Here is a 140150-nt window from a genome sequence, read left to right as displayed (position 1 = left end):
AAATCGTTCCAAAAGATATATTTTGGGACGAAATTGTGTTTTTCGTCCCAATATATCTTCTGGGACAGTGATGTTGGGACGAGCTTGGGACGAAATTTTTTCGTCCCAAAAAATCTTTCGGAACGAAATCGATATATTTTGGGACGAAAATTTTCGTCCCAAAATATGTTTTTTGTTGTAGTGTTATAAGGTCTGTAGTTTTAAATCTCGATCAGCACTATTCGTGTGAGAGCTAGCATTCACATTATAAGGCTTTTTGCTAAAAAAATATTATGAGTAATGTTAAATACAGTGATATTTGTATACTCTTTTTGAAAAAAAATAGGTTTATTATTAAAAAGTTAATTTTATTTTTCATATAGATATCATATTTACTCATTTAAAAAAAATTGTACAACATTTACGTATTTTATAACTATAAATATTATTTGATCTCTATATTTAAAGCTTTTTCTCTTCTAGTAGTCATTTTTAATGATAATTTTTTTAAAAATTACAAATGAAAAAAGAATATCCTCTCATTGTCTCTCAAATTAAAAATCATCTATGTTTAAAAAATAATAATAATAATTGAGGCTATCAAATAGTTTGAACTCTAAAATCATAATAGTTATCGTTAATTTTATAAAAAAAACTGTCACAATTATAAAAGAATTTAATAAAATTTAACTAAAACATTAACATAATTTTATATAATCTGTTATATTTATTTTATAATAAAAATAATTTTATAATTTTACATGTGTAATGATCAAAATAAATCGTATTATAAATTTATTTTTATAAAATTATTCTTTAACTAAACATTTCTATTATCAATTACTTTCGCGTTTCAACCACACAAAAACAAAAAACAAAAAGGCGACAGAAACAGGAAGAAAGATTGAGCATGATCACTGCTGTCAGAATTTGTGCCTGTGTCCAAATCCAAAGTAGACACGTGCCGTTTTAACTTTTAATAGTGCAAGAAATGGACCACGCGTTTCCAAAAGACGACAGACACCACACGTAATATCATGGCGCGCGCTCGAGGTATACTGGTGCGATGCATGCATGTTTCCAGTCATCTTCTTTGATTTTTCCTGTTAATTTCTTCCAAGGATTTGTACGTACAGGTCTATTTTAATTATTACTTTATATTTGTACTGTTAATACATGAAATGATTAAAATATCACATATTTTATATTCAATAAATAAATAATATTCATTTTAATAATTAAAATAGAGAAGAGAATCTGAGCTAAAAACTCAACCCTAGCTGATATTCATTCTTTAAGTAATTAGTGTCTGCATGCATATCCAGCTAATTGCAGGAAAGCTACTTTTCCTCTTTATCTAAAGTACTCTAAGGTGCAAAGGAATCATCGAAAACATCTTTCTGGAAAAGTGATCTCCAAGCTCTCAATATTAATATTGATGATTCATAAAGATATATATAAGGGTTTATGACCCTTTTATATATATATATATATCTACGTCTTGATGCATATATATATATATATATATATATATATATATATATAAAGTTTACTAAATTAAATCAGCCACACGTCTCTCTTTATCCTCGATCGCAAGCTTTTCATGGACGGGTCTGTTTCATCCCGTATATATATATATATATGTATGTATGTATGTATGTATGTATGGATATTGTTGTTTCGCTTTCGAAATCTATATATTCAAAGCCATTTATATATACCACTCCTCGTTATTCCAATATTTTCAATCATATATACCGAACATTAAGTACGTCAATGACCTGGATGCAACAACATTTGTCAACATCCTCGATCGATCGTGTCGTTATCGAGCATCTTCTTCGCATTATCTAACAAATAATTAGAGCTTGCATATGATTTAATTTGTCCTTAGTCTTTCTGCTGTATGCATGTGTACTCGTGTGCTAGCTAGCAGCTATATAGCTTGGCTGCGTTTGATCCGTTGGGAACCATGACATGACCTATATAAATATATATATAGATATATATAATATATGTCGGGTACATAGCTCATAATTAAAATATAATATATATACATGTCGGGTACGTAGCTCATAATTAATGCTAGCTAGCTACTGGCCAAACAAATTAAATCGGAAAATATTTTAACCATGAAGTGATTATATAAAAGTAAATTTATAAATTGATGTGATTTGACGTGCTACGTCAGATTGTAAAGTGACTTCTATTATAAAATAGATCTAATAGATTTTATAAAATCATATCAATTTATAAATTTACTTTATATAATTTTTTTGTGTCTCATGTAGCAATTCTCATTTTGGTGCTAGCTAATATATATTAATACTGTTAATTACATCCAAAGATTCTTTGGAACCACCTAGTTTTTCATTACAAAAACTAATTTTAAAGGTGTTGAGTATAAAATATATACCAATTTTAAGAACATTTTGAGATTATTTTTTACCTAATTGTTTTTTGGAAACCATGTATATGTATGGTTAATTAATTATTAATGCTAAACATACATAATAATATTTAGGTCATTTTTTCTAATTAATGAAAACTAAAATGCAATCAATTAGTAGAAAGTGGTTGGGAAAATTCTGAATACCCAAAAAAAACCCATATATATATATATATATATATACACACATTAATATTAGTCTTATAAGAAAAGAAATATAGAAAGTTAAGTACCAGATCATGATCTTCATTTTAATAATATATATATATATATATATTTATGTATATGACTACGTGATCGAGAAAACGAAGATATCAAACAACAAATTAAAACGAGAGAGAGAGATCTAGAGAGAGAGGATTTTTTTTTAATCAGAAAATATACTCCATTTCTTCATAAACAAGACATTACATCTGTAACTTGAGAGATACAGGAAAGTTTTTAGATTACAAGTCAACTACTACATTTTAAATTTTCTAATACACAAAATTTTTTATATGGTCTTAATAATGATTGTAACTTTCTACAGATAAATTGTTGAGAGACATGAACACTATGTTACTATCTAGGCCTTAAATTATCATACGGATGCTTCCATGCATGGATCATATATAATATATGTAGCTTTAATAGTGATCCGTACGTACGTGAGCTATATAAACGTAGCGATCGATGGAGCTTGAGCTAGCTAGCCAATTAGAAATCAAGAGATCATCTCCGTATAATAATTTCTGATCTGCTTCGATCGACTTTTAGAGCTAGCTGACATTAACGACTAACCTTTTTTCAGCCGCTTTATATTTATATTTTCCTGCAGAAAGCCGGCAGTAGTACTCTTTATTGGGTTGATGGAATCTAGCTATACATGTAGATGTCTGGTGAAACAGGTGCATGCTATTCATTGTTGTCTTATATATATAGATGGACAAGATCAATCAAGAACAGTACTACTGCCCTTTCTAGTTTCTACACCTCATCTTCTATCCTTTTATCCAACCCGATCTGATCTACATGCATGATGATGTGGTCGTTGAAATCGAAGTGTAACAAAAGAAAACTATCTAATAATTAAAGAGACTGCTAGAGCTACCGCTGGACTGTCGCTAGTTTAAAAAAAATAAAAAATTTTGTTTTTTTGTATTATTTTTTAATATTTAAAAAAATAAAAAATTCACAAGAATATTAAATACTTTTTTTTATCATTAAAAAAAAAATTAAGAGCTCCCAACGGGATCCCAACGGAGAATTTAGCATTATTCAATAATTAATTGGCTCATGCATCATGTGAATTGCGAATCACAATTATTTTGTCCCATGCCAACAAGAAAATGTACTCATTCATGCATGCTTCTACACAAAAATATGAACTCGTAGAAGATCACTAATGATCAAGTGTTGACAACTCATCATGTCATATGTACGTAGTAGTACTAGACTGGCGTCTGTATCAATATTTCAGAGCAACATCCCATAAATTATAAGAAAAAAGGAAAAATAATTAAATTAAATAAAAAAATATTAGTTATAAATAAATTACACAAAAATAATTTTATAAATTAATATAAAATAACTTCATCAAATTTTTATTATAAAATAATTCTAACAAAATACATAGAATTATATCAATTTGTATAATCATTTTTATATAAACTCTTCCTAATATAAAGGGAGGGAAAGTACGTATATAGGCCAGCCGTCTAGCTCGATCGCGTGGTTGGACCACTGTGTCGAGATATAGATGTGGAGCTATACTAGCCTAGCTCTGATTTACTTAATTAGCAAAATAATTCTAAATGAAAAGAATTTTAAAACGAATTACTATATTTATAAATTTAAATTTTATAAATTAAATTTTATTATTTAAATAAAAAATTTATTTATAATTTTTTAACATATTATCATTATTTTATAATGTAATATTATATAATAAATTTATAAATAAAATATAATAAATAATTTTTAATAATTTAATATCATGTTATAAAATAATAAGAATGATAAGAATCAAGATAGTAAATAAATATACATTTTACCTACTGATTTAAAAATATAAACTATATTTTTATATTAATTCCTTTGAAATTAATAAGCGGGCTCCAATATCAGTACTACATGACTAGCTTTCTGACACGTATTAATTTATATATATTAATGTCACTACCAGAGTCAAATTGCAACGTGGCATGAATATTATGGACAGTACTGTACATGATATTTAATCTTCATTACTTGACCTCACATGACTATAATATTGTAGCTTTTACAATGCTTTTGAACAGACATACATGCAAATTAAGGATGTTCATTGGTTGCAGCTAGCTATAGCTAGCTAGCAGCTAGCATGTTAATGTCACCCCAATACATTATAATAATAATAATGCTGCAATAATATCATTGGATCATTTAAATTTGTAAAAAAAAAAAATATGCAGAAGAAACAAGTACTTTAATGGGGCACCGAAATCTGTCGATATCATGATTTGCAGAACACGCCGACACTTAACGACGTGAGAACGTTAATTAATGTGATCTGAATGTCTTGACTCTTGAATCCCTGATGATCTGGTCGTCTGTTGAAACTTGATCTATGGCTTTTAAATTCTCTGCGTTTATACGTGTACGTACGTACTGCATGCATGTACCCATCAAAGTCAAAAATATAATTCTTGATAATTTAATGAAGAAATTAAAATGATGTTCCTGATTTTAAATTTTATTATTTTGAGTCACACATGACTTATTGATACATCAACTCATTAAATGAAATATGATTCACATAAAGTATGAGAACAATGATGTTTGTTCATTGTAAATTGCATTATCCTTGATCGCACTGCAGATGATAACTCTACCAACTCTCACCACATGACTATCACTACAAAAAATATATATATGTTATTAAAATGACTATTTTTTATTAAAATGAATCTATTCTCACTATAAATAATTATTCTCATCATAAATAATTTGTCATAAATAATCATTTTTCTTGTAATGTATATGGATTATTGTAATTATAAGTAGCTGGTGATCTGATGACATTAATTATGAGACAAATAGAGTTTGTCTTGATTTACGTCTTCTTTTCTAATATATTGGAGGATCGAGGCCGGGAGGTCGAATTCATAATCTCGTTTGGAGATGTGGGTCTTGTGCCATCCGAGGTCACTTGGCGACTCACTTCTTCTTGAAATGACTACATATGATCATGATGTTGTGTCTTATACTTTTGTTGCAAGCCAACCCCATATTGCACCGACCTCAGTTTCCTATTGGACAAGATCATCGGCATTCACCACCAATCCGATTTATTTTGCTACCTAATTTTTCTCATTGATATTATAATATCAATAAAAAAAAATTAAAAAAAAAAAAAACACTTGGGTAATCAGGTCACTCTAATCAAGACATATGGGAGCATTATCCTAAGGTTATCATCAAATAACTCCAAAGCATATACATATATATGATCTATCTCCTTTTTTAATTACCGAAACTTCCTGGCTAGATAGATCAGACAATATATGCTAGCTTCACAAACATTAATTTCTTATCTGCTCTCCAGCATCTATGTACCAATAGAAAGTAAAATGACAAAACAGTTTTCAAATAATATGGTCCATTGTCTTTACCGAATGAGTTTCTATTTGAGGACGTACGTAAGATTTTCATAATCAATGGCTAAACAAAAAGAACGACTTGGTCAATGTCTATCGTAGATCAATTATTACTATTTTCTTAAATAATATTAGATCAGTGAAATCATCATTTGTTCTAAAAGTTAAAACTGATGAAAAGTGATAGATTTGAATTATTTATATTATATTCTTAACAAGATCTTATGATTATGTTCATGACTGAGATCAGAACCTAGACTTGTGCATATTGTAATTAGTTTCTTCCAGAATAATGTTATATATAGTAGTAGAATGTGTAAATGTTGTATAGTCGTTTTGAAAAAGAGTGTAGTTCACTGTTAAAAAATTAAATTTTTTTATGTGAATCTTGTATTTATTCACTTTTTTCAAAGTGATTGTATGGTACTTATGTATTCACAACTGCAACTATCATTTCTATAAATATATATATATATATATATATATATATAGCTAGTAATTTCCCCCGTCAAAATAGCATTGATTGTTATCTACTGCTTACTAACTTTGTTCTCTATATATAAGGACCGGACCCTAACCCTTCTGTTCACATTGATACACTCAAAGTACGTATAAGACACGTACTATTATATCAGTTGTAAAAATTAGGTTTTGCAAGTCCAATAGGAGGAAAGTTCATCACAAAAACATCTAAATTAGAGGAATTTTCTCCAATCCAGTTTATTAAATTGTCATGCATCAATATCTGAGCATGATATGCGAAACAAATGTTTCTTAGTATGATTAATTGTGTTAGATTAACGCATAGACGAGTTTTTATATATGAAAAATGAAAGAATTAACGATATTAGACTAATTATGTATGCTTTCGATCAGTTTCAGCTCTAATGTGTGAAAATATGCATCTCTCATGTGCTCAAAGGAATTATTAACATTGCAAGATAGGAGAGATAGACTTGGCAACAAATTTTGGAGAGTGATCTTTTTTTTTTTTTTTTGTGAATCTATAAAAGTTAATGTAATTTTGTTTTTTGTCAACATATATTCAAGCCCATTATTAAACATGTGTCGAAATCAAAAAAGTAAAACTTATCAGATTCAAGGGTGAAGACCAGACCAATCACAAAATGAAATATTATACTGATGGAGCTTCAAATGTATTACTTTGACTTATAATTTCATATTTGATATAGGGACGTCCCAGAATGTATCAGGTCATAAATATAAGTTTTTCTGATGAATGAAATATAACAGTTTTCCTTAAAAAATATTTTCAAATGAAAAAAAAATTCAGGATACAAGTATCTCAATCAATGCTTTTCAAGAAACTCATTTCTGAAAATTAACTTTCAAAACGTACAATAACATATCGGTTTCAAAGTTACGAGCAATTTGAAAATTAATATGTACAAGTTCTATGATTTAAGTGAACAAAACTCCAAATTCTCACACGAAAGCAACTCAAAATTCCAATAATATCAGGGTTTTTTTACTTAATTTCTATGAGAGATAATATAAAATACACTCGAGTTATTTTATTCTTTTTTGGTTATGTATAGAAAAGTGGATGGAAAATAAACTAAAGAAATTAATGCTTTATTTTTGTCTTTAGCAATTAATATTTGCAATTGATACCAACTTCCTCTTTAAATCTTCCCAACATTTATAGAAGTTTTTAATAAGAAAAACTATATTATCAAGTCGGTGTCAAAAACACTGGTAAAATGTTTATATAACAGTTTGATTTGAAAGATAAATTTTATGAATCAAATCTTATTATTTAAGTGATATAGACGATATGTTATACACGCCGACTTGGAAGTAAAATAGAATAAGTGTGGAAGATATCATATGATATTTACCTGAGGCGAAAGTAAAAATAAAAATAAAAATAAAATAAAATAAAATCATATTATATCCTCGTCTACTTACCATACACAACCTATCCATGCAAGCCCAAGCCCATATCCCGTGGCCCCAAGAGTGGGCTATATATCACATAAGAGTCTTGGAGGGCCTGATGTTCACACGTATTCTAGAATCTAGCCCCTGAGCGCACGATAGACAAAACGTCATAGTTATGCCATCGGAAAAACAGTGAACGGATTCATGAAGCCGGGAAAACAGTGAACGCATAGTCTTGGAGAGTAGGGCCGGGTAAGACCATTTGCCTAAGGCCTCTACTTAAGGCTTCTAAAATTAAAAATGAGATATTTTTAAATTTATTTTTAAAAAAATAAAAATCATTTTATTAAATAAAATTTTCAATAATTTTTATATTTTTTTAACGTGGGCAAGACACCATAATACTAACTTTAATATTTAATATAATGAATTATTTATATTTTAAATAATTGTTTAATATCTTATTAAATTGAGATACAAAATTTACATTGAAGCCTTAATTTATGTTATTCTATTAAATATAAATTAAAAAAAAAAAATTATTTAAAGATTTTAAATAAAATCTCATTTTATTAAACATTTTAAAAATATTTTATATAATAATTTATATTTTATTATATTATAATTACGAATGAGTATTTAAATTTCACCTTTTATGTCCCAATATATTGAGCTGCCCTGGCCCCTGTTGGAGAGTTAAAAGTGGATTCCGAACTCCGACGTCTGTAAGAAACAGAGCTCAAGAAGTGCGAAGGATATGAAGAATGCCACTTGTACTTCAACCTCGTAAGTCTCCTCGTTCCCCCAGCAGCAGCTACCTGTGAACAATTTAACTGTTTTATGCAACAATGTCCAAAACAAAGCATTTCCAAGCAACCCCAAAACCCCAGCTCCAAAACCCTTCAATATTCACTCAATTTCCACTGTTGGTGTCTTTTCAAAATCTAGTATTTGTGAAGCATTTTCTGACTCGGGGAGGTAACCATGCTGCCGTTAATTTGCTCAAGGAATGAGGTTTTCCTATGGCTTTTCAAGGTACCCAATTGCCCCAAACGCTCCACTGTGAAAATAATAGAAGGGAAATGAAGAGTTTGAATTGCAAGAGTTTATGAGCGCCTCATTAGGCGAGTGGGGGATGAATTTGAAGTTGTTTCCCGATAAAACTTTTTTGGTCAGGATATGCATACATCGTTAAGCTTGTGAGTAATGAAGTCGCCGTCATTTGGGCCTGCAATGTGTCTTCGAGCCCAATAATCATTTGTTTTGACTTGAAGGGAACCAATCGAGGCAAAAGTACAAACAAGAACACCCACAAAGGGACAAAAAAAAGACAAAACACAATGGCTAGGGTTTTGATTTTTGCTCATGCGACATTAGTTTTAGTATTCATGGTCAAAGGGATGACTTGATAAGGTTGGGAATTCTGTAGATGGGTTCCCAAGATGCCTATGACACTCATATTGCATAGGGATATAAACAGTATTTTGATAGCAAAATAATTTGAGTAATATTATATGCCATACTCTCATCCTATTATGTAATATGTGGCTCAGTTATCACTATTAAATGATAAAGAAATATATAATAAATAATCAGTTAATAATAATAAATGTGTCACATCATAATTAATAAGATAAAAGTGAGATAGTAATATGACATATAAAATTTTCATTTGGAATAATTCAGTCAAAACCTAAAAGTCCTAATCGTTACATGTGCCCAAAAGTATTAAGAAAATCAACCCCTCTCTATCTCTCATGTGATTATGAACATTTTTATTTTTCTTTTGCTCGACTCCAAAAACAAAACCCACCACCTCCTCCTCGGTAACCAAATCACCCAACTCTCTGAACTTCACCACACTACAGTAATCATGTTGTAAAAATCATAAAATTATGTATGTTCCCAGTTATATATACCAGCTTTGGCTTTAAGCAGATGCTCCAATTAAAACTTTCACTAGAAAGTAACTTTGTCCGGTCAATAGCAAAGTGGTCTCCTCTATAGCATGACCATGGGTCTCTCTTTTCGCTTTCTGGTCTATTTCTCGTCCAAATTTGTCTGGTTTTTCTTTTTAGCATTTTGAAGAGAGAACTCTTGTTCCTTTATTTGAACTGGTCTTGGTGCCATCATTTACGTGAAGAAACTTCTTATTACATAATAAGTAGGTTTTAAAGGCGGATTTTCTGAAAAGTGGGATGTACCATTAGCTGGGGAACTTGAAATAAGATACCAAAATTGAAGAAAAAGAGAGACAAAAACATTTTCCAAATGAGTGGCTCTGCAGCCACACATGGGAGATCTCTTCAATGTTTTTTTTTTAATGTATTTTTAAATATTTTTTTAAAAAAAATACAACATAATTAAAAACACTTATTTAATCATTAAGTTTTTTAAAAAAAAAAAAAAAAAAAATCCTATCAGGATAGAACCGGGATCCTCCATCTGGAAGAGTAGCAATTCTCTAAACTCCTGTTCTTAGTGATTGGTCGAAATGCCAAAAGAAATGGTCATTCGTTAAAAATTTATTGCAAACTCCAAGTTCTTGACTAAACCGGTCGATTAAGCCATACCATCTCACTTTCCAATGTTCTCATCGGCTTCTTTTCCAAGAAAACTAGCTTTTATCCCGTGCAATACATAGAAAGAGAATTAAGAAAATGGAGATTTTCGTATAACTAATAAATATAGAAATTGTTTATAACTTTAATTGGAAATAGCTTCTTGCTAAGAGAATAAATACTCTTACCCAACAGTGGATGCAATATTTCAGGCCAAGAAATCACCATATCAGCCGGATACAGTTTAAAGATGAAGGAAAAAGATGGCACTATAACAACCAAATGTATCTCTGGTTCAGGGTATAAATCTGTGTTTGCGATCGGCTCTGTTTGCAATTTCTCTGAGGACCCAAGGCTGATAAATTAGCAATTTCTCGTCCATTGCATTTGCTTGATGTGTTATGGATGATTTGTAGCCGTTTTTCATCAATTGCATTTGGTTGTTGGTGAAATATGATTGAGTCAGGTGGTCTGAATTAGGCTACAAAGCAAGAAACCATGAGTAGGATTTTTTTTTTTTGGTAACCATGAGTAGGATTTTTTTGGACGTCCAAATGTTTCCTTGCAAGAATCTCAGTGTGCATTTATCTCGAGATTCAACGTATTACATGAATGATGCTGTTGCTGTGCGATAGATGGATACCACTAGTCTATGAAGAATGTGTCCCCGAACTTTAAAAGTTTTAGCAGTTGATCTTCATGATTAGTAATGAAGATCCTAGAACTCTACTGCTTTTCCATTACAGTTTAGATGGTCGTTCTGTACTTGAAAACTCAGAACTGCAGCCCCAAAATTATCAGAAATTCCCATTATACATAGTACAAAGGCTTAAAACCCTGATAACAACAGAATAATTAACATGAGAAACTCGACTAGAAGTCATAAAGATTAGAACAACAAAAAAATCAAAGAACAAAAGGAGGAGAAGTGAAGAGATAAAAACTGAAGTCAGACCCTATCCTTATCAGTTGCCTAGAACCTTTATCTCTAAGCTCCTCAACTTGTCCAAAAAAGACATGGCGTTCCATTTCCCACTGTTCCCCACGTGGTATTCTATCCATCTTTAGATGTTTCTGATGTTCCTATGATATGTCTTTTTTCCTTCCCTTTTCTTCATTTTTCCCCTTCTGCATGATTATACAACAATCCTTCTTTACCCCATAAGGTTCCCGGAAATCTACTAGGCATATTTTGATAAATCCGTATAGCTCCGAATAAAGTAACATGTGGGTGAAACATGAAGTTTTCCTTATCCATTGATCCATTTTCAATCTATTTTGACTAGCGAGACAACAGCAATGAACCTTAAGAATACCCTATGTGAATGAAGCATTAAAAAAATTCCTACTTGAGCACTCTTTAACCAGCCATTCAGTAGCATTTACCACCTAAATCAATTTTTCCAAGCTACTCATTCTGGAGATTCTGACTGCAGACCATAGACCAGAACCTCAAAAGGAATAAAATGCATATACGCAAATAAATAAATAAATTTCCCTATTTACTATTATCACCATTTGCTAATTCTCCTTAAGTTTTATGCTGCTTCAAATATTTTGTTTCAAAGTGAGTAGCAGAAAGAAATTGTTCCCTGACTCTAATGAAGTATAGTTCATACTAGGTGCTCTGAAACTGGTACGGAGTCAGTGAAGCAGAAGAAATGGCTCAAGGAAAGTGAGAGATTCATGTTGAGTATTCGGCCATAGTAAGGTTCGTTCAAAAAAATGAAAAAAAAAAAAAAGAAAGGCGAATCAAAATATTTTACTTCAATGGTTTTAAATGAGAGATTTCAGTCATGGGTCTTCCTGGAAGTTTTCCACTTCCTAATTAGATTTCTCAATAATCGAGTTTAAATTTTTCGAACAAGTGATACTGACATACGACAAATAAGGAATATCTATTCACATGTGCTAGTTGTAGGCTTAGGCTTAGGGTTAGGAGAGTTTGTAAGTGAAGGCTTTAGATTTTGAGATAAAAGAATTAGTCAAAAGGTAGGATTTTAAAGGGCAAAGTGTGGCTGTTTCTAAAAGCAAACAAGTAGCTGGTAATTATCATTACAGAGACATTGTAAGATTGCTAGCATCATCTTTTTTTACATTGTAAGGTTGCTAGCATCATATGGAACATGCTATTTGGCCTTGCTGGGATAGTTTGAATGATGCAGATGCCTTCTCAGGTCGTGGAACTTTTTTTTTTTTTTTTTTTTTTTTTTTTTTTAAATCCGTGAATATCCGGACCAGTTTGGGCACATCTCGACTAATCCCACTGCGTCCTGAAATTAAAGACCAAGTAAAATTTCAGTAGCTTTGAGTAAACTCGAACTATTAACTCTTGGAGAGCAAACTCAAAATCTGACCAACTGAGCTACCCCTCAGGATTCAGGTTGTGGAACTCCTAACATTTTGGAAAAGGCAATTTGGCAACCATCAGTACACATGTTTGTGGACAATGATCTCATCATGCTTACTGCAGTGTCTATGGAGAGAAGAAACAAACGCAGCTTTGATGATTGCGAAAAATTGGTGTTGGAGCTCAAGTCTTTCGTTATTAACACCCTATATTGGATAACGGCCAAAGATGGTGTTGCTTTTCGTATTGCTACTTATTTTCAAGAACTTTTAGCTCTTTTTCCTTTTGCTTGTTAGCTGGATCTCTTGTATATTTCCGGTGCACTGATGTAACACGAATAAAATACTTATGGTACCGCTAAAAGAAATAGAAAAAAAAACAATACTCAACTTGAAACCTGTGAAACGAAGATGCAATTAGCCCTTTAAGTTGAAAAACCGTGGCAAGTGGTCTTCCCAACTCTTTCCTACTTTCTGTGTAGCCACACAATGGTGTAATTCCAGTCTTGGGGTAGCAGCAGAGAGAACTATTGTTCCATTTAGACAATCAATCTTTGCAGACTGACATAAATTGAACTTTCAAGAGTTGTGTTTTGATTTATGGTCTTAGATAAAAAACGACAATAACTGAGAAGAGATAGAGAATTTGAGAACATAATTGAGACAACCATATTAGAGGCATATTATCTATTTGAACATTGTGTCCTTTCTTAAGAGAACATCCTTCTATTTCTACCTTGATGGTATAAGCTGGTGAAAAATGCCACCAACGACCTTATTGGGCAAATAATCATGTTTTTTGCACTGATGTGATGATCTCTTCCTGTGATCAGCAACCGACTTAGATTTTCCAAATGATTAGCAAGATAGCTTAGATCTTTTGCACAAAGAAAGAACATATGTTTTTGCAAATCGTGTATTCTGAAAGAACTTGGAATGCCATATTTTGCCAATTGACCAGTGAGATGCCCTTTTATGTGCTAATCATAACCTGCTTGTGTCATCATCCTGTTTTCGTGAGTCCTTAATCCTTGTTTCTACTTGCCGCATTCGTTAATTCTTTGGAGATGTCTTTATTTCTAATGTTGTTAAGAACAATAACTAACTCGTGAGATCATTTGGTTACCACCAAGAAAAAGCATAGAGCTGCAAGGTAGTTATGTATCTATTCCCTCTAACAATTACTACATCAAAAATACGAGAAACTAGATCTTCAAACTCAAAAAGACAAGCTAAATATGATTTCTGAGTGGATACACACATATCTACGAAGCACACAGCATTAATGATATTTGTTTCAGGCAGTTCTAGATGATGTGAACATCACAACAAACTTAACCAGATTGTATGAACAAAGAGGGAATTATGAAGTAATAAACAAAAGTATTAGTAAGTACCATAAGGCATGAGCCACTGCATGAAGTACCAATTACAAATACAGGAATTCCCCAGTTAGAAACAGTTGTCTATTTCGAATAACAAACTGCCCATTCATTATTCAAAATTCATCACTTTTTTTAAAAATCACAAATTGTTGCGGCAATCAACAACTCTCCCACCTAGAATATCACCTTCCAAATTGTTCCCAACAAACACGAAGCCCAAAAAATTAAAGAAAACTAGCACTAGACAAAAACAGGCTTTCACCAACCTCATTACTCATTCAACTGCTGAAGCTCAGCCTTCAACTGCTCAATCTTCATGCCCATTGATCTCTGCAATGCCGCTCGTTCACTCTCGGGCAACTTCGCCAAAAGCCCATTAAACATGTCCAGCACTTCCTTCACAGCAGCGCGAGCACACTCCGCTTCCTCATCAAAATACACAGTCTCTTTGGACTCCATAGCCATCTCTATCTCCTCTCTAGCTTCAGCAAACTTGAGGTTGATCATGTCCACCTCTTTGTTCTGGTCAAACTCAGCCACGGAGCCACCAGACTGAGCACTGTATTTCATTAACTGGGCTATCGAGTTTGAGAGAGTTGGATGACGGAAATGGTGGAGATTTGATGTGGGTGTAGCGGTAAACTCAGGCCTTCGAAAAGGGACCGAGCCTGAAACGAGTTGGGTTGAAATCATTGCGAGTGAGTTAAGGGAAGATGAAGAACTGGGTATTAGAGATCGTTGAAAAGGGTAACTGGAGAACAATTTACAGAGAGAAATTTGTGCACGGTGATGCATTTTCGTTCTTCCCCAATTCTCTGCAGAACAACGAGAGCAGAGGCGGAAAGTAGAAAGTTCACCGAGGACGTAACCAAGTGGGCCCGGTCTCACTTATGAATACTGAATAGTTCGCCAGTGATGCAAATTTGGGCCTGGATGAGGCCCATATTAGACCCATAAATGTTAACTAGCCCACAAAAGAAAGTGGGTACCAAATTGACCATTAAGCTTATTATTATACCAAAAATTAAAATTAAAAATAAACGCATAAGAAAATCCTAACTCATAAAATATGCTAGGATAAAATTACTCAAGTTCAATATGGTACACGGAAATTACGATTATGTAAAGTATAGTATAATCTGTATGAATAATTATATCTAAAGGTCTTTACATTACATATTATTTATGTAGCATAATTTGATTTGTAAGATAAATTTTAAAATATGAATATTACAAATCAAATTATTTCATGTGAATGATGTATGTTGTAATAGTATACTATTGGCTTTGATTATATATATAAGGGGAGAGAGAGAGAAAAGGTAATAGTGTGACAAATGACTTAACTAACTTTAGAGCAATAGGTATTACTTTGTCTTTTTCTTCTACTTTACAATTACCTAGGCAATTGTACGGGCCTTTTGTTATTGATTAGGGTTGGGCTCCAAGTTTGACGTTGGAACGCCCAAACCCAACCTCTGACTCCGACCAAAGTCGGAGACCAGTTTGGACTTCAACTCCGACTCCAATTGGAGTTGTCCGAGTCGGAATCGAGTGTCGAACCTCTAATCAGAGTTGAATGGAAAAAGAAAAGCAAAAAAGAAAAAAGAAAAGAACAAAAGAAAATCCCAACAATGAACATTTCACAAAAATTATTATAGAACAGCAAATAACAAATATGTTTCGACTTTTTTATAACAGAACAACAACAAAAATTATTTAAAAAAAAAAAAGAAAACAACAACAAATAACAAATAACAAACATTTATGAGAAAATACGGATTTTTTCTAATTTTTTTAATAACAAATAATATAAATTATAACTAATAGTTTCACAAAGGATTTTCACACCTAGGGTTTTGGATTGCAACAAAGGAAGATAAGCATAGAGAGAAAATAAGGACGAAAGAAAGTTGTCGAGTGAGAGGATAAGAGACAAGAATTTATGAGAAAACGAAAGAGAGAGGGAAATGATGGCAAGAGAGAAAAGAGAAAGACTTTCAATTCCGAGAAAAAAAGAGGAGGAGAGAAACAATGTAGGGTTTTGGTCTTGAAGAGATAAATATATAAGAGACAAAAATGACGTCATTTTGACTTTTGAGGGTTTCTAAAAAAATGTTTGCAAAATACACTATCTCGTACACAGAAGGCTCAAATGCAGGTAAGTTAATTGGCAAAATGAGGTGTTATACCATTAGGCCACTCAACTACCTGTTATTTATATTACAATTTTAAATATATTAGTCTAAGTGTCGAAGTTTGGAGTTGGAGTTCAAAGCCGACATGTACTCCACACTCTGACTCCAACTAAGGGAACCCCGACTCCCGATTCCAGTTTTCAAAAACTCCAACTCAATCAAAGCCAAAGTCTTGTCAAATTTCGAGAGGAATCAGAGTGTACAAAGTTTTTGTCCACCCTTATTACTAATAAATATGGTTTGCCAAACTTTAGATGGAAATATAAATTTTTTTAACACTAGCTTTATTTCTTTTATTGTACTAAATGGTTTGCCAAACTTTATATGATTTTACAAGAGCTTTAATTTTGGAATTTATGTAACTCTCATAGCTCTTCCACTACTTGTAAAAAGTATTTCTCTACCATAAGAAAGGGTTATTAATAAAATTGAGAGTACCGTCACTCTTCTTAGGAGAGAAAGAGTAGGAGATGTATCAATTCATACATGAAACAAAACATTTGAACCGAAACGGAAACAAATGAAGTAAAAGTTGCATCACAAAGAGAAGTGGATGTGAAAGATCACCAACACCATACTATTTTCAAGAACCACCAAAACCAAACTACTAAGTCAAAAGTCAGCTAAACTCCAATAAATCTGCACGATCTAACACCCCCATCAAGCCGGCTTGAAGATTACATAAACCCTCTTACTATCTTGAGCATAACCCATTCTCTTGATGCATACTCTTCCAAAGCACATTTCGACCAGGGCCGAACAACCATGACTCTTCTTGCTATGGTTCCAACAATGAGAACCTTGTAACATAGCTCAATGTTAGAGCAACAATCCTGATGCGGCAAGAGCATGTTTAGTGGTGAGCTTTCCATTTGTAAGGAGAACATACTCATGGGAGTGAAATGCCAGCTACAGGAGAAACAGATCTTCTATATTATGTTGATAAGTGAAATGATCAAAATTCTCGATATTTTACACTAATGAATATCATATTTTTCTGGTGTCGTAATTTATGATTTGGGAAAATAGTCCACGTCAAAACTTCTCACCCCTTTACTCACCTGAAAGTAATAGGGATGTAAACACAATGCCGGCTGTAAAACAAAATTATGGAACCTATGTTCTATGTTATCAGGAAGCTTCTTTCTATGCAAATCTGGGTTTGTATTTTGTAACATGATTTAGGAGAGAGAAACTCTCAAAACTTCACATGCATGTCCTCATTTTGTACACACCCTCGCAGCCTTCAGATGGGATGGATTATTACTATACCCCAGATAAACGCATTTGAGTGCATAAATATAAGTGTTGCTATAGCCACAAAAAAGATTACACAAAAGTAATCATACAAATTGACGCAGTTTCATGTTATCTATTAGATCTACTTTACAATAAAATAACTTTACAATCTAACAAACCACATAAAGACATGTCAATTTGTAGAATTACTTTTATGTAATCCATTTGTAGCTAAAGTATTTCTCTAAATACAAAACATGGAAGTTAACAATATTTGTAAAACTCGCATCCCTATCCAGGAAAGCAAAATTAATACACATATCAGAACCTCGTGAGGGTGATGTTAATACCAAAAGAAAGTTCAAGAGCAAAACTTACAAGAATGTTCACAAATGCAATTGCAAAGTTAACCCAAAATTTAACCTCGTTCAACGGGACACGGTTGCTCCTTTCTGATTAGTCCAAGAATTGCGCCCCCTAAACCCAACAACGCTTAGCTTTGTAGTTGTGGTTTGAACAGAACTTGACCTTCTGCTGGCCGTTTGCTTCTTCCCTCCTGAAGATGGTTTTCTTGAGGTACTAGCAGTGGATGATTTTATTGATTTTGAGACCTTAACTGCTGGCTTGGTAGATTTTGCTGGAGCAGATGTCTTTTTACCTTTCAGTACGACCTTATTTTTCTGCTGTGAAACTTTAAGTGATTTAGCATTCATCACCTTGCTCCCAGTTATTCGGGCCCTGGCAACATCCCTTCGAACATTGTCTGTGGTAAGAGACTCCAAGCTCTCATTCTTCCTCATGGCCTCCTCTATTCGGGTGGCCAACAGGAGATCCTTTTTAGCAACCAAACTTGTTACTTTCCCTGTAATAAGAACAAATTGTCTTATGGAAACCAGACTGGGTACTTTTCGCATCCATCCACCAATAGTGGAAACTGGTAATTGTCGCCATTCAAGTATTTTTTTACTTGATAACAGAGGTTTTACAGGACATCTTAAGACAGACTACAATTCAAATATAAATGGTTACAGATAAATATCTATTATAAGCTAGGAAATACTTAGGAAGAAAATGTGATTTCAAACGATAACCTTTATATATATATATATTATATATTCTCTTCTTTCTCCTTTCTTTCCTCCATTTTTTTCTTCTTTATTTTTTTCCCTTTTTTTCAACCTTGAATAAAAAAACTATAAAACTACAAGCAATATAATTAAAAGAGCTTTCTCCCTGTAGTGTTATATCTAGTCCCCACTTAAAACATGGTAGAATTAGATTCTGTACATATTTAAATTGAACACTAGGGTATAGATGCAGCCAGGGTAGATTTTTAGCACTCCTTCCATTTGTCTTTTTACTTTGAAGTTTTGGCCTTGAAAGGACAGAAAAACAAAGCACATCATATCAAAAAATAATTGTTGCACACCTTTTGCACCCATGCGAGCAGTTCTTCCCGTGCGATGAAGGTAATCAATCTAAAAGGTAAAATAAAATTAGGGTTGAAGCAGCAGACTTGAAAAGAAACAATTCAACAATTACCAATAAAGAAGAGAACACCAAAAGAACACCCAAGATACCATAGGAATGGTGCTTACAGAGTTCAAGGGGAAATCAAACATGATAACATGATCTACGTCCAAGTCGAGTCCCCTGGCAGCCAAGTCTGTGCACACCAACGTAGGGCAATCTCCTTCATTACTCTTAAACCTATTGAGGTTTTCAACCCTGGGTTTGGAAGGGGAAAAAAGGTGGGGTAAAGTACAATAAACTGAAACAAATACATCCAAAGAATGAGAATAGAAGAATGACTCAGATTTCAACGGTCATCCAATCATTAATGTGTAATAATGCATGTCCAGATTCAGATTAGCAGGGGAAAAAAAGACACTAGACATCATTAGCCTTTTCCATGCATAGAAATCTCATATGCTTAATCATCTGGACTACAAATTACAATTCTAAGCGTACCATGAATGAAGAGTTCCTTCTTACATATATGCTTAACTTATATTTTCAAGTGACAGTGCGTAGATTATTTAACCAACTTGGAGGTTCAGCAAGAAGTTGTTAACAGATCCACATCCAGACAACCCCAAGGGGTTGGCCCAAGTGGTTAAGGCTTTGATCTTGAGGTCTCACTCCCTTCAAGGTCCAAGGTTCAACACCTCATGGGTGCAAACAATCCTTTGGGGCCACACTCCCTAGTGAAAAGCCAGCGATGATTTAACCAGTTCCGTATAGGGAAACTTCCAAGGGTGCGGTGCACGGGACCGGGGTTTATTCTGCATGGGTGGGTCCAAAGGGCCCTACCTTGGAGAGGTTCCCAGACATCAAAGAAAAAAAAAAAAGATCCCCATCCAGACAAACAAAACAAAAAGAAGAGTGTGTAGCAGAGCTTCTTTCATGCCATTCCTACAATTGCCAAAAATATCACCAAAACATCTGATCTTATTTTCTGGACATGCATATCACATGGATTTGGGGCCAAACAAACCTGGCTCTATTCATCAAACTTAAACTACCAACCAAATTGAAAGTTTGACCTAAATATCAAGCTCAAAATCAAATAATATCACACTTGCAAATATACTACCATACTTAAGTCAATATTAGTGAAAAATAAAACTTCCAACCATATTAAGATAGGTTTGAAACTAGACTTTAAAATCAAGACACGAGAACTTACAGCATCTAAATGAAAGAAATGTAGGACCAAAACATAAGAGGGAAAAAATAAACCCTAAACAAATGATGGCCCCACATGAGGTAGCAGCACTCCTTAGACAGTCACGAGGTAATATAATTATATAAATTAGAATAAAGTTATTAAAAAGTCATAAATATGAAGATAAGATTGTCATTCATTGGAAAATGCTATATATCACCTTTGCTCTGCAGGCACCTCGCCATGATAATTGACTGTGGAAATCTGATTTTCACCCAGAAAGTGATCCACAGCACGGCTAGAATTTAATGTGTTACAGAATACCATCACTCTGTTTCCCTTTGCCAAACTTAGCTCCAGAACCTTCATCACCATATAATGCAAAATTGTTAGTAAACTGCCATTGGAAGATCAAGAGTTATAGGCTTCATGGACTGTATAATAAATTCACAGTGAAAAAGCGGAGGCTATCCCGGCTCCCAAGCCAGCGATTATAGACCAGGACAGCAAAATCAAATGCTAAAAATGTAAGTTTGAATATATGAAACCAACATCTGGTAACATAAGTTTCAGATGGCTCCTGCATCAGTGATATTGGCTGTGATATCCCTCACTGACTGATGAGTGTAAGTGATGTATGAGATTCCACATTATTTGGAAATGAGAAGTTCTTGCCCTTTATGATGACTCCAATGGGGCTCCAATTGTACTATTGACTAATCATTTTAGAGTATGGCCTAAATGTGGCAAGGGCTTTCCTTTGGGGTGTCACAAATGGTATCAAGGCCTATCCCAAGTCCTGGAATGACTTGAGAAGAATTAGGGCTGTACATAAAAGCCGCTCGCCATGTCCAAATTGAATTTCCGGCCCAACCAGACCAGAAATACCCGAACCGTTTCAACACAGTTCGAAATTGGAAATTACCGAATCTCTTCCGGATTTAATCGGTTCAGGTCGGTTATTACCCGATACCCAAACTGCTCTGATATACACGAAACCGTATAATTTTTCCCGAACTACTATGCCCACCTTCTGCATTAATCACCAATGCAATCTCTTGATCATCTTTCCTTTCATTGGCCTCCATTATTATTATTCCAGCTGCTCTTTCCGGCCTGCATGTCATCATCTTCTTAGACCAACCTTTCCCACTAATACTCAACTTCTCTTCTTCCATGTTATATCCTCCAATGTGTATCTGCACCAAAGACAGCTCAACCATGCAAATGATTGCACTGGCTATTTCCCTACATGGCTCTACTGATTTGGTGAATGCTGAGAATTTTCCTCTTGCAAATGCCTTGAATTTTCTAAAGAAAGAACCTGATCTATTATTAGATCTTGTTTGTGCATCTGCTTTCTCCCTTGAGAAATTGTTCTTCATAAAAGGGTTGAGGTGGATCTTAACTGTCTAAGAGAAAACGGAAAAGAAAATAGGTAACTCAAGTCTAATAAAATATTGGGATGTTTGTTTGATGGGAAAGGAAAATGGGGTGACTTTTTTTTTTCTCCATGAAAGCTATCTGAGAAAATGGAAGTGAGTCCTCTATTGACAGTGTTGCAGAGTTTGATTGCAAAAGTAGCCGTCCATGATTTCTTTTCCTTAAAATATTAAAATTTTGATGGGCCAGCTTTGACAGTTGACAGAAATTCTTGGGAAATGGAGTATAGTTCTACCACTTTTTTTAATTTGGCATCAAGACTTGGATTCAAATTTCAGTCTCCCTCGCACTAACTGTAGCTTAGCTGTCATCCTAATTGCACGGTTACCTAGTAGCAATAATATCGTGACAGACCCATCACTGCAATCTTTACCCAAGCTTCAATGTTTTAGGTTTCAACAAGGACTGTTTTTATCTGCTACTCCACACATATATATCACCTTTTCATCTTTATATTTTGTGTCTTGCTCCAAACCTCAGGTTTAGACATGGAAGAAGACTAGAAGTGGTTAAACGGTAGCGATGCATGCTTGCAGGCATATCCTTTTATTTGTTTATCAGTTGTCGGAATTAATATAAAAGCATGGTCTCCAAGCAAAAGAATTGGCAGAGACCAAATCAGTGATGAGGATGGGACTGGCTGGAAAGGCACAGAATCATCGGAGAACATGAAAGAGAAAAAGGCTTCAGAGCTAACCTGGAAATTTTTTGTTTATAAGTAAACGGTAGTATTAATAATGATAGGCATAGCCAAAGTATACAAGATAGTATACAAGAGATAAGACCTATCTAGGTCGCTAACGTCGCAAGAAAATCATGTACATTTAGGCCATTAAAGTCTACAGCTATAGTCCAAAGAAATAAAGTACTGAAGAACAAAGTCTGAAGCTCCTCTAGTGTCCGCTCATTACGCTCTCACCATAGACACCACATAATGCATATAGAGACCATCTTCCAACAGCTTTGATTTGTGGAACACCATCCGGCATCACCTAACTGGCCAATAACTCAACAACTGAAGCAAGCATCACCCAGTTTAACCCTATTCAACTGAATACTTCACACCACAATGCTCTAGCTGACTCACAATGTAACAAGAGATGATTCATTGTCTCACTGGCTTTCTTACATATGCAACACCATTCTGAAATAATTACCCAGCGCTTTCTCAAATTATCAATAGTCAAGATCTTACCCAGGGCTTGTCCAAGTGAAGAATAATGCTTTGGGAGGCGCCTTATTTATCCACAGCCTTCTCCATGGGAAGTGAGAATTTGGAGTACATGTAAGGGACTTATAAAATGAACGAACCGAGAAAGTACCCTTACCCACAAGTTTCCACCACAGCTTATCTTCATGCAATCCATTCGGCTTCAAAGAGTACACTAGACTGAAAAAAGCCTCGAAACTGTCAATTTCTCAATCCTGGGCTGCTCTATTGAAAGTGACATTCCCCAGTACTTGATCCCCTGAACGAACCATGGGGTCCCCCACCACCAAATCTTGATCACAAGCCACTCGGAAAACGGATGGAAAAGCATCCTTTAGTGCCTCCTACCCACACCAGATGTCCCTCCAAAATTTTATACGAGTGCCCTCCCCCACCAAGAATCTAGTATGGTTCGTACCCACGCCTTATATGCTTCCAAATCCCCACACAATAGGACCCACTCCCCTCTCTGATACACCAACCCCCCCATGTACTACCATGTTTACAGTCAACTACTAATTTCCATAGTGCTTCTGGTTCCATAATGTATCTCCAAAGCCATTTCCCGAGAAGTGCCTAGTTAAATGTTCTCAAGTTCTTTATCGCCAACCCTCCTGAAGGAATTGGTCTGCATATTTTATCCCAACTAATTAGATGGATCTTGCATTCATCCCCCATCCCATTCCATAAGAAATCAAGATAAAGTTTTTCAATTCGTACCGCCATGCAAGCTGGAATTGGAAATAAAGAAAAAAAATAAGTTGGTGGGTTAGAAAGGGTACTCTTGATAAGGGTCACACGATCTCCTTTTGACAAATACAGTCTCTTCCACCCTGCCAACCTTAGTTCTATTTTCTCAATAACTGTATTGCAAATAGATAAGGCACGTGAGGCAGCCCCAACGGTAATCCCAAATATGTCATAGGGAGAGAAGCAACCTTACACGCAAGTGTGTTGGCCAATTGACGAGTATTACTGACACTCCCAACTGGTACTAACTCTGATTTATCAAAGTTCACTCTCAGGCCTGGCGTTGCTTCGAAGCATAAAAGAAGCGCATTTAGTGTCCTAAGATGTTCTTGCTCAGCCTTGCAGAAAATTAATGTGTCATATGCAAAAAGTAAAAGAGAAATCAAGATAAGGCCCCTATTCAGATCACCCACTGAAAATCCCGCCATATAACCATTGGAAACCAAAGTCGTTAACATCCTACTCAGAGCCTCCATGATGATAACAAAAAGAAGCGGGGATAAAAGATCTCCCTATCTTAACCCTCAAGAGCTACTGAAGAAACCCTCTGGGCTGCCATTGATCAGAACTGAGAATCTTGCCGTTGATATGCACCACCTAATCCACCTAAAACATTTTTCCCCAAGGCCACTTCTCTTCAATAAATAAAGGAGGAAGTCTTAGTCTACATGATCATATGCCTTTTCCATATCTAACTTACAAATAATCCTGCAATGCAAGATTTTAATCTACTATCCAGGCATTCATTTGCTATTAAGGCAGAATCCAGAATTTGACGACCCCTTACAAAAGCATTTTGTGGCTTTGATATTATCTTACTTATGGTCTCCCCAAACCTATTTGCAAGCACCTTGGAAATGATTTTATAAACCCCGTTTATAGGGCTAATAGGCCTATAGTCCTTTACTTCCGATGCCCCAGCCTTTTTTGGGATTAAGGCAATAAAAGTAGTATTCAGGCTTTTCTAAAATTTCCAAATAAGAAGAATTCCTGGAAAATAAATAACGGGAGAGGAGCTTTTAAGTTCATAGCTAACCTGGAAAATCAGAATCAGTAAATACCCGCTTTTTTCGAAAATATTTTAGGGTCGGAAAATCGGGTAAATGCCTAGTTCAAAATTGTGTTCTCAGAAGTTTGCATATTTGGGTCGGATCAGAAAAGTCTTGATGGAATGACTTGAGAAGGATGTCAGGAGTTTAAGAGGGTAGATTGTGATACCCCATACTGCTCTTCGGTATCATCTAACATATTATATAATCCAAAGTAACCACAAATTTAGCATCTGCATTTGACTATTTCCCAATTTCAGGTATCTTCATTGAAGTGAAGCCATAAAGTACCAAGATGTGATATTTTTATTTAGAGAAGTGATATTTGCAATCTTGGAGTGCACAAGTGCTGTGTAATCCTTTGTAAAAAGTGAGTAAATATGGGACCCACATGAAGGGAAAAAAAATTATTTTTTTATAGTAGATCTCATTCTTTTTCAAAATGATTGCACGGCACTTGCACACTCCACGACTATATCTAGCATTACCCTTTTATTTATTCTTCAGATGAGATCGAAAGATGTAAAACCTGTAAATCCAGGTTCATTAATATCCTTAATAAGAAATATATATGTAGAACTTCTGAAATATAACTAAAGTATGCCTTGATAAGATTAATTACACAGCAGTTCAGACTGGACAAAAAACAATTACACAGCAATACAATGTTATTGCTACTATAAGTTGTCATACTCTACGTTATCAAAAAAATAAATTGTCATACTCATAACTAGTACTGATTGTTGATAAATGCAAGGAATAGGATAAATCAGTGCAGAAATATACCTGTAATAAAGCTTCCATCTTGTTTTCAGAACCTGAAAGTTTGATGAAATCATGGCGAGCAGATGCCACTTTCTTATGCAGCGTTGATGTGCGCAAATGTACAATGCCTTCAAATTCCTCATCAATCAGGTTTTGCACTGCCTGCAAATGTTAAAATTTGAATTTCTTCTTTTTTATAAGTGTTAAAATTTGAACTTCTTTACAGATGAAAATATGAGAAAAGTCCATTAGTAAAGAAAACTGCCAGAATTCAGCAAACTGCAACCGCTTTAGTGCAATACAGAATCAAATATTTTGTTAAATTGAGAAGGCTTTAGGACCATCTCATCATACCCTCAACTAATAGAGGTTTGCTGCTCAAAAAGACTTGTCATATTTATTTTAAACATCAAAGTAGGTTTATTTTTTTTTTTTTGATAGGTAAATAAATTTTATTGATCCACGTAAATAGGCCAAGCCCGAGTACACAGGGAGTATACAAGAAAAAAGCCTAGTTACAAACTAAGTGCTACGGATAGTAGCGGAAAAGTCACTAAGACTCGTTCCATTTAAAACTATAGTAGATGCCCAAAGGAGTAGAGTGTGAAAGAAAAAAGCTCGAAAAGCATCCGGAAAGCGCTCCTTGTTCTCAAAACAGCGGCTATTTCTTTCGGTCCATGTGCACCACATTAAGCACAAAGGTACCATCTTCCATACCGCTGCAATCGGGCGATTCCCTCTTAGCCCTTGCCAGCAAGACAGTAAATCGATCACCCTCTGTGGCATGGCCCAAGCAATGCCAAGCCTCGAGAAAATCTCATACCATAAAACATTTACTGTGTCACAATGAAGGAGAAGGTGGTCCACTGATTCAGCGTTGTGTTTGCACATGAAACACCAATCCATTATGACGAGTCCACGCTTTCTTAGCTGGTCTATGGTTAGGATTTTACCATGAGACGCCACCCACCCAAGTAGGTTTATTTTGTATGCCACGAGAAAACAAAAAGGTTTCGAGAAGCCTCAAAAGCTTTTCGCTGTTTCATTTTCAGTACAATAACAGTGCAAGTCAGCATACCTTTGTCATTGTTGCAGTGACCAAAATTGTTTGGAACCCTTCGGTGTCAGCCTTTGATGCACGATTTTTTAATGGGCCAAGAAACTTTCGAATTTCAGGACCAAAGCCACGATCAAACATGGTGTCAGCCTCATCCAACACCTACTAAAAGATTAACACTACCATTAAGTGTATGCCTTGACACACCAGACTTTGTAGTTTGCAGTTTTCTTACAGTTCTAAGTTCTATGTATTAAAATATACGATATGTGTGTGTGTGCAGCCATCTAAAATAATTGGAAATGAGACAGTTTTGTACATATAACGGCACAATTTTACATAGGACGACACTCACCAAGTACTTGATGTCTCCATACACTATGTTGCCCTCCTCAATATGTTGGAGAACCCTGCCAGGGGTCCCAACTACCATATCAATTGGGTTATTTAATGAATTCTCCTGGGGTTTTAGGCGGCCACCACCGCTTACCATGGTACAACGGAACCGTGCATGATGACCAATTGACTTTGCAACACGAAATACCTATAAAATCAAGCTACCGTTAATTGCAATGCATAAATCCACGTAGCAAAGTTCTATTCAGATCCTGAAGATAGAGCACAGATACCTGCTCAGATAACTCCCTTGTGGGGCATAGCACAACAGCTCGAGGGCGCCTAGGCCTCGTTAGCATACCAAACAATGCCTCATCCCGTCTCAGCAACTATAAAAGCAATAAATGATAAGTATCATTTGCAATAGCAACAACAAAAATGAAACAGTTCAATATCTTTTTTATTTTTTATGAACAGTTAAATATATTTTTCATAAACTCATAGCGATTACTATATCGTGTGGTTCTTTGATATCAGAGAAAGGTATCAACTAGAAAATCTCACAAATTGTTACAGATTGAAAATATTCAATCTACCCGATAGATATAATGGATTTTGCGAGAGATGGATGCTTAGGACACACCTTTTCTTATTACCTAAATAAATAAATAAAATACGGCCATTTTGGGAATTGAACTCGTGTTAACTAAATACATAGTGACAATATTCCATTTTAATGATGTGGATGCAAAACTTTGAAACAATCAGAACACAAATAATAAATCAAACAACAACCCCCATAAGGCCAAACACGATCACAAATCATTAGAGACGATAGTTAAAATAACAAGAAGCAAAAAAACAGAAAAGCAAGCTCAAAGCCCAGAACCGCATTCACGGAGGAACAATTAATTGCACACGAAACTATGTTAAAAAAACATTTAACGTTTAAAACTTTAAATTCAAAACAAAACACAATGACCAAGTACCTGAACAAGGGGCAGCATGTAAGCCAGAGTTTTGCCAGACCCAGTGTGGGAACCCAAAACCACACTCTTCCCTTCAAAGACGGCCGGGATCCCAATAGACTGAATCTCAGTAGGAACCTCAATACCCATCTCCCTCACAGCCCCCATCGCCTCCTCACTCAAACCCAGCTCCTCAAAACTCTCAACCACCCTCTTCCCAGTCTTCTTCTTCTTGGACCCATCCTCATTTTCACTCCCAGCAGCAGTGGCTGATTTTGGATTTCTAGTTTGTGGGGGTTTGGCAGATTCTTTGAGGTGTCTGAGCCTCAGTCTCTCGAGAAGAATTGAGTGCTTCATTTGCTCTGGTTCCGCAAGGCTTGTAGTGGGCGTGGTGGGAGTAATAGTAGTGCATAGGGGCCTAAACCCTACAAAAACCCTGGTGGTTTTGGGAAGTGAGAATCGTTTGGGCGCATAAGAGAGTCGAGAGAGAGCGAAGAGGTTCGAACTTAGAGACAGGGCCAAGAGGGTTCTTGCTGTTCCTCCCATGGCTTCCTGGTTTTCGAGCTTCTGTGCTGTTTTCGTGCGTCCCTGAGGTGATCAAAGTAAATTTATCCCTAACGTCTATGGGCTATGGTTTGATATTTTGGGTTCTGACGAGAGTACGATGAGTTTTAAGAGTAATAATAGAATAACATTTCTCTCGTCTAATTTTAATAATATTTAAATACTATAAATATAAATATTTTTTAATTTTTAATTTTTTCATCTAATAATTATAAATTTTCTAAATTTTTAAATGAAACACAAATTAAAAAAAATTATATTTTTGAAATATCAAAACAAAAATTATATTCTAATAATATTTTGACTTTATAATATTTTTATTCAATTTTTTTCTTTTATTTTTCAAAATTATATAAAACATCTTAATTCAAATTATTTTACTATTATTCACAAATAATTTTATTAATATTCACATATCATCCCATCTCATTTGATTATCCATACAAGCCTAGAGTAATAATAAAGACACTAACGTAGTAATGACATAGATACAAATACATGAACTTGCAAGTTGGTAATCAATATTTGATTGAAATGTTCTTTTAGAAATTAAGGTTACGCTTAGATGTTGAGATAATCTATAAAAAGTAGTGAATAGTTTATGAATAATAATAAACTATTTGTAAATAGTAGCAAAGCAAAATACTTCACTTATCAAATACAACCTAAAACGATTTTGTACAAGGAATTTTATGATTTTTGAATTACAGTACTAAGTCTCGATCTATAATGTCTCTAAAATTTGATTTTCGGTCTGGTCTTAGGGTGTGAATTTTTTGGACTCGACCAAACTTAAACCGACTAAATCACTTACATATAAATTTTTTACATATATAATATATTATTTTATATAGCAGTTATATAAGTTAAGTTAATGGGTTCCATGAAACCACATCAGTTTTTAGATTTATTTTATGTAATCTCTTTGTATCTATAATAGTTATTCTTACGGAAAATAATTTACTTATAGGTCAACATAACACATCAAGTCATATTAGTTTGTGAGTTTACTTTTATGTAATCCTTTTGTAGCTAGAGTATTTTTCATAAGTTAATCATCTAGTTTATTACCATTGACCATATAAAATGTAAAATAATACATGTTATCAATTAACTAATATATCATATAATAAATCATGTGATAATATATTAATATTTTTTTAAGATACCTAAATTGTAAGTAAGCATGAATAATTTATGGACAATTAATTATTTAATATTCATTAACCATGTATAAAATGTTAGAATTTTAATATAGGCCATTACGAATACTTTAAAGAGTTTACTTAATTTTGATTTTACTAATTTAATTAATTTCTTATATTAATTTATCTACTCAAAAAAAATGTTTTTCGCTCATATGAACCAAATCAGACTGACCAGACCGATAACTAACAGTCTAGTCCTATTCTTAAGAGTAATTGATCCGGTCTAGTCTGAAAAATGAGTGAACAGAAATTTTTCAATCCATAACCCCCCCGATCGGACCGATTACACCTTTATCCAAAACAAAGGAAATCATGTGGCAAATACAGAAAAGAATGGAAAGCTGAGATAAGGTTTGAACTCTTGTAAATTGCACAATCCCATCAGATAAGTAAATGACACTTCACTCCATAATCTTGGCAACAAATATATTTGCTATGAAATTTTGCATATGAAGTCTAAACAAGAGATTTATACCATACAGTCAGATTAATAAAATGTTAATTAACATTTTCAAGTTTTGGCTCGAGTCAGCCAGAATTTCACAAAAAGCCTGGGTAAAGAGTGGACCCAATTACTATCCATTGTCCAGAATCAAATGATTGAGAGAAAACTATGACAATTTCAAGACTACCACAACTAAGGACGAAGTAGAAAGGAAAATTGCTGGTTTAGTGGGATCCCCCACCAAATCCTGTTAGTCTGTGACATTCCGCAGTGAATGGCATGATAAAACATAGATACAATGGCATAAATCCAGCTTCACTGCAAGTCTGCAGATCCCTAACAGTCAGAATCCTATAGAAATGTCAACAATCAAGCTAATATATTCAACCTTGCAGAATGCAACAGGACCTACAAATTTACAGTAGAATTTATACCCACTCCACAGATGACACTCAAAAACCCCTCAGAAAATGGGCGCGTGAGAAGGTCCATACAAAAATAATCTCATGACAGCAAATATTGGCTTTGTTCCATTATCCAATATGAGTGAAACTAGTAATGTCAAGATTCTGATCCGGTTGTGTTAAGGGAAATTATAGCCTCTGCTACTTTCTTCTTCAGAGCATCCAGGGACTCAGTGAGATGATATACTTCTGTTTTGTCCACCTCTAGCAACATCGCAGCAATCTGTCCTGCATTATCGTGCTCCAAACGCTCCAAAAAGGGTGATAGCCCTTCACCCAGAATCTGTCATTTTGAACAACATAAGCAAAACAATACAGAAACAGCAGCCAACAGTAAGAAAATTTTAAAGCCTGCACCTTTGCTAATGTCGAGGTCACTAGAATAGTTTGAATTCCTTGGTCATCAGATTTTGATGAATGATATCTTAATGGGGTTATTATCTTTTGAATATCTGGACCGAGGCCAAAACCAAACATGGCATCCACCTCATCTAATACCTACAATAAGATATTCAGCATGATTGAATGAATTAGATTTATGCACAAAGACAAGCTTTGCAAATTTTGACATAAGATTTACATCTGCGATACTGACCAAGTATTTGATTTCATCTAGAACTACAATCCCTTCTTCAATATGTTGAAGAACCTCACCCGGGGTTCCAACTATCATGCCAATTGAGACATTTGACAAATTCTTCTGGGGTGAACCATTCTCCTTCGTAGACTTTAGCTGTGCATAGTTGCTGATAAACTTTGCCATATGAAACACCTGTGAAGTCCATCCAAAGTTAATGATAAGCGTGAGTGATACTTAAGGTTTATAAGTGCAGGAATTCATATGGTATGCTCAAGAAGGAGGGGGAGGGGACCTCATCAGATTGTTCTTCTGTGGCGCATAGCACTACTGCTTGTGGATGCTTGGGCTTTGGACCCCGTCTCATTAGCTACAGAAAATTAGTGGGGTCAATAGCGTGACCTCATATTACCCTTACTGCAAATATAACAATATTGTAACATTGGTGTAATTATGTGACAACTGAACCTTCCCTTAGGACTGACTTGCAGAGATGATTAATTTTTCAATCTAACAGGATGATGGACACATTATAGAAACATACACAACCAATTCGACTAACAAAATTGTTTTCCTAGGGAAGGTAGGTTTTGAAGAGTTAGAAAATGACTGCCCAGTATATATCAGGTTCCAACGAGAACATATAGATGACCCAAGATGCTAGAAATTATATTTTGACGATCTTCACCAGGAATCGTTTTAAGAAAATGAGCAGCAAAACAATTTAAGTAAAAAACTCTATAAGTCAAAGAAAAGTAAATAAATCAACTTTTGCATTTCAATTTCAACTAGCAATAATAGCATGTTCAAAACACAAGCACACAGTCACATGCAACAGGTTGGCAAGAAACTTTTTTGATAAGTTGGTTGGCAAAAAACTGAAAATAGAAACTGAAACAATGATCAGATAAATCTATTTTCTTTTATCAAAAAAAAGAAATTCTAAGAAGCAATTAAACTATATCCACCAAATGAAAGCAAACATCACATTCCAAAATCCTACTAACCCACAAACCAATAACTGGTCCGAGAAAAAATATTGAACCGTCGAAGATAGAAATAACGGAAAGAAAGAGGAAACACAAAATAAATCACCTGAACAAGAGGCAACAGGTAGGCCAAAGTCCTGCCAGAATTAGGCTGAGCACTCATCACCACACTCTTACCTTCGAATACTGCAGGAATCCCAACACACTGAATCTCGGTAGGAACAAAGGCACCCATCTCCTCCACAGCCTCAATCACCTCCTCACTTAAACCCAACTCCCCAAAACTGTTCAACACCTTGGTGGGTCCACCCCCATTCTGCAAACTGTCCTTCTCATAAGCAGGGCTTGATCCAGGTGTTGGTGACGACTGTAGTGGGGGTTTCTTTTGTGGAGTTGTTGAAGAAACTTTGAGCTTTCTCTGTCTAAACTTTTCAAGAAGGATTGGGTCTCTCTTGTTGGATCCCGAATTTGGTGCTTTGTCATTATCAGGATTGGTGGTGGTTGTGGTGGAAAGAGGGCAGAAATCGAAAAGAGCCCAAGTGGGTGATAGTGGCTTTGAGAGTGGGTAGCGTTTGATAATAGGGAGGAAAGAGATAGAGAGGTTGAGAAAGTCTTTGCTTCTCCCTTTCATGTTGGGGTGCCGCCGGTGGTTTCGCTGTTTTCTTCTTTTTTCTGTTCGCGTTTGTTCTTTTGGCCTATGGGCGTTCCGCCTCGGCAATGAACCAAAAGCATCTGAAGTCGGTGTGTGCGTAGTCATACCAACCGATTAATAACTTTAGTACCCTTTTTTTAAAAAAAAAATTAATTAAATTTAATTTTTTAATTAATTTATTTGTTTATTTATATATATATATATATATATATATTTAAAAATGATTCATAAAGTTGTAGTTTTATGTGAATTTTATATTTATTTATTTTTTTAAAATAATTACACACTCACGAATATAATTATTATTTATCTTTTTTTATTATCTTTTTTTCAAGATTATATATATTTTTTATTTAAATAATTTTATTTGAATATTTTTATACAGCGCATCATTTATGTAAAATAATTTAATTTAAAAGATCATTTTTAAAATTTAAATTTAACAAATAAAAATATATAAATAATTTTGAGAAACGCTCTTTATTGAAAATATAACCCGGGCTTAATGTTGGACATGCAAAAAGAAAATGGAAACCACCAGTATCACATAAGAATTCTTTATCGATTTTTTTTTAATTTTTTTTACTTAGTGATCTATTTTTAAATGAATATATAATTTTTTTATTTTTAAAAAACATCTAACTAGTTAAATAAATGGTGAAATAAAAAAGAAAAAGATAAAAAAAATAACTGATCAGTAAAAGATTTCGATAGATCTTCTGTGGACATAGCAACGTTCAAAGAAAATCAGGTGAACCAATTTACCAAACTTCATGTGCTCAAGTTAGATAGGTCTCATTTCCATTGAGAGAGCTAGTCATAGAAATGCATCTAGAGATAGTATGTGTGAGATTGATAGTCCTTATTTATAATTATTATCCATGTTTGCTTATAGGAATAATCTATTTATTATTATTCTTATTATCATTATCTCAATATTTTATGATGTGATATTAAATGATAGGCCAACAAATAAAACATAATAAATAAATTTTAATTATTTAATATCATATCATAAGATGATGATAATTAACATAATTTTACAGTATGAGTTCGAGAGAGGAGGGCGGGAGAAAACCTTGCTGGGAGGAGGGTTGCAAAATACTATATATGAGATTCTACTTTTCAAAACCTAAATGTCTTCTCAAAAATAGGGAGCCGGATGCAGTTTTTTTTAAGCAAAGTCAAGTCTTATCTCATAATATGACATTCTTTTCTCTTTAAGTCAATTATTATAAAATTAAATTTATTTTTAATTAAATTACATGATCGTGTTAATTAATTGATTAAATTTATTTTCTTTTAAATTATATAAAAAGATTATATTCTGAAATTTTTAATCTAATTTCAAATAGCAAAAGATAAAAAATAACTGAATAGTAAATTAATAATAAAAGAGGTATAAAAATATCAATACCCTTTTCTTATTTGACTTTTACCATTTTTGTAATAAAAAAGTACTGCCACATCAACTACAACTCCAAGAATTGAACATCATGAGCCTGTAGCTAGTACATCACTGGGTCTTGACCACATACATGATACATAAATATAGTGTCCTTGAGAGCATAACTAACGATGATGCAAGTTCACTGCAATAAAAATGATCTTTTGTAACAGATTATATGTAACGAGATTGATTATTTGCCAATCAAAATAGCCTCTTTTTAACATAAAATAATCATTTTCATATAAAATAACCTATCATAACTGTGCAGTTTTGTGACAGTGAAGTTATATTTATGATGTTGATTCCAAATCCAGCCTCCAAGTACGAGTATAAAGTCAATGACCATCTATATATTGCTTTTGAGTATTGGAGAGCTGCCTATGGAACTCATCCTTTAACCAAAGGGACTTCATGCATTATCATTTGACCAATCTACCATGTGTGAAGATTGTTATTTTGCATCATATACGCCATGCCAAAGTTCCTGCAACCATAATCCCAATGGCCTTGCTACAATGTTGCATGCATCGGCCTTGGGCAGTTTGAGAATATTACGGGCATAAAGAAAATTATTCTTTTAAGCACAGTAACGTAGTATCTAAGGTATGTGTGAGAATTTAAAATTCATTATAATATGGTTTTGAACTTTAAAATACCTATGAATAAACCAAGGGAACACTTGTGACATTATATTTTTCTCCATCCCAAACATCTTCGTCATGTAATCTATGCATGCAAGTTTGCAACTTGTATTTTGCTTACTTTTATGAGACGTGTTATAGTTACATAAAAATATTGCAAGAATGAATTTATAAATTGACATGATTTCGTATAATAGTTTATATCTAATTTATAATAAAAATAATTTTACAGTCTAACGTATTATATCAAATCACGTCAATTTACAAATTTATTTTTATATTATTTTTTTTCTTAAGTATTATATCAAGTTATATTAGTTTAATTTTACTAATTGAGTATTTAAAAAGAATTATGCTATTTACTAATCTAGTGTGTGACAAACTACTCAGTATACCAACATATTTTTGAGTTCTGCAATTTTGTATATTTCTTTTTACACTTCATCGATTTGAATGGTTAAAATAATGACACAATCAATCACATTAATGAAATGTATAAATAGTATACAAAATGATTGTATATAAAATTTTTATATAAATTATTGCGACAAACTTTCACAACAATAATACTCTTAATTTGTTAATAAAAAAGTTTGCAAATATACTTGTGTTAAAATTTTAAGGCCCGTAATCAATAGATTTCATATTATAATGAGTCAAATTCTTTGTGATGGTTCTTATTTTTTTTTTCTCAATTTTGGACCTTCAAAATGATGGAAGAATATTTCTAATTATTCCCAAATCGATATATAGAGTATTATAATTCATGTAATTTAAATGATAAAAATTTATTTATAAAATTTAAATTTTAAAATTAAATTATGACGTGTAAATACTTTAAATATGTTCTTTGATAATCGAATATTTTTTCAAAAAAATAAAGTTGCCTCATACGAAAAATTAGAACACAGAAACAGAAAAGAATCCAATATTTAAGATATATTTTGTCGATTTGTTCCCTTAACAGCTAAGAACTGTAGACACACGAACTGTAGAATGTATTATTAATCAATTTGTTTTATAAATTATAGACACAAAAATACAAGAAAAGTGGGGCCGCGCCACAACTTGGGGGACAAGTTCAATGGTCGAATTCCACGTCGTCATATCCACGTGTGCATCCTCAAATGCTAAGGAGTTGGAAACGTACCCACTGGATTCATCTCACTCTCTCTCACACTCACGTATAAAATGCCTTCGCCACCTTCGGCCTTCGTCTCTTGCCCCGCCTCTCTCAAACTCAACTCCAACTCCAACTCCAACTCCATATAAAATTAAAAACCAAAAAAAAAGAAAAAAGAAAAAGAGAACTCCTTACAGCATTAGGAGACGGAAACCCTATTTTTTCCTTCCGTAATATATTCGATCAGAAGCCAAATTATTCCCAACAACTACTATCTGTTTTGTTTTGTGTTTCTCCACTGAAAGACTTTCTTTTTTTGTTTCGGAATTTTTTCTGCTATACCAATGGCGGCGGATATTTCGACTCCGTCTACGTCAACCTCTCAGCCGCCTCCGTCCCCTGAGGCTGCTAACGGGGTGCCCGCCAACGTGGCGCTGTACGTGGGGGATCTGGACCCGAGCGTGGACGAGGGGCAACTTTTCGATTTGTTCGGCCAGGTGGCTACTGTCGTGTCCATTAGGGTTTTCAGGGATCATACTCGGGCGTCCTCTCTCGGCTACGCTTATGTCAATTACGCCCACCCTCATGAGGGTACGTACTACGGCGCTGTTTGACCACCCGTTGTCTCTGTTCTCGATTCAATTCTTTTATTTTTAGTCGGACTATTTACATACACATGTGCGTGTGTTTGTGTATGTAGATGCAGACGGTTATACATAGAGAACGTGTATGTGTGCGTGTGTGCACGCGCGCATTGGTATTTGTTGATTACTCTTTTCTGCTGTGTGTGTGTTTGAGTGTATCTTTGCCCGTGCGAGAGACAGTGATTTTCAATTCTCAGGGCCTTTGTTTAAGTATATGGTTTATGTTTTTTTATGTTTTTCAGTTTTTGATATATTTATTGTAAGTATCTGAACAAATGACTTTGAGTTTGATCAATGTTTGTTTTGGTTTTGTATATTTGGAGTATGTGGGGTAAACTCACCTTTTTTTAGTATATTCTACGATTACATTGGTAAGTGTGATTTTTAGGAGGACGTCTTTTGGGTTTCTATTCTAGGAGAGGCATACATACATAGTGGACTCTGCCTAAATTTATGCAGTGATCAATTTTGTGGAACTCATTTTATGTATGTCTCTGTCTCTAACACGTAGAGTTCGAGCAGGAATTTTAAGGGATACAAATGTTTGAATTTTTTTTTTTTTGAAGTACTAGTAATCAATTTGTGTTTGCTTTTTATGGTCAATAAATTGATTAAGATAGGTAAAGGAAATCTTGGCATGTTTGACTTTTATCTCTTCTTTATATTAAAGAGATATTTCAGTAAATATGATGAGACTCTGCACCTCCTTTTAGACATGAGATTGATTATTTCTCTTATTTTTAAGTTGAAACGTGGAAAAGTTTTTACCATGTATTTATTTCTTATTTCGATAATAGATTCTTCACATACAAATCTACTTTTTGGCAAATGGGATATGTGCTTTGTGCGGCCATTTATTTTGAAGGATGTGTTTCTGAGATCTGATGATAGTGGTATTAGATCCATTTGCTTCATAGTTATCATGTGTACTTGTGCCACGGCTATTTACTTATTTCAATAATATTTCATTTTACTTATAAAAAAATAATAGTGCTATTTGCTTCACTTTTTTTTTTTACCTCATTTCAGTCAACTGCCAGCATTCCCCATCTCTTCCACAATTGTGAAACAAACTTAATTGACCGCTGCGTTTGTGAATGAGTTCTAGTGAATTCTCAACGTGATGCAAGGAAAGTATCATGTTTGGTTTATGATGCCTCTGACAGAATATGCATGTCTAGATTCGTATATGTATGTATAATTATGAATGAGTATGCATGAATATATGTAGGTACGAATTATCATTGCCTGTTTGTACTTATTGCAGCTGCTCGTGCTCTGGAAGATTTGAATTATACTCTTATCAACGGGAAACCTATCAGGATTATGTATTCTCATCGAGATTCTACTATTCGAAGAAGTGGATATGCTAATGTTTTCATTAAGAACCTGGACACATCAATAGATAACAAGGCATTGCACGACACCTTTGCTGCCTTTGGGACTGTCCTTTCTTCCAAGGTGGTTGTTGACAACAATGGTCAGTCAAAAGGTCATGGATACGTACAATTTGAAAATGAGGAATCTGCACAAAATGCAATTAAACAATTGAATGGCATGCTGATAAATGATAAAAAAGTCTATGTTGGACTTTTTGTTCGCCGGGAAGAAAGGACTCAAGCAACTGGATTGTCAAAGTTTACTAACGTTTATGTGAAAAATTTGCCTGAAACCGCTACTGATGAAGACCTCAAGAAACTTTTTAGCTCCTATGGTACGATCACCAGTGCAGTTGTTATGACAGACGCAGATGGGAAGTCCAAATGTTTTGGTTTTGTGAACTTCCAGAGCCCAGATGATGCTGCTGTTGCAGTTGAGAAGTTGAATGGGGCCACTGCTTTTGATGACAAGGTTTTATTTGTGGGGAGGGCTCAAAGTAGAGGGGAAAGGGAGGCAGAGTTGAAGGCAAAATTTGAACAGGAAAGAATCAGTAGATACGAAAAATCTCAAGGTGCTAATTTATATCTGAAAAATCTTGATGACTATGTAAATGATGACAAGCTGAAGGAATTATTCTCCGAGTTTGGAACAATAACATCATGCAAGGTATATCTTTAACTTCAAGTGGAGTATTTTGGCCCCTTCTTTCTGTACTGGTCCTTAGTGAGACTTTTCTAAGAGTCAATTATGATAATTGTCTTTTTTAGATAAACAATTATTATAAATGTTTCCTGTGGTAATTTTTGTTGGGCTTTGTTTTTTCCTATGAATCTTTTAGGTCATGGTTGATTCCCAAGGTCACAGCAAGGGATATGGCTTTGTGGCATTTTCCACTCCACAGGAAGCTGCTAAAGCTGTGAGTTATTGATTCTTTTTCTAGGCCATTTGGCAGACCCTGCTTTTGCACCTAGTGCTGACCCTTTTTTCTCTCATGCATGCCTTCTCTTCTTATTTCTTGTTCAGCTGGAAGAAATGAATGGAAGGATGATTGGTCGGAAACCTCTGTATGTTGCTGTGGCCCAGCGTAAAGAAGACAGAAAAGCCCAGCTTCAGGTAATTCTTCTGCATATTTTGATGGTCATATAGGTAACGTAATTCTGTCAGTTTGAAGTGCAGCTGTTGCTTTCTTAATCATGTGGACATTTGATGCCAATGTTTTAACAAGGTTTTAACCAATCTAGTTTAGTTCTACTTCTTGAGTTTGCAGTTAATGCGTTGCAGTCTTTTGTTATTATTATTACACAACTGGCGCTGGACATACTGGAATTGCCGAGGACTAATTTGGAAATTAAATATTAAATCTCTGCTGCATTTCCTTGTGAAAAATAGACATATATAAACGGAAAGAAAAAGAAATGTGTAAGTCATCGACTTCACCTGCAATATAGTAATTTAGTTAGCCTTCTTTTTTTATTCTGTGTGGGTCACAAATAACAAGTTGGTGCTGGATAGCTTTCAGGAGTGAAGATTTTCGGAACCCAGAATTTTTGTCCAATGTGTTTTAGACTAGGACAGACAGATAATTGTAAGATTAAAATTTTGTGTCTTACATTGATAACATTCATGGATTTTTCTTCACACAGCTAAAAAGAATTTCGTTCTCATAACTATCCATAAGTTTACCATTCATTTCTACGTGCTCACAAATATTTTCACTGTATGTCTTCTGTCTGGAAGTCTTGAAACTTAGTAAGTAAATATCTGATTAGAATTTTGCCTCTCAAATGGCTTCTTTCCCGTACACCAAGAAGAATAGGATGGAGGGTAGGTCCATAGGTTAATGACCTTATGGGTGTTTTGTGAATTTGAAGAAGGAACAAAGAGTTTGGCTCTCATTTGTATTATGATGGGTAGTAGTTGGTGTTATTGCTTAAATTCTTATTTTGTCAAATGTGTCTACATTAACGACAATAACATACATATATATATATATATATATATCTCCCTTCTAGGCACATTTTTCTCAAATCCGAGCACATAGTGGGATGGCACAGATGCCTGTAGGAATTGCAGGATTTCATCCTGGGGGGCCTAGATTTTCCCCACAACATTTGTATTTTGGTCAAGGCAATCCTGGTCTGCTACCCCCTCAGCCTTTTGGCTTCCAGCAGCAACTCTTTCATGGAATGCGGCCGGGTATTGCACCAAACTTTATGATGCCATACCACCTTCAACGGCAAGGCCAGCCAGGGCAGCAAATGGGTGTGCGTCGAGTTGGAAACCTTCAACAGGTGCAGCAGCAGCAGGTGATATAACTAACCTTCTTTATTTTGATTACTGCCCATTCTGGCTTTATCGCATTTTATAGTTGTCTATATGATTCCAAGGCCACATTGCTGTAGAGTTGTCATGAACAATTTGTTTTTATTTGAATACCAAAATCTTTCACAGGGGCTTTGAGAATGCAAGATTCTCTGGCTAAAAATATAAAGCAATCTACAACTAGGCACTTGCTTGATAGAAATCAAATGACTAAATTATGAATATTGACTTAAATTATCTTTCATCTCTGATATTCTTCATCCACTTCTCAATTTTAGTTAATGCATCGTAACCCTCACCAAGGCTTTCGATATGTGGGAAGTTCTCGAACTGGCGTGGATGCATCCGTGGTTCCTCAAGGCATTATAGGGCCTGTGATGTCATTGCCTTTTGATGGTTCGGGGAGGCCTGCAACTCCTATCGACATCCAGCGACCTGGGCATGTGCATACTTCAGCACTTCTATCAGCTTTGGCTTCTGCTAGTCCAGAGAATCAGCGAGCGGTATGTTATTTTATCTTTTGATGCAGTGATTATGAGATGATTTCTTAAGTATCTTTGTTTGAGTTGCTGATGGTTAGTTATTGCTTATGATCACTATCAACTTTTCGGTGTCTATATTGTGTAGTGCCCTTGTATTAGGGTTTGCGCTTTTCTTTTGGTTAAGGCCAGAGATTGATTTTAAGCACCCCTGTGCTATCCATAGAGAGATCGATTTTGTCAATCACTTGAAAAGGCCATAATGGTCCAAAATAAAGAGTTGTCGATGAGAACATGGTTACTTGTAAATCAGGGACAACAAATAAGATGTTGAACTAGATTGACCATCATACTTGTAGACTATATTATTTAGTAATCTGTGGAAAGCATGATTGTAGTTAATGTTTCTTGAAATCACAGATGCTGGGTGAACAACTATATCCCCATGTTGAGCAGCTTGAGCCCAACAATGCTGCAAAGGTGACAGGGATGTTGCTGGAGATGGACAAGTCTGAGGTAATCCATCTCCTTGAGTCTCCAGATGCCCTAAAGCAGAAGGTGGCCGAGGCAATGGAAGTCCTCCATAAAGCTGCCTCGGCGTCTGGTGTTGGTGATCAGCTTGGTTCCTTGGCACTGAATGACTGAAGCAAAAGGCTCTTTTTTTCTTTTTTGAGTAAATAAATCTATGTTTGGGAGCCCATGTTTTACAGGGAGGGCTCATGAGGTGTCAATTGTTTGAGGTTTTCTTTGAGATTATTGTTTTTTTTTTTTTTTTTTTTTTTTTGTGGGAGGTCCTGTTACTTATAACACTCCAAATGTAACACTCGGGTAACACCATTGACGTTAAAAAAAATACTGATAAACTTGTCACGTTAACTATAAAAATGAAAAAAAAAAAGAAAAAAAAAGAGAAAAAGATTGACAATCACGCCAATGGTTTTACACGAGTGTTACAAATAATTCCTCTCTTTTTTTTTTTTTTTTGCGAGGTTACATGTTGCAACTTGCAAACATTTTTTTAGGTCCAGAACTTTTTGGGATTTGACAGTATTTTCTTGTTTCTTTAGACTATTATCATCATCATCTCTCTCTCTCTCCTTCCTGCCTTGTCTGCAATTCAGGGTAAATATAAGGTAACAACCATTCACAAAGTGCGTGATTGATCAAGTGTTGAATCGAGATATTCCCTCCAATCGCTTTGAATCGTCCTGCGATGACACCAAAATGGGTCATTGCTAATCTATTCTTCTTCAGTTCTTTTTTCTTTTTCTTTTTTCTTTTTTGGCGATTCTTGTTGGGAGCTATTCGGACACAGAGATGATTCTAAATAAAGGAGAGACGAAATTTAACGTGGTTCGGCAATTACGTACGTCCACAACTGCTGTAATTTCACTATGGAATAATTTTTACAAAAGAAACCTCTCTTGTAAATTCTCTCTGCTCACCCACTCTCTTTCTCTCTTCTTTCTCTTTCACACTCGTCTGCACACACCCACAATTGAGCTCTCTCCTATTTATAGAAAAGAGCAGCCTATAATATTTTTTCAGCGCAGTGATTTATGCAAGAATCTGAAGCGTCACTTGCTGCAGACACTGTGCGTGTCTGCAAGTGGCGCCTAATATGCCAAAGAGAGAAACGGTGGACGACTCACCTGTTTTCTCTTTTTATTTTCTTTTTGTCTCCATCCGCAACAATTCTGATAGTGGGGTGGGTTGATTATTGGAGGAGAATTGTAGGATGTGTGGAAGGTCCTTCAGCGGATTGCTATTGGCTGCTGCTGCTTCACCTAAGAGAAACTTCATCAATCATCAATGAGAGAGAGAGAGAGAGATACCTTCATTGCAGAGCATTGAACTGCAATGAAGATTGTCGACATCGCGGGCATAGATGTTCTCTACGCAAGGCTTTGCTTTTTTTGTATGTGGGAGACGATATTAGGGATTTTGCCGCCAATTTCGGGGATTTGAAATTGTGGGTTTAGGGCCTTAGGCTTCGGGCCTGAGAGAGCTTTTGGAAGCCATCCGCAAGCCACAAAGTCCAAAGCCCACCCAAGCCCAAATACTTGTTTGGAGTTAAATCCATATATATACAATTTTTTTTAGAAATTGGGTAGTGATTTGGGTTTAAGAATCGGGTTCGAGTTAAGGGTGTACGGCTATAAGCAGATCGCGATGCATTTAATTTAATTTTAAAGAAATAATTGTTGCAGTCGTAGTGAATGTATAAATATTATGTAATTAGTTTGAAAAAAATAAATAAGTATATAATTTAGAAAAGAAATTAATTTTTTATAATAAATTCTATTTTTTTAAAATAATTATATAATATTTATGTATTTTATAACTGTATATAATCAAAAGCTTGATAGGCTGATGACATTCAACTCAATTCTTCAAATTGAAAAATTAGTTAGAAACCTCTCACCCCATATAAAAAAATAAAAAATAAAAATAAAAATTCCACGCGTAGCTCAGCTTCCCATTCAAATTCTGACCCAAAATTCAGTACTGATAACTATTTTTTTTTTTTACCATTTTAAAAAAAACTATTATTATTTTTTTAATAAGACATTCATTTATAATAAAATCAATCAATACAAGCTATTCTTATCAATCCACAAAGCTTGAGCAACAAACATACGAGCATCAACCCACCACATATCTAGATTATCAACATTCTAAGCATAACATCATAATCTATGAGCCACCTTTAATTCCCATGCGATGCACATTCTGAATTTCGACTTCACTAAAATAATGCAACAGGCTTTTAGTCTCCTTAATGAGATTACCGTCTGCTGAAAAAGATTCTTGCTCCTCTTGTATTTCTTTAATCATCACCAAGCAAATCACTTTCAATAATAATTTTGGAGAAACCCAAATTGACACAAAGCTGTAAACCCCTTAATAAAGCCAAAAGTTTAATAGTTGCAGGATCGTCTACCTCATTCTCCACCTTACTAGCGGCCATCACCAAGCTTCCTATATCATCTTTAAGCACAAAACCCACACTAACTTTTTGCATATCAACAAACATAGCTCCATCTACATTCAGTTTTAAGAAGCCCACTGGTAGTTGCATCGAGCAGCACATTCTCTTAGCATTCCCTGTTGATTTATGTAAAATATGTAAAATAATTATAATGAGTTAGGTATGTATAAAGTATATAAACTACAAGGAAAATAAATAAATAAATCCAAAGAAGAAAAGGAGTTTCTACCTTTTTGGTCAATGAACCCAACCACAACCAACATTCTACTCCAGTACATATGAAATTAAAGGTCATAACGAGAATTCAACACGATCGAGGGAAGAAGTTTCAGTACAAAGTTAGTAACAATATTATAAGATTAGCCTCCATAACTCTAAACTGCCTATTCCCTCCTAATTAATTACTAAGTAGAGTAAGCCAAAATTTCACCACTGCAGGTTACAAATTGTATGAGCCGGACAGCTTGAGAAGTCACTGTGAGGGATCCATGGCTCTGACTTCAGGGTTTCTTGTGGTCCTTCTCCTAATCTGCTGGATGGACCATGGTTTGGCTCAAGCCAACACGATCCATTACTATGACTTTGTTGTGAGTATCATGATCTCATGCATCTCTCACTCTCTCACTCTCTCTATCGATATCTTCTCTAGCACATAAATGTATGTTGGTATACACTTGACACATGCATGCAGCTGAAGGAGACAAACTTTACAAGGTTGTGCAGCAGCAAGAGCATGTTGGTTGTAAATGAAAGTTTGCCAGGCCCTGTCATTCGGGTAACAAAAGGAGATACTGTTTATGTTAATGTCCATAATCAAGGATCCTATGGTGTTACCATTCATTGGTAAGCTCTCTCTCTCTCTCTCATCCAATTGGACGAGTCTTGTCAGGACGTGCATGTCTTGTAACTTGCGGCAAAAGAGTTCAGGATCGATTTGTAGATATAGCTTAATGAAGGAAGGGCTCTACAGCCACCCGACTCGGGATCCAGACAAGTGTAAATTTTTATATACATATTTTTTTATGAATACTCTTAAATATAAAAAAAAAAATACAACATCAATAAAAATACTTAATTATTAAGTAAAAAACTAAAAAAAACAAGGGAGAAATGCTCGCGACCCATCCTCGAAATTCCTAGCATTTCTCTAATGAAGTCATGTACATGACTTGATTATATAGTTATATTTAATGGAGAAGTCTAGAGAAGAAAAGAGGAAGCTCGATCGGTAGATCATATGCTGCATGCACTGGAGAAGTCTTACGATTGACCCTCAGGTGGCAGGTGGGATCGGCAGGATCCTAAACTCTCTACATTAATAATTAATGTTCTGTTCTAAAAAAAAAGGGAATTAATGAATTAGAGAACTGCTATATATATAAAAGTAAATCTACAAACTGACATGACTCTACGTGATCTGTTAGATCTATTTTATAATAAAAGTAACTTCACATAAAATCACGTCAGTTTGTAAATTCACATAAAATCACGTCAATTTGTAAATTTACTTTTGTATAATTTCTTTATAGTTAAAATATTCTCGATTAATTAATTAGTTGAAAAACAGGCATGGAGTACATCAACCAAGGAATCCATGGTCGGATGGTCCAGAGTACATAACACAATGTCCAATAGAGCCATCAACCAATTTTACTTATGAAATCATAATTTCAGATGAGGAAGGCACCCTTTGGTGGCATGCACATAGTGATTGGACCCGAGCTGGTGTCCATGGTGCTATTGTAGTTTTGCCATCCAACGACACAGGTTTCCCCTTTCCCCAGCCAGATGCTGAAGAAATTGTCGTTCTCGGTAAGTAACCAAATTATGATCTTTTCTTATCACAAATAAAAGATGATTTGCGCATGCGCATGCGCATGGACATGGCCAGACAGAGACATATGTAAAACAGTAAATTCATTGTTCTTCATGTGTCTGTTTGTGCACACATGCTCTCTCTGCTCTCTACATGCAAATGTTGTTTGACAGGATGGATATGATTGCATATTGCAGGATCTTGGTATACGGGTGACGTGAACGAGGAAGTTGCAGAGGACCTCGAAGCTGGGGGAGACACTCCTGGCTCCAATTCTTATATCATCAATGGCCAACCGGGTGATTTCCTCCCTTGCTCTAACCGTACGTGCATGGAAAATTAATACACACTGTCCATGCCTTCTGCTATAATACATAAATGCAGTCATTGTTAATGTTGTGTTGCAGAAAGTACATACAAATGGCAAGTGGATTACGGCAAGACTTATCTGCTTCGCTTGGTGAATGCAGCCATGAGCGCAGAGCTCTATTTTGCTATTGCTCAACACAGCCTCACGGTGGTAGGATTGGATGGATCATACCTGAAACCTGTTGTCACTGATTTTGTGATGATTGCCCCGGGACAAACAATGGACATTTTGGTCAAAGCAAATCAGCCTCTTGGCCGATATTACATTGCTGCTAGACAGTTTGACAGTGTCAGGCCGGATGTCACAGATTATGATCAAACAAATGCCACTGCAATTCTTGAATATTCAGGCAATTACAGTACTTCCTCATCAACACCAATTTTCCCTAGCAGTCTTAAAACATACCAGGACATCAAATCTGCATTGAACTTCACCAACCGTCTTAGTAGTTTAGCAGACCAAGACCATCCCGTTAATATCCCCATAAACATCACTACTAGAATGTATATCACAGTTACGATGAACAATGTTGTCTTTGACTATGAGGGAGTCTCAAAAAGGGCACTTTCTTCTGCCTTAAACAACGTCAGCTGGATTAACCAAGATACAGATGTACTGCTTGCCTACTACAGGTACCTCTTTTTTATATTTGGATCATCTTTGTCATCACTTTTTCTTCCACAAGCCAACGAGGGAAAAACTTCAATGGAAGTGGTTTGTTGGGGGGGGGAAATCAGTAGCTTGTAATATTGTAATCCTACTGCATTAATGTTTACATTGGATGTTAATTACACAAGTCAACGTTCATTCCAGGAACTTGAGTGGGTTTTACACCACAGATTTTCCAGATTTCCCACCTAGTTTTTTCAACTTCACAGCTTTGGATGTACCTGACAATGCCACCGATACCGTCCAAGGAACCAAGGTGAAGATGCTTGATTATAATGAAGAGGTGGAGATAGTGTTTCAGGGCACCAATGTGTTTGATGCATTGGAGGATCATCCAATGCACCTACATGGCTACACCTTTTATGTGGTTGGCTCAGGAGGTGGCAACTTTGATACTGAGACTGACCCAAAATGCTACAATTTGGTTGACCCGCCTAAGATGAATACCGTTTCCTTGCCTAAGAATGGATGGGTTGCTCTTAGATTCAAAGCAAGTAATCCTGGTATGTTTCTTAATTGGTTTTCTCTCACAAAGGTACCTCTTGCAATTTCTTTACAATGTGACCTCAAGGCTACACAAACTTTGTCACTTGATACACTTACTCGAAACGTAAGTTGATTTGATGAAAATACGTAACATGACACAATCTTAAAGGCCAAGTTTTTAATAAAGGGTTTACATGGTATGGAAAGTAAATCATAACTCGATTGTGAATGGATAAATTATTGCAGGAGTATGGCTATGGCACTGTCATTTGGATAGACATCTAAGTTGGGGTATGAACACTGTCTTTATAGTGAGAAATGGTGGCACACCTGAGACAAGTATCCGTGAACCACCTCCTTACTTGCCGCCTTGTAAGGGTTCATCGCCGATTCAGCTCTTAAATTTTGACAAATCGAATGAGAATAAATTAAATATGATCAATTAAGTGGACGTCTCCTAGATATGGAGTATTTGCTTTATGTATCTAAAAGTACCTCGAGTAGATCTAAATAAAAAGATATGAACTGTAACCCATGAGTTTAATGACTTCTCATTACCATCATTGCTACTGAAAATAAGATGTACACCTGGTGAATTTTGTTCTGTATGAGAGGAGTCAATTAAGAACTCGGAAAATGTAACTATGTATGAAAAATAAGGGACTTGTTTCACAGCTTTAAATAGATCACCAAGATTCAACAACAAAGTTCTGCTCAGTCATTTTTTATTTTTGTGCATTCTGATGGGGTTCAAAACCTTCTTGGTTATCAATACTTAGTGTTGCACTGTCTCAGCATGAAGTCCATTATACCTGCTTTCTGCCCTAACATGCACAAACACAACGACAATAATTTATCAATTCAGAGACCAGAAAGGAAAAAATAAAATAAAATAAAATAATACGTTATTCATGTATAAATTCAAAACTTATTGGACAAATGGTGATTTAACTGTTTTAAACCTGATCGGCCTGTCTTATTTGCATGTAGAACTACGACTCAAAAGTCAAACATGTGATTAGACTTGCCTGCTGCCACTACTCAATAAAACAAGGTATGCTGGATCTTGGGGGCTGAGCTGAAACAGCTTCCAAGCAATGTAGACACATGTAGTAATACTAAAATACGGGAGAAAAACATATTAGTAACGAATTCAAAATACATTGAAACACCAGGAACAAATTTATGCCCCATGCTGGTGTTAGGATAGCATGGACGCTCAAAACGATAACATAGAAAAGATGTGCCAAAAGAAAAAACTTCACCCTTTATATCTTAATATGAGCTATATTTTTCTTGTCCACTTGTAAGATTTGTACTGTCATAAGACAAGTGAGTTCTTGTCCATGCTGTTAAAAGCTTTAGTAAAGGAACAATCTGTGATGTTTGTGAAAGCCTAAAACTGAAACATCCATCCATTCACATCCATACGTAGTCAAAAACAAGAATGAGTCTCAGCAAAAGTGCAAGGGAACAAGAATGCACTGGGCAACTGGCAATATAAAAATTCAGCATGTAAAAATTTAGTAAAAACAGAGGTCGGAAGATGCAATGTGGATTTAATAGACTAATATATAGATTCTTAGCCGGTCCGGTAAAATGCTGTATGATATCTATGTCCTTAAAAAGGATACATCAATAATTTGGACTGCAGTTTGTAATAATTAAGGTATATAATACGATCTATGCCATATACTACATAAACCCTTAGATCAGCTTATGTTTTTAAATAAGGGTTTTGATGGGCAATACCACGTCAATAACATGGGATGCGAGAGAAATGAAGGCATGGCATATAATATTTTCCATATAATAACCATGAATGCTGGAAAAATGAATACAATTGTCTAAAAAACAGAGTCATAAACAAAAAAATAGATGTCAAAAACCATTACTTTCAACAAATGCCATGTTGGAGGCATAGAGACGAGCAGTTCTGGAAATATAAATGTAGCACATAAAATAGCACTAGTTAGTTACTGGTTAGAATCCAATCGATGAACATATTATGACCAAAGTACAAGCGAAAAATGTTCTCATATAGATGCATTTTTATATCAGGAAATTCCAAGATTTTACCTTTGCAATTTACATAGCTTAATAGAAAATTTTACATTTTAATGTCAGAAAATCCTCATATTAAGTTGTATGAGGCATTTCGGTCAATAAGGTTCCATTTAGTAGTCATCATAGACAGTATCATAACATTACAAACCTCATCAAATTGCATGTTTCCATAAGTAGAAAAATCAAAGCACGGCTAACATTTGAAATCAGGAGTGAAAAATTACCTGCCAAAAGATATCAATAGAATTATCCAAATGATGGCACTAATCCAATTTGATTCCTTGTAGTAAACCCAAACCTGATATTTAACACGGAAGTATGAATATCTTGATTATTCAAAAAAGAAAACATAATGATGATATTAAAAAGCCAAACATGTAAGACACTTCTCAAGGTAAATCTTCCTTCACATATGGTTACATTTCATCATCTCACTTTAAAAAGACAAACGAAGAAAAGAAGAAAAATATGATTTTAAATTTGAAGAATCTCATCACAAAGCAAAATAGAATAGACCCGATTCATCCTCTTGACATTCTTAATGTCTTAATTTGGCAGTCCAAGTCAGTAAGATAAGCTGAGCAGAGGTCCATGTTCAACCAACAGCAGAAGCAACAAAAAGTACATTTTTGCAAGGGGCTAAAAACACACATGTAAGTTCACTTTGAGCTTATGCATCATTGTTATGGGGATCCTTTTCACCTTTATGGTGCTCTCATGAACACCTGATTGCAACTGTTAAGGATCAAATCTATGCTCAGTTTTAGGAAGCAGAAATTTGAAATACAAGTTCAACTAGAAAGTTTTTCTCTATAAGAATTAACTAGAGGAGTTGAAATCAGGGAACAGGGTTATGAGTCATAGCAATCATAATCAATCACTTGAGCAGCTTAAGATTATTTTACCTTCAGTGAACATTATGAGGATTTTACTATCCTATTTTTCTTTGGATCGTGTTAGAAGAAAGTTTTCAGGAGAATGTTCAACCATCCACAACTGAAGAAGAAAAGAAATTTCTATTCTTGAGACCTCTTTTTGGCCAGATATACCTGGAATACATTAATACTTCAAAAAGCTCATCCGTAGGAGCACCCCATATGCATAGCCTACTGTTTGCTTCCAAAAGAAAAGATAAAGTCCAAACTATACCTTAGAATCCAATATTTCTTTTATTAGGTACTTTCTAGAAACTGACCCAAGTGATGCCCAAATTATCATGGATTTATCCATCTTCAGTTCTTAAAGCTGATTCTAGGACCCCAGCATAAAAATCATAGGATGCCCGCTAGCAAGATGAAAGTTTCCATCCACAGTTACTTTTTGACTTTCTATCTGTTCCTCACAAGTTAATGGTGACATTAGATGCTTGCAAATAGCAACAAAACTGCAAAGATGAAGGCACTAGGGACATACTGATAAAGCCACAACATTGATATAGAAGTCGATAAGTGTTGCTAGCATCCACCTGCAAACATTTATCAAAATCATTTCATTCATATTACAGATAAATGACCTTCACAAACAGAAACTTGAAGAGGGGACATGTTATGTGCTCACTCATGTACAAATAGCAAATGCAAAAGTAGAAAGTAGCTTTAGCAAACAGCGTCTGCCTCCAAGAACAACGTGGTGAGTGACCAGACCCATTTATTTGCCCTGAAATTATCATATCTAGTGCTAGGTGTCGTACCCTACCTTCAACCTTCAAAATGTGCAACAGCAATCTATGCAGTAGGTGAAATACACATTTACTAGTGCATCTTAATATCCAACCGCAAGAAGTGGCTTCAGCTAGTGAAAATGACTAGCATGAATACTACTTAATTTACCACTTTTTTAAAACTGCCAATTTGGAGTTCTGTTAACAAAAGCCCTAGAAGTTTCATACTTATGGAACAACAACAACAAAGACATCATAGCCTGAGAATTGACCAAACAAAAACAAAATAAAAAAAGCAAAATTAAAGGCAAAAATAAAAGTTTTTTATGTGAGGGCCATAACATTACAATAAACAGGTACTTACACATGCCCCAAGGAATGTAAAAACATACAATTCTATCAGGTAAATTTTAACCCAACGGCTTGCTCACCTGTATTTTTTAGGTAACATCACACATTCTCGACATAATGTAAAAAGCATGATACAACACATCAAAGAGTTATCTTCTCTTGACTTTCATACCAAAATTATTTTTTGTGGAATAAACTATTAATGTGGAACTGTTATTCAATGATAATGATGAAAATAGAACTTACGGAGTGAAAAGCTCTTTGCGGAAAGGAGAACCATCAGTCAAGAGAGTATAAAGCAAAGTTCCCGTCATCAAACAACCCAAAGCAACAAAAAGGATTCTTAGAGTCACAACAGAAGAGTGCTTCCTCTTTTGCTCCATGTTAACCCTATGCAATGAGTGTTTTCAAAATAAAGCAAACATTATGAGAGAAGTAGATAGGCAACCCAAAAATAAACGTGTTTACTGAAATATGCAATTACATTTTCTTCATTGAAAAAAAAAATCCAGAAGATTACATTACAGCTATTACTCACAGATTACATATAAAATGTCCTTCCTTTTATAGATAATGAACGTTTATTAGAGAAGAGAACAACTCAAGTAAACGTGGTATTTACAAAAGTATGAACTGAAAACAACAATGTAAATTTCAAAAGAAAAGGAGGTGGGAATACTACCAAAGATAACTGTCCAATCATACAACACTCTCCAATAGTGATTTTCATTCAACCATTGAAAGATTGACAAGGTTATTCCTCTCTCTGCAAACGAAAAAGAGAGGGAAAGGATCCATATAAAAGTAACTATTTTGTCTCTCAAACTTACTTCCCAACTAAAAAGAACATCAACAACCTTCTTTGGCATCACCATTGAACTCCAAATAAAGCGAAGACAAATGACCATAAAACTCTCCTTACTTTTCTCAAAATAAAAAAAGACCATAAAACTCTCACATTAAACAATTGAGCGGCAAATGATATAGTGACTCACTACTTGGTTTAATCACCATTGAACTCCACATAAAATGAAGACCAAAGACCATAAATCTCTCCCATAAGACAATTAAGCAGAAAATGATATGGTGACCCACTACTTGGTTTACACATGTTATGCCTTTCCACCAAAGTAAAATTCCTCTTGATGAGAATTGAGATTATCCACATTAGGATCTTTTCCAGATCAACTTCTCTGGGTACTTTTATATGCCAGATTCTCATCCAAGGAAATCACTATACACCCTCTAAATATCCTAAAAAAGAACGAACATCAAATTCATCACTACAGTTGAACGAGGATAGAAGAATCGAATGTAGGATATTAAAAAGAGTGACTGATTTGAGCACATATCCTAACAACACCTAGGATTACATGGCAGAATCCTTTAGCAATAGAAAGACCATATAAAACTGGCTGCTAAGCATCCCAATACTTGGCCATAAGAAACAAAGCATGGAAATAAATCATTTGGCTCAGCATCTCATAGCACATACCTTTCAAAGTCGATCCCCCTATCATCCTTTCCCGCAAATTTAATAAACTTTAGACCTCCCTCAACTAGCCCTAATGCTTCTTTATTGATTGCACCCACAAGCCTCTTTACCAAATCTGCCATCTACCTTCCCATAAATTCCCATAGCTTGCACCAATTACACTTCTCAAAGATGATCCCTCTCCGCATCATACTGCCACAACCATTTCCCCAACAATATTTGATTAAAGGTACTTAGTTCTCTAATCCCGACCTTCCGATTATAATGGGAGAAAATACAACATTTTCAAATCCAGTTAATGATACTAAAAACTATCTCCGATCCCACCCCAAACTAGAAAAGAAAGTGAAATAACTACTAACTCAAACATAGGCAACAAGCTTAAAACTGATGGTATAACCTACCATTTCTTTGTGGCACTAGTGCGTAGGTACATATACCTGCGGACAAAATATTATATATCTATCTATATTTACACACAAACACACACACACTAATAGTTTAGTATACATACTTGTCTGTATGCCGCAACAGAACATAATACATGGGATCTTGTAAAGATTCTTGAGACGACAACTTGAGAAATTGCATAAGAATGTAGGCACATGTAGTAATGCTGAAAAGCAAAAATAAAGAAAGAAAATTTAACAACCAAATTGCGGAAAAATGAGAGATCATAAAAACTCTATACAATGAATGATCAGCCATCCCATTTGTGCTGACAATGACTTGGATGACACTATAACCGCTGGAATTCCATTACAAGAGTGTAAGTTCCATGAAAATTATATAATTGATGGTCACGAGCTCATTTACAAGTTTGATACTTCAATAATAATGCTGAAGACATGTAAACAACTTAAAACCTTTAAATTTGCAAAAGGACTCAAAGGCTCATTCCCAACTTTCGCCTTAGATAGCAAACCAAGAAATATCAATAAATTTTGAAAGAGAAATAATGAGCCTGAATCTGCAGTTCTCGTTAAAAAAATACCATAAAAATTAAACGAAACACTTCAAAACCACAAAGCGAACAAAATTCTTGCATAAATGAAGCGGTCCAAATAACATGATAATGTAAATTTGAGGCTCAACGTCATTTCTTTGGACTCTTGAAAACAGAATTCATGTCAATAGACCTTCCTGAGATAGGTAGACTCCCCACGGTATATTTTTTCTAAACAAAGAGTAATCTTCATCAGATTTAAACGAAGACAATAAAGATACCTGCCAAAGCATACTAGCAGGATTATCCAGAGTATTGCACAGAGCCAGGTCGATTCCTTGTAGAGAATCCATACCTGATATGGTAGATAAGTGCATTAGTTCAAATAAATTTTTATTCAAGAAGCAAAATTACCTGATTACCTGAGAATTCTAGGTAAGACAATTTCCTTCAACTACAAATAGGAATCTAAGCTATCAGTCAGATTATGCACTCTGCATATTTGGGATTGATGACTAAACTGAGAGGACATAGCAAAAAAACAATAAATGCACGATCCAATCCACTATTTCTGACTTAGAGGTCTCGCCCTCGAATCCTCCACAAACTTCAGTATCTGCAACCATTGGAGGAAAACCCCAGGGTACCAATTCGAAACCAAGAAAACAATTTGCAGCGAGTGATGAACAGAATCAATAAACCAGGAGATGAATTGGCAAATTTAAACCAAGGTGAAACAAGATAAATTGATTAAGCAAAGTTCATATCCACACCATCAGATGTCAGATGTCAGAAGTACAACTAGGATAGCACCAATTTTAATCCTCCTCTACTAAATCAACCATGTGCAATATCCAGAATAAAAAAAAGCAACTGAGAGATATTTCCCAGAAAGCTCTAGACAGGTAACGTTCCATCACTCTTATTAAAATCACTAATGAAATTTGATGGTTTTTACTAATTTTGCTCCCATTAGAAACTTCAACATACTTCTTACCAAACTCAACGATTTTTTCTTTGTTGTAATTCTGTTCAAGCTCTCAGTTGGAACTTCAAGAAAAAATATCTAAAATAAACAGATACTGCGTTTTCAATAAAATATTTTTTAAAGAAAGATGTGGTAAACATACCGCCAAAGTTATAACGTTGATATAGAAGTCGACCAAGGTTGCTGCCATCCACCTGAATTAAATTTCAAAAAATCGTCTCTTTATTTCGTAATTTCTTGCTCCAATACATGATTATGATTTAATACTTATATATATTTCATTAAAGAACTAGTAGCAATGAAGAAAACAGAACAAACTAAATATATTCCATGATGATCTTACACACATGTAAGATGCATACATATGAAAAGCACATATCAATTTTAGTCTTCTCGAGGAAAAATCTATAAATAAAACCTGTTAAACTGGCAGTAGCAAAAGTGACAACTTGAAACTATCGGGAATCCGGCGTATGAAGAGTTGATTAAACAAGAAGATGTTGCTATAATGTTTGGGATTATCTTATAATGAGAAGCCAAGAGCCCAATCTAGAAACCTTAGAGGCCAACCATAGCAAAAACGTTAGCATGAGGGAGGGATCAAAAAGCCAGTGTTCCTTCTCCACTTCACTACGAGTTATGGCCAATATATTGAGATAACGAGAGACACAGAGAGAGAGAGAGTACGGGGTAAGGAGCTCTTTGCGAAAAGGAAGACCATCGACGAAGATGGTGACGATGAGAGTGGCCACCATAGCACAGCACAACACGGCGAAGAGAGTTCTTAGCCCAGTAACCAATAAATTCGCCATTGCTTTTTCCGAAGAGTCGCAGAGCAGAAAAGGAAGCGCGCGCGAGTCGACTCTGAAGTTCGTGGGATGGTTAAATCTCCCCAGTCGCCGTTAAAAAGCATGGACACGAGTGCACCACGTCCCCCATTCATATTACAGGTAAATAATACGATTTTTTTTTAAGTTAGAAAAATAATAACTACAGTTGTGATTTAGAATTATAATTCGGCAAATATCATATAATTATTTTTTTAAAAATAAATAAATTTAAAATTTAAATAAAAAATTAATTTTTTAATAATAAATTTTATTTTTATTGAAATAACTGTACGACGTTTATACTATATATGACATTATTTTTTTTATTAATAGAAATGATATTTGCGTACAAGTAATGTATTTTTTTAAAAAATAAATAAATATAAATTTATATAAAAAAATAAAAATTTTAATAGACTTCATTTTAAAAAAATGATGTTTAATTCTTTCTAAAATGATTTATATTCCTTTTATGCTGATTACTTATTTTTCTTCTCTCTCGATAATCAATGATAAGATAATATGATTACGATAATAGGAGGAATATTGACAACATAAAGCATAAAGTGCATTATTTGAAAATAGAAAAATAATTTATAATCAATGGACATTTTGCATTTCATTCTCGGGAAACTCTAGGGGCTCGATGTGGTGATAAAGTTCGATTTACACCCTCTAACAAATGCCCGACACGTACGGTTTCTAGCAAAGGATGAATAGAAATGCTTGTACGTAATAAATTCACCCGTATGCATCTTCCTCTCAACTCTGTTTCTCCTCTCCTCTGGAAATACAAATTCAAATTCACACATGTCCGGTTTGAAGCTTTTCCTTTCATTCTCCGGTGTTATTAGGGCACCAAAGCCTGACTCAACGTTCAGGCAATATATATATAATTTATATTCTTTCTTTTCAAGGAACTTGCACGATGAGAGCTTGTAAAAGATTAATACAACTTAATATATGCTTTTTATCCATGTAATGTGATTCTTTGCGAGTTTGGTTTGAAAACTCCAGATACAGCTTTTTCTGGGTTTTAAAGAGATGGATGAACTGGTTGCCATACTGCAATGCATCCATCGACTCCTGCTCAGTTATGATTATATATTTTGTCAAATTAATGCATACTCTTACCTTAGGACATGAGCATCCATACCAGTTTTTACCATACAAATCCCACCTTCTCGTGAGACCCAAGTGCCAGAGGTCGGTAAAATTTGCGTCCTGAGAAAAGCTTGCTGCCTTATTTACCCTTCAAGTTTACATGGCTAGTAAAAGCTAGTAATGGTATCATTTCGGGTATTCCATGTTCGTCGAAGTGTCGAACAAGCTCTGCTTCAATGCCAACCACAAAAGGTTGCTATACCGCAAAATTTAGTATGGCAGTTTCATTACCACAAATGGAGCATTCATTTCCTAATCTATGCATAAACAACTCGTGGTGAATCAATCCAAGATAGGTTTCTACAAGACTATCCCTTCCCGAAATGGAAATGATCACATTCGAGCATGAACATGAACTAGCAAGAACTCAGTAAACAGGTTGTATCCAAAAACAAAACAGAAAATAGACGAATCACAAGAACCAATAAATCAGAACACAAAACGATACTAGGTCCGTCAGATTATTTGAGATCTCAGATCAGCACGCACAACCACCACTTTGCTCCGCCTCTGAAGCAACCTCAGGTATACCCTGGAAATATCTGCAATTAAAAATACACAAATGTTTGTCAAAAAAAAAAAGGCCACCCATGCATCTCATAGGCCGCTCCAAAATCTGAATGAATTTATAATATAATACCCATGAGCAGAAAGAAATGCATGACGCATTCGGTTACATCTGTGAGTTGGGATTCACATTTCAAAAAATCTATAAAATGACAAAAATACCATGCTCTATTGCACCATAATACAAACTATGAACTGGTATAAAAGAACAGAGCAGGGACCAAAAACCATTAGCCGTTAGCTAGGTAGAAATTAAATTTATAACACCAAGCCAATCCAAAAAAGATATCAACATTCAGAAAAAACTTACATGTCCTGGTCACGCTCATTGGCTAGTGCGGTCTTGCCAATACTGAAGAATGCAGGATCAACATTATAATCCTCTTTTGCTGATGTCTCAAAGTAAGGGATGTTGCCTTTTGAAGCACACCACTCCTTTGCTTTCTTCTCAGAAACCTGGAGAGATGATAATTATAACAACATGTGGGGAACAAAAAAAACATAGATACCATTGCAACTTCTATCCTTACCACACGACTATTCCCACCATCAACATCAATCTTGTTTCCGAGTAGTATAAATGGAAATGTCCTGGGATTAGCTGGGTTTGCCTGAGGCGACAATGGAAGTGGAAACCATGTCAGCATTTGACAGAAAATATATATCTATATATATATATATCATATTCCTTGGAAAAATCATTGATAGACACAAACTACAAATTATTAAATTGAAAATAATCAACTCAAGTACCAAAACAAATGATAACAGCGGTTAACTTGCAAAAAGAACTAATATTTATTTCCATATGATTGTTAACTTTCATGAATAACTACCAGATGTATGCAGAGTTTCGATGGAGTTAATGCATGTCTTGTCCATGCATAGTTCGGCAAACAGGGATCCAGCATTTGCTTACAGCAGAAGTTGGAAGTCATTACAAGAAAACTAGTCTAAAGTTTATAGAGAGGGCAACATGTAGGGTGGTCATACTTGCCATCTAAAGGAGCATCCAGTGGAGTCCTAATCATGTTCGATAAAAGGGTGGAGAAATGTATGGGTGATTTCACTGTGGCTTGCTCTTTTATCAAGTTAGAAGATGGCATCCAAGGGGCATTTGCTAGAGTTAATGGCCCAATATTGATTCAGAGAGAAGGCCTGTGTGGGAAGAATTGGCGGGACTTCTTTTCTTTTCTTTTCTTTTTAATGTCGGGAAACATTTCCAAGGCAAGACCCTTTGGACCCACCCCTGCAGAATAAACCTTGGTCACGTGCACCGCACCCTCGGAAATTTTCCTATATGGAACTAGTTAAATCATTGGCTTTTCACCAGGGGGTGTGGCCCCAAAGAATTATTTGCACCTATGAGATATTGAACCTTGGACCTTGAAGGGAGTGATACTCCAAGACCAAGATCTTCACCACTTGGGCCAAACCTTGGGGTTGGCGAGACTTCTTAGGTGGTAAGAGTTACCAAGTTGCATAGGGGGTGACTTTAACGTAACTCGCTTCCCAAGCGAAAGGTCAGGTGTGTCCTACATCACTCCCGCCATGAGGGAGTTTTCTGATTTCATTTCAGAACAGGAGCTTATGGATATTCCATTAACTGGAGGTACGTTTACTTGGTCCAACGACTAAGAACTCCCATCTTGATCGAGGATTGATAGGTTTTTGCTAACTCCAGATTGGGAGTTACACTTTCTAGATGTAACTCAATGAAGATTACCCCGTTTATGCTCTGATCACTTCCCCATCATCTTAGAATATGGAGGCATCCAAGGGAGTATAAGGTATTTTAAATTTGAGAATATGTGGCTTAAATCTGACGATTTTGTAAACAAGGTCAGACAATGATGATCTTCTTACAATATCCAAGATTCTCCAAACTTCATAATGAAGTTAAAAGCACTTAAACATGATCTGAAGGAATGGAATGAACAAGTTTTTGGCAATGTGATTTAGCAGAAGCACTCCTTATATGAGCTACAGGGTCTAGAGGGTGAGGATGAGGTAGGAATTCTCTCTGAATATGAGAAAATTCGCAAGAGTTAGGTAGTCATAGAACTTGAAAGAGTAACATTGATGGAGGAGATTTCGTGGAGACAAAAATCAAGGGCGCTATGGCTCAAGGAGGGAGACAAACGTACGGAGTTCTTCCATATGGTGGGTAATTCTCATAGGAGGAACAATGTTATTGATATGCTCATGGTGGAAGGGGCAATTTCCTTAGATCAGCTAGTCATCAAGAACCACATTATGCAATATTACCAACACCTCCTTTCTGAACAACTTAAACAACATACTTGGCAACCGAAAGTGGATGGTATAACTTTTTCAGCATTAGATCAACAATGCACAGGGTGGCTTGAGAGGCCTTTTGAAGAAGACAAAGTGTGAAAAGTAATCTGTGGCGTGGCTAGTCACAACGCCCCAAGCCTTGATGGTTTTACCATTGGCTTCTTCCAAGCTTGTTGGAAAGTGATTAAGGGTGATTTTATGGTCTTTAAGGATTTTCACACTAATGCTAGATTTGGAAAAAGTCTTAATGCTACCTTCTTTAGCACTCAATCCCAAAAAGATGGGGCCCACGAATGTTAGAGGCTATCGCCCCATTAGCCTTGTGAATGGGGTTTACAAGATTCTTTCCAAAGTGCTAGCAATTAGATTGAGTTCGGTGGTAGAAAAGTTAATTTTGAAGCCGCAAAATGCATTTGTCAAAGGTAGACAAATCCAAGATTTGATCTTAATTGCAAATGAAGTTTTAGATGGACGATTCAAATCTAGAGAACTTGGGTTACTTTGCAAATTAGACATGGAGAAAGCCTATGATCGCATCAACTGGAAGTTCTTACTTTATTTACTTGCAAGATATGTCTTTGGGGAGAAATGACAAAAATGGGTAGAATTTGGATCTCTACAGTTCGATTCTCTATCTTAGTGAATGGCTCACTGGTGGGTTTCTTCAACTCCTTCCGTGGTTTGAGACAAAGGGACCCCCTCTCTCCTTTGCTTTTTTTTTTTATTTGTCATGGAAGGTCTTAGTAAAATGATTGTGGGCCTTGTGGAAGGTGGTTACTCTATAGTTTCTCAGTGGGGAATGGTGATTATGGCTCCATTGATATTTCTCACCTGCTACTTGATGACGACACTGTCATCTTTTGTGGTGCACATCCAATCTTTGAGGGCTCTACTTCCTTGTTTTGAAGCTATCTTAGGATTGAGAGTTAATCTCTCAAAGTCTGAATTGGTGCTGGTGGGGGCTGTCCTTAAAGTGGAGAATTTAGCCTCACTCTTGGGATCCAAGGTATCATCTCTTACCTCTAAAGTATCTTGGCTTACCATTGGCTGCATCCTTTAAATCAAAAAGGATTTGGAATGGTGTGGTTGAAAAGGTGGAGCGCACATTGGCTTTTTGGAAGAGATTGTATTTGTCGAAAGGTGGTAGGCTCAGTTTGATTAAAAGTACTCTTTCTAACCTACCTACCTATTTTCTTTCCCTGCTCTCACTCCCCACAAAGGTAGCTAACTGTATTGGGAAGCTAAAACAGGACTTCTTGTGGAGTGGATTGGGGGAAGAGCTATCTAGTTAATTGGTCAACTGTCTGTACTCCAATTTCTGTGGGTGGATAGGGGATTTGTAACTTGACGAAATTCAATTAAGCCTTGTTGGGTAAATGATTGTGGAGGTACCAACATGAAAGGGGGGCCTATGGAAGTTTGTTATAGATCCAGAGTTTAGAGAGGCTTGGGGGGGATGGTACTCGAATTGGGTATGCAGCCCATATGGTGTGGGTTTGTGGAAGTACATTAGGAGACATTGGGAGATCTTCCAAAGACATTAACATATTGTGGTGGACGACGGCTCTCGTGTCAGATTTTGATATGACAAATGGTGTGGTGAAAGAAGTCCTCAAGACACCTTCCCTCCCATTTTTGAGCTTGCACAAGAAAATAATGCAGTGATAGCCAATCTACTGGTCTTTTCCAATGGCTCCCTCAATGGAATGTTGATTTCATTAAGGCAGCCCAAGATTGAGAGTTGGAGACTATCACAGAGTTCTATGCAGCATTATATTCCGTAAGCATGAGAGAGGGTACCGGCAATAAGATGAACTGGAGCCCCTCCAAGAAAGGTAGATTCACTGTCAGATCGTTTTACCAAGTTCTAAAGAGCCCTAGAATGACCATGTTCCCATGAAAGAGTATATGGTAGATGAAAACTCCTTCAAAAGAAGCTTTTCTCGTATGGACAGCATCATTGGACAAGATCCATTGAAAATCATGGATGAGCTTCAAGTTTTCTTTTTTAAATCATTGTTCTTATGGACAGGGGTCCTTGTTTGTAGTGGGCTAAATGTCCATGATTTTCTCCTTTCACTTGTCAACTCTAACTAGGTGCTTCTCAAGTATATTCCTTGTGTACTTGGGTTTTGCGTATTTCTATGAATAAAACTTTTTGATTACCTATTAAAAAATAACTACCGGACGATCGAAGACAATGAGCGCTCATTAGAGGAACTTAGATTACTGTTTGTTAGAACTTTATTTCTATGGGCCATAGCTGTAGATTTTAACAGCCTTGGTTTTCATGATTTTCTTATTTCCATTTCTTCTTCCGAAATAGGTGTTACCTCTTGTACACCATCTTGTGTACTTTGGCTATGCCTATTCTTATTAATACAATCGTTTACTTATTAAAAAAAAATATGAACTTGCATAAATAACTTATATTTCAATTCTAGCTTAACACCGCAAAGCATGTGGTATGTAAAAAGGTGCAATCAAGAGAAGTGAAGAAAATATATCTATGCACATTTCAATGTGTAAAGCAGACATTATGATAAAGCTGCAAATCATTTTTTTTTTTTTTTTTTGGATAAGCAGATAAGCTTCATATCATAGTATCAACAGATCATGCTAATCTGATTCAACCAAGTTAAAGCTCTGTCATCACACCGAACCAGATTAGGCACGAATAACAATACTACATATATCAGTGCACAATATAATATTAAGAAAACATAAATTTTAACAAGAAAAACAAAAACCACATTCACATTGCAGAATTTTAAAAGATGCATCAAATCTGAATTCTTGGATTTTGCCAAGTCCAGTCTCAATTGCATTAAATATAAATCCATTCAGCTTTGGATTCTAGCATACATAATTGGGTTACTGAACTTGAATCCTATCAGATCCAAACTAGGTCCAACCTATCAACAACCTGAATCTCAAGTTGAATGTTTTGCTGAATAAATGCTGAATAAATGGCTTTCTGATCCTTTGGGGTTGAACTTATGAGAGGAAGCAGTCCACTCAATAAATGGATGTCTGAATCTCAAGGACTAATCATAGGATTACCTTTTCAACATACTCTCTTTATATAGATAAGTAATCTCTTTCTCATACAATCCTTATTAAGTGAACGAAAAACTTGAGGTTCTTTGCAATTAATTTCAATTTCTCAAATAATAACTTAACAGTCATAACGGGATGTGAATTTAAATGACAGGCCAAACAGTTTTAAAGGCCGCATTTTTCAGAAATTCAAGAAATTGCATTAGAGAGATACATGGCAAGCTAGCAAATCATTCAAAGCAAAAAGGCCGTAAAGAATCAAGAAACGCCTACAGAACCTGTTTAAGAAACTCCTCGTGCCAGTTGTCAAGAGTATCAAACGATTTCATCACGTTAACATCATAAACTAGAACACAGCAATCTGCCCCTCTATAAAATGCAACTCCAAGACTTTGAAACCGCTCTTGCCCAGCCGTGTCCCAGATCTACCACCGTGTATCCACAATGTATTAGCATGAAAATTTCCTAACATCTCAAAAGAAAAGTATTAAGCTCGTATAGAATGCCCAAATGCCATTACCCACTTGCAGAGTGACGAGCCTGTCATCAATTTGTAGCTCTTTCGTGACAAAGTCGGCACCAATTGTAGCTTTATACTGCTGAGTGAACCTCTTGTGCACATATCTATAAAGTAGTTAACGACCCACAACCACGAACTCGCGTATAATAATCAAAACAATAATAATTTAAAAAAAAAAAGATAGTAATGCTGTATTTTGATCAGAAGCACAGTAAAATATATGGTTCGGCTGCAATGCACTAGATAAAATTTAAAATATTAAACGAAAATTAATCAAATTAGTAACCAAATTGTGAGCGAGAAACGCATCAAGAAAGAGGCACGCAATATAGTTATTAAAAAACAAAAATGGAGAATTATAAAGATCGATGAACATTGTAAAAATTTGTATCAATGTATCAGAAATACGTATCGCACAGATCAACCAATAAACTTGAGAGGATACTGATTCATCAACGACGTCTTGCCAACCCTGAAATCCCAAAATGAAATCATCAGTATCCAGGAAGACATAAATGCACACGTTTGTCATGAGTAGATGTGTATAAAGCCCTAAGGACGTACCCGCTGTCGCCAAGGACGATGACCTTGAGCAAGGTGCGCCTACGCAATGACATGACGGTTCGGATTTGGAGAGAACTTTAGATATATAGATGGAAATATAAAAATCGAGCCTTTTTTAGCTTTGGATTGCTATTCGATTATCTACGTGCACTTTTCGACGAGCTCCTTTTAAAGCGGAAGAAAAAAGGTACCGCCAATTTCGATAGCTTTCGGTCGTGTATTTCTCCGTTCTATAGTCTTTTGTGGAACCCAACCGCTAGCGGCAAAGCGACATAAAAGGGAGGAAGGTTCTCTTTGCCGCGAGAGCTTTTACTCAGACAAACTGGAGAAAGCGTTAAATACTGTAGCATCCAGAGACACAGATGACATTGAAACAGCTATTTTCCAAAATTTATCCAGCTCAAATAGAAAGTGCTATAAATATATATATATATATTGTTTCAATTCCAAATCCTACTTAAATACGGATACTTTTTAATTTTTAATCTTATTATTAAATAATTATTATAATTTTTTCAATCTTACAAATAAAATATAAAAATAATTTAATATTTTAAAATTTTACAATAAAAATTATATTATAATAATATTTTAACTTTATAATATTTTTATTCAATTTTTTATATCTCATTTTTCAAAACTACATAAATATCTTAACTCAAACAATTTTATTACTATTTACAAACTATTTCATTATTATTTACATATATCTCATATATATATAACCAAACGAGACCTGAATAATATGAATATAAAGTTATAAATCTTCAAATTTACACGTCTCATATAGATTATTATGTTGAGTGCTACTTATAAATCGGTATAAAAGATATATTCTCTATAATACTGATGACATGATTTGATAATACTGAGAGAATTCTCTCATTAATCAAATCATGTCATCTCAATAATGTAAATGGTAGGGGCAAAATATTTTCAATTTGGATTAAAAATCACGTTGGTCTGTCTCATTCCATGATGAATGAGAAATTCGATTTGTGGTCCCATATCGGGGTATGGTTTTTTTAGCTCGGACCATACCGAATTGGATTGAATTGTCTACATTTAAGTTTTTTTAAATAATATTATATAATAGATGTATAAGTCAATTATATAATTTTCATGTAATATATCACCATTGACCATTTAAAATGTAAAATAATGTATGCTATCAATTGACTAATATATAATATATGTTATTATATGTAGGTATATACTCTACTATTTACATTTAGTTAAAATAATTACATCATTTTTTTAAGAGATGCTATGGACAATTCTCATTCTTACTTTCATATGGGTTTGTAGAACAAGTTGTGAAACTTGTCTCTCCCTAATAAAGTTAAAAATTTTGTATCGAGGGCTTGTACTAATAGCTTGCCTACTAAGATTAATTTGCTAAAAATGGTTGTAGTGGAAGATGGATGTCACCCATGTATTGTGTTTGTGTCGTGATGTTTATGAAATGTGGAGATCTATATGCCAAATAATTTTGTCATTCTTGGGTCCTGGTCATCAATTTGAAATGGTAGCATGAAAGATTATGGAAACTAATTTGTTTTTGATTTCACTATTTTGTTAATATTGAAAATTGTGAATAATTGTTGTGAGTATGTAAACATTTTTAATGCTATTCAAGTGTCTTTCTATATTTTGAAAAATGAGAAAGTGGTTAAGTAGGTACCACCTCCTCTTGGGAAAGTAAAATTGAATTTTGATAGTGTATCTAGGGCTTAGAATCGGATGGTTCGGACCGGATAAACCAACTGGACCCAGGTTCGGTCCGATCCAATTTTCAAGGGACTAAAGGGGTTCGGTCCGGTCTGAGGTGAAACCGAATGGAAATTAAAAATTTTATTATTATTTATATAATAGTTGTATATAATTAATTATATAATTATATATGGTATAAAAAAATATTAATAGTCTAATATAGACTCTATAGTTATACTTATACTAATATAGTTATACTAAATCACTATAACTAATACTTCAACAATAGCTATAGCGACCTATACTAATAGTCTACTATTAATACTAATATGCTATTATATAATTTATATAGTTATACCAATCACTATAATTAATACTATGTATAGCTATATAGTATATTTATCACTATAATTAATATAATTTAATTATCACTATACTTATATTTAATTCATATATATAAATCATTATAGTTAATACTTATATAGTTATACTAATGCACTAATTCACCATAACTAATATTACTAATATATAACTATATTAATGGTCTAATACTATTATAATTTATATAGTTATACTAATCATAATAAATTAATAACTAAATCACTAGAAATATAACTGTGTATATTTAGTATGAATGTATTATTATATTCTTTAACATATAACTATAATATATAATACTAGTATATATTAATATACTATAAGAGTTATAGTATAAATATAATATATAAATTATAATGTACTAAATCACCATAACAGTATAACTAATACTAAATTACTAATATATAGTTATACTAATAGTCTACTATTATATAGTTATACTAATCACTATAATTAAAACTAATATATAGCTATACAATATACTTATATAGTTGTACTAATACTATTAGTTTATTATATAGTCTAAGACTCAATTCTAATATAGGCTATATAGTTATAACTAATACTAATATTTATATTAATACTAATAATGTAAAATATCGTTATACTAACTAACTGATTCAACATAACTAATATTACTAATATAATATAATCAAATTGAATTACTAATAGTCTAATACTAATACAATTATATAGTATTAGTTATACTAATAATAAATTCATAATAACTAAATAATTATAAATCTATAACTATATATATTTAGTATCACTGTATTTCTATATTCTTTAATGTATAACTATTAATTATAATATATAGTACTAGTATAACCGATCAAAAAATATATATATAGTACTAGTATATATATTAATGTATTAGTAATAAGAGTATTACTATTATTACTATTATTTAATATGGTATTACATACAGTATTTCTATCATTACATATAGTTATTAGTTATAGTATTGGTACATAGTTATTAGTACTAGTATAGTTATTAGTACTAATAGACTAATAGTATTAGTTATTAGTATTACATATATATAGTTATATATATAGTTGTCACTATTACTATTATTACATATATTTATTAGTTATAGTATAGTTATTATTACATATAGTTATTAGTTATAGTATTATTACTAATAGACTAATAGTATTAGCGTATTACTAATATATATAATAGTATACTATATTTATATGTATTAAATATATCACAATATAATTATATAAGTATTAAACAAAATATTTTTGGATAAAAAAAAAAAAGTCAATCATGGACCGAATAGACCGACCAGACCGGACCGGTCTAAGGGAGTTTGGTCCGGTCCAGGGTGGACCGAATAGGTCCGATTCAGTCCACAAAACCTTCCCGGACTGTACCGAACTCACCCCTAGGTGTATCGTTTAGGGATGAAGATAAGGCTATGGTGAGAATTATACTTCAAAATCACACGCGACATGTGTTTCTTTGCCTTAAGCCAAAAGGAATATGGTGTTTTTGAAGTGGATAAAATTGAATATCTCTGACAGTGTTGAGAGGGTTGCAAATGGTTTTTGGTATGGGCTTCCATAGTATTATTATAGAACAGGATTCCTGGACGGTTGTTGAAGATTTTAGAAAAGGGAATGCTTCTTTATCTTCACACGGGCTTCTTGTTTTGAAAATAGTTCGGCTACTCTGCTTGTTCTCAAATTTTGAAATCTCACATGGAAAGACAAGGTAATGATGCTGCCCATATGTTAGCAAATTTTGTTCAAAAGATTGGCATTACTTTACAATGGTGGAATAGTTGTCTCGATTTTATCTATAATCGAGTAGTCATTGATGCTAAAAGTTAATCATGGTGTTGGGTTAGTAGTCTAGCAGTTGATGGTTTGTAAAAGGATTCAGTACTTTGTATCAATGTTTTAAATACTGTACTGGATGTCGTATCGGTCAAGACATTGGAATGAAATATTTCGATACGGGTACCGTTTCGGGATAGTCAATATATAAATTATATTTCAAAATAATAATTTATATATGAATAAATTATACATGAATACATATGTATATATAAATTATAAATAGCCTGATATAAATTGAGATAAAAAAAATGAGATTATAATTTAAAAAAATGAAGAAAAAAAAAAACCTAAAGGCCGAAATACTGGCCGGTACTCAGGCCGGTACTCGGTATTTCAGTCGATACGAAACAGGTACCATACCTGTATCAACCTAGTGACCAGTACAGAATGTACCGGCCGGTACGGTACCAAAAACAATATTTTGTAATATGTACTGAATGCTATTTTCTCTTTTGGAATGAATTAAAGGTCTGTTATAAAAAAATTATAAATAATTATTATTTTAATTAGTTAGTTACATAATTCACGCTAAATAAATCACTTAATTTAATTAATTTTTGTATTTAATTATTTTCTTCAAAAAAAAAAAGAGAAAAAAATATTCTTGAATTGAATTGGGCCGATTGAACCGAAGACTAACGGTTGAATCCAATCTAGAGGGGAAATCAATCTACTCCGACAAAATATATGAATTAAAATTTTCGATTTGTGATCCTCTCAAACTGGACCAATTACACTTTTTAGTAAAGATTGTATTCCATATGAAATAAAGTAATGCTATATATATTTGTGAAATGTATAAATGTCGAGTAATTGTTTTGAAAAATAGTAGAGTTCATAATTAAAAAGTAAATTTTTTTATGTGATTTTATATTAATTTATTTTTTTTAAAGAGATTACGTGACGCTTACATAACTACTACCTTAAATATAATTTTTCTTATAAATATAATTTTTCCTTTCCTTTTATGGTATCTTGGGATTAAAAAAACCTTTAATAATTAACACTAACCCAAAGCTTTCCAAATTTAACGTCCACGGCAGCTTACACAGTGAAGACTAACCAGAGTCTCGACAGTTGACAGTATCTCTTTCCCCAAATTCAGCAATCGAGATTTGACACCGTAAGCATACCTAATACCATCTCTACGTTTAAAATCCGGCCTGTAGGTGTACTTCCTTCGTATTGATATCATTATGGATGTACTTTGTCCGTAGTATACTAGGAATCCTCCTCCTAACAGTGTCTCTGAATCTTACTGGCGCTCCTAACGCTGCCTCCATTGTTCGACACCGCTCAAATCTATGTCTTCCACCGTGGTGCCCTTTTTTCTTCCTTCAAGTTTGAATTTTTGCTCTGTTTGTTTGTTTTGTTTTTTCTTTCTTTCCATCTAGAAAATCTATGCAATTAATTTAAATTTGGAATTCCAGGATAAAACAATGGGCGACAGTAAAGCCTTGGATGATAAATACAATATCGAAGCTGCAGAAGTTCTTGCCAATGAGGCGCAGGTGTTATTCTGATACTTTCAATTCGGTTACTTTCATATTTAGCAAGAATATTTTGTTACTTTCACTTCTTTTTTCTGGTGCTGAATGCTATTCCCATTTCAATTTACATGTTGTACGCGTCTCTCTCTCTAGCATTTGCCCATTACAGAGGCTGCACCGATATACGAGCAACTTCTTACACTTTTTCCAACAGCCGTGAGTTCCTTTAACTATCTTCATTTGTGTAATTATTATCACCTCTTCTCAAGGACTTTGTCAAGGGGACTTATAAAAAAAGGGGGCTTTGTCAAGGGATTGCATTTCTCTTTTAATTTCCTTGTTATGAATTCTTAGAAGAGTGATCTCTCTTGTTGAAATTTGCTTATTGATTTTTACTTCATACGATTATGATGCTGCAATTCTAGGCAGCATGTAATTGAGTCTTACTCTCGACTTAGAGGAACTTCAATCCCATGATCAACATGATTAAATTTGCTGGTATTACTCTGGAGAAATAAGTTATAGAACATTTTCTTGTGCAAGTTGATGGCTACTTCATCCAAAGTCATTTTCAAGTTTTACTTATTTAAATGACAGTACTGCATGATGCCCTTGAAGCCTAATTATCGCTCATCGTGGACAACGCATCTAGTAATTCACATGCTGTAATATATTTGTCAATTAAATGCCTGTTCTATGATTTTTTTAATCTTGTGCATCAAGGCACGCAGCCTGATTAACAAACTTTATCGGTCTAAAGTTTTACCAATACGTTGGAAATGGTATTTATTTAATTTTTGAGAAGTTTGGTGGTATAGACTGCTAAAGTTGTCATACTTGGCTTCGCCTATTTTCAATAAAATTCTTATTTACAGATAAAAAAAAAAAAAAAAAAAGACTGCTAAAGTTGTCTCCCCTTTTTCTTCAGGCAAAATATTGGAAGCAGTATGTTGAGGCACACATGGCTGTAAATAATGATGATGCTACCAAACAGATATTTAGTCGTTGCTTACTAAACTGTCTTCAAATACCTCTTTGGTATGTTTCATGTTTTACATTCATATACTTCTCAAAAAAATGTTCTACATTTATATGGCACCGGTTGATGAATCGTACTTGCATTGATATTGAGTCGAAATTGATAGGTGTCTTTCTTGTATATGTGTACTTGGATTGTGCCTTTTGAGATTTTTAATGAAGTTATTATTACTTATAAAATATTTTTATAGAGTTGAAACTATTGTACTTTTAGTATTAGAAATCATGTGCTGGTCACCACCCCGAATTTCCCAACCTTGAGTGGTTGCTGCTCTGTTTATGAATATCTGCTGCAAATTGGAAACTCCAAAATGCTGTTGAATTGCAATATTGCTTTGTCATTGTTTTAAAGTGTCTTGTAACTGAAGAGCAGCTTGTGGTGTCTTGGAAAGTATGATGCACACGATGAACTTGTACTCGCTTTTCCCTCCTCTACTAATAAAAAAGAAAACACAAAGGAAAGTCCATTATTTGCATTAGATTCTACACATGGTGAAACGGTGAAGTGGGGAGAATTTGTTGCTGGAATTTTAAGCGTACGCAATTCAAGTATTCAATTCTACACAGTTTTTTTCCCTACTTTGGTCTTTGCTTCCACAAGTCAATTTCGCCCTGGGTTTCCTTTGTCAAACATGATTTTTTATATTCGTTTTAATATTGAGAGGTATATAAGAAGATAAATAGATCAAGCTAGAAGAGGATATATCTGTAAAAGACAGGATGAAGTCTCAATGAGTAAAGTAATGATTTTATAATATTGTTTAAAAGTTCATCAAATTGATGTGCTGCCTGGATCTACATCTTCAGGCATGACAATGATGGCGGCTAATCTGGTTGAATGCCGTAGTCTTTTATATCGGTGGCATCAATTCATTCTGTCTGAAGTTAGAATAGTTCTTAGACTCATCTCATCCTTTAAATGTAAACCTTACGAAGGCTGCTTCTTAAAATGAATGAATATTTATGATCAATATACAACATGGCTTTATCTAAGCATAAAGGACCCAATTGTTTTCTTGTCTTATGTGTGAAGAACACTATTTGACTGCTTGAGTTTAAGAGGGCTAATCCTATATATCTATTTAATCAAGAAAAAGAGCTCTTAGAAGTTCCGTTTCAATAAGATAATGATCTTTTGCCTTTCATTATTCTTTTGATTGAAGCTTGTGACCTGCTTTATATGGTTTACCTCTCTTCTTAGCCCATTATATTTTATTATTTCTTATTTAGGAAGGTCATCTCTTATTCAGGCGATATTATTCTTACTTTTGTTTAATTGTGTTGCTTATTGGTTTTGTAGGCGGTGCTACATTCGTTTCATTAAAATGGCCAATGAGTCCAAGGGGTTAGAGGGTCAAGAAGAGACTAGAAAAGCTTTTGATTTTATGCTCAACTATGTTGGTGTGTGCTCTCTCTTAAGCCTTTCAGGATTTCTTTTCCCTGTAATAGCTTCACATTCGTACAGCTATTGTTATTTCAAATTTGAAACAAGTTATTTTCCCAATGGTATTCCAAGTTTCCAAAAGTATAGACCAAATGTTTCACTTAGAAACTTGCCTTATACTGTTGGTATCTTGATCCCAAGTATTGTCATACCATGGCAGTATGTACTTGTGGTTCAAATTCTTTGGCTGTGCAAAACACAGGTAAGAATGTAATTATAGTTCCATAAACCCATTTGAGATTAAAAATATTTGGGAAGGTATTATGTGGATGTTATTAAGGGAGAACTTGTGTGCATGAGCCCCATGTCACAGGTTTGATTCCCCTTGGGATCAAACTACGATTTAAGTGGGAGGTCATGGTGGTGGGTTGTTGTGCTAGTCTCCCTAGGGGTGTGTTTAGCTTCCATGGGTGAGTCCTAAGGGCTTTGCCTTGGGGTGGTTCTCCCGTCATAAAAAAAAGAAAAAATGCTTTGAGATCTGCAGGTTCATGATTAAAGTACACGAGGTGTCTCAACTTTATATGATTACTTTCCACTGTAGATAATTTAGGAAGCTGATTTGCTTTGAGGACTGGGAATTCAATGATTTGAATTTTTTTATTATTATTATTTTTTTTTCTCTTTTTTTGATGGGAATGGTTGTCCTACTTGTTATTTTTTCATTCTTTAAATTGGAGCTGAAGGGATATGAGAGAGAGGAAGTTGACAAGCTATTGGTGGAATTTCTAATCTGCTTATTTGGGGCTGTGATCTGGCAGTAAATGCGACCAGCTCCACTATAGAAAGAAAAAAAAAGGATAGGAAAGAGAGAAAATCTGCTAATGAGTAATAAATACAAGAAAATAAGCTTTCTACATCTCTTGAGAAGGTAGCGAGTATTGACCATGCTAGTTACTTCTTAGACAGCCATAAATAAAAAAAATATGGGTAAACTTTGTGTACAATTAGATTTATATAATTAAGATGGATTCGTCTTCTGGAAAGGCTGGATTGTGTTTCCGTCACTGATTCAGAATGATCTGATTGTGCTTCTATTCGTTGAATCTGTTTCCAGGAGCAGACATAGCATCTGGGCCTATTTGGATGGAGTACATCACCTTCTTAAAGTCGTTGCCAGTATGTGGAACTCACCATTATCTTTTACATTTTATGAGTGCACTGGGTTGAATAGAATGAACGGTAATGCTATTTGCATTTTGTTTTTTATGTTGTCATTTTGCATGTTAAAAGTGAGATGATCATGCAGGCTCTAAGCACTCAGGAAGAGTCACAAAGAATGACTGCTGTCAGGAAAGTGTACCAGAAAGCTATTGTTACTCCTACTCATCACATTGAACAACTTTGGAGGGACTACGAGAACTTTGAAAACTCTGTTAGCCGCCAACTGGTAACTATTTCATTCTGGATTGAAAGTGTAGTCTGAAGTAGTTGGTGTTACATGTACATGTAGTTATTAATATATTGTGCACTTGCGTACTATTTAGTTTAGAGGGCAGTATTTTTCTAGAAACTGGCATCTTCTGACATGGTAATGTGCAGGCAAAAGGACTGTTATCAGAATATCAGCCCAAGTTTAACAGTGCAAGGGCTGTCTACAGGGAGCGGAAGAAATATGTTGATGAAATTGATTGGAATATGCTGGCTGTACCACCGTCTGGCTCTTACAAGGCAAATATCTGCTTCTTGTGCTGCATTTTGTAACTACTGACCCAAAGATAGTTTTTGTAGTTGTTGGTTTCTGTTAGTCAAACAAGCAATAAAGGTGCATGTCTGAACATTGATTTTCAGAAGGAAGCAAGCAACTTGTGACTAAAGTCTCTTACATAGCTTCCTAGCGTGTGATTTTGGCTGGTTTGTGCAAAAAAGTTGGTTGTCTAAGCAAACATACTGCAATGACTGGCCTTGATATTCGAGGGCAAGATGGTTTTGTGATTTGTAGTTTTAAGACCTGGTCATCTTGCCTGTGTAAATTGGTTATGTGGAAACAAATCTTACTTTTAACTTTTGAGTTCCAAAAAATGGCATAAATATACTTTTGATATGGTGTTGTTTGAATGGAAATGAAGGCAATTGCAATATTTGCATTTCATTTTCAGGTTATAAGCTTTTTGACCGAAAACCTTATTTTTTCTATATAGTTATGGAAATCAGTGATTCAAAAATTACCAATTTTTCCATAACCATAAAACTGAAAACATAAGGTGTTACATTGGACAACCGACCACAACATTACTCGCTTTTCCTCCTTTGTATATTTTCTGAATTTTTGTTCTCCTGTCTCACCTTACCTAGGCATTCTCTTTTATATATATACTTCTTGTCTACTTGGGTTGTACCCCTAGTACTTTTTTTTTTTTTTTTATAAAATTCCAGTATCTTTATTTGCCAAAAAACTTAGTAATTTGTGGTGTTCTCACAGGAAGAAGTGCAATGGATGGCATGGAAACGGTTGTTAGCTTTTGAGAAGTAAGAAGCAGGGCAACCGTGTCCCTTTGTTCTAGCAGCATGCATTTATATTCATCTCAGATGTGATTTCATGTTATTGTGTTTGGAACTATTTGCTTATTCTTCTCTACATTGTATCGAAAGGTTAATTTCACTTGGTCTTTGGTTTAAGCGGTAGGAGGGTTCAAATTTTATGAGTATAAGGTCTTTCAGAAATATGTAAAATTCATTTCTTCTTGCTTACTTATCAATATATATATACACTCCATTCGGCTACTGTTGATAATTTTAAATAATGGAAGTTTTATTTATTTTTGTTCTTAAAGGTTAGACATGCTCACAATGAATTTTGAGTCCATAAACTCAACCTCCAACCTATTGTAATGAGGGAAGGAAGCGCTGTTTGAGTTAGAGCTTAATGGTTTAAAGTTTTCTGTACCGTGTGACAAAGTTACCAAATGCAGAAAAGTTTTAAAATGTCTTTTGGATTAGGAAAGCTTTTATATACATGTAACCATTTTTATGCTAGAATATTGATGAACAATAGAGAAGAATCAAACTTTGGCAGATAAATTATAGTGAATGTATGTATAATTCTCTTATAAATGCATTATTTTTTTGAATGGAAACCCATTGGGTGTTGTGCCCCAGATCTTCAAGTCTTTGAATAAGATCTTTAAATAGTTGACAGAGATTGATGTAATTCTTATTGTAGAACTAAAATCTTTTGGTAGCTCCGGCATGCATATTTGTTTGCTTTATGGATGTTGATTTAATTGGGAACTTCACTGAAGTTATATATTTGATCTAATTTCACTTTGAATTCCAGGGGAAACCCGCAGAGGATCGACAGTGCATCCTCCAACAAGCGAATTATATTCACATATGAACAGGTAATAAAACATATAGCTGTGCTGTACCTTTATTCTACATTATATATGAATTGAAGCTTCGTTTTTTTCTTTCTTTTATAACATAAAGGCCAAGCACGACTAACGCAATATATAAAACAAGATAAAAAAAAGAAAAAAGAAAAAAGTTGCAACTAATGTGTTGCTCACTTGCCTAAATTCTCTGAAACTAGTTAATCTGCTTGATTATATAAAATACTTATAAGGATACGGTGTTTGGTTACATTACTTTCTCTTGATTTTTGTGAGATCGAAAAGGAAAGTTTGAGTTATGCTTTTCCTTCTATAAAAATGATTGGTTTTACTTATAAGAAAAAATAAAAATAATATTGTTTTATTTGATCCTAATCAGATGTTTGCAATCTCACTCTTGCTACAAATCAAAATGTGTCTCCATTTTCATAAACATGATCGCCCTTTGCTTCAGTTTTAGTATACTCATTACATTGTGCTGTTATCAGTGTCTGATGTATCTGTACCATTATCCTGATATCTGGTATGACTATGCGACATGGCATGCAAAAAGTGGTTCGGTAGATACTGCAGTCAAATTATTTCAGCGAGCTTTGAAGGCTCTTCCTGGTAAATTCACTTATTGTTTTGTGTCTTTTACTCAATAAGGTTCTTTTTTATTCTTCAATAATTCTCACTTCTCAACTCTTTGTATATAGCTTGATTCTGGGTTCTGTTATTCTGATATAAATTTCAGTTTTATCTATGCTTTTTTTCTGGTATACCTTGTATTTCACATGACCTGGGCATGCGTACTTACCTTTTACCCATACTATTATTATTATTATTATTTTCATTTGTTTTGTTTTTGGCCTAACAGACTCAGAAATGCTAAGGTATGCATATGCAGAGCTGGAGGAATCTCGTGGAGCAATTCAGGTACAGTGTCTGGCATATTTTCCACTTGCTCAATTCCCCAGTTCTTGGCCTTTGAACTTCACTCTGCTTTCTTGCAGTCTGCAAAGAAAATATATGAGAGCCTTTTAGGGGATGATGTTAACACAACGACGCTTGCACATATTCAAGTAAGTGACTTTGAATTTTTTAGTGTACTTTTCGCTTAAGAGTAAGTAGCATGGTTGACACTGGTCTTGAGAGATGGAGATGTTTCTCTAGGTCTCTATGAGGTAGGTCAAGACTACAAAGAATCTTTTTGAGTCTCATGATCTTTGGTTCTGAAAATCATGTGGTGAGTCTGCATACTGGTACAAGAGAAGTGAGAAGCTTCATGCTTTTTTTTCAGTTGAAATCAAACCAAATATCATTTTGTTTGTGGATAATGAAATTATGATAAAGTGAATGCTCAAAGGAAAGGTAGAGGACGATGTTATTTTTGAAAAATAAAAGCTGTATGACCTAGCATGAAGTGAACTAATTAGAAAGTCAAGGGGGAAAACGTTATACAATCTAGGTTAACACATGGGGAATCCTCAAGCCAATAGGTAAGAAGGGATGATAAAGAATTTCTCTTGGAACCGGCCTTGCAGAATACAACTTCTCTTTCTTCATTTCTTCGTTGGTTGGGATATTCTATTAATGTGATGGACATCTTCAAGTTTGATTTTTTCCACAATGTTTTGTTTGATTGAAAATAGATTTGATAAAATGCATATTCCACAGCTAGTCCATAAATGTTTCTCACAGTGATGTTATTTGTGTCTCATGCTGCAGTTTATTCGCTTTCTAAGAAGGACTGAGGGTGTTGAAGCAGCTCGCAAGTACTTTTTAGATGCTCGGAAATCTCCAAATTGCACATACCATGTTTATGTTGCTTATGCAATGATGGCCTTTTGTCTTGACAAGGATCGAGAGGTCCTTTTCTTTTTAATTTAAATTTTCATGTTTGGGCTTGCCTTCCAACCTTAAAATGGTACTTTATATTGGTGACATGGTTATAGATTCTACCAAACCAACATGATTATTGTTCTTTTAGATGATTATTGCCATTAATTGCTTTCCTCTGTCCTTTGTACCCCCCTTTCTCTTCCCCCTTTCTTGGATACACCTATATTTGTTGCTGACCTAAACATTCTCCAAGTATGAGGAGTTCAGCAACTAATTGAAGTTGATTCTCTACTTTCTGATGGTTTGTTAGGCATGTTTTATAAAGGCTAAACACATACAAGTCATTGTTCTATTTTCCACACCATGCAGATTGCACATAATGTTTTCGAAGCGGGATTGAAACGGTTTATGCATGAGCCTCTATACATTCTTGAGTGAGTTCGTATATCTCTTAAAGCAGAAATTATTCATGTTACGGTGCTGTGGTGATGTGCCCATGATATATTCTACCAGCATTTAGTGAGATCATCTTGTCTTATTCATATTTTAGAGATCATGTTAGCTTATTCATCAGGATACTGATACTCAGACTAAAATTCTGTTCCGAAATTGTGACCAAATTGATTTTTTTTTTTTCAATTTTGTTTTCACTTTTTAAATTCTTTTAATGAAAAATCAGTAATAAAAACCATTTTTTATTCGTAGAAAATTAAAAAAAGAAAAGAAAAAGAAAAGATCATTCAGTCACAATTTGGGTCACTTTGTTAATCCAAGTATAATGTTCCTATTCATAATATAGCTTCTAAATATAAGTTATTAATTTCCTAAATGTCACAGATATGCAGATTTTTTGACACGCTTGAATGATGATAGAAATATCCGGGCCTTATTCGAGCGGGCACTGAGTTCACTCCCACCAGAGGAATCTGTTGAGGTAGACCCACACACACGCATATCCATAACTATATCATCTTATTTTATTTCTTGTATTTATCACTTAACTAAAGCAAATTTATTATTGGCCTTTAACAGAGGTACAGATTATGGTCAGTACCTTAAGTTCTTTATGCGTTTTGTGTAAGAGAGGAATGATAATAATTTTTAAACCTATACCATCTCTTATTGTTCATATCTAATTTCCATTATTGCTTTATTGGGAGAATTTACATGGTTCTCATGTATCCTCTTTTTGTAGGTTTGGAAACGATTTGCCCAATTTGAGCAAACTTATGGAGATCTGGCAAGCATGTTGAAGGTAGTTATTCTTGTCCTCTTTCTATGAATTTACTCTTTCAATTCACAACTAAGAACAAGAAGCCGAGTCATCATCTGGAATGAGAGTTTTTCAGCTTACATATATCCTCCATCTTTTTATATTATTGTTTAATGAAATAATTCGAGATTCCTTTTCAGTGTAACCTTTAGAATTTTTAAAGTAAATGATTTTGCACGGTTAGTTACTATGGAAGCTGCTATACCATCTCTTATTCAGCTGACACTTCATATTTGTTTTATGTTCCTCAAACAGATGAATGGAAACAGTGTCTAGTCTCCATTTCTGTGTGGTGCGATGCTATGCAATTAGCATGAATCACATGGTTGGGTTTTGTTGTTTTGTTCTCGATCACCTCTAGCAAGTATATTCTACCAGCAAGAATATTCTGCTGGAACATTGACTTCATAAGTTTCATTAATTATCATACAATAATAATCTACTACAGCCACAAATACAAAAAGATACCTTTATATCGAAAGTACCAATAATAGCTTTGACTTACAACCAAAAAGCAATTAAAAGTCTCTCTTTGCTTGTGTTTTCAACCGAGATGTAATGTCTTCAGAGATATTAAATTTATTTTAATATTTATAATATCGGAAACTTTGGAATCAAGTCAGCGTTGTTTGTGCTTAATTCTCTAGTTGTTTTCAATTGCACTTGTATGCTTTATTGGAGGCCCTTGTGCTATATTGCCATAGTCAGAACAACTTCAAAGCTATCATCGTAATTGTAACTATTGCTTTTATGCTTGAATTTATTAGTTGTATGCAAACTTATTTAAATAATTTTTGAGGAGTTGGTTCTTTGCATGTGATTTTAATGCTTTGAAAAGTTATGTTGCCAAAGGTACTGGAGTGCCCTGGTCAAGATTAAATTATTCTGGTTGCAAAGAACCTCCCACAATATGTTATTGTTATTATATCTTAGAAGTAGTGCCTATATTGTCCTTTCCTTGCTGGAGTGCACTAGCACATATCTTGCTTGCTGAAGAACACCGAGAATCTCATTGACTGAAAATTTTGCCACTTGTTAATGTCATGCAGGTTGAACAAAGAAGGAAGGAAGCTCTTTCGAGAACAGGGGAAGAAGGAGCATCAGCATTAGAGGGATCGTTGCAAGATGTTGTCTCACGTTACAGTTTCATGGATCTTTGGCCATGCTCTTCTAAAGATTTGGATCATTTGGCACGGCAAGAGGTACATCGGATTAGAATGTTTTGTTGTTCATATGATTATGATTATGAGTAACTTATCAAAAATGATTATGATTATGAGTATTGGCAGTAAGAAAATCGTTTATTACCAATCTTCCTTACTGGATTAGAATGTTTTGTTGTTCTTATGATTATGATTATGATTATTGGCAGTAAGAAAATCGTTTATTACCAATCATCCAGATACCATGTTTGTCGTTTATTTCTGATCTTGACATAATGTAAGAGAAAGCTTTATGAGATTGATAAGCATGCAATTTTGAAGACTCAAATGTGCTCTGGAAAAAGTTTGAGAATCCTTTTGAACTTTTCTTAGCAAAGCCTTGATCTTTGGGTCTGACTAAAGAAGAACAAAAAAACTTTGGGTCTGTGACTTTGCATTTATTATAACGTAATTTATGTGAAAGTGGGTTCCTTGGGAATGAATATATTAAAATATGTGGGGTAAAAAGATAAAGAAAGGCTGAATTACATAAATTGGGAGCTACCAATTTAGCATTTACACTTTTTGTTGTATTGGGCAAGGGAAAAATATTTTATACTTTACACTTTAATGTCTTTTTTTTTTCCATAGAGCTGGGTCTAACATATGTGAGACATACTGATCAGAAAAACACGCGAGACCCATGCATTGTTGCCCCAGACCAGATGCATGTGCTCGTTTATGAAGCATAGCTCTCCACCACAATTATAAGGGGGCACAATAACAGAGAACAATGTATTCTAACTGTGTAGAGTTTCTGCAATCATTTTTTGTTTATATTTTTTGTCTACAGATAATTCCAAGACCTGTTTTTTTCCCCCTCTTTTCAGTGGCTTGCCAAAAATATGGATAAGAAGGTTGAGAAGTTGGCTCTGCCTAATGGACCTGGGTCTGTAGGTACTGATATCATTTTATTCTTATTACTTATTTTATTGTCATCACTAGGTTCACCGCACCATTCTTGCAGATAAGGATTATGCGGGCCTGATAAGCAATTCAACTGTGTCTGCAAAGGTTGTTAATCCTGATGTTTCTAAGATGGTGATTTATGACCCAAGACAAAAATCTGGTATGTGATTCTTTTTCTTGATTAATGATTTACCTTTATTTTTTTTATTGTGGCACTTTACCCTACAGGCCTACAATTATAAAATTGAACACTACAGTATGATGCCCAACTGCCAATAAAGCAATGTACCTTTTGTTTTTTTATAAGCAAAATTAAAATAATTGAAACTGTACCTTTTGTTTATCGCTCTTACTTATGAGGCCAGAGTATACTATCCTGAATTATGTCTGAAATCAATAAATAACTGGGTAAGAATTTTAAGTATATAATATATATTGGTCAGGTAAGGAGTGCATCAGGACATCTCACATAATATAGGCCATGTAATTTCTTGAATCTCTACTAATAAATTTGAATAATTTCGTGAGCAAAGCAATCATCAAATCAAATCATTTTTAAACATTAAAACTGATACTATTTTCTAGTACAAAACAAAATTTATTTTCCTGTGCATTAAAGATATACCCAACCATTGAAAAAATGATCCAATTCAATACATGGTTTCACAAAGTATTCCCAAAATATTACAAGGAAGGGTGTTGATGTTTGATGATAATTATTTCTATGGGGGATGATATCTTCAAAATCTCTGGAATAGATATGGCATATTGCATGCTGTCACAGCCAGCTAAGTGGTGATACGCTGCTGAAACTGAAAAAAGGAAACAATTCATTGATAAATAATTAGTCGAAGGTGAACGATATTTTCCAAGTTTTCTTTGGAAACATGAATTGTGCCTTTTGTTTTCTTCCCTCTTAGTGCTATATTAACTTAAAAAGAAAATGGGAAAAGGGTTTTAGATTGACCTGGTCATTTTTTGTGATAATGATTTTACGGTGAGTATTTCACATTATTGCATCATGTGGATTTACGACTTGATGGCTGATCTTATTGACTGTAGGGATAGAGACTCTTCCAAGCACAACATCATCTGGAGTTCCTGCTGCATATAGCAACTTATCAAATCCAGCTGCTGCAATAGTGGGTGGTGGGATGACCAATGCATTTGATGAAATACTGAAAGCAACACCTCCTGCATTGGTTGCATTTCTAGCAAGCTTGCCTGTTGTTGAGGGTAACTTCCAAACTTTGATTCCTGTTTTATGTAATATTATCAATGCAAAGACGATAATTCATATATTTTCTTACTGTTCTAACTTTGAACTCTCTGTGAGAACACCCAATTTGATTGCTCAAACCAGAGGGAAATGTGTAGTCCCGTCTGTTGGTATGATGGAGCAGTTTCCTTTGTTGCCTGTCTGCTTTGTCTATGGGCTATCACTGTTGAGATATGGGGAAAGGTCCAATAATTTTGTTGAAGATACATTTTTTTCTCGTTGGAAGAGCAGTATTTGAATTGTACAACACAACACTTTTGATGCCTCATTCAATGTGCTATGCTACGCAAATATTCAGCATCAAATTCTCTTGACATGGTTATTTATTATTTTTCTTGTGAAATGTGGTAAAAGTGTCATGTGTCTGCGATGGCTTTGACAGCCTTATATTCGGTCCAAAAACTGTGGAATTCCAAATGGTCGCATTGAACATTCAGCTGGTTAATGTAGTATAAAATGCTTCTTTGGGAATAACTCAAGGTCTATGTAGTTTAAAATCAAGCTTCCATTTTTTATATTTTATATCTTTTTTTGTTGACTTTAAGCTGCACCTTCAATGACAAACCCATTTCATGGGTGTTGGGCAACGGAGGTTTATTACAACCTTATAAAGGAGTGTTTCATGGTTCAATTTGGAGTGACCAGTACATCTTTTGAAGTGGGGATGACAGGATTTATATGTAGTTTTGATATAAAAAACAAATAGTGACGTCATTCTTATAAAAAAAATTTGACATAATAGAAAAATATAGGGTAAATGAAATGTAATAATTTTCATGTTTTGCAATTGTTATATTATTGAAGCATATTATGTGATCAAAACTTTTGAAATGCAATGTAGGTAAAAGTAGGTAATATTCAATATTAATGTGATGCCATGTTTCTTGCATCAACAAGATGAACCACTACTAATCTATTTGATTAATGGGTAGAAAAGTCTCGTGAGTTTATGGTTGTAAGTTGTAACATGTTATCATTAGGGCTGTTCATATGAATTGAAATCCTCCTTTTGCACAAACTTGGGTTTCTTCAAGCTGAATTTACTTGATTTTAATTGGTGGTACTGAAGGATTATGAATCACTTGCACTGCTGCTGGATGAAATTTTCTTTCTTAAGCTGAATTTACTTGATTTTAATTGATGATACTGAAGGATTATGAATCACTTGCACTGCTGCTGGATGAAATTTGCTTTCTTTGAGAATTTCAGGCCCAACACCGGATGTGGATGTTGTATTATCTATTTGCTTGCAGAGTGATATACCAGCAGGGCAGACTGGCAAGTTAGGTACTTCCGCAGTGCAATTGTCAGGTGGTCCTGTCCCTACTACAAGTGTCCTCTCTGGTTCCAGCAAGTCCCATCCCATGCCAGGTGGCGCACCTTTTAAAACTACTAGGGACAGACAAGCAGGGAAAAGAAAAGACCTAGACAGTATGTTTAACTCCCTTCTTTGTGACTCTCTTTTATGTTACTCTATGCTATTGTACACATTAAGTGCCTCCCTTCTAAAAATCATTCCTCGCATGTTAGAGATCAATTTTGATTCTTTAGAAGAAATTTAATTAAGATGCTACCATATATTGCTTTGTATTCGTTGCACACGTTACAGATCAATTCGATGCTTATTTATATACTACTTGAAGATATCTCAGACGTGATACATTTTTGACTTAAGTGGATTAAAAGATATTTATCTAGAATGCTCTGATGTGGCACATTATGCTAGAATTGTTTATATGGGCTATAAGTTTTGGGAAAATTCAGTTTTGACCTTTAATTACCAAACATTTTACATTTTGTGCCCCAAACTGTCGTGATTGGTACATTGCACCCTCCAAAATTGACAAATAACACTTTCATCTAATTTTTCCCGTTAAGATTGGCGAAAATGGGTGATGTAGCAGAGTCTTGATGGTTGGATATTAATAGAGGGTGCACATTGTAACCTTTTGATGGTTTGGGAATGTAATGTGTCAGTTTTGGTAGTTGTTAGGCAGAATGTAAACATTTGGTAATTGGAGAGAGCAAAGTGTGTTTTCCCGTAAGTTTCCCTGTTCAGTCTACCTATTGAGTGGAGTTATACCAGTCTATTGTTGGATAAGTCTTAAAGTTCCTCAATTGCTAGGGCCGTCGATGGGGCTGGGTCTGAGCCTGGATTTGTTGTTTGCGATCAGGTCCCAACCTGGGGCCAAGGCTCATGCTCAAATCATTTCACGCCCGCCTCATGCCCACCATATACCATTTCATAACTATGAGAATGATGTCAATTATTTGAATTCCTAAACATTCAAAGCATTTTACTAATGCTACGCATATGACCATTTAAGGACAAGAGGACGATGAAACTGCCACTGTCCAAAGCCAGCCACTACCTAGAGATGTTTTCAGGATACGGCAGATCCAGAAATCTCGAGGAGGTACGACTACAAAAGCACGAGGAGTTACTACTTCACAAACAGGATCAGCTTCATATGGAAGTGCACTTTCTGGAGACTTGTCTGGTAGCACTGGCTGAATCGATTTTCCATTGCCTTTTCTTTTCCTCTATTTATTCCTTTCCCTATTTTTGTAGATTGTAGATGAAAAATTTTCTTTAATTTTCCAATAAATAATCTTTCATTATTAAGCTTGTAAAGTTATTCACATGCTATTAAATCATTAATATTAGCCAATTTTTCACTCTTAACTCACACGGTCATACGTATTCACGTGAATTATCTTTTGATATATATCTTTGATGAGGAAACAACAGAACATTCCATTACATAGGAACATTCCATATGTAATTCCTATGGTTCCCACAGCTTTCCAGCTTAACCATTGTTTTACTGATGAAAATGTAGTTAGCTTTGAATAATTTGGACATGAAACTAAGACCGACTTGTGCACTTGGGAATAGGCTTATGATACTTGTTGACGAGTTAAAGAACTCTTGGCCTGTTTTGCAGTGGTAATAGTGGAGAATGCCAGGTTCCATCCAAACGGCTTTCTTTTTTATTTTTATTTTTTCGAAGCAAGAACTTGCATCGAAGGAAAATAATATCAGTTGCATTAATACAGACATCTAAGGTGGGTTTTTCCCACTATGAAAGTCTAGAAGACAAGAAGGGATAGAAATGAGGGGTATGGTTCCATATAAACAATTAGAAGCTACCCATTGTACAAAGGAATGCGCACATTGATTGTAATCTCGATATGTTTTCTGAATGCTCCAACTATCAAATGATTGGAAAGTATTCTGGTGTCTCTGATTATAGGCTCAATTATCCAATTTAAACGACTTAAACTTGAATGTGGGTTTCGATCGGGAAAGTTGTGTATTTAGTAGCAATGTTATGCGGGTCTTCAATCCTAATATTCGACTTGGGTAAGTCAAATCTATTGCCATATGTCGACGTAAACCCCTCAACAAAACGTTATAAAAGTACACTCTTCAATCTCTATCTGCAGGAATTAGGATACGAATAACTTGGCAAGTTGGCCTTTTCCATTCGGAAAGAATCCTCTATATTTGAATTGCATAAGTTTTGTTATTTATACAAGTTTCAAATAAACAAGTCACGAACATTCTCTTTGTTAAAAAGTGATCTTTTATAAAAACTTACTTTTTTAGAACTTACCTTTTTATAAAGAGTCTAGCAAGATTTGGATATTTTAGACTTGCACCTTGTATTATTTTTATAAAACAATAAAAATAAAAATAATATTTTAATATTAATTGGTGTGCTAACCTCCTCCTTGTTCATGTATTTAGTATACAAACATGCAGATTTATAAATATTTTGCTAAAATTGTATAAACGATAAGCCTCTTAAAAAAACTTTCAACTATCCATGAAAAGTTTGAAAGAGATTAATCATCACATGATAAAAGGTCGATGAATCCCGACATGTCAAATCAAAACATTGCACTCTCTCTTTTCCAATATAATTGATAAGGCATTAAAGACCCTTTCGATCCTCTACGAGCTAAAATCTGATTTCTCAAAAGCCATGCCAGTACATCACAACCTTAGAGAACTCCAAAACTGAATCATAGTTTGGAACGAAATTTGTAACTTTGATCGGTAGTAATTGGAATCTGGGCCTCTCCTAAAAAAGATCTACTAAATTCATTCTGAAAAATTGAAAGCCAGAAATGGTGTTCGGAGTCCATGGCAGATGTCACTCCAGAATATGAACTAGCAAAATGATTTCTTAAGACATAGGATGCATCTGCATGGTTTAAATCCACTCATTAAAATTAATAGAATTCCATTTACATTACAAAATAGTACATATGACATGTATTCATTCAAGTCACAGCTTCGTCAGACACTAGTTTTATGATAATTGAGGTGGATCTCAGCCAACTCAGACATGGGAAAAACCAAAATCATCTACCAAAAAATCCCATTCAACATTTTGTACTGTTGAGTGTAAACATAAGGATGATTATGGGAAAAACTTGGTTCAGAAAGAAGTAAGATTTGATGAGCTCTAAGAAAAGGGGAAAAAATCTTGTTCACCAACCAAACTTTTTAAACAAGTCCTTTGTTCTCTTCCTCATCCGTGTGAAAACGATAACCACACAAGCCAGGATCCATGGAGGAAAGCTCCCACCAAAAATGTTAAATTTCTCGACCCACGCTGGAGTTTCCTTCAAAACCAACGTTATTAAAATGGTTATTACTGCAACTCCCGCCAAGATCTTGGTTATTGGTTTCATCAAGGAGTCCTGCAATTAGAGATTACAAATACCATAGTCATAATCAGATGCTGAAAACGGCTTTCTGCAATGCCCACATACAAAGAAGAAAAAGAAAGGTACGACTAAGATTAGCACAACTTACTATTTAGTCCATGATGTTTTCCCTGCCAAGAAAAATCAGTTGCTTACGCACAATGCACAAAGCACTGCTGTTTGCATGAATAACGCAGAAAAGAAACCAAAAGAAATGATGGAAAATCAAATCCACAAATCCTATCTATCATTTTCAGGGCAGTGTGGGGATTTAGCAATTTTTTTTTTCCAAAAATGATCCCCGGATGAGTCATGACAATTATGCCAAGGAGCATTCAATCGGGTGTTGATGGTCATGCTAATTTATCGGTCTATGAATGAGAGGTGATCTCTAGGATGCCCCTTGGAACATCTAAATTGACTGAATTCATCCTAATGGTTAAGAAGCATTTGGGCGGTAAGGGAATATACAAGATGTTGCCTTTACAAAAATGCTACTCTCTCCACCTCTAGCTGTTACAAAATCTCAATCTATTAAAGGTGGATAAGTCACATTTTCCTCTTTGAGAGATAAAAGGGACTCGTACTTGCAGAGATTGAACCACTACTGAGCTTCATTTAATTGGGAAGGAGATGCTATTGGGTTCAAATACCATTCTCAAATGAGTTTTGAGAAGCTTTTATTTGAAAGATGATTAAGTGACATCAACTCAGCACTTTGGTTGAAAGCACGCCCCACTCAGGACTTGTCTTAAGTCAAATTCAAATTTTGGTTGGAGAACCTGAATGTAATCAAATGAACCTAAAACTAAGAAGGAAGTTGCCAAAAGTCAAGCAGAAGTTGAAAAGGTGGAAAAGAGATTTTATCTGGCATTATCTCATGCACTTTATCCCATGAAACTGCATTACAATCCAAACTGAAGAAATTAGGTGACATGATGTTTACGGAAAAAGCCTATTTTCCCTTTGCTGAAATTCCTTTCTTTGGATATTGAAAAACAATGAGGGAGTCCAAAGTACGTCACAACCATTGGCTCTATGGTCTTATTTTTCGGCTTAATCATGTGACTAAACCCAGAGATAAAGTTGAAATCATATCTTACTAGAAGATATAAGGTTTCTTGGTTGGGTAGACCCTTTTCACCAATGACACCAAACGTGAACAAGGGGAAGAAATATATGCATTGGATACAATCGACTGGTTTTAAATTGCTTTTAATCGAATCTATAAATTATGATTCAATATATCTTTCTTTTCTTACTCTTTCTCAACAACGGAACAGAATTCCAGCCACATTATCTAATATTTCCTTTCTCTATGAATCATGTTTCCTAGTTTTCTCAACAATCAAACAGATTAGGGTTGTACAAAAAACCGAAAAACCGACCGGGACCGACTCAGACCGGCCGCCTGAGATCGGAACCAGCGTAGAACCAGTCGACACACACTGAAATTTATTCAAGACCAATGTCTACCAGTTCGGTCCTGGTTTGAGCCTGGGCTGGACCGTTGAACCAACCAATGGTTTAACTGTATTTTTTTTTTAATTATACATATATGAAATGACGCCGTTTCACTTAAATCGTTTTAAGACTTAGTATTTGAAAAAAATATAAAGGGAACGGCGCCATTTTAACTCTAGGGTTTGCACGGCGCACGCTTCTCTTCTTCCTCCTTATTTCTTCCTTCACTTTCACAATTCTCAAGTTCCTGCCGCCCTCCCCTCTCTCTATCTCTCTCTCTCTCTGTGCGCACGCAGCCACATAGGGCCACCTCCGTCGCCATCTCTCTCTCTCTTAAATCTCACCTCGCGGCGTCATCTTTCTCTCTCAAATCTCACCGAGTAAGGCGTCATCTCTCCCTCTCTCTCTCTCTCTCTCTCTCTCTCTCTCTCTCTCTCTCACGGCGCACGCAGCCACCAAATACACCAACGAACTGACCAGAGTTACGCCAAGACCGATGACAACGGTTTCCTCCCCTTTCACCAGCCAATTTCGGTTGAGATTTACATCATTTCAATGTACCGGTACGGTTTCGGTTTTAGAAAAAGAACCGCACCGATACATCAGTTTCACCCCTAAAACAGATAATTTTATCGACAATATGCAGAAAATTTAAGTAGAAGAAAAAAAAAATCAATTTCTCCAAAATGGGCAATAGAATCTACGATAGAAGTACCTTGGGCTCCCCATCGACGTAAATCACCGATCCGTCTCTGTAAGTCAACACAGACCGTCCGTTCCTCGAGTTGAACCTGATCGCGAGGCCGCGCCCCAACCCGGGATTGAATGCAAAGATTGACTTGAACCCGTATTTGTCAAGGATATCTCGGACCTCGAGCTGGTCCTGGCCCCAGCCGCCCAGGCTAGACTTGAACACATCGATCGGACCCTTACCCAGCCTGAACAGATGGATCTCCACCTCCGGAACCTTGGTCTTCACGGTTTTCGTGCTCCGGCTCTGGTCCGTAGGTTGAGGAGAACCGTCCGGATCCGAACCCGCTTCCTCGATTTCTGGGACTATTTCGGCGGCTTCGGCCTCCTTCTCTGTCTTCTCCATTTAGCTCTTGCCGTCTTGTGCTCAACCAAAGAATTTCTGCTGTAACTTAACGCTGAAATACAGAAATATTAAATTATTTCCATTTATTAATATATGATAAATTATTATTGCATAAAATAAAATAAAAAATTAATCATTCTAAAAAATAAAAAAATTGTATACATTGTGGAGCTTCACTCAGAGTGTATTTTTTAGAAGTTTTGATTATTTCTATTAATTAATATAAATAATTATATATTAAAATTTAGATACTAAAATAAGTTTTCATGATAAATACAATTTTTTAAATAACTTCCCATTTATTATTTTAAAAATCAAGTTGATTCTTTTAGACAATCAAAGTTGTAATATTAGCAATAAATTATTCAACAAATAGAAAAACCAAGTTGATGCCATTAATTACTATATTCGTATTGATGTCTTATTTAGTATAGAGTCAAATCTATTGATTTAAAAAGAAAAATTGAGATAAAAAAAATATATATTATAGGCCAATCCTTATCTTTCATGCAATTATAAATATGTCTAAGACTCTAAAATCAAATTATATCGTATAAACATTTTATTTAGTGTGCCATTCACGTCAACTTATAAATAAAATATTTCTCCCAGAATCATTGTATTTGTATAAAAATGCATCCTGCATCGTAGTGAGGCATATAGGTTCTATTTAGATGTTGAGATGACTCGAATTTTTTTATAAATAGTAGTAAGTTTTATGAAGCTCATCTAAGATGAGTTTAGATGTGCTTGAATGTTAAGACGAGTTTAGACGTATTTATAAAAAATTAAAAAAAATTGTGAGTCATGTATGTAAAAAAGAATTGAGTTCAAAAATGTTATGAGCCCTACGTCTAAAGAAATTTTGAGTTGAGATGATGAGTTTAGTGATTTAAGAGTTGGATATTTGGACGTTAAACTAAACTTAAAATTAGACTAAACTGAGTTGATCAAGTTTAGTCCAAATTCAAAAGAGGGCTTCAAAGGACGTTAGAGAACATCTCTTGTTCTTTTATTTTTCTTCTGTTTTTGCAGTAATCGTAACTCTGAAACTTTGATGGCTTGGTCTTTTCCATGCATTAAAAAGTAAAAACAAGAGCATAACCCACATATCTCCTCAACTGTTGACGAATGTAAATTGTAACGCCTTGAAAATTCAACACTTCAGTTGCTTGGTCATTGGCATCATGCTATGCACAATAGGCTGTTGAATCTTGAGTAGAGCAATGGAAACAGACACTGCAGCAAAACCTACCATGCAATATACATGAATTTCAAGGAAAAAAAAGGCATACATCCCAGAACTTCAGCCTCCACATTCATGCAACACAAAGATGTAAAATTATCTAGTTTGTCTAAACTTGTTTAGATCCCACATAAATCTCATCGGCTGTCTGCGTACATGAATAATTCAATCAAACTACCAGATGTTTGTACATGTAATTTCGGGCTATTCGTTTCCTGATAAAAACTACCACATACTAGAAAGGAAAAAACTCCATTAAATTGGCTCCATATCCTCGCCATTGCTTCAGAAAAACATCCATGCCACATCCAACTCTTTGCTTCAAAAGGCTAGAATAGAAGTAGGTATGAGTTTTCAACATTGGAGGATTTTTAATATGATTGCTGAAGAAAACTAGATTACTAAAAAAGCAATAGGAAGCAAACCATTCCAGCTTGCTTCCTGATTAGAAGCAACATGTCAGCAAAGAAGATATGTGAACTAAGTGACTAAAAGTTTCGGGTGGATGTGTGTGTGTCCCGGGATGTGCATATTTGTGTGTCAAAGCGTGTGTCTGAATGAGGGAAAGCATAGAGAGAAGTCTACCCTCAGGACTATTAGTGTGTGCTCGTTGCATGCTCTGATTTGCTGAAATAGGATGATGATTCCAACCACCCAGCAATCTTTGCTCTTTCAACATAATTTGTGAACTGTTTCTTTGCATCAGGAACATCCAGAGCCAAGTCATCGAGTGATTCAAAAACCCTCCCAAAACCCTTAGTCATCTGGTTCATGGTTATGAGTCCAGAGCCAAAACACTCCTCGAGTAAACTCCACAATTTTTCGTTCTTCTTCTCCATGATTGTCACCAGAGCTTTCTTGACAATCTCATGGTGAAAAAATGGCATGCCTAACTCCTTTATGCAGCAACAAGCCTCTCTAATGTCTCCTCCAGACTCAAACTCCTCTAGCAGCTTTCCAATCTTGTCCTTGACATCCTCGACTGCCCACCCAGGCCTGCTGCTTCCCCCACCACCCCAACACCTTAGGATCCGCTCCCCTGAAAGTCGAGCCTTTAGCAATGACCTTGCCATTTGAAGTACTTTGTTCCCAATTGACTCCGGCCCTACACACTGGGTTCCAATCTCTTCCAAGTGTTGTGGAGCCAGTACTTCATCCACTTCTGCCCTAGCTAAAAACATTGCAAGGTCCTCAACCACAACTGGGTTATCCAGAGCAGTGTCATCGGCAGATTCTATCAACATTGTGAACCCATTTACAACATCCTCAGCTGGGAAATACAGAGACGACAGCAACACGGAAGCCATTTCCTTCTCCCTACTCTTCCGGTCCATTGCTAGAGTTATCAGTTTCTTAACAAAGAGAGCATTCAATTCTGCTGAACAAGTCTTGTCTTCCGATTCTAGAAAACTACTTACCTCTGATATATCACCAGACAAGAAGTATTCTTGAATGGTAGATTGAGCCTTCATCTTGAATATTTTGGCAGAGCCAACATCTAATGCTTGCTTTCCTGGCTCCACTTTAAGTGACTTCAAAGATGAAGCACACAGCCATCCCTCTGATGCTGCCTTGGAGATCAGTGACTGCAATATTTCCCTCGCATTAGGTATATCAAGTGATAAGTCATCGACCGTGTCAATCATCCGACCGAAGCCTTTTGATATTTGACTTGAGTTGATTAAACCCTCTTCCACAGCTTCCTTCAGCAAATCCAGTAGCCGTCCTTCAGCTTGCGGTCTCTCCATTGCCATTATAAGAGTCCTTTTAACTATTTCATGGTGGAAGAATGAAACTTTCAAATCGTTGATGCATCTGCAAGCCTCTTTCGTATCACCACTCACTACATACTCCATCAACAAATTTATAATCCTAGCCTTCACATTCTCAGCTGTTTTATTCATGCTACCTCCCCACCGCCTCTCAATCAAATCTGCATGAAGAGGGGCTGCTAAATATCCCTTCTCACACCTTTTCAAGACTTCAATCCCCTTTGAATCCTTAGGTAATGAAGCCATTTCTTTAGTCAGAAATGCAGGAGGAAGTATGTCATCAACCACAGCTCGAGCAATGAACAAAGCAAGAACATCAACTGTGTCTGGTATATCCACAATCAAGTCATCAGCAGATTTTACCAATTTACTGAAGCCTTTGTAAACTTGTGGGGGGTCAACGACATCGGCATATAGCGAAGATAACAGAGCAGCAGCCATTTCTTTTTCTTTGTCATGCCTATCCATAGCCATCGACACAAGTTTTTTGACAAAATAGAAGCTATAGCGAGGGTTTCCAAGTTCTCTCAATTCATTCGAAGTTGAGGCTACATCATCGGTGACAAAGTATTCCTCCACTATTATGATAGCCTTCTTTTTGTACTCCTCAAAATCCCCTGTCGACTTTCCTGCATCTAAAGGTTCGCATTCCTACAAAGAATTATATTTTTTCAGAAGGTAGTAACTGCAATGAACAATTCCAGCATAAAAACAAGCAATCTTACTGACTTTTCATCTCTTGGTAATGTTTTACAATTCTGCAAAGGTGAAACATAGCCATATAAAGTAACTGCCTACCTCACTGCTATCATAGTTTGGGTCATTAGGGTCAAGAAAATAGGAACCATCTGTATCAAGTAACCCTCCCCAGGTACCTTTTCCCCCATAACCACCTGCATCATGCAAGTAGTTCATTAGGAAATAATCTGAAAATTACTCATAAAGTTCAAAATCAGATAGCAAGCCCATGTCATTTATATTTTAATCGTAAATATATAATGCAATGAAGGACATTAGATAACCCAATACTTCATTTTTATGCATCTCTATGTCATCAGAATGGTACTCCAAACATGCAAATATGCCAATGAGGCCAACCTAAGCTACCAAGAGAGAAATGCTCTCCAAGATATCCTTTTTTAGCACCATGACTTCCGGGGCCATCTTTTCTAACATTTCAAAACCCGAGTTCTCAGGCTCAGATTTTTTCAGCCAATAAATTATGCAAGCAAAAAATTAACACATTGATCCGGAAACAATATAACACAAGGGTTCATTTTACTTTTTTTAGGACGCCCGTCTTTTGGAGAATGTGAAGACCTGTCATGCTTGAATGGGCTATGTTTTCCTTGCACCTTTGGAGACCTTGGTGACTTTGGGGACATTGGAGACTTGGGAGAAGTCTTCAACAAAGAAACAGATAGCCGATCTGCACTATCAAAGGCAGACTTGTGAACCTTCCGACGATCATTTGATACAGAACCATTGCTGAAATCCATCAGGCTTATATGCTGAAATCCTCTTCTCACTCTCTAGCACCAAGAAAAGAGATAGCGCAATCAATTTGCAGATACTGACAACATTACATTAATTTATTATTTCTTAAAAAAAAAAAAAAAAACTCCACCCTCTCTAATCCCATGCCCTCTCATAGCACACAGTAAAAGACTAAATCTACATTACTGTGTGCTACAAGAACCTTAAAAACCCAGTCTGAAATAATATACCAGCTTTCTTATTTCATAGAAAGACATCAAAAGAAAAGGACTCGAATCTAAGAACCAAAAAACAATTAACTAGAGTAAAGGTGTATGTGTCGTACAGAACATCTACAGAAGCTAAATTCAAGTTCTTCCAGCAAATGGATAAATCACCCAGAAAAAAATATATATATAAATTTCCAAAAACAGGAAACAAAACCAAAGATGTTCTTTCTTTTACTGAAAACTCAAGCATTTTGATTCTAATAAATACAATCTTTAAGAAAACCGAACAAAATGAAAAAAATCTGCCAAACGCTCTCCACTTCCTCCCTCCCCTTCTCCATACTCAGTATCTTAGAAACGACATTCCATACAACCAAAAACTGTAACTGTAGAAACCAATAAAAAACCTTACTTTTTATGGTCTTTTACGAGAAGAAATCCAACACCGATGATCTGGTTTCCTTTGTTGGTGTTAAATTGTTAACCTATGCTGTACTGATCGAGTTTCAACGCCAAACAAGCTTTTGGTTCTCGTTCCATTTTTTGGTTTTTTCGGAGGAAGTTGCAAAACGCTAGGACGTTATATGTCGTTGGATTAAAATCAATGCGGATCTTAAGGAATTTTGTCAATGGACGGCTGAGATCTTCTTATAGTCTGCCTGTTGAAACGGCAAACAAAGAGCCCGCCAAATCCGCGGGATTAGACGTGGACAGAATCATTTTTAATTAATGTTATTAATGAAATTACATATTTAGCCTCACAATGCACTGCGTCCTTAATCAGAAAATATTTATAAAAATAATTATTTAATTAAATTTAAAAATAAAACTATTTGCTCTATTTCTTTTAACATTTCATCGTCGTCGGTTTCTTCTCTTATTTTAATAGCAAGTAGCCGTGAAAAAACCAAAGCGGGAGAGAAAAATGGAGGCGGCGATGGGATTGATGAGAAGAATCCCTCCGAAGCACACCGAAACAGCTCTCTCGGCGCTCCTCAGCCTTTTGCCCCACCACTCCTCCGAACTTCTCTCTCAAGTCGATCAGCCCCTCCAGGTTTACAAACTCTCTCTCTCTCTCTAATACAAGTAGAGTTTGGTGTAATTTTTTACCTTTTTTGTGATTACTTCGTATTTGGTTGCTGAGATATTGGAGGAGTGGAGAAGAAAATTGGATGCTGTTATATGTACTTGCGCTCCAATTGGCTCCACATTACTTAGCAATTGCCAGTTCGGTTTGGAACCTTTTGAAATCTTTGATTCTGAAAATATGACATAAATAGATGAGTAAAAACGAAGACTGTTGGGTTTTTTTGACAGTGTTCTGTTTTCAGCTTAACAGTCATTTCTTATGACCCTACATACAAATTATTCAAGTTAATGCTCTGCAATCTACTTCTCTGGCATTTTCGGGGAAAAATGTTATTAGGGAGGTTTTGAAAGTTGTTTTGTGAACAGTACCAAACTTGTGCCTTTTTTAAAAATGGAAACATTTTTTTTTCTGAAATAAGTAATTGCACTCCTATTATTTTGTGTTTCATTCTCCCCTCAGTTTGGAAAGGTAAAATAATTTAACCTAATTAACATAGTCATACAACTTTTTGGGGTTCAACCAACTACAAGTTGTAGATTTTAACTTTTAACCCTGTTGATCATCAAGTTTTACCATATGGTAATTATAACTGCTGTTGATCATAGCATCGGCCATCCCTTCAATTGTTGGGTTTCAAGTAATCTATCCCTTAAAAGATACTTCTAACTTAGACTAGACTTCATGGAAATTTAGATGAATTTTCTTGTTTATATTAGAGTAAAATAATGCATGTTCTTTTGGGCCCTTGTGTTTTATTCTTTTCCATGACTGGTTTTTTTTTTTTTATTTGCTTCTAACTTAGAGTTGACTGTATTTGGTTTTATGTGGATGGATAATGTATTGAGTTTATTAAGGCGAGTATTTCCTAACCTATTGCTTCATTTGAAAAATGAAAACTTTTTTGGATTGAATATACAGGTTTTATGTGACGTTGATTGTGGGAAGGAGTTTATTTTGTGTGAATACAACAGAGATGCCGACTCTTATAGGTATATGCTCAACTATTTGTGCTTTCATAAGTTTTGTTCTAGGTTGTAGCGTGGTAGATTAGTCATCTGAATCTATGTTCAGTAGTGATTCTGCTTGTGTGCAGTTGTAGATGTTAAAGAGATCTGCCCTTAATTTGGATCTCTATATTTAGTTCACAGATCATTGCAGCTCTGAGGACTTTTTTTGCTGCAACTCTTTTCTGCATGGTTTTCACAGAGAGAAGCACACTATCTACTTCTAGTCTAAAGCAATTGTCACTACCATACCTTTTTTTTCCCTACATGAGTACCTTTTTTGGTTCTTATGAAAACTCCCAAAAATTTATGTGCATAGAAATTATTTGTGTGGATTCACTTATTATATTTAACTATATGCATTCGCTACTTCTTTGAAAAGTAGGGATTCATTTTGTTTTGTGTTACTTTATTCCCATCTAGATCGCCTTGGTCAAATAAATACCATCCACCATTGAAGGACGGAGCATTCCCATCGATAGTGTTGAGGAAACTTGAAGTTGAGGCGAACGACATCTTTGCAATTTATCGTGACCAGTGAGGTTCTTTACATGCCTTGTCCATGAGTTTCTTCTTTGTTTAACGGATCTCATGTGTTAAAATTTCTTCTTCAATCACTTATCCTGTCTGAAAATTTTATTAGTTTAATTAACATGTAATCTGTTAGGTACTATGAAGGTGGCTTTTCATCAGTTTATATGTGGGAAGATGACAATGAAGGCTTTGTCGCATGCTTCCTGATAAAGAAAGGTAATATTTTTACCTGAACTGACTATCAGTAGTCTTTTTATGTTTCTCTGATTTGTATTTTTTGTGGATGAAGATGGCTCAAAGACAGGGCAGGGCCGAAGGGGTTACCTGCAGGAGGGAGCATGGGATGCTATACATGTCGTTGAGGTAAAATTCATTTTCCATCGACTGCATAGTGTGGATGTGGGGATGATGTCCATGTAGGATGTCCTTGTAACCCTCCGTGACGCAGGCTGCTTTCCCTCTTCTCTGTGTATTTTTCTGCCATTCCTTCCTTGTACGTGCTAAAACTTATTTTGTTCTAGGTGGGGCCAGAGGAGGAAGGAGTTGCTCATTACTGCTTAACCAGTACTGTGATGCTATCTTTGACTACGGATAATGGGTTGTCAGGCACATTTAGCTTGTCTGGATCAATTAGGCGACAGGTATTTCTTTCTATTCTGGACTGAGGAGTTTAATCTTTGCCCCAGAGTTTACTTGTTGGAATATTTCTCTGAAAATCTGCCGAAGCCAGATGTAAGAGAGTTGTACCTTTGTTCCTCTTGGGTGAGTGAATTTGCAAAGAATGGACAGTGAATTTAATCAGAATCATTTTTTATTCCATTTGCTCATAACCTGTGAGAGGTTTCAGTATGGTGATCAGCATCATCTCCCTTCTAGGAAGTACTCCTATTCAGATGGCAAAAGCTGGACTAGTTGGATCAGATTCAGTGTTGGGGATTATTCTGTTTGATGGTGAAACTGTCGTTTCCTAAGTAAAAGAAATCGTCATTGAGAAGACTAAAGTTTAGCAGATCTGTCCCTCCTCAGGACCCCCCCCCCCCCCCTCTCTCCTCCCTTTCTCCCTCTTGCAACCCACACCCCACGACGGAAAAGGTGTGGGGACCAAAGAGAACCCAGCTTATTAATTGAGAAAATTAGAGTAAGAGGAAGTCGATAAATACAGAAACCACAGCTCATGGTACTTTCCCCTGAATATGCCTTGACCTTCCACTAGGTTCTTGGTAAATACAACAAGAAAAAAAATTAAAAAATACTCCTAAGGAGTAAGGGGCGTTGTTTTTTTTTTTTTTTTTTTTTTAACCTTGTGTTATCCCAAGACATAAAAGAGCCTTAACATAATCAATTGGATCATAGTTATTTTTTATCCTTATGTGTGCAATTAGACAAGCAAGCTTTTTTTTGCCTCGGAGTATGTTTATTTTGGACAGGAATTGATTATTTTCTTCCTATCCCCTTTAGATGGATATGAACCTCTCAGTTGCAGAAGGCCATATTTGTAATATGGGAAGGATGATAGAGGAGATGGAGAGTAAGCTGAGGAATTCACTGGATCAGGTATATTTTGGCAAGACAAGAGAAATGGTATGTACCCTACGACCACCAGCTGAAGTTGTGATGAGACTGCCGGATTGCTGATGTTGGATTCTATGGCACAAGTCGGTGGATTCTCAAATTCATTGCATTTCCCAAACTTACTTGGCAGTGTGTTTTTCCCAGCAGATATTATGTAGTTATATGTTCTTATTTTGAGTCCTTATCTTGGACATAAAAAAGTGTAGTATTCTTAAACCTCTTGTAGACTTAAGAAGTTTGGTGCTTTGTGGATGAGATATAGATGCTCATTGAATTGGAAACTCGTTTGGTCTATACTCTTCTGATGAAATGGAAACTGACATTATAAAAGTTAAAAAAAAAAAGGTGGGAAGAGAAAATTTTGCAATTGATTTACTACATTTCGAATGGCTTTCAAGTTCCTGGGATGACCATTATATTACCAAAAGCAGAAGTTTGTCAAAAGTGGAAGTTTATTTCCTCAAAATGTGACAATAGTGAAAAATGACTTGATCATCAACAAAAAGGGATGACCTCTTCCCTTTCAAAGAGAAGGGGAGACTAGAGAGTCCCATTGGACTATAAAGCCTACTAATAAGTTTGTCCAATGAAAGTGTTTCATATGTAGAAAAAATTAATTACCTAAAAGAAATTAACAATCTTGGTGAAAAGTCGGTGAATTAACCAATTTTATGTAGAGAAACTTTCGAATGTGTTGTGCACGAGACCGGAGTTTATTTTATAGGGAAGTCCGGGCCCTGCCTTGAAAGGTCTCTGACATCAAAAGAAAACAAAAAATGCAGTAGACATTCAACTTGAGGGAGCTTTTGTGAATTCTTGCATTATTCCCATATTGTAATTAGCCGATTATCTTGACAAAGCTCAGATTATAAGATAATATTAGGGTCTCACCTAGTGAAAAAAATCAACTCTTTTGTTCTGGCTATATACTTCTCAAGTTAAGGACATTGAAAAATGAAAAGGATAAATATATATATATATATATATACTAGGCATAATACTAAGGGTAGACAGTCTTAATATTTAATGTTCAAACAAATTCCAATTCCCGTGGAAATTATCAGAAGCTCTAAAACCAGGTGGAAGTAGCAAGGAATGGAATGGCCTACCTTGAGTCGTTGATACAGAAATGCAACTCTCTCTCTCACATCAAACAGCTCCAAGTCCATTTCATAACCACCGGCCAACTTCTCTTATCTCCCTCCCGTACCAAACTCCTCGAGCTCTGCGCCGTCTCCCCCTTTGGTGACCTCTCTTACGCCACCCACCTATTCCGACACATCCAAAATCCATCAACTAATGATTGGAACGCCGTCGTTCGGGGCCTCGCCGCCGGCCCCGAACCCACGAGGGCCATCTTGTGGTACGGAACCATGTCGCGCCAGTCCTGCAGAGTGGATGCGCTCACCTGCTCATTCGCTCTCAAGGCATGTGCACGTATGCTGGCTCGCTCCGAGGCCATGCAGATACATTCTCAAGTTGTGCGATTTGGATTCTATGCCGACGCTCTCTTGATGACTACTTTGTTGGACGTGTACGCTAAATCTGGCGATCTTGATAGTGCCGAGAAGGTATTTGATGAAATGGATGTCAGAGATATTGCCTCGTGGAACGCTTTGATTGCTGGGCTGGCTCAGGGAAGTCGACCCAGTGAAGCTATAGAGTTGTTTAATGGAATGCGGGTAGAGGGTTGGAAGCCTAATGAAATCACTGTTCTTGGGGCTCTCTCGGCGTGTTCGCAATTGGGTGCTTTGAAAGAAGGCGAAAAGGTTCACGGTTATATCATGGGAGAGAAGCTAGACATGAACGTGCAAGTTTGCAATGCAGTTATTGACATGTACGCAAAATGTGGCTTTGCCAATAAGGCATATACGGTGTTTAAGAACATGTGCCGTAGGAGTATTGTTACGTGGAATACCATGATTATGGCGTTTGCCTTGCATGGTGATGGATACAAGGCTCTAGAGCTTTTTGAGCAAATGGGTGGAGCCGGGGTGCACCCAGATGCGGTGTCATATCTTGGCGCATTGTGTGCGTGCAACCACGCAGGCTTAGTGGATGATGGGGTTCGGTTGTTTGATTCCATGGCAGGGTCTGGGTTGACGCCTAATGTTAAGCATTATGGTAGTGTGGTTGATTTGTTGGGTCGTGCTGGGAGGCTCAAAGAGGCTTATGATATTGTAAGCTCTATGCCTATGACACCCGATGAGGTTCTTTGGCAGACTTTGCTTGGTGCATCCAAGACTTACGGGAATGTGGAAATGGCTGAGATTGCCTCACGGAAGCTGGTGGAAATGGGGTCTAACAGTTGTGGGGATTTTGTGTTACTGTCGAATGTTTATGCAGCTCATGAGAGATGGAAAGATGTGGATAGGGTGCGAACAGCGATGAAGGATAGAGATGTGAAGAAGATACCAGGGTTTAGTTACATCGAAGTGGACGGCGTCATACATAAGTTTGTAAATGGTGATCAGAGCCATTTCAATTGGCGCGAGATTTATGCAAAGCTAGATGAGATTAAGTTCAGGACTAAAGCCTATGGGTATGTGGCTGAGACTAACTTTGTGTTGCATGATATAGGACAAGAGGAGAAGGAGAATGCATTGTGTTATCACAGCGAGAAGTTGGCTGTGGCTTTTGGTTTGATTAGCACAGCTGAGGGGACTCCAATCCAAGTGATTAAGAACCTTAGGATATGCGGGGATTGTCATGTTGTGATTAAAATTATATCCAAGATCTATAACAGGGAGATCGTTGTGCGAGATCGAGCTCGATTTCACAGATTTACAGAAGGTTTATGTTCTTGCAAAGATTATTGGTGACACAGAACCTATAGTTCCTGGGTCATGAAGATGGCCTATCATCAATCTAAATCAGTGGAAAACTGTAAGATTGGCGATTTGTAGCCTGCTTTCCAGACTCAGAAGTTGAGCCTTTTACCTGGACTAGTCGCTGGCGAAAACAACATTTTGTCTACTGCATCCATCAACATTTTTGGGGATGAAGATAACATCTGCAGGAGGGAGTTGGGGGTAGGAGGTATGAGTTTTGCTACATTCAAACACAGTTGTGCACTAATCTGTATACTAATACTATTTTATTCATACTTAAAATTTAAATTAACATTATTTTCAATCAAATCTATTGTTTGACCAATCACATCATATTGGTGTACCGATTAGTACATAACTATGCTTGCAACTATATTTTTCCGGGAGGTATATATGTTGTTCAGGTATACTTCATACATAATCCACTGCAGAGGTACGGACGTGTAGAAATGTTCCTGCAATCCAACCCTCTCCCATTTATTCTCTTCACTTCTTTTCTTCATATTTCTTTTTCTGTGGTTCAATCCTTAGCTGCAATTCCAATCTTTCACAAGCGTTCTTTTATTTTCAACCATCCAGTTCAATACACGGCCGTGTTAAATAACGTTTTGGTAATACTGATTATCAATGAGAAGACTTGTTTTCTTTTCTGTTTTATGGGCATCCCACATCAATCTGATACAGATTAAAACTCTCTTAATTATAAAGTTCATAAATATATCATATCAAACCATATTATTTTGTAAAATTACTGTAGATCTAGCACTTCCCACTTCCCCTATACCCTTGATAGAATGGTAAAGATGCAGAACTCGCAGGTTCATAAATTGTTGGATTTATCTCTCAATGATATTTATAAGGATGAATCTATGGCATGTCTTGATGGGGTTTCATTTCTCTAATCCAAGAACCTGTTAACAGGACCTAAATACCACTGCGCCATCACACATGCATTGATCAAGAAAGATTTCTGAGAGGAGATTCTGAACACCAAAGCCCAAATTTTCATACATGTAACGTATGCATACCATAAATATAAAGCTCACCAACACCCAAAAAAAAGGCAAAGATATGTAAAGCAAAACATTCGCTACTAATCATGCTTTAATAATATATGCCGCCAACATTAACTACGTGACAAATCTCGGGGTTAGCATATGCGCTGCAAGGCACATCGGAGAGAACCCTTCATGCTTTTTCACCAGGCTCAGCGCCACCAGATGCAGTAGCAAGAGAAGCTTTTGCATCAGGCTTGCCGCCAGCAGATGATGCTTGCTCAACGTTTTCTTCTTCCTCAGTGTCACTATCCTCAAGGTCTACTGCATGCAGGAGAAGGCACTTCAGATAGTTTTCAAAAGAATTAAAGATCAGAACTTAACCCGATAATTTTTGGACAAGGAATATTGTGAAACTGACCATCATCTCCCCCAGCAGCATCAGCATCAAAGCCTTCACCGTCACCCATGTTCAGTTTCTGAAATAGATGGGCAAAAGCTTGCATAAGTAATCGAGTAAGTACGGCATAACAATGCTTAAGTGATAATTTCGGCACTTACCGAAAAATCAACGTCGCCAAAGTCCATATCATTTCCAGCTGGAAATCAAAATGCCAAATTTGACAAACCAATCAAAAATTTAATAAAAAATAAATAAATAAATTATTGGTTAAATTGATGGTAATAGCATGAACAATGATTGATTAAAGCAACAGGTATAGAGATACTCACGTTTCTTATCCTGCTCCTCATCTTCGTCAACCCATTTATCCCAGTCAACTTTCAAAAATACAGGAGGCTTCCCCTCTTGCTTCAACAATCTGCTCCACCACTTGTCCTCAGCCTTTTTCACAAGGTAGCAGATATTTCTCAAGCCAATGCTAGCCTTGCTCTCCTGCAAGGTGTCATTTTAATACAAAAATCATTCGATAGAATGATTTTGGGACTTAAAGATAAGGTTATGATCTTGTACATACATTTACATTAACTTTGTCATAAAGTTCTATATCAACTTCAAAAGGTATCTTTTCTGCTCCACTGGTAGCAGAGAAGAAAAATTTTCCTTCAGGCTCTAGTTTGAGCTTCACATCCTGCGCATCCGGCAGGTCAATAGTAATGAAAAGTACATCAGACCTCTGGGCCCATCTCACACACGGATGACGGCTGAAAGTTGGACATTGAAAAGAAGTAAGAAAAAATTGAAGACATTGGCTACACAATTTTGCATGGTAGTAATTATCAACTTAATATATGTTTGTTTCATGAAACTGAGAAACAAAATCAAGCCTCTTGAATCAGTCTAAAACAGAGCACCTGACTGTGACTGTGGCTGTGATTGCAAAGCAAAGAGAATCGTGTACAGAATGAAAAAACACAGGACATAGAAGACCAATAAGGTAGCATGCATGTCGCAGAGAATAAAAATTATAATCTTCATAATCGGATTTGTTGTTGACATTTCAAAACACTCGAGGCTAGAAGAAAATTTTCTACCAGTGTCAATTCAAACTGCATCTTCAGTTTTTTTGCATATTTTCTCCATTAAACTGCACTCATATACTTATAATACAAGGCATACTCCTATTAGTGATATTAAACATTTATAGCTCCCATGCCATTTATTTCAACTATTTTGTTTATACGCTTCGAGACAACTCAAACTGGTTACGATTTGGTCTGACACATAACAACGTTTTCACTTTTGGATTCAACAATTCAACAGAAAACAGTTCGATAAGGTATGTAATAGATCAATTTCGACTGTGAAAGTCATAACTACAAATTGCTGCCCTGATGCTAAATGTGAATGTAGATTTCAGTAGAAGATGGTATGGTCGATACTTGGCTAATATTATACAGCGGAATGCTAAATGAAAGAGAACAACAACACACATGCACAGAGACAGCAAATCATCACCCAACATATCAGTACGAACTCTACCGATTCTTAGCTTGGAATAATAGGCAATTGTAGTTAGTAATTTCAATATCACGCGAGACCCTCGAATTCAAACTCTAAACTAAAAGTTCTGGCCATCAAAAATAAGCAATTCCAGTTTAGGAAACGAACCTACGCCCTACCGTCTGTTTAGTTTCTGAGAAAATAAGTAGAACGAAAATCCAAGAAAACAGAAGAAAAATCAAATTTCCTCTCAGAGAGAACACGGTTAAAAAAATCAAACTCATTCCACATCAATCAAAACTCGACTCAAACCCTACCGCTCTATTTGTTTGCACAGAAAACAAAAAAAAAACTAAAAAGTGCATAAATTTTTTTAAAAAATAAAAAAGAGCATTTGCACCGATCCCAGATAAGCAGAAGGAATATAGCTCAGCCAACTGTCAAAGTCTACCATTTCTCGTCCTTTTCTTGATAAGCAATCAATCAGAACTATAACCTCGCTTCACAGACCAAAAGGAAAAAAAAAAAAAAAAAAAACTCTTCCCAGACCACATCAAACCTTAGGGTTGCTACATCCTTCGAAAGAAAATCTACAGAAAATGCCAAAAATAAAGCAGTTGCATCGAGCGTGAAGAACCGCACCTCATGTTTGCGGTTTCGGCGAAAAAAACACAGGCTTTTCGCTTCCAAAGAGTTAACAGAGAACAGAGAGAGGACGCAGAGTCTGGATGAGTATGTTGCAGAGCCACGCTGCGACGGAGAGGGTATATAAAGGGTTTTAGAGTTATTTTTTATTTTAATGCTTTATTTAAATGCATTTAATTCTTTAATTTAAAGAAAAATGGTTTTCTTTTCAAGGCGGTTAACTATGTTCTAGATGCTTCTTTACAGTTCTGGACTTCGACAGAAAAAATAAATAATAAACAAAACAAAAATCATGACAAAAAATGCAAAAGACTAAAAAAAAAAAAAAACTTCTTTTTATATATTTTAATTAAAATAATTCGGTTTTATCTTTTTTAAATAAAAAATATTATAGTCAATTTTATAAAAATAAATAAATATTAATATAAATATGATTTTATATGATACATTAGATATATTTTGTAATCAATATTTTATAATCAATGTAATTTTATAATCTAACGTATCAAATCAAATTATGTCAACATATAAATTTATTTTTATAAACATTTGTTATAATTAAAATATTTCTCTTTTTTATTATTTTCTAAATATTTCTTGACTTGGTATTAAATTATTGACATTATAAATAGAACATAATGAATAGTCTCTAATTATAGTAAAAAAAAATAATGAGTAACATTACTCAATTAATTAAGAAATATTTTAGAAAAACAATCTATTTTCTTAATTTATAAAATGTGAGAATATAAATTTTCAATTGGCATTTTTTTTAAAGAATAGTACTATATACACTTATAATTTTATTTACAACACTCATTTTGTAATTTTTTTTATTTTTTATAATTTTCAACATATTAATAGTTAATTATAAAAAAAATCTTTATAAATTTTTCTTAAATATATTTAATATTTTTTTTAAATGCATAATACTTTCAAAATTGACTAGACTTACGAAATGGTTTGTTGTGAACTTGTGACAGCCTAACAAAATATTATAATGGAAAAAAAATTCATGAAAAATTAAAAATTAAAAATAATTATAATTACGAATGTATAAATATTATATAATAATTTAAAAAAAATAAATAGATATAAAATTCACAAAAAATAAAACCATTAATTATTATTACGAGATTAATTGGAATGAAAACATTGCGTGCACTCGAAGAAAGCACATTGTTAAAAGATAACAAAGGGAGCAACACGAGTCCTTTAACAATTATTCGTTGATAAAGTTGTAGAAAAAACATGAGCTGTCTCTTTTTCCATAGTACTCGTTTCTTCATGTCATGGGTTTGCACCACCATGCTCTAAAATTAGTTCAAAGAATATTTAAGATGGGAGTATTCTTCCAATTTTTTTCCGAACTTTAAGGGAAGAAAGATAAACTCTTAAGTCTTAGGTTATGTTTAGATGTTGATATAAATTGAGTTGAGTTTTGAATAATAATATTTTATAAATTTTATTTAGATAAATTTAATTTTTTAAGTTAAAATATATGAAATAGATTGAAATGAGTTTAATTTTTTAAATTAAAATGTATAAAATAAGTTAAGATGAATTTAATTTTTTTTATAAAAAGTTAAAAAAGTAGTGAAATGAATTGAGATAATTTGAATTGATTTATCTTTTACACAGCTTTTAAATGAACAATCTCGATTCCTTCAAAGGAGCTATAGACTCTGAACACCTTGAAAAAGTGAATTTGAAAGACCCTACGAAGAAATGATCTTATTTGAAGATGAAATGACAGGGAATATCACTTTTTTAAGGATAAGGATAGTTATGAAATGTATAAATACTGTGTAATTATTTTAAAAAAATAAAATAAAATTTAACACTATTTTTTTTTTTTTCATTTGAATCACATATTTACTATTTTTTTTTAAAAAATTGTATGACACTTTACCATCTACTACTATTGCAAATGTCATTTCTATTTCCAAATTAACAGGGACAGGTGAAGAGAACATTAGTGCAAATGGATAAAAGTAATCTCAGGGACAAGTCCCATACAAAGATTGCACAAGCCTTTCGATAAAAAGTAAACTCCACCAAAGGAGGGAGGAAAGAAAAAAGAGAGAGGGAGTGAGAGAGAATTTTTCACACATTTTCACACGATGGGAACCACTTTTTCATAAAAGACCTGCGTGAAGCTTGTAGTGTATATATCATCGTTCATTATTGCCAGAATTTAGGTTTGGTGTCTTTCTTACAAGTTCATTACTTGCAAGCAATTTCTAGCACTCTAAGCAACATACAGGTAGACCAATCTTAAGAGTCCTGAAGATGATCCTAATTGTTGCCCAAGAAGGAAACTTATGCCACATTATAACACAACTGAAGTTCAGATGAGAGGTTGGTGTACTCACAAGGAACGAGCCAAAACATGAGAGCAATCAAAAAGGGAATGAACTCAAATCAACTTCTACTAGATGCCTTCCATAGCCTCAAATAAATAGCTCCATCAGCGACACCACAAATTGAGTGACATCAAAAAAGCACGATCCCCGTTCAAGTGAGAGCTTAGAATAATACACAGAGATTGTTAGTGAACATCTAGTCTTTCATTGCTCTTGCCTCAAGACCCCCTTCATGTCGTTTTACAAGATTGTATGGCATGTAAGTTCCAAGAAGTTTATCCCATATGGGAAAGAAAGGCTGAGAGTAGTTGTACTTCAAGCCTGGGAGTTGATGATGGATGTCATGATAAGCACTGTTGTTCTGGAAGATAATATGGAAGATATTTCCAGGCAACCAAAGACCACAGTGATCGTCAACAGTTTTAATGATGGCAAAGCAGAAGAAAATCACAGCCGTTCTTGCAGTCATTCCTGAGACCAGAAAAGATATAGCTCCGCCCAAAGTGTCGAGGAACAGACCTTCAAGCGGGTGATTGTAAAGGGCCCCAACTGCATAGGGTACAACCAGCCTGTGATGCTGGGCGTACACATGGCGGTACAGAAATTTGTTCTGATGCATGTAGCGATGCACAAAGTACTGCCATGTGTCCATCACAAACATTGCAACCACAATCTGTACAATTTGAACAGGAATGGAAGGCTGAATCATGATCCCTGATGCATTAGCCTTTGAGGTCAACTGTAGCAACAATGCAAGAGCATTTGTCAAATTTAAGACAGTAAAGATACTGAAAAGGGGAAGATAATAATTCAGTCGATATACAGTATACGTGTATAAGCCACACATATACTACCTGTAAAATGCTTGATATCCACTAGTCTAGAACATACCAAGTTTCCACTTACTTGCAAGCCTTATACAAGTGTATAAGACAGTAAAGCCAGTCAATCAACCCAAAATTGTCCAACAGGCATTATAATGTCTCAATTACAAACATTTTCTTATTTCAATAAGGTATATGAAGCTTTGAATTCAGAGAACTTGCAAAAGATGAAGCAGTAGAAAAAACTGAGAACCATCCAAAATCACTTTATAATCAATCAATCCACGTGATCTTCACAATGCCCATGTCAACAATAAAAGCATGTCAGACTTCCCCACCCATGGGTGAGATATATTTAAAACCAATCGGTTAAATAAGTGAAAATACTTGTTACAATCTGCAAAAGATGGCATCAACAGGTGTACAGTTATGAAAGACCCGACAAGAAAATCGCATGTACGTTTTCCTCCAGTCGTCGTTAGTGTAGCAGATGTCGTCCTATCTTTAAGTTAGGTTGAGACTAATAGACAAGACGGTTAAAACAAAGACTGCATCAGCAGATATTTATTTGGAGATTTAAGTTCTTATTAAATCAACTACAATAGATAATTTATTTGAATAATCTTATAGTACTTATGGGAGAAATTGGTAGATATGACATTTTTGTAGGAGAATGGAGGGTGGTAGATATGACATTTTTTTTTTAAAGACTCAAAGATATTTTATTGATACTGAAATGGGCATAGCCCAAGTACTCATAATGTAACATCTGTCATACCAGCCTCTGGAATGCGGAATGCACATCAGGACCCAGTACCTAAATTTAGCAAATGGAATGTACACAGTGCAAAGAAGTGGTGTCTAATCCCACAATGAATTTAGCAAAGAACAGGTCCCATATGAATTCAATAGTGGTATAAAGTAGAAAGGCTAGCCCAAACAATCGGGTTGGACGTCCTGCAGAGATAACTGTGTGGGATCTTTTGCAAACATTGTCATCTCATAGAGAGGCTTTCCTCAATACCCTTCCCTTCAAAGTAGGCAATAGGCAATAGATGGCGTTGGTTTAAATGCAACATCGGTTAGAACTTAGAAGGCTTTGCTTTTAGCAGCTTTAGAAAATGAGAGGCACAACTTTCCCATGAGAAATTATTCTAGCTCTGTTAGGCACGCTATGTCGGATCTAAAGTCACTTCAAGAGGTAAGGTAAACCATAGGACCTGACATAAATAAAATTTTTACATGTGGATAGATTACCGTGCACTCATTTTTGGCCAAGCGTCTATCTTTTCGATATCGTAGAAGATGGTGTTTTATTTTTTTAAGAGGATAGCCAGTGATGACAACAGTACAAAGAATGACAATGATGGGGTTGATGAAAATGGTCATAGTGATTTTCCCATTACTTTATTTCACTGCCTTGCTCAACAAATCCATAAAACATGAACTCCTAGGAAATGCGGCCTACTCACTTGAACCATGACACAAATTAATAGAATGAGTTCGACAACTAACCAGGAAGAGCCCTTGGGCAACGGTCGCCTGGACGAGTTGCTGCAGCAAAACGCCCTTGACCACAAACGAAAGAGGCACCGAATTCTTCAATGCCTCCTCTTTCTTAGAATGCAAGCGGTAATTGTCCAAAGGCGGCAGCAGCTGATAAAACCCCGCGTACAACCAGTAAACCACGATTGGGGCAAACGTGCCCATCGCTTCGTCACTCACATATCCTTCCCAGAAAACCATGGCCAACTCGAGAATTCACAAGCGAAACCGATCAAAGTTTAAGCTTTAACTAACTCAAGGAATCGGATTCGAAGCTACATTACAGCTCAAGATCTAGAATTTCATCTGCTAATCTTAAACCTGTAACGTGGAAGGGAAAAAGAATCATATACTGCATTAAAATATCAAAAAACTCGATTGGTTATCAAGAAAACGTAGGAAAAGAAAGTAAAAGATATCTTTTTGAAGGGCAGACTGTACAACTTTTCAAAAAAAAAATATATATCCGTTTTTACTTGGAAAAAGAAAAACAAAAGGAATGCAATGCAATGCCACTTTAGTTGAAGCAAGCCCAAAAGACTTGCATTGGGCCCAGATGGCAACGTAGAATCTAAAACCCAAATTTTGAACTTTTTTTCCTTTCCCTATCGTTTTCTCGGCAGCCAAACAAAACGATTGTTTTCGTAAAAGAAAAACCTATGTACAAAAAAAAAAAGAGAAGAAACAATAAAAACATATAAACTATGCATTGGCTTTCCGAGATCCGGGTTGGTCAAAATGCTGTAATTCTAAACAAAATGTCCCGGAAGAGAGCAAAAAACGTGTTTGTTTCGAATTCGGATCTAGTTTTTAATAGGATCAAAAGTTGAAAGCTCCAGTTAGAATCGAGTGATGCCGAATTCTGCTTTTTTCAAAAGAGTCGTGGAAATATAGACCGATCTTTGTTTGGAAGACGAGAACAAAATGACGATCATCAAAGATGTGAAGAGATATTTCTAGCTCAGACGATTTAATTATTACTATTATAATTCTTTATTTTTTATTTTTGGTGCACACGTTCTAAGTACGAACATGCGAGGGTCAGGAAACTGGTTTTGGATTAGTGACGTCAGAGTTTTGAAGCTGGGGGTGGCCCGGGCGGGGGACAAGATCTCGGATTGCCCCCAACCAATTATTACTGTTCAAATTAAGTGGGGACCAGTCTTTTGATCTGAAGCGTCCGTACGCAGTCGAATATGCAATTATTTATGAAAAATTGTTACTCTTACCGATACTTTCTACCTCTGGTTTATACCGCTATGATTTTTTTACTTTTTTATTATTAATTTTTTACTTAATCATTAAGTAAGTATTTTTTAATAATATATGAATTTTTTTATTTTTTAAAAATATTTAAATGTGTTAAAAAAATATATGTAGAAAAAGAAAAAAAATAATCTTAAAAGAATTAGCTGGAGTTCGACGGTGGGAGTAGCACCGCTCATTATTAATTGTATATATGTTATTTGAAAGTTTTTTATATTTATTTATATTGAATAATTTTAATTTTTAAATTGAAATTTTATTTTTAAATTCAATTATATTACATAAATAATGTATAGTGTAAAATTTTTTAAATAAAATTATATTTTACATTTGGTACGCTTCTCTTACTTTCTACTGGACGAGAAGTTGGTTTACAAATATTGTATAAGTGTGTACATTTTTTTTTTAAAGTTAGATATATTATTAAAAAATTAATTAATTTTTTATATATATTATATATTTAATCATTTTTTTAAAAACAAATACGCAACGTTTGCACATTCTATAATTACAAACATTATTTCTCTTTTCAAAAATAATAATGCTAAGTTCCATATATTGGTAACCTTAAACAAATAGAGTTTTGTTACATATAAGCAAAGTCGCGTACTAATCTGTTCACCAATACTGATTCTTTCATACTTAAAATTTAAATTAGCACTGTTTTTAATAAAATTTACTTTTTAACCAATCACAATAAATTAATACACATTAATGTACAAGTATACTTGTAACTAGATTTTTTCAAACAAATAAAAGAGGATATACCGTATATAATATATAGTCAGTTTTAAAAAAATAAAATTACACAACCAATAAGCTAAGTCCACGTAAACTTTATAAATAAATATGACAACCCCTTTAAAAAATCCAAATTGTCCACCCAAAAGGGTGGCCCCATGAGGGGTCGAAGAGCCCGCAAAGGGCCACCGGCCCGGCCACCCGCTAGGTGGCCTTTTTTTCTTTTTATTTTTAATATTAATTTTTAGTTTTATTTTTATGTACATATTATATAGAAGGTGTATAAATAGGACACGGGTCTTCTTCCGACTAGTAATGACATAATAAAACATGTTCTTTTCACAAACTATTGGTCAGTCGTATACTAATATCAGTTATGAGAAATGATATTTGTAGTCGTAAATTATATAAGTATTATATATTTTTTTTGAAGAAAAATAAATTAATATAGAACTTATATGAAAAAAATTAACTTTTTAATCATAAATTCTACTATTTTTAAAAATGATTATGTGACACTTTTGCATTCCACAACTGTGTAACATTACTCATAAGTTATAAGTTTTGCATAATTCTTTTAAAAAAAAAAATTAGTCCCACTAAAAAAATAAGATCTTTTCACTTTTAAAAAAAAAAAAAATTATGGTAAGATCCACTTTTTAAAAAAGAAAAATGCTAAATATACTTTAAAAAAAAACTTTTTTCTCTATATGTCAATTATTAATATACTAAAAATTATGAAATTTGAATTTTAAAATAAAACTAACAAAATGAGTATTGTAAGTAAAAATATAAGTACATGCAGTATTTACGAGTAATTTTATATATAATCGTGAAGCGTGTAAATATCACATAATCATTTTTAAAAAAAAGTGAGATTTACAATTAAAAAATTATTTTTTTTATAAAAGTTCTTATTTTATTTATTTTTTCAAAACAATTAGACGACGATTATATAATTCACAGTTGTAAAACATTATACGTGGCCAATACGAGTCTTTGCAATCATAACTTTTATTCCATTAGCTGAAAACAAAAATATTGTCACTCGTTTTGGATATTCAGTTACATTAGTTATTGTATTTTGAGAATTTTTCCGTTTGAGTAATTGACTTATATAAATCATTTTAAATGTGCTATGGATAATCATAGGTATACCACTTCTTACCACTCTTTTATTATTTATTTTTTAAAAATTATTATTATTTTCTTTTACTTAATAGTTAAGGATGTGACTAGCTATTAGACAAATTGTATAATTTTTTATTTTTTCTTAATGATTAAGAATTTAAAAAAAAAATACTTAAAATAAAATAATAAAAATTTCAAATCCACTATAAAAAAATAAATAGGTGGTAAGAAGCGGTGGGTCTATCATCATCCATGTACGATATCAAACTTATCGGTGAAGGGCTTTGCTAGATGCAGTCGGTAAATGCAGTCGGCTGTACGGAATAAATAAAAAAAAATTATAAAAATATTTTTTTTTCATGGTTGTACAGAATGAATAAAAAAAAAGTTATAAAAATAATTTTTTTTTTCATATATGTCCCATATTAATTCATTTTTTTCAAAGAGACTGCACGCCGACTGCATTTGCCAACTGCACAAATCATTTCTCATCGGTGAATGTGAGTGACAATGATAAATTTTAAGACAAGCGATACCACTCCAAAAAATTATTCATTCTTAAAATAAAATTCACTATTACTATTTTTTGAAGTTTTGGTTCCCTCAAACAACCATATATCATTTTGTGTTGGTAAGGTAGAATTTGGGAGTAATTTTTCAATGTTCATATGATTCACCAATATGCAATGTATTCACTCCATTCTTATTCTACTTTGTTGATTGCATATCAATCCTTATATATATTATCATTATTTTAAAATTGATATGACATGTTAATATTAGTGAGAAAGTCTTGTACTCAAGATAAATGAAGACCATGGCGGGTAGTAGTACTAATGGAGATAAATTAGATATAGTTTTAGAGTATACAAGTTCAAAAAATTGCGTGACTTAATTAGGTTGGTTTGGATACCCAAACTTAAATTATTTTATCTCATATAATTATTACAATTTTTAAAAATTTTCACATAAAATATAATAAACAATTCAATTTTTTCAAATCTCAAAATAAAATTAATATTAAAAAATTATATTATAATAATATTTTATTTAACTTTAAATAAAATATTTCATCTGAATTATATAATCGAACAAAATCTTATATGTTTTAAGACTGAAAATACCATCTGTCTCTTGTCGTATAAGATGATGGTAGGAACTCGGGTTACGTTATAAGAAATTGAATGGAAAATGCACATTCGCATGCACTTCCCGTCCAACTCGTTTCTTCTAAAAATAAAAACATACGCTGATTGTGATCGCTTTCAATAGACAATGTGAAAGGGTATAGATTATAGCCCCATCAAATACGTTGAAAAGGACTCCAACCCAAGTGTGAACTAGAAAGAAGATATCATATTTATAGAACCAAAGTCAAATACAATTCCCTTCTTCAAAGCATATTGTAATTCTTTTTAAGAGAAATGATTTGTGCAGTCGGTAAATGCAGTCGGCGTACAGTCACTTTGAAAAAAAATAAATTAATATAGGACCTATATAAAAAAAAATTATTTTTATAACTTCTTTTTATTCATTCTATACAATCATAAAAAAAATATTTTTATAATTTTTTTTTTATTTATTTTATACAGCCGACTGCGTCTAACAGAACCCTTATTTTTATAGCCCGTGAGGAGTCGAAGAGGGATCGTGATAGGTAGAATAACGTAACCATTAAGTTTGACACGTTGGTTCAACCACGTGAATATATGCTTAATATCTAGCTTCATATAAATAAATAATTATTTGTGATTTTAATATAATTATCATTCTCTTTGACGTTTGATTCGAATAAAAATAAGAAATAATAATTACAGTTGTGGATATGTAGATACCGTACTTTTGAAAAAAGTGACTAATTTTTTAATAATAAATTTTAATATTTTTAAACGATTATACCACTTACGTACTCTATAACTATATATAGTATTATTAATTAAAATTTAGATTTAGATTTAGATTTAAAATCGACGTTATCACTTTAAATTTATTTTCTTATTAATATAATTTAAAATTGAAGATTTTAAAATCTTCCAAATCTAAATTTAAAATTAAAATAAAAGATGTATTTTGATTATTGGAAAACTTTGAGTCTTTGACCACACCTTGTTAGATAGAGACAAGATTCTCGTACCATCATTTTGACGTTAGAGAGGTGGCAATAAAATTACATTCTATAACCTACTAAATTATTTGAAAACAATATCCCTCAACAATGTGACTATTAAAAAAACCTATTATTATTATTATTATTATTATTATTGATTAAAAATATTACCTTTTTCATATTATATTATTATTAACACAACATTAATTTTATTTTAAAATTTTTGATCTCTAATTATATTTATTAAAGATATTTTAATTTATTTTTATAATACAATTATTTAAATAAACTACTCAAACTATAATTAGACGATAGTAAGTGATCAATATAAATATAAAAATTAAAACTCTTATTATTATCTAAACTAAATAATTTGAAAAATTATATTCTCAACTCTCAAATTGTGTATAGAGCATATAATCCATATGGTTATATGATATAATTTGATTTCAAAGATAAATTTTAAAATTTAAATATTTCAAATCAAATATTATTATTTAAGTTGTGTGGATAATATGCTTTATACACTGACTTGAGAATAGAATAAGTCAAAAAATTTAATTGTTGACACTTTCCCAAGAGACAATGATTTTCTAATACCGCGCTTGGAAAAACCTAGTTTCATTACTAATATCCAAATTTCTCTCAAACCAAACACTTCTTAAGGCTCGTTTGGTTACACGGTTCAGAAGAGAAAAAATGATATATTTTAAATAATAATTAATAAAATATTATAATATAATTTTTTAATATTAATTTTATATAAAAATTTTAAAAAATTAAATTATTTATTATATTTTATATAAAAATTTAATAAAATTATAATAATTATATAAGATTAGAAGAGATGTTTGATTTTAGATAATCAGTTCGGAAGTAAAACTTTGCCTCAATTATCACATGCTTTCAGACCATTTAAGCTCAAGTACTGTTGAAACTATCGAACCACTCAAAAGTCAAAACCCACTGAAAATCTGAAATCACAGAGAAATACCGGAACACACCACCCTGCCAGTCCGACAAACACAGTCGCACGCATACTCCAGTGATCGTCATCCCATCCCACCTAACTCAATCTCAAACCACTCCAGAAAAATAATTAATATTGATTTCCCAGTGACATGAATTTCATCGAAACTTCCGGGCAGTGCCCTTTACATATGACGCCAGCCACAGCGCTTCCATCTCATAATCTTCTCTGACTAGGTCTACCGTTCATAGTCCTTAACCCTTTCTCTCGTTCTCTTCCTCTCCCCCAAAATTGAATCATGGTGAAATCGAAGTCGTGCTTCGAGGAAGATATGTGGCCACCGGGGTTTCGGTTTCACCCTACGGACGAGGAGCTTGTGCTGTACTATCTGAAGAGGAAGATCTGTGGGAGAAGGCTCAAGCTCGATATCATCGCCGATGTCGATGTTTACAAGTGGGACCCCGAGGAGTTGCCTGGTATCGCATCTGTTTTCCTTTTTTTGGATCGTTGACTTGGTTTGTTGCAGAACTGGTTGTTTTGTTTTTCATTCCTATGTGCGCTTTGATCGGTTATGGTGCGATTTGACTGGGTGGATTATTGGGTTTGGGTAAGGTTTTGCTTGGTTTGATTGGTTGGGTTCGATAAGTAGTTCAGTAGGGTTTTGGTCAAAGCTATGGTGGGTTTGATTATGATGGAATCGAACTGGGGTTGATTAAAGATTTCGCTTTTGGTGTTAAGAAATATTGTAAAATAGGTTCGCTGCTTAGAATTTAGTAGGGTTTAAGTCGAAGTCTGGTTTCAGTTTGGTTTTGTTCGAAATTTCATTGATTTACTGGTTTTGGTTTGACATGTATGTTGTGCGATTGACTATATCTTGTTTCATGTATTTGATGGTATATATTTCTTTTTAATTTCATTACATGTACTTTTTGATTCAGACGTGCCTCTAGGTTGATTGATCTATATATGTGGTTTGTTGTTTGACGGTATGTATTAGATTGGTTTCTAGTAGGGTTTAAAGCTATTTGTACTTTTTTTTTGGCAGCCAAGTGTAAAAATACTAGTTGATTGTTAGGATTCGCATCAAAAGGGATTTGCTGAATGTTTACCATCAGCATCTGTTATTTCGTTTTCCAGACCTAGAATGTATACAAGTGATGGTTCTGTTTTACGGTGTTTTTTTTTTAATTGAAAAAAAAGAAATTAACAAGTTCAGCTGTTCAGGCTTGAAATCGATTGATTTGGGTTATCTATTTTGTCCATGTAATAATCTTCTGGTTTGTTTATTCCCATCGGCTATTATTGATTCTTGACACTACTCTTTGAGATCCTAGAAATTGGAGTTGAAAGTTCTTGAAGGAACTGATCTTTTTTGGGTTTTAACTACTTTCTAGCTTTGTTTTGATTTTGGGTTGATCGAATTTTGGGTTTCTGACTGAACATAATTACAGGGCTATCTATACTTAAATCTGGAGATAGGCAGTGGTTCTTTTTCAGTTCGAGAGATAGGAAGTACCCTAATGGAGGACGGTCAAATAGAGCAACCAGCCATGGGTATTGGAAAGCAACAGGAAAGGATCGTAGCATTACCTGCAACTCTCGGATAGTGGGAGTAAAGAAGACCTTGGTGTTCTATAGGGGGCGTGCACCAAATGGGGAGCGAACTGACTGGGTGATGCATGAGTATATCGTGGACGAGGAGGAGCTTAAGAGATGCCAGAATGTACAGGTATTGCCTTGTATGATTTAACTTTGATAACTTTCTTATCTTTGGCTGTTGTTAACTGATATTGTATGCTTTTTTATATTTCAGGAGTATTATGCTCTTTACAAGCTTTACAAAAAAAGTGGACCCGGTCCTAAAAATGGTGAGCAATATGGGGCTCCATTTAAAGAAGAAGAATGGGTCGATGATGAATGTTTGGATTTTAACAACTCTGCTGATAGGGATATAAACGAGGTTACTTCTGTCTCTGTTGTGAGAGTCAATGGTCAAGTCCAGTCTACATTAGATGGATTTGAGGAGTTCATGAAGCGCATCGCAGATGAGACTGAGCTTGACCAGCCACAAACCAATGATTATGCTCACAACCAATCTCAGGTTAGATTGTAGCTTCATTCTTTGCAGTATTTTTATCAAAAGGTGATATTACTGCTTGTTACGATCGTTGCATCCTGACATGAAAAAATTCACAATGGAGTGAACTGCACCATTTTTTTTTTTTTGACAAGTAGATACACCAAGATTTCGAATAATGGTCTAAAGTAAATGTACATGTGTGGCCTACTTGGCAACTGTTGTCTTGACGAGAATTTATGCACTCCGATTTTTGACATTGCAGTATTGTCTATAACCTCCTAGGAGAATTAGAAACATTGTACTTTTTACATCCCTTGCATTTTTGTTGAACTCTATGGCCTCCAGTCTTGAGACAAATGTATTTTCTCCACCCTATGAATATGGAGTAGATCGTGGGTTCAGTTTTTTTTTAAATTAAATAATTGTTTCTGTATTGTGCTAACTAATATGTTATGGCCTTATGTACACCTCCTGTGTACATGGGCTATGCCTATTTTATTCTAATCAATAATATTTATCTTATCAAAAAAAAAAAAATGTTATGGAACACATGTTCACATGTTGATTTTTATGACTTCATTTTATAGGTTGGCAAAGAAGAAACACAGAGTACCATGGTGGATCCATCCTTCAGGGAAGGTATCACTAATGAACCCAGCAGAGTGCTGCAACCAAGTGGTCAGCTGTATGATGTGCCTGCCAGCTTTGGCCACAGACAGACAGCCACTTCTCAACTGCAAACTCACGAGACACTGGAGGCTATATCTGCTCCAAATCATAAAGAAAATAAACCTCTAGTAATACATGAAGAGGACTTCCTGGAAATTGATGATCTCCTCAATCCCCAACCTGGTTTTGACAATAACAAAGTTGTCGAGAACTTGCAGTTTCAGGCTGATGGATTGTTCGACTTTGACCAGTACCATGATGCGGCAATGTTTCTTCATGACATTGGCTCAACCAATTCACATATAGTTGCAGATCCATATATAAATATCATTGAGAATCATATGGTAAACCAATTTGATTATCAGTTGCAACCCAATCTAGATGGTGCTGGTCAGATTGACAATCAGCCATGGACACATGATCAAGGGAGAAACATCCATAATTCGGCAGAATCAAACCTGGGTCCTTTTATTTCACCATCCTCTGGTAAGTAAACATATAGAGCTTCAGTGCCCACGCTATTGCTTTGCCTTTTCTTACCGAGCTGTGTCTTTGTTTTGGAAAAAGTTGCTGGCTTCAATTGTCCATCCAAACAGAGCTTTTGTTAGGATGGATGGTTTTGGTTGACATGCCATGATACAGATGGCAAGAAACTGATGTGACAGTAGCAAGTCTGTTTGCTTGAAGGGCTCTTCTAATCAAGTATTCCTGTTGTGCATCATAAATAGAATGAGTTGAACGTTTAATTTCCTGATAAAACTTTCCTACTTTTGGGGAAAATAAAAAAACAAGTTTTAAGCATGTTTCAAGGGATCTGTCTATGTTACGCTGTAGACATCTGTTAATATTGTGGTTTCTGATCATGTTTAGGCATCGAATGTGACCCTACAAACATTCCCACCAAAGAAAATGAAAATGGCTGTGAGGATGGTGATGCTGCTAGTCCGTTCTCGTCCGCACTTTGGGCGTTCGTGGAGTCAATACCCACAACTCCAGCAGCGGCTTCGGAGAACGCTTTGGTGAATCGTGCTTTTGAGCGGATGTCTAGCTTTGGTCGGGTTAGATTGAATCTGAAAAACACAAATGTCTCTGTCGGAACTGGTGCTGAAACTGTAAGGAGGAGGAGGGCAGGCATTAGCAAGGGAATTTTGTTAATTTCAGTTATTGGAATAGTCTGTGCTATATTGTGGGTGCTGATTGGAACTCATGTGAAAGTGTTGGGGACACGCATATCCTCCTGAACATAAATGAACAGCAAGTTTTCTGCTATATTCATCCGGGTATTGCCGGAATTAGTGGAAATGCTTAACTCTAACTAAGCATATCACCATCTCTCTCTGAATTTTGTATGTCAGGAAGAAAATATGTCCAAAATTACTGGTTTCTTATAAGAAGGATTTATTTATTTAACAAATTCTTTTTGGGTAATTAAACAGTTATTTTATTAGTAAGTATATCATATATATCACTTAAATTGTAATATTTGATTTATAAAATTTAAATTTATCTTTTAAATTAAATTATGAGACTTAGTTCTTGAACTCGTCACGTAAAATCAAAATTTTCTTACAAATTCAACCCTGGAATGTGTTGGAGAGATATTTTGAATGGCAAAATGACAATATTACCCGCTTTTAGAATATGAATAAAGTAATCGTCCTGTGCATAAAAACATTATTAACAAAAGAAATGAAATTGTTGGTCAAGGACCCATCATGGATCATTAATTTTTTTTAAAAGTTTTTAATTTGTCAAAAATTATATTATTTTTTCATAAATAAAAATAATATTATTCAATTTAAAAAAATAAAAATAAAAAGTAAAATTATGTCTAGTCATAAAATGTATAAATGTCGTATAATTATTTTTTTGTGTCGTATAGTCATGAGTAAAATTTATTATTAAAAAATTATTTCAAAATAATTTTTGTAAAGAAGAATTCTACAAAATTTACCATCATTCTATTTTTATGATGACATAGCTTATCAGTTTTTGAAATTTTCTTTTAAAAATATAAAAAATGATATAATAATAAAAAATATCACATTTTATTTAATAAAATGAGATAGGAATGGAATTTATAAAATTATGTGAAGAATTATGAAAAATCAAAACGAAACGTTTACCAAAAGTAAAAGGTTAACACTATAACGTTACACAAAATTCAAAAGGATAAAATGTATTTGTTTGTTGGTAAAAGAAAGGAAAAAGAGAAAGAAGGGAAAATCAAAAACCCCATCATCTAATATTTGCAGGAAAAAAAAAATATAGAAACTCAAAATTAGGAAGGGATTTGCTTTCTTCAATATTGATTTTGGCACGCAGGCCGTCTCTTCATAGCATTTCCCCGCTCTGTGTTGCTCTGTCTAATTTTCAATCAATTTCACAGACATCCAACAACTCGCGTTCCGATTCAAGTTCTAATATATGTTTACATATATATGTTTGTATGTATGTATTTGTTCGAAGCACCTTTGAAAGAAGAAGGAGCATACTAAGGAGGAAGAAGATGGAGCAGCGCTTTGCCTCCTTCTGCTGATTCATGGCCTCTTCTCAGCATCGCTGCGTTTTTGGTTCTCTCTCTCTCTCTCCGCTCTTCTAATTCTCATTAATTTACTAGCTTTTATTTTTGAAATTTTCGTTTAGGCTCCGTTTGGTTGCCGGGAAATTCCCGCATAAGTATAAAAAAGAGGATCTTTGAACCTTGAAACGTAGATTGAGTTCAAAACAATTTTCAAGGTTTGAGGTTTTCAGTAATTTTTTATAAGGTTTCGAAGGCAATCAAATAGGAATCCGTGAAATTGAGTGTTATGGGGCTGCGATTATTGATTCGTTGGGGAAATTTCTGTTGCAGTTGGGAATATACCATATGATGCCACTGAGGAACAGCTTATAGAAATCTGCCAGGAGGTTGGTCCTGTTGTGTCTTTCAGGTCAGTTAAAAAAACCCTAGGCTTTTGTGTTTTGGGTTCTAATTCAAAATTTCTATGATCCTTTTGGAAGCTGAGGAATTTGACTGGTGGAGGTTTCACAGAATTGTAATCTTCATTTACCAAATAACATGTAGTGTTCTTTTCTGCGAGGTTCTGCGGCTTCTGCCCTGTGATGTAATTGAATTTGATTAATTTTTTTTATTAAATTCTGCACAATTAACAGTAATCTGGAAGACTTCTCTTGTGTTTGAAACCAATTAAACTTTATGGGGTGGATTGTAAGAAAAAGTGAGCATACAAGTACATGACGATCTATAATTATTTCATTCTACCTATAAAAGAAATTGTTTTATTTTCAGTAACATGCACACCATCTTAATATTTTGTAAGTACCCATGAGTTCTAAAATATAAAAAGATGCAACTTGTAAGCTTTCAACTGAAACCACACATCATGATATAGGGTTTTGAAATATCAAAGTGATAAATAAGTACGTGGTTGGACTGAATGAATTTGTGCTCAACCTCAATCTTGTGCTAGTGCATTGTAGTCAAGGATAGAGTAACTGAATACAATTGACTCCCATAAGCCTTGTGCCAATTATTTATTTTTCAATTGATCTCAAAATATTGTGATATATTTGAACTTTTGGCATGGTTGTAACTTAAAAAAAATGTTAAATTTTCGGTTCATTCATTAGGGATAAATCGTGGCATTAACTAAAATTTTCATTTCACCCCTAGGGGTTGGCTCAAGTGGTAAGTGGTAGAGGGTCCAAGGCTCGAATCCCACTGGGTGCAAAAAACCTCTAGGGGCCGTTGGATTGGGGGAATTCTTCCTTGAATTACTCGAGGTGCACTTGTGGAAAACTCTTTGCCGAGGGCTTGTGCACCCCCGGGATTAGTCAAGATGCTGGTCGGGGACACTCGGTGCCCCAAAAAAAAACTAAAATTTTCATTTGTACCACTTATTCCTTTTCCATGCTTCTGGGTGGCAGTAGTTGGCATGTCTAAAGTGCTTTTCTCTAATTTTCAGATTAGTTATTGATAGAGAAACTGGGAAACCAAAAGGTTATGGGTTCTGTGAGTATAAGGATGAAGAGACGGCTCTAAGTGCTCGTCGTAATCTTCAGGGTTATGAGATCAATGGCAGACAATTACGGGTTGATTTTGCTGAAAACGATAAAGGTTCTGACAGAAATCGAGAACAGGTGAGATACTGAATGTGGATATGTGTGCTTACAATTCTGTTACCTGTTCAATGATCTTATAGCAGCAATAATTGACTTTCCTCCTCTCACAGGGCCGTGGGGGACCTGGACTTGCTGCTAATGTTGGTGAGTTTATTTTTTTCATTTATTTTTGTGGTCTTTGAGTTGTGACTTTTCACATGAAAGAAAAACTGAAATCACGTGCCCTTTCTTTTCTTATGGACATGTTTAAAGATCCTCAAAAACAGTTAGCCGGCTCGGTGGTCCATGGAGAATCTGTTCACCATCAGCCAATTGGTCTCCATATAGCTATAACTGCGGCAGCTGTCATGGCAGGAGCTCTAGGTGGTGCTCAGGCTGGTATACAGTCAAATCCAAATGGTTTGCACAACCAGCCAGCATTGGCCAATGATCCTTTAACTCTTCGTCTGGCCAAAATGTCTAGGAGTCAGCTGAATGGAATAATATCTGAGCTGAAAGTATGGATTTCAGTGGAGTCTTTCTCATTTTTCGGATATTATTTATAACTCATTATATATTGTTTTTATTTATTGTATTTGTTTTGATAACAGGGAATGGCTACACAAAACAAGGAGCTAGCTCGCCAGCTATTGATTGCAAGACCACAGTTGCCAAAAGCTCTTTTTCAGGTACTAACCATTTTTTTGGGGCAAGGGGCGATTATTTAAAAAAATACGGTTGTAATAACGAAACCCTTTCAAGGTTAAGGAGTAAACTGAGCATCTCACATGTACCTACAGAATACGAGAACTTCCACCTTGTTGTATCACTTCGCTTTTCTTGTTTATATTATCCTATCATCAAAGCCATATGCATACTTAAACATCAACTTCTTTCTCTGCTCTATGCATGGTTCTCTATATATATATATATATTAGAAAATGGTTCATGCATCGTGGATTTCTCGAAAAGCCCATCGTAAAAAGGTCATGCTAAAGGATAGATGATGCAGAATTTTGTGTTTTCAGGTTTCCATTTTCTAATAAGTCGCTATCTCCATCAGGGGAGACCAGTTCTTGCTGACTAATATCGAAACAATAGTACTCGAATTTCATTAGTGATTGACTGACCAACTTCTGAAGCTTCAGAAAAAAGATTTAAATTCTCAAAGCGAATCTGTATTGCTAAGCAAGAAGATCATTAGTTTTAAGAGCAAACAAATTATCTGAACACGGTTTCTTTGATCTTTTGTAGACTATACAGATTTTCATTTCATGAGGTGTTTGATAATTTTCAATTCCTTATCAGACATTATTCTGATCCTTGTCCATTAATTCTCAAGTTGAGCATACACTCATTTCATGCATTGTTGCATGTATGCTGAGCTTTGAAAATTTCAATATCGTAGAATTCTGTTATTTTCACTTTCAAATTTCTGGTAGTTAAGATGATGGATGCTACTTGCCTGTTTCACTTATTGGATCCTGTGCTTTCCCTTTATGCAATCTTCAGTTAATGTATCAGCTTTGTTTTATTGTCTCTTTTTGAGTGGTGTTCTGTTAATGCCTTATTGATGTTTCTAATTTTGTAGATTTTGTGCTCTTTGTCATTACCTTCAATGTTTGTTGGGTGCTTTTACTTGTTAAAAAATTCTATGCATGTTTATTCCAATATGTTATTCGTTCTCTTTGGAAGTTAAACTTTATCTGTATTCTTTTTGAACCTTTTGCAGGCACAGATAATGCTAGGAATGGTGACCCCTCAAGTGGTCAGTTTTACTACCTTTAACTTCTGTGTTTTCCTTAGTCAGGCTTGTAATTATGTCATGAGAAGTTTTCTTTTTTTGAAACTTTGCAGTTGCAAATGCCAAATATTAGGCAGACTTCAGGTCTAGCCACACAGCCTCCATTGCATGATGGCCAGCAGGGTCAGCCTCTAGCTGTTCAAACTCTTCCTCGGCCACCTGCTCCTGCACAGAACAAGATGCAGCCTGGGTTGATGGCCAAAGTGCAAGATAATCAAGTTGCTGCACTGCCTCAAAATCCCGTAGTTCTCCATCAATTTTCTGCACTCCCACAACCCCAAAGTCAGCTTCCACAACACGCAAACAACCATGGTGCACAGCAGGCCACAGTTCCTCTGCAGTCTGCAGTTTCAACTCTTACTGCTGCATTACCCCAATCTTTGGGAAGTTTGTCCTCTAGATCACAGGTACAGGCAGCAAATTCCTCTTCTCCAAACCATCAAATGCAGCCCTCTTTGCTACAGCACTCTGGACAGGTTGGGCCGGCCAATGCAGCCCTCTTTCAGATGGCTAATCCAAATGCTACCATACAGTCTTCTCTTCTACCTCGTCCTCCTTTATCGGATGCAGGCTTTCAGGTGCAAAGCTTTGCTAGTTTTTTCTTCAAATAACTATGAAGATAATTTTTCATTTTTCTAGGTTACTTAGCACATAATGGCTAGTAACTGCTCCCCCTCCTCCGCAATCTTTCCTTAAGATGGTTGTAGTTATTTTTTCTTTATATGATTGTATTATTGTGTCTAACTTCTTTTATTGTAACAGCCTGGCCTTACGGTATCATCAGTTACTTCACTGGCAATTAAGAAGGATGCTGAAATACTTGCTCAAGTTCCTGACAATGGAACTCAGGGCCTCAGAAGCAATGCATTTTCTAATGCACCTTCAGGGAGCATGTTTCGAGATTCTTTAGAACCAGGCAATCGCCCTCAAAAGCTGATGAAAATGGATGATGGAAGGCGAACATCTTTTTCAGCCGGAAGTTTGAATGTGACCAACACCAATGAACCTGGACGATCCCAAGTTAGCGGAGCTGGCTCTTTGCCTGTTAACCCAGTTCCAAAAACAGAAGGGCAAATTTCTCAGGTAAGGAGTTCCTGTATTTGAGTTATTCACATCCAGATATTTTAGTTATCAGTATGTTTTTTGCATGCATTCTCTGCTTTGTGCTCGTGGCTGGAAATTGATGTGTCATGAGCTTTCTTGTTGGTTGGTTTGGGGTTGATGGCTATCATGATAAGGATTTGAACATTGCTACCCCTGCCCCATCTTTAAAATAATAACTTTGCTACACATTAAAAAAAGAAGGATAAGGATTTGAATGTCGCTACCGCTGCCACATCTTCATGAGACATAAGATTTATATATTTCAGCTCTGTCATCTGCAGAAAAATTATTGCATTATAATTTTTAGAAATTATATGTAATCTAAAAACTGTAATGTAATAATTACAAATATATAGAATTACATATAAGATATCTTTCTTGTGGTGGAGGTGATGTGTTAGGACAGTCAAAATGGACCCTTATGGGTTCTGTAGCTAAGATGTGATACTTCAGCAGATGTTTCTTGCTGATATGGTTGAACTAATTTTTCTTATCGTGGTAAGTTCCTATCTAATTTCCCATGCATAGTTAGGGTGAAATATTAAGAGGCTACCAAGTTTGGTTGATTCCATTCATCCCTTGTGGTTCCCATTACAACCATCAAACCCATATATTTTGTCAAATACACTAATAGGTCCTCACATGATCAGTTGGTACAAGTCTTTGGACTTTCTTGCCCAGCTCACTCATAACTTTGAAAGCGTGTGCATCATAGTCATCGTTCACAAGGGATTCACAATATCAGGTTATCAAGTACTGACGGTCACTAGATCTCCCATCTCATGGAAAAATCAAGTAGAACCTTGCTGTATCAAAGCAAGGCCTACAATTTTCCATTTTAGTTGCTTTAGGTTCATTTCTTATGCAGTTTTTTTTAAGCTCGTTTTGAGATTTCTCGTGGTCTTTTCATGAGCCCATGTTTTGGAGACTTCTGTATCCAGTGCAGTAGATGAAGCCTTGGGAGAGTTCAGTGAAATTGACTTAGAGAAGAAAACTTCTCCCCCCACTATGCACTGTTCAGAGCTTATCATGGTGTTATCATGACTTAAAACATATTCTCTATGGTTTGATGGCCTGCTGCGTCATACCGTTGGATTCAACTCCTTTTCATATGGAAGTCTGGAAGTCCATATGCCCAGTGGCCTTCTTGTAAAGTATGTCACATTATAGTACTGTCTGCATATCACCCCGCAGATACTCATGGTAGCGCCCCTCCTGTGTTCATTCTCAATATTATGATGTTTTTGTTTGTCATAGCTTTTTGCACATAAGGAATTGTGAACCTTTCAATTGTGTAGGAGAGTTTGTATTTTTCTGCTATTTGTGATGCTTTTTTTGCAAATTTCAAATTGTTTTGCAATAGTTTCAATTATATATGGAGTTGGAATGAGAACAATGCTCTTCTGGTTTCTGACGGTTTTTGTTTTCATATTCTTGGTTTCTGTTCTCAGTCACAGCTTCCACCTGATGTGGAGTCTGTCTTACTGCAACAAGTGTTGAACCTAACACCAGAGCAATTGAGTTTATTGCCTCCAGAACAGCAACAACAGGTTCTTCAACTCCAGCAGGTTCTTCGGCGAGATCAAATTCAGCTATCTTAGGAGAGGGTGTGACACATCGTTGGATCATAAATTCAGCATTGGCACTTGGTAGTGCAGGCTCAATTCTTTTACTTGTGAAGGACGAGCTATCTATTGATTCAATGAAATTGTGATTGCCTTTGAAATTATTGATCTGGGGTGATCTGGCATACGATCTGAAATGTGAGCTTCCATTCATATAAAGTTTAAGAGGCTGTGATTATCTTGCCTGAAAAAAATAGTTAGAAGACAATAAAAAGTTTTGTCTAATCTTGTTATAATTTGTGACTACCCATGGTTGCAATCAAATTTGATTCACTTTTTGATTGCTTCGCGTGTTCTTTTCTTTAATCGAGACCAATTAACACTGTTCTCTGATCAAGAGCACATAGAACAAGACTGTAACTGCTTGTTGGGTTAGGTTTTCTATTGTATCATCAGTTTGTAGCTTTCCTTACTTATTGCAGTTGCTCTTTCCCTACCCTCTCCCGTTCCACACATTTTTATATAGTTTTCCTTATGTTTGGCTTAGAAAGCATTGACATCATTGGAGCTTGGAAAGAGAGGGTGTAGCAGTATCTTTTTCAAACAACTAAGTTCATTTTTTTAACTTCTAGCTTTGTAGCTGTGCTAAGACATCCATTAGCTGTAATCTGCGGCAATGTATGGAAAAGAGAAAAATGGAGCAAATATAATGGATGGTTAGGGCAAATTACCCGAATATTGCATTCATGAATGAGTGTTATTTGCAACCCAAGGGGTAAACCCAAGTGGTGAAGGTCTTAATTTTGGGATATCACTCCCCGCAAGGTCGAAAGCTTAATATCTCATAGGTGCAAACAATTCTTTGGGGTTACACCCATTAGTGAAAAGTCAACGATTTAACCAGTTTTGTGTAGAAAAACTTTTTAGAGTGTGGTGCATGAGACTGAGGTTTACTCTGCAGGGATAGATCTAAAGGGTCTTGCTTTAGAGAAGTTCCACGACATTTGTTGAAGATGTCATCCACAAAGGGCATTGCCTAGCCTACACTGCATCTGCATACGCACGTATTTCATAGAAAGATTAGGCACTCCAAACCACCAACGTCAATATGTGCCGCATTCTTGGGAATTAAAAATCGTAACGCTTGAAACGAAAGTTCCCTTTACTCACACACTCACAGAATTCTCTAATTTCTATCTACTTCCAATGAGGACTTGGTAGTACACACGTGATGGGTATGCATGTGCTGCTCATCTACTCTCCACCGCCAACCTACCACCATCCTTCATGTGTCTATAATATGTTACTTCCTGTTTGGCCTACCCTTTCCTCCGTCATTCTACAAACATTTCTTACCGGAAAAGTTAAAACATCTGTTTTAAAAAAATAAAAATAAAAAATTCAAAGTGAGAGATATAATTACACCATGCAAATTTTATAATATTTTTTTTTATTTTTTATTAAAATTTTTTGAATAATGTCAAATGAAACTTTCGATAATGCGGTGTACGAACCGGAGTCTACTCTACAGAAATAGGACCTTGCCTTTAAGAGGTCGCAATATAAAAAATAAAAAATAAAAAAATAAAAAAATGTTAAATAAACTCATTTTATAAGTTTATCTATCTTCAAATTCAATAACAAATTTGATGATATAATAACAAATACAATATTTATTAATTAAATAGTAAAAATTTAATTTGTATTATTAAATTATTAAATTAGTCTTTTAAATTAAATTATGATACATAAGTTTTTTTTTTTCAAAGCCGACTTATAAATTGAATTTAAAAATAATTAAGGGTTTTTTTTTTTTTTTTTTTTTTTCTGGTTGTTAAAATCACGCCGTTGTTACAACAGTTCACGTGACTGCTATGCATTCTCCTCTTCAACCATCATAGGCGCTCCTTCCTCATTGTAACTCTCTCCTCCTTCTGGTACGGTTGTACGCCATTCCAATTTCGAAACTTTTTTTCCTCTCCATTTTGTTTGAGCTCGTTTGTTTCAGCAGAAGATATCACTGTCCAGGAAAAAGACTCCGCGTAACCGGTCTGTTTGGCTTGCCTGGAAATGTAGGAAGTAAGTTCGCCAAAACCTGAGGCGTTAGCGTCATCACATGTTATACCGGACGCGGTGAAAGTATTCGAGCATTCGTTTCTTTCTTTATCTTTCCCATTTTTTCCTGCGCTTTCCTGGGCATTGTCTTACTTCTTGTATACGGCATACCTTTGCGTTTTCTACTCAAATTTAGATGATTGAACTGGTGGATTCTGATTAGTGGAATTGTTTCGTCTCATGTACTTAGAGACAGACGTTTTTGCTGCAAAGAATGATTTTTGAGGGCATGGGTGCAACGTGTGATGTAGTGCCGCGATTCTCTACGCTCATAATCGGTTCGAAGTGTATTGGAAGGAAGCTGAATATGGCCGGGGTGCCGTTGACTCAGAGAGACAGCAAGGAATGTGTAACAAAAAAATGTGATTTTCGCCCAAAAAGCGCGTGCGCGAGGCAGAGACGGTTGGGTTTCCAACTTTCACGCTCTTGTAACCATTCACAAGGTAGATATATGTCTGTGCCAGGCAGAGCCATCAAAATGCCTTAGTATTTGCATTCTTGTTTTGTATTTTGGAGAATATCTTTCCCTTATGGTAGCTTTTTTAGCACTTATATCCACAGTAGACTTCTTACTGTCCTAACCATCTTTTTTAATTAAAATGATTCGGATTTTGCTATCTCAATATATACCTTAATTAATAAAAAGTAAATATATTCTAGAGCTTAAATCATGACGAGCTGATATCCTTTTAGAGCTGAGTCATCTAACTATAAAGGAGAAAACAAATTTGGCGCGAATGATTGTCTCTGTTTTAGTGTGTTGCAAATTTACACTTGAAACTTGAATTTGATGAAAATTCTTCAAATAATTTTGTATGTACCAAATGAGTCTGGCATGTGGATATAATCCCAGCAATGATTGAAGATATTAGATTTCTTCTTGCAAAAGTTTATCATGAGATATGTCCTCTGGGAGAAACTTGAAGTTTTTATTTATTTATTTCCCTTTAATTTTGGGTCTCTGTCTATTCCTTGAATTGAAACCTGTATTCAATCCGTAGTTTGGATAGTGTGATGAAATGAGATAGTTTTATATCAAAGTTGAATAAAATATTATTAGAATATTATTTTTTAATATTATTATTATTTTGATATCTGAAAAAGTTAAATTGTTTATTATATTTTGTGTGGAAATTTGGAAAAATTGTAATGATAAGATGAGATGAGATAAATATTTTACCATCCAAATGGGATCAGTCAGCTTCTGTGTTCAGGCTAACGTCTTCTGGGCCAAGTTCAATGGAGTTTTCCCTTTTTATTTTGGGGGGGTGATCCTACTTTTCATTGGTTCTTATGATCATACTGTATATGTTTTGTAGCTATTACAGTGCTGGAATCTGGAAACTTTTATGCTTCTTTTGATGAGGACTGTTTGTTAAAGGTACGATTTCTTTTCATTATATAATCTATAATAGCTCTGCAATTTGTATAGTAGTTTTGTATTTAATTATTGGTTTTCGAGGGCACTTCGGTGTTCTATGTCTGCTATAGGCTAACTGAAACTAAGAGTTTGAAGCTTTCAGATTAGCTTTTGGTTTATATTGCACAGCTGATTGGCCTCCTATGAAATTGCAGAACAAGGCACAAGAGGTTGCGTCATGCTTAAATGGACGCTCAATATTTCTTTTGGGTTAGTTCCCTTTAGAATTTATGTTTGAGATAGTTATACTCGCTATTCTGGAGGTTGAATTCTATGGAGTTTAAATTCAGGAATGATGGGCTCTGGAAAAACAACAGTGGGCCACGTTCTATCAACAGCATTAGGTTATTCTTTTATTGACAGGTTAGTGATTTGAATGGTATATTCTGGTAGGATTTATCATTGTTTGGCTTGGATTTTTCCTTTTCCGATGGGGCCATCATATAATATGACCCCTTAGGGAGGAGTGGTGGTATTTGACAACAGTACACTGTTGGCTTCAGTAAAATATTAGAAAGAAACAAAAATTCTATGTGCAGTCACTTTCGCGTACTCTTTTGTGCACTCCAGTGATATGATTGGTTGTGTATTAATAAAAAAAAATCCAACCAATCATATCAGTGGAGTGCGCAGAGAGTATGCAAAAATGACTGTATGCATTACTCTTAGAGAAATGCTATTCTTTCATCTTGGATTTTGTCATTCTCAATCACATCAGATAATGTGTCACATTTTAAGTGACTTTCAATTTATGTGGTTAATATAAGAAGTTGCAAATGCGCTACATGGGCCAGTGTGACTAAAGATGATAACCAAGATGAAGAGCAAAATTGCTCGAAGTATTATGGTGCTATTGTGAGTTATAAATTTTCACTAAGAAAGATGTTTATTATTTGTGGATACCAGTGATGCATACGTAGAACAGGCTATGGGTGGAACTTCGGTGGCACAAATATTCAAGCATCATGGGGAGAGTTTCTTCAGAGATCACGAGGTTTGTCGGGGAATAGTGCATCTTTATGTACTTTTGATCTCTCTGTCTCTTCCCGTGTTTATTATTATTATTGTTAGTATCAGATGAAGAGTAATATATTAATATTACAACCATTATTACTATTATCATTGCGCTACCAGTTCTTGATTTCCCATATTCATCCACAAATACCAAGTTTACTTAGAGCTCTTCCAATTTAGTTAGCATGGCCTTTCCTTCTGCATTGCATTTCTTTATTATCATGATTCAAAATTTATCATCGCCTTGCGTATTGTATTCAAGATCTTCTCCCATCTGTTGATATTATTCTTTCCGCTGTATATCGATATCATTGTTACTATATTACTTGAAGCTTTATGATGGAAATTAAACCCGGCTCTCTGGTCTGCAACTTGGCTTTTTAACTTTGGTTGGTGACAATTGGATTTAGAAGGGGTTTCTTCATTTCAAATGATTTTAAATACCTTGCCTTTAGACATATAGCAGAACATTTTAAAGCTTCATATGGTATAAGTGGCCTCTGTAAATAGATATCAAATAACATCATTTCACAGTCTACCATTAATGCCACTACTATGAGTATGATTTGTCCGTCCATGTTCTCACTCAATAGTTTAATTATGTGTAATTCTAGTTGATTCTTTTAACATTTTTATCTGTTTATGGAAAGAGAGAGTAATGGTTTTTAAGTTTTCTTTGCAGAGTGAGGCATTGCGGAAATTGTCCTCGGTGCCCAGGCAAGTTGTTGCCACAGGAGGCGGTGTAGTTGTTCGCCATATCAACTGGTATATTAGCACCATGTATATGAAATTCACCATCATCTCTCACTGCGTATAACCTTGATACATAATTTGAGTTTTGTTTAAGAGCTACTTGATTGTTTTTTCTTTCAAGGAAATTTATGAGGCAGGGGATCTCTGTCTTTTTAGATGTGCCCCTCGATGCATTGGCCAGGAGGATTGCCAAAGTGGGAACTGATTCTCGCCCTCTTTTGCATTTCGATTCAGGAGATGCTTACACTAAGGTGGCCATCAATTTGAGCATAAATTTGAGAGTTGGTTTAGCAAAACTATTTATTATGTGACAACCTCAAATTCTTTGCAGACTTTTGTGGAACTGTTTACTCTTACAAAAAAGAGATCTGTGGCATATGAAGATGCTGATGCTACAGTTTCCCTTCTAAGTATGTCTTCTTCTACCACTAAAATGGTTCATGTCCCATCTTTTTCTTGTCATTCAGTTGAATGTTGAAAGCTATGTAATCCACTTAGTTTATAATGCCCAGGTTGAGATAATTGTGGCACGCAACTTAATGTTAGGCCATAGTCCACTCGTTTCTGCATTCTCCCAAACTTCTTTTGGAAGTTGTGCAGTCCTAGATTTCTATGGCACCGCTATGACGATGGCCCACTGTTGGAAATGCGGGATAAAATATTGATCCTTGCTTTTCGTAAAAGCATTGCATTGGACCGAGGAAAAGAAATTTTAGGCCAAGCCCTCAATGTGGATGCCACCTAGCAATATCTTGGACACCAATAATGTTCATGAATGTTATATTATAGGTGTTACAAGCATTTGACTGAACCCATCATGTTCTTCCAGTCTGTCGATTATACATATTTTGAAGAGAACTTGAATTCTTCGTCTTTTCAGATCTTGCAGCCAACCTGCATCTTGATGACATGTCTGATATCACACCAACTGCCATAGCAATTGAGGTCTATTTGCATCCTACTCTTGTGTAAAGACTATTTCTGCTGCCATCCCCCTAGTGTATTCACTCCTCTCTGGCTCTTGAATCTTGACAGGCACTCGTACAAATTGGGGAATTTCTACGGGAAGAAAATGGCAGAGCCCGCCGAGTACATCCTTAAATAATCGAACCTCTTAGTTTTTAGCTTCTCCATGGTTTTCACTTGTATTACCAAGCGGTTCCTTCTTGTAGCGTGGTTTCTTAGAAGGTTACAGAAGAACGCCTTTATATACCGAAACAGAATAGCTTTCTCGGATGTTTCCTGATGACATTAATTATTTTGGAGAAAACATCTATATCATGAAAGCACAAGGAGAGTAAATATCATTAGATTGATATATTGCGACAAGTGGAATTCACAAAGATGAGTTACATTGATATGTTGCAGTGATTCAACATTGGTAGCCGGAAAAACAGACAAACCTCCATACATTACAGCTATATATATATATTAGGATATATATTCTATATTAACAAGCCCAGACAGCTGCGTCCTCCATAACCCTCGTGCATATATAATATACACAACTCTGAGGAAAGGATTTCAGGATCATTTCTCTTCACAAAACCACTCATACTAGCTAGTACTGAAAACTTACGCCACATCGATGGATCTAACATTCTTGGCAGTCTGATCCGGCTCCTTCTTAGGCACTTGCACTTTCAACACTCCATTCTCGAGTTTGCATGTGATCTCATTCAGGTTAACATTGTCCGGCAGCCTGAACCGCCTGACAAAGCTTCCCCGCCGCCTCTCGATGCGGTGCCACTTGTCGTTCTTGTCCTCCTTCTCCAACACCCTCTCCCCGCTGATCTGCAGAATGTTGTTGTCTTCAACCTGCACCTTCACATTCTCTTTTCCCACCCCTGCCATTGCACATCATATGTAACATCGACAATAAAGACTTGACTGAGTTGCACGCCGGCGAAACCAAAGCACACAAACCTATTACACAACCTATGGCCGCTGCTTCCTTTTCTTTTTTCATTTGATATTTTTATCAACTTGGTCAGCTAAATAACAAGAAAAGTTCCTCTTACTCCCATCTTAAAGCTAGCATGCATGCACATATCTGATTTTTTTAATACAAAATCAGAGATGATGCTTTAAAAGAGAAGGCTAACCAGGAAGATCTACACAGAACTCGTGCGCGGTGTCGGTTTCACGCCAATCGACCTGAGCATTAGCGAGGGCAGAGGTTTCATCGCCACGGTCACTTAGTTGTGATCCCAAGCTGGTTCCAAAGCTAAAAGGGTCCCATATATCGGTTGAGAAAGGGTGATCACGGCGGCCGCCGAACCATGGTATGAGCGAAGCCATGTTCCTTCCACCCTTCTCTGGTATTTTGGCGGAGCTGCTAATTTGAGTTTTCTTTTTGGATTGTCTACCCCTAATCTGCGTCGGCAGACGGCCCTGTTTTTATAGGGACTCGAAAGAACACTCCAGAGGTTGTGAATCTTTGTTTGTGCATGCATGTGGGTGTGCTTGTCATCGATGAGCACGTCTGGGAGCAAGGGAACACGTGTTGTTACGGCGCCACGTTATCAGTGGTGCTGCCACGTAGTTGCCTGCCACAGACATGGGAAATTTAAGGGATGAGAATGGTGGGCGTCGCATGGTGTACAAAGTGGGTAAATTCTATTTATCATTTTTTATATCACACTAATTTATCATTTTTATTTTTTATTTAAATATATATTTATATATTAATATATGTGTGTGTTTAAATAAAAAGATAAAAATAAAAAATTATATATTAGTATATAATATAAGAGATAATAAGTAGCATTTCTCGTATATACATAGAAAATAATTATGTGATGTACTAGAGACACATAAGATTTCCCTTTTAAGTATTTAATATTGTTCTATATATTATAGGGTTTTGTTTAATGAGAAATTATTTAGCCACCATTTCATAACAATAAATTTATAAATTGACATAATTTGGTAAGACACATTATAATATAAAATTATTTTTACTGTAAATCTAACGTATGACCACATATTTCTTTATAGTTATAAATTTTTTATTAATTAATAAGTAATGTTAGATACAATCATAAAGTATGCATATTTCGATTTATTTTTTGAAAAAATGTGTGGTCTACTATTAACAAAATAATTATTTTATGTGGATCTCAAATTTACCTATTTTTTTTAAATGGGTATGCCGGACTTGTATATTTTAAAATTACAAATAACATTTGTCTTTGGTTTAAAAAAAAAATGATATTTGCAGTCACGAAATACATAAGTGTCGCTAACTCCTTTTAAAATAAATGAACAAATATGAAATTCATGTAAAAATTTTAATTTTTTAATGATGGATTAAAACCTTTTTTGAAATAAGTAAGGAACACTTGTACAATTTATTATTGTATCCAGTATTATAAGTAGACACACACTCTTTTGTTATACCACGTAAGTTAGCCGTGGAAATGAACAACAGGCAACCAGAGCCCAACCCAACACTAATCGAGCCGAAACCCAAAGCCCAAGTTCATGAAAATTTGGGCAAGCGGGATCGGCTCGTTTGATTGACAATTGACATTTCAGCTTTTAAATAGAAAAAATATTTGATTTACTGAGAGGTCTTAAAAAATAAAGTTTATATGCTAACTTAGTACATCATATTATAAGTCTCTTTTTACTATAAATAAAAGTTAATGTACATTTAACCAAATCAATTTATTAACTTTAATATTATTTTATGAACTTATCACTTCTAAAAAACCTATTCATTATTCTTTTTATCATCATTTCATGATATGCCATTAGATCATCCCCTACACGATACATAATTTTTTTTATTTGTTTCCTTTCGTATGGATGATGAGTAAAAATATTCATTTATTTAGCAAGAATTTAAAAAAAAATTAAAAACTAAAAAATAAAAATAAGCGTGATGTGTAATGTAGGATATGATGAGTAGAATGAATCATATATATATTAATATAAATATTATATTGATGTGATTAGTTAAATCATAAAAATAAATAAATAAATAAATTATTAATTATTGTAAAGAAGATTTAGCTGACGCCCGCGCTCCTCACACATTAATTAATTAAGGGATGGTTTGGTTATACAAAACTAAACTATCTTATATGATTTTATCTCATAAATCATTACAACTTTTTCAAACTCTCATATAAAATATAATAAACAATTCAAATTTTTTAAATTATAAAATAAAATAATATTAAAAAATAATATTCTAATAATATTTTATTTAACTTTTAATTTTTCATCTTATCTCATCTCACCCGAACTATATAACTAAACGAAATTTATCTTTATGATAAAAATAAATAAAATGCAGTATCAAGAAAATGGACAATTTATAAGTTATAAATAAAATGAAAGTTTGCAGCTGATCATCATGAAAGACCTAACTCAAAGTCATTTTCCATTCTAGGAGTCCTTCCTGATTTAATTTAATTAAGTACCCTCGAACATGCATGCATGCAGTACGCATGTTTATACGTAGGTACGTGTACGTACCAGTACTAGGAGCACATTTGGTGGTTTCTGGATGCTTTCAATATCCTCAGTTACCCCATTCATCACGATGAGGGCATTGTCCATATCTCCCATATCAATTTTACTACATATAAGTAAAGTTACGTATTAATCTGTATATTAATATTAATTCTTTTATACTTAAAAATTAAATTAGTACTGTTTTTAATAAAATCTAATTTTTAACCAATCACAATAAATTAGTACACATATTAGTATACAAGTGTGCTTACAAGTAGACTTTTCACCCCCATATATATAGCGCGTGCCTCTCCAAATGACAATACATGCATGAACCATATCCCTGATCCAAAAGAAAAATATATGGACATGATATGTAAAAAAAATAATATTTATAGTTATAAAATATGTAAATCTTACGCAATTTATTTGAAAAAATTTCTAATTATAAGATGGTGGTTTGACTAGTTAATAAGTAAAATATGTCTTGATCTTTCAATCGCTCTAAAAATTACAAGTTTATATAGATCAACGATATCATATGTTATAAAAGTTTTAGTGTATATTGATCTTTTCTTTAACACTAATTTATTTTAGACGGATTGGTAATTCACCGTCCATTAAGGTTCGGATTGGTTACACAATACTAAAAATCTCATCTCATCTCAACGTATTATTACAATTTTTTCAAATCTCCATACAAAATATAATAAATAATTTATCTTTTTCAAATCTTAATACAAAATTAATATTAAAAAATTATATTATAATAATATTTTATTTATTATTATTTAAAACATTTCATCATATCTCATCTTGTCTGTGTAACCAAATGGGACTTAAGAGCATTCATAGTGGGCTCGACAAAATCATTGTTTTGCTATATTTTAGCCAGTTTCCTTAAAAAAAAAAATTCTACAATGAACTACTTCATTTATTTATTTATTTATTTTGCTTGTTTTATTTCTTTCTTGTCCTTCTAAGCTCTCCTTGGTAGAACTGAGCTCTCTAGGTACTTATATTTTGTTATTATTAGAAAAAAAAAAAAAACCAAATCAATGAAAAATTTATCATATTATATTTAGTTAGTGTATGTCTACCAAGTACTATTTGGTTTATCATATCACATTTATGTTTATAAGTAGTAGATGGGATAATTAGTATGAAGTTTTAAATTAATAGTATAAGAAAATTATTTATTTACAACCAGTTATTTTTTATTAAAATAACTTTTTTTTATCAAAATGAATATATTTTCTTCATAAATAATCATTTTCTTCATAAATAACTCGTATGATCTAATTATGTTATAGGATTTAATGAAGAATGTTATGGCTTAATTTGTCTTTCCGGCTTAGGAGTTAGCTACACATTTGACTTTAGAGGTAAAACAATAGCTATTACTCCTACCGAACACCTTAAAAAGAAAAAAGAAAATCGATATTTTAAAGGATGATGATTACAAATCGAGAAATAATCTGAAAATTTGGTAAATTGGTATAGATGTTTTCATCCTGCAGTCATCTGGAGGAGTACCAGTCTACAATGGGCTCTTCTTCAATCATAAAGGCAAGCACTTGCTATCATATTCTTCAGTGTTCATGTTTTTCTAGGCCTGTGCACCCATTTCCTGACTAAATACCCAAGATAACATGCAGAATTCAAGGTTGGTAAACTTTCTGTTTCATTTCTTGTCCATGTTTTTAAAATCAGAGCTGATATTTTCATACCATTATTCTTCCCCATGAAAGCCACCATGAAATGTTGGCAAAACAGTTGTAAATACAGCAGTACTGAAACTGAAAGTCTTGTCTCTAGAAAGGACATGAGGAGGAGATAATCAAATAAAGTGCTTTTTATAAGTTTGACATCTATGCAAGCAAGCATGCAACAGTGAAGAGGTAAAATCATACATCTGCTTTGATTCATATGATTAGTCAAACATTTGGGGCCTAATATTCGCTTTGTTTCTTCTTTTCTTTACAAAAGAATGTGTAAGATATCATCATCCACAGTACCAAATATGTTGTCTTTTTTTCTAAACCGGACAACAGCAAAAGTTCATGTTCATCAGGTACTCTGTACGCAACTAGAGTTTACACATAGACCATAATGTGCCAAAGTTCACAAAATCAAGAGTATATGGTTTTAATTTGTTGCATTCACATGATTAAGATTGTTTTGTTAACGTCGTGTTTCGTACATTTTTAAGTCAAATTCTAATGAATCTAATCTTCGACCTTGGGTTTGTAAACAAAAAGATAACACATAGGGACGAGAGCCTTAGTGGAATCTGGAGAGTCTTTGATCCTTAAGTCAGTATAGTTTTAATAGTTTATGCGAGTGAATAAAGAGTTCAGAGAGAGTTATATGTACCTAGGGATTGCCTTTTACACTAGCTTTTTAGGAGTCAACTGCCCATACTCTATGTTAGGGGATATGTCCCCTTAACAGTTCCTTTAATGCGGCGTGACTTTTAAAGTGATATGATTAATGCTGCTTGGTTTCCTATCCATTCTATCCTGTGAGAGCATGTCGTCAAGTTCTTCCTCATTTCCCTGTCAGAAGATCAAAAGCTCCTTGCATTTTCTGCTCAACTACCTGTGCATTGTTATTTGAGGCTAGCTATTGTAGGGTGATATCAAGGTGGCTTGTCCCCTCCTTCCTTGTGCTAGGAGGCTTTCTTGTGTGCTTAAGGATTGTAGACCAACCTCTGCTCCCAGGCCAGGGTCCTCTGATGGGCCAAGGGATCATCCAGTCTAGTCAAACTCCTTGCGTTTAATCTTGTTTTCTAGACCTTCTACTCCAAGAGAAAAATCCCCTTACAAAGGTCATGATATCTACATATTTTTTTGTAGGCTTTAATTTAGTGGACGAAGATATTTATGTATGTGATTCCTTCAACTTGCATGCTTGCAGCATCAATTAAATCTTGTGCACAACAGAATTTGACCCACCAAGGTTACAAACCAAGCAATGAATGGAAAAATGAAACCCCAAGATAAATCAAGGCATAAAGTCCACAAATAAGAGAGGGTCGGCCGTAGTCCCTCCTGATTATTATCGAGTCTATATTTTTATATAATAAGATAAAAAAGAGACGAGAATGTCATATATAATAACATAACTCTTTTTGTATACTTTGGAATCAATTATAATGTCTTGGATGATAAGTTTTAATAATAAGGCAATGTAGCACATCATGTCATACTTTTAATATAAGATATTATTTACTTTTTAATAATGCTATATATAAGTTTTAAATAAATAAACTCTGCATAAATTTTTTGTTAAAAATATAAATCTACTAAAAAATAATTTTTTAATATCTTTTAAAGATAAAATTTACCTTTTTATAATATTTTTTTTTAATTTATAAAAATCATTTCTCTGAGGTCTAATCAAGATTTAAGCAGAAGATCACATCAAAACAACCTGTACACGAACAAGCTGTTATCGAAAAGAGCAAGATTCAAGCAGCACAATTCTAGACCTTTCGTACAAGGTCGATCAAAAATAAATACAGCCAAAACCGCAGGCCACAACACTGTCAAATCAATAGCTCTTAATAAATAATAAATAAATAAATAAATAAATAAAACTCAACGGAGCCGTCAATTCCATCTCTTTTAGCATGATTCTTGTCAAAATCCTCGATCCGGTCGTTTTCCTGACCACCTAGCTACCATGCAGCATACGTATTTGGTATTATAATTATTTCTAATTTTTGTGAATTTCTCGAAATAAGAATATTTGTTTTCTTAGACTTTAAAAAATTGAGTTTTGTTATATATAAATACAGTCATGCACTAATCTATGTATTAATATTGATTTATTTATATTTAAAATTTAAATTAATACTGTTTTTAATAAAATCTACTTTTTGACCAATCACATCACATTAGTGTACAGATTAATACATAATTGTGTTTGTAATTATATTTTTCTTAAAAAATTATATACGTGGAAATTAAAAAAAAAAATCATATCGAATGTATAATTTTGTATTAAGATTTGTAGAAACGCGTATATAAAATTAGAGTCTTTTGTATGTATGAAGTAGTAATAGTACAATTTTTTAGCAAAG

General features: G+C 34.7%; 18 protein-coding genes across 31 annotated transcripts; 8 read left to right on the top strand and 10 right to left on the bottom strand.

Moving 5' to 3' along the window:
• Positions 1-14223: 14223 nt before the first annotated feature.
• LOC122298415 (embryogenesis-like protein) lies at positions 14224-15104 on the bottom strand. Its single transcript, XM_043108143.1, has one exon. It carries the CDS (start codon positions 15038-15040, stop codon positions 14516-14518), a length of 525 nt encoding a protein of 174 aa, XP_042964077.1. The 5' UTR covers positions 15041-15104; the 3' UTR covers positions 14224-14515.
• A 1758-nt stretch (positions 15105-16862) lies between these two features.
• Positions 16863-28578, bottom strand: LOC122299494 (DEAD-box ATP-dependent RNA helicase 39-like). 3 transcript variants are annotated; one of them, XR_006239697.1, is made up of 10 exons: positions 27950-28578; positions 27254-27349; positions 26980-27168; positions 26646-26786; positions 25589-25729; positions 20571-20713; positions 19281-19410; positions 19112-19160; positions 18061-18544; positions 16863-17352 (listed from the first exon to the last, which is right to left on the bottom strand). XR_006239697.1 is itself a non-coding variant. In XM_043109837.1 (10 exons), exons 1-9 carry the CDS (start codon positions 28472-28474, stop codon positions 18111-18113), a joined length of 1848 nt encoding a protein of 615 aa, XP_042965771.1. In that variant the 5' UTR covers positions 28475-28578; the 3' UTR covers positions 16863-17352; positions 18106-18110. The 3 variants fall into 3 exon arrangements, 2 of the variants coding, with proteins under 2 accessions (XP_042965771.1, XP_042965770.1); XM_043109837.1 differs by having other exon boundaries at positions 18106-18544; XM_043109836.1 differs by lacking the exon at positions 16863-17352 and having other exon boundaries at positions 17947-18544.
• A 1771-nt stretch (positions 28579-30349) lies between these two features.
• Positions 30350-32917, bottom strand: LOC122298398 (DEAD-box ATP-dependent RNA helicase 39-like). The gene is made up of 5 exons (XM_043108121.1): positions 32282-32917; positions 31482-31556; positions 31205-31381; positions 30967-31107; positions 30350-30892 (listed from the first exon to the last, which is right to left on the bottom strand). The coding sequence occupies exons 1-5, from the start codon at positions 32804-32806 to the stop codon at positions 30707-30709; spliced, it is 1104 nt and encodes a 367-aa protein (XP_042964055.1). The 5' UTR covers positions 32807-32917; the 3' UTR covers positions 30350-30706.
• Positions 32918-35977: 3060 nt separating this feature from the next.
• Positions 35978-42017, top strand: LOC122299237 (polyadenylate-binding protein 3-like). Its single transcript, XM_043109337.1, has 7 exons — positions 35978-36632; positions 37953-38731; positions 38904-38981; positions 39089-39178; positions 40078-40371; positions 40666-40890; positions 41287-42017. The coding sequence occupies exons 1-7, from the start codon at positions 36386-36388 to the stop codon at positions 41509-41511; spliced, it is 1938 nt and encodes a 645-aa protein (XP_042965271.1). The 5' UTR covers positions 35978-36385; the 3' UTR covers positions 41512-42017.
• Positions 42018-44270: 2253 nt separating this feature from the next.
• LOC122299239 (putative laccase-9) lies at positions 44271-47779 on the top strand. Its single transcript, XM_043109341.1, has 7 exons — positions 44271-44445; positions 44550-44701; positions 45426-45670; positions 45872-45997; positions 46082-46676; positions 46858-47216; positions 47446-47779. Exons 1-7 carry the CDS (start codon positions 44347-44349, stop codon positions 47643-47645), a joined length of 1776 nt encoding a protein of 591 aa, XP_042965275.1. The 5' UTR covers positions 44271-44346; the 3' UTR covers positions 47646-47779.
• On the bottom strand, positions 47721-55605 carry LOC122299238. Of its 4 annotated transcripts, none has more exons than XR_006239638.1 (9): positions 55394-55605; positions 54849-54900; positions 54000-54073; positions 53287-53388; positions 51524-51667; positions 50680-50731; positions 49491-49564; positions 48162-48317; positions 47721-48018 (listed from the first exon to the last, which is right to left on the bottom strand). XR_006239638.1 is itself a non-coding variant. In XM_043109339.1 (9 exons), exons 1-9 carry the CDS (start codon positions 55516-55518, stop codon positions 48006-48008), a joined length of 726 nt encoding a protein of 241 aa, XP_042965273.1. In that variant the 5' UTR covers positions 55519-55604; the 3' UTR covers positions 47721-48005. The 4 variants fall into 4 exon arrangements, 2 of the variants coding, with proteins under 2 accessions (XP_042965273.1, XP_042965272.1); XR_006239637.1 differs by having other exon boundaries at positions 47721-48023; positions 55394-55604; XM_043109339.1 differs by having other exon boundaries at positions 48228-48317; positions 55394-55604.
• Positions 55606-56897: 1292 nt separating this feature from the next.
• Positions 56898-64106, bottom strand: LOC122298374 (ras-related protein Rab7). 2 transcript variants are annotated; one of them, XM_043108095.1, is made up of 7 exons: positions 63710-64106; positions 63591-63617; positions 63150-63249; positions 62904-63050; positions 57798-57878; positions 57578-57723; positions 56898-57242 (listed from the first exon to the last, which is right to left on the bottom strand). In XM_043108095.1, the coding sequence occupies exons 1-7, from the start codon at positions 63760-63762 to the stop codon at positions 57179-57181; spliced, it is 618 nt and encodes a 205-aa protein (XP_042964029.1). In that variant the 5' UTR covers positions 63763-64106; the 3' UTR covers positions 56898-57178. The 2 variants fall into 2 exon arrangements, with proteins under 2 accessions (XP_042964029.1, XP_042964030.1); XM_043108096.1 differs by lacking the exon at positions 63710-64106 and having other exon boundaries at positions 63146-63249.
• Positions 64107-68664: 4558 nt separating this feature from the next.
• Positions 68665-84124, top strand: LOC122299345 (cleavage stimulation factor subunit 77). 4 transcript variants are annotated; one of them, XM_043109562.1, is made up of 24 exons: positions 68665-68773; positions 68868-68966; positions 69081-69161; positions 69294-69356; positions 70069-70178; positions 71479-71579; positions 72677-72738; positions 72869-73009; positions 73162-73290; positions 74042-74088; positions 74897-74960; positions 75440-75560; positions 75811-75869; positions 75947-76015; positions 76662-76802; positions 77145-77209; positions 77613-77709; positions 77971-78030; positions 79098-79250; positions 80081-80147; positions 80218-80319; positions 81222-81395; positions 82648-82869; positions 83766-84124. In XM_043109562.1, exons 2-24 carry the CDS (start codon positions 68955-68957, stop codon positions 83951-83953), a joined length of 2328 nt encoding a protein of 775 aa, XP_042965496.1. In that variant the 5' UTR covers positions 68665-68773; positions 68868-68954; the 3' UTR covers positions 83954-84124. The 4 variants fall into 4 exon arrangements, with proteins under 4 accessions (XP_042965496.1, XP_042965495.1, XP_042965492.1 ...); XM_043109561.1 differs by having other exon boundaries at positions 68868-68969; XM_043109558.1 differs by having other exon boundaries at positions 68704-68991.
• Positions 84125-85647: 1523 nt separating this feature from the next.
• LOC122299423 lies at positions 85648-88784 on the bottom strand. Of its 2 annotated transcripts, none has more exons than XM_043109694.1 (2): positions 88340-88780; positions 85648-86154 (listed from the first exon to the last, which is right to left on the bottom strand). In XM_043109694.1, the coding sequence occupies exons 1-2, from the start codon at positions 88718-88720 to the stop codon at positions 85942-85944; spliced, it is 594 nt and encodes a 197-aa protein (XP_042965628.1). In that variant the 5' UTR covers positions 88721-88780; the 3' UTR covers positions 85648-85941. The 2 variants fall into 2 exon arrangements, with proteins under 2 accessions (XP_042965628.1, XP_042965629.1); XM_043109695.1 differs by lacking the exon at positions 85648-86154 and adding an exon at positions 86241-86291 and having other exon boundaries at positions 88340-88784.
• Positions 88785-89960: 1176 nt separating this feature from the next.
• Positions 89961-99536, bottom strand: LOC122299420 (MA3 DOMAIN-CONTAINING TRANSLATION REGULATORY FACTOR 2). Of its 3 annotated transcripts, none has more exons than XM_043109688.1 (5): positions 98754-99536; positions 93021-93270; positions 92537-92631; positions 90561-92389; positions 89961-90295 (listed from the first exon to the last, which is right to left on the bottom strand). In XM_043109688.1, exons 1-4 carry the CDS (start codon positions 98811-98813, stop codon positions 90563-90565), a joined length of 2232 nt encoding a protein of 743 aa, XP_042965622.1. In that variant the 5' UTR covers positions 98814-99536; the 3' UTR covers positions 89961-90295; positions 90561-90562. The 3 variants fall into 3 exon arrangements, with proteins under 3 accessions (XP_042965622.1, XP_042965621.1, XP_042965623.1); XM_043109687.1 differs by having other exon boundaries at positions 90552-92389; positions 98754-99534; XM_043109689.1 differs by lacking the exon at positions 98754-99536 and adding an exon at positions 93857-94042 and having other exon boundaries at positions 90552-92389.
• Positions 94311-97925, top strand: LOC122299421 (probable F-actin-capping protein subunit beta). Its single transcript, XM_043109690.1, has 7 exons — positions 94311-94498; positions 95453-95523; positions 95962-96075; positions 96206-96288; positions 96362-96435; positions 96594-96713; positions 97531-97925. The coding sequence occupies exons 1-7, from the start codon at positions 94370-94372 to the stop codon at positions 97705-97707; spliced, it is 768 nt and encodes a 255-aa protein (XP_042965624.1). The 5' UTR covers positions 94311-94369; the 3' UTR covers positions 97708-97925.
• LOC122299580 (pentatricopeptide repeat-containing protein At1g34160) lies at positions 99018-100466 on the top strand. Its single transcript, XM_043109959.1, has one exon. The coding sequence runs from the start codon at positions 99018-99020 to the stop codon at positions 100464-100466; it is 1449 nt and encodes a 482-aa protein (XP_042965893.1).
• Positions 100467-101459: 993 nt separating this feature from the next.
• LOC122299422 (co-chaperone protein p23-1-like) lies at positions 101460-104175 on the bottom strand. 2 transcript variants are annotated; one of them, XM_043109691.1, is made up of 6 exons: positions 104016-104175; positions 102448-102634; positions 102203-102365; positions 102032-102069; positions 101892-101949; positions 101460-101794 (listed from the first exon to the last, which is right to left on the bottom strand). In XM_043109691.1, exons 1-6 carry the CDS (start codon positions 104018-104020, stop codon positions 101664-101666), a joined length of 582 nt encoding a protein of 193 aa, XP_042965625.1. In that variant the 5' UTR covers positions 104021-104175; the 3' UTR covers positions 101460-101663. The 2 variants fall into 2 exon arrangements, with proteins under 2 accessions (XP_042965625.1, XP_042965626.1); XM_043109692.1 differs by having other exon boundaries at positions 101460-101791.
• Positions 104176-106131: 1956 nt separating this feature from the next.
• On the bottom strand, positions 106132-109722 carry LOC122299419 (very-long-chain aldehyde decarbonylase GL1-9-like). The gene is made up of 2 exons (XM_043109686.1): positions 108724-109722; positions 106132-107123 (listed from the first exon to the last, which is right to left on the bottom strand). Exons 1-2 carry the CDS (start codon positions 108952-108954, stop codon positions 106581-106583), a joined length of 774 nt encoding a protein of 257 aa, XP_042965620.1. The 5' UTR covers positions 108955-109722; the 3' UTR covers positions 106132-106580.
• A 5248-nt stretch (positions 109723-114970) lies between these two features.
• Positions 114971-118986, top strand: LOC122299418 (NAC domain-containing protein 17-like). Its single transcript, XM_043109684.1, has 5 exons — positions 114971-115444; positions 116420-116697; positions 116782-117069; positions 117636-118203; positions 118588-118986. Exons 1-5 carry the CDS (start codon positions 115267-115269, stop codon positions 118956-118958), a joined length of 1683 nt encoding a protein of 560 aa, XP_042965618.1. The 5' UTR covers positions 114971-115266; the 3' UTR covers positions 118959-118986.
• Positions 118987-119910: 924 nt separating this feature from the next.
• Positions 119911-126766, top strand: LOC122299500 (cleavage stimulating factor 64-like). The gene is made up of 10 exons (XM_043109846.1): positions 119911-120290; positions 120572-120650; positions 121686-121860; positions 121953-121986; positions 122095-122339; positions 122433-122510; positions 123554-123589; positions 123679-124203; positions 124388-124708; positions 126181-126766. Exons 1-10 carry the CDS (start codon positions 120260-120262, stop codon positions 126328-126330), a joined length of 1674 nt encoding a protein of 557 aa, XP_042965780.1. The 5' UTR covers positions 119911-120259; the 3' UTR covers positions 126331-126766.
• A 1415-nt stretch (positions 126767-128181) lies between these two features.
• Positions 128182-132954, top strand: LOC122299796 (shikimate kinase 1, chloroplastic-like). The gene is made up of 12 exons (XM_043110248.1): positions 128182-128211; positions 128306-128373; positions 128602-128852; positions 129729-129790; positions 129985-130039; positions 130120-130192; positions 130736-130823; positions 131526-131608; positions 131718-131847; positions 131928-132006; positions 132477-132541; positions 132632-132954. Exons 3-12 carry the CDS (start codon positions 128624-128626, stop codon positions 132695-132697), a joined length of 930 nt encoding a protein of 309 aa, XP_042966182.1. The 5' UTR covers positions 128182-128211; positions 128306-128373; positions 128602-128623; the 3' UTR covers positions 132698-132954.
• On the bottom strand, positions 132890-133983 carry LOC122299798 (18.1 kDa class I heat shock protein-like). Its single transcript, XM_043110249.1, has 2 exons — positions 133702-133983; positions 132890-133443 (listed from the first exon to the last, which is right to left on the bottom strand). Exons 1-2 carry the CDS (start codon positions 133895-133897, stop codon positions 133172-133174), a joined length of 468 nt encoding a protein of 155 aa, XP_042966183.1. The 5' UTR covers positions 133898-133983; the 3' UTR covers positions 132890-133171.
• Between the last annotated feature and the right edge of the window lie 6167 nt (positions 133984-140150).

Source organism: Carya illinoinensis, chromosome 16 (genome assembly GCF_018687715.1).
Source record: "Carya illinoinensis cultivar Pawnee chromosome 16, C.illinoinensisPawnee_v1, whole genome shotgun sequence".
Lineage (NCBI taxonomy): Eukaryota > Viridiplantae > Streptophyta > Magnoliopsida > Fagales > Juglandaceae > Carya > Carya illinoinensis.
The sequence above is the reverse complement of the archived record's forward strand: the minus strand, read 5'-3'. Positions and strand labels throughout refer to the sequence as shown.

What these genes read in the sequence shown, in the direction of transcription:
- LOC122299419 (XM_043109686.1), bottom strand. Translation starts at nt 108,954, where the DNA reads ATGGTTTTCTGGGAAGGATATGTGAGTGACGAAGCGATGGGCACGTTT. An exon ending in TTGCCCAAGGGCTCTTCCTG is followed by an intron (nt 107,124 to 108,723) that starts GTTAGTTGTCGA and finishes TTGTTGCTACAG; the next exon opens with TTGACCTCAAAGGCTAATGC.
- LOC122299423 (XM_043109694.1), bottom strand. Translation starts at nt 88,720, where the DNA reads ATGGAGAAGACAGAGAAGGAGGCCGAAGCCGCCGAAATAGTCCCAGAA. An exon ending in ACGTCGATGGGGAGCCCAAG is followed by an intron (nt 86,155 to 88,339) that starts GTACTTCTATCG and finishes CTCTAATTGCAG; the next exon opens with GACTCCTTGATGAAACCAAT.
- LOC122299421 (XM_043109690.1), top strand. Translation starts at nt 94,370, where the DNA reads ATGGAGGCGGCGATGGGATTGATGAGAAGAATCCCTCCGAAGCACACC. An exon ending in TTTGCAATTTATCGTGACCA is followed by an intron (nt 96,076 to 96,205) that starts GTGAGGTTCTTT and finishes GTAATCTGTTAG; the next exon opens with GTACTATGAAGGTGGCTTTT. An exon ending in ATGCTATACATGTCGTTGAG is followed by an intron (nt 96,436 to 96,593) that starts GTAAAATTCATT and finishes ATTTTGTTCTAG; the next exon opens with GTGGGGCCAGAGGAGGAAGG.
- LOC122299798 (XM_043110249.1), bottom strand. Translation starts at nt 133,897, where the DNA reads ATGGCTTCGCTCATACCATGGTTCGGCGGCCGCCGTGATCACCCTTTC. An exon ending in GTTCTGTGTAGATCTTCCTG is followed by an intron (nt 133,444 to 133,701) that starts GTTAGCCTTCTC and finishes GTGCAATGGCAG; the next exon opens with GGGTGGGAAAAGAGAATGTG.
- LOC122299238 (XM_043109338.1), bottom strand. Translation starts at nt 55,518, where the DNA reads ATGGCGAATTTATTGGTTACTGGGCTAAGAACTCTCTTCGCCGTGTTG. An exon ending in CTGTTGCGGCATACAGACAA is followed by an intron (nt 51,668 to 53,286) that starts GTATGTATACTA and finishes CTCATTGCATAG; the next exon opens with GGTTAACATGGAGCAAAAGA. An exon ending in CGCAAAGAGCTTTTCACTCC is followed by an intron (nt 50,732 to 51,523) that starts GTAAGTTCTATT and finishes AAATGTTTGCAG; the next exon opens with GTGGATGCTAGCAACACTTA.
- LOC122299420 (XM_043109688.1), bottom strand. Translation starts at nt 98,813, where the DNA reads ATGGACTTGGAGCTGTTTGATGTGAGAGAGAGAGTTGCATTTCTGTAT. An exon ending in TTCTGTATCAACGACTCAAG is followed by an intron (nt 93,271 to 98,753) that starts GTAGGCCATTCC and finishes TCTTGGTGCTAG; the next exon opens with AGAGTGAGAAGAGGATTTCA. An exon ending in CAAACTATGATAGCAGTGAG is followed by an intron (nt 92,390 to 92,536) that starts GTAGGCAGTTAC and finishes AATTCTTTGTAG; the next exon opens with GAATGCGAACCTTTAGATGC.
- LOC122298374 (XM_043108095.1), bottom strand. Translation starts at nt 63,762, where the DNA reads ATGTCATTGCGTAGGCGCACCTTGCTCAAGGTCATCGTCCTTGGCGAC. An exon ending in ATGGTGGGAATAGTCGTGTG is followed by an intron (nt 57,724 to 57,797) that starts GTAAGGATAGAA and finishes TCATCTCTCCAG; the next exon opens with GTTTCTGAGAAGAAAGCAAA. An exon ending in AATGAGCGTGACCAGGACAT is followed by an intron (nt 57,243 to 57,577) that starts GTAAGTTTTTTC and finishes TTTTAATTGCAG; the next exon opens with ATATTTCCAGGGTATACCTG.
- LOC122299422 (XM_043109691.1), bottom strand. An exon ending in TTGGCGACGTTGATTTTTCG is followed by an intron (nt 101,950 to 102,031) that starts GTAAGTGCCGAA and finishes CATCTATTTCAG; the next exon opens with AAACTGAACATGGGTGACGG. An exon ending in TGCTGCTGGGGGAGATGATG is followed by an intron (nt 101,795 to 101,891) that starts GTCAGTTTCACA and finishes TCCTGCATGCAG; the next exon opens with TAGACCTTGAGGATAGTGAC.
- LOC122299500 (XM_043109846.1), top strand. Translation starts at nt 120,260, where the DNA reads ATGGCCTCTTCTCAGCATCGCTGCGTTTTTG. An exon ending in GAATAATATCTGAGCTGAAA is followed by an intron (nt 122,340 to 122,432) that starts GTATGGATTTCA and finishes TTTTGATAACAG; the next exon opens with GGAATGGCTACACAAAACAA. An exon ending in CAGAAGGGCAAATTTCTCAG is followed by an intron (nt 124,709 to 126,180) that starts GTAAGGAGTTCC and finishes TTCTGTTCTCAG; the next exon opens with TCACAGCTTCCACCTGATGT.
- LOC122299796 (XM_043110248.1), top strand. Translation starts at nt 128,624, where the DNA reads ATGATTTTTGAGGGCATGGGTGCAACGTGTGATGTAGTGCCGCGATTC. An exon ending in CTCTTGTAACCATTCACAAG is followed by an intron (nt 128,853 to 129,728) that starts GTAGATATATGT and finishes TATGTTTTGTAG; the next exon opens with CTATTACAGTGCTGGAATCT. An exon ending in CAGGAGATGCTTACACTAAG is followed by an intron (nt 131,848 to 131,927) that starts GTGGCCATCAAT and finishes AATTCTTTGCAG; the next exon opens with ACTTTTGTGGAACTGTTTAC.
- LOC122299418 (XM_043109684.1), top strand. Translation starts at nt 115,267, where the DNA reads ATGGTGAAATCGAAGTCGTGCTTCGAGGAAGATATGTGGCCACCGGGG. An exon ending in ATGCTCACAACCAATCTCAG is followed by an intron (nt 117,070 to 117,635) that starts GTTAGATTGTAG and finishes TTCATTTTATAG; the next exon opens with GTTGGCAAAGAAGAAACACA. An exon ending in TTTTATTTCACCATCCTCTG is followed by an intron (nt 118,204 to 118,587) that starts GTAAGTAAACAT and finishes GATCATGTTTAG; the next exon opens with GCATCGAATGTGACCCTACA.
- LOC122299237 (XM_043109337.1), top strand. Translation starts at nt 36,386, where the DNA reads ATGGCGGCGGATATTTCGACTCCGTCTACGTCAACCTCTCAGCCGCCT. An exon ending in ACAGAAAAGCCCAGCTTCAG is followed by an intron (nt 39,179 to 40,077) that starts GTAATTCTTCTG and finishes TCTCCCTTCTAG; the next exon opens with GCACATTTTTCTCAAATCCG. An exon ending in AACAGGTGCAGCAGCAGCAG is followed by an intron (nt 40,372 to 40,665) that starts GTGATATAACTA and finishes TCTCAATTTTAG; the next exon opens with TTAATGCATCGTAACCCTCA.
- LOC122298415 (XM_043108143.1), bottom strand. Translation starts at nt 15,040, where the DNA reads ATGCATCACCGTGCACAAATTTCTCTCTGTAAATTGTTCTCCAGTTAC.
- LOC122299239 (XM_043109341.1), top strand. Translation starts at nt 44,347, where the DNA reads ATGGCTCTGACTTCAGGGTTTCTTGTGGTCCTTCTCCTAATCTGCTGG. An exon ending in TCCATTACTATGACTTTGTT is followed by an intron (nt 44,446 to 44,549) that starts GTGAGTATCATG and finishes ACATGCATGCAG; the next exon opens with CTGAAGGAGACAAACTTTAC. An exon ending in TGAAGAAATTGTCGTTCTCG is followed by an intron (nt 45,671 to 45,871) that starts GTAAGTAACCAA and finishes TGCATATTGCAG; the next exon opens with GATCTTGGTATACGGGTGAC.
- LOC122299345 (XM_043109558.1), top strand. Translation starts at nt 68,851, where the DNA reads ATGTACTTTGTCCGTAGTATACTAGGAATCCTCCTCCTAACAGTGTCT. An exon ending in GTCTTGACAAGGATCGAGAG is followed by an intron (nt 76,803 to 77,144) that starts GTCCTTTTCTTT and finishes CACACCATGCAG; the next exon opens with ATTGCACATAATGTTTTCGA. An exon ending in GAAAAGAAAAGACCTAGACA is followed by an intron (nt 82,870 to 83,765) that starts GTATGTTTAACT and finishes TGACCATTTAAG; the next exon opens with GACAAGAGGACGATGAAACT.
- LOC122299580 (XM_043109959.1), top strand. Translation starts at nt 99,018, where the DNA reads ATGTCGCGCCAGTCCTGCAGAGTGGATGCGCTCACCTGCTCATTCGCT.
- LOC122298398 (XM_043108121.1), bottom strand. Translation starts at nt 32,806, where the DNA reads ATGAAAGGGAGAAGCAAAGACTTTCTCAACCTCTCTATCTCTTTCCTC. An exon ending in CAGAAGAACAATCTGATGAG is followed by an intron (nt 31,382 to 31,481) that starts GTCCCCTCCCCC and finishes TGGACTTCACAG; the next exon opens with GTGTTTCATATGGCAAAGTT. An exon ending in TGACCTCGACATTAGCAAAG is followed by an intron (nt 30,893 to 30,966) that starts GTGCAGGCTTTA and finishes TCAAAATGACAG; the next exon opens with ATTCTGGGTGAAGGGCTATC.
- LOC122299494 (XM_043109837.1), bottom strand. Translation starts at nt 28,474, where the DNA reads ATGGGAGGAACAGCAAGAACCCTCTTGGCCCTGTCTCTAAGTTCGAAC. An exon ending in ATGGAGACATCAAGTACTTG is followed by an intron (nt 26,787 to 26,979) that starts GTGAGTGTCGTC and finishes ATCTTTTAGTAG; the next exon opens with GTGTTGGATGAGGCTGACAC. An exon ending in TTGATTTCCCCTTGAACTCT is followed by an intron (nt 19,161 to 19,280) that starts GTAAGCACCATT and finishes TTTACCTTTTAG; the next exon opens with ATTGATTACCTTCATCGCAC.